Here is a 144,179-nt window from a genome sequence, read left to right as displayed (position 1 = left end):
ATTAAAAAAATTCAAAAGGAATCAATAGTAAATGGTAACTTCACATATTGAAAAAAGGTCATCTTAATGTATAAAAAAATACAAAGGTTTCCTTACAGGCGTCTTCAAACTATGGCCCGTGGGCCACATGCGGCCCGCAGAGGAGTCTGATCTGGCCCGCCAGGTTTTTTGGGCAGTGAGCGCAGCCGAGGTGTTACAGTAGGAATTAGTAGTTCATATAGTCCGGCCCTCCAGCTCTCTGAGGGACCGTGATCTGGCCCCCACTTTAAAAAGTTTGAGGACCCCTGCAACCTATGTACTTTTATGCAAATTATTATGTAAAATTAAACAGAAAGTTGGAACTGACAAATTTCCAAGTTTCCAAGATTTACTTATGTTAACCTAGTATTCAACATAGGAACAAAGCTGAGGATTTTTATTTATACCTCATGTCACTTAGATGTGTGAGGAGGCAAGACTGAAGATTATACTACATTAATAGAGTGAAAACACGCAAATCAGGGAACATGCTAAATAGATTGATAGCTAGCTAGCTAGATAGATAAATTGTTACTTTCAAAATGTTAGCCAGCTCATCCATTATGCTGGTTGTGGGCAGTGATGGTACTAGAAATTGAAATGAATCTGAGTTGCAGTGAATTTTTATTAAGGCCTAGTTCACGTAAGAAATATTTTTTAAAAATCCTCAGCCCTAGCTACTTTGGCTCAGTGGATGGAGTAGTGGCCTGCAGACTGAAAGGTCTCGATTTCCATCATTCTGATCAAGGGCACATGCCTGGGTTGCAGGCATGATCCCCAGTAAGGGGTGTGCAGGAGGCAGCCTATCCGTGATTCTCTCTCATCATTGATATTTCTGTCTTTCTCTCCCTCTTCCTTCCTCTCTGAAATCAATACTATATATATATATATATATATATATATATATATATATATATACACAATATATATGTATATGTATATATATATTCCTCAGTCCATAAGTTCCCAAAGGAATAAAAAACTTTAGAGGCAGTTAAAGGCATAGAATAAAGATCTAGTGTCATAGGCTCCATAAATCTTCAGATACTAGCCCCTTTAAGGGTTGAGACATAAGGGGTGTACTTTATAGTGGACCAAACTTCACCAGCCAGCATCATCTGGATCTTGTAGTGGAACTCAGAAATCAGGCTATAAAGGCTGAGAGTGAGATAGGTTAGATTCTAGCTGTCTTCTACCCAAAAAATATTCTTCCTAGTATCCCTCCTCCTTCTTTATTAATCTCAAATGGTAGTGTAATCTACATACTCTTCTGCACCTTGACTTTTTAATTTTGTTGTTGTTTTATATTTAGCAATGTGTTAGGATATAAAGAACTACTTTTTCTAAAAGGTCTCACTGTATTCTATTGTTTGGCTGTACCATAACTTTAAACAATCTTCAAACTTTTGCTATCTTATATAATAAAAGGGTAGTATGCAAATTAATCCTAAGAGCAAAATGATAGGAACAACCAGTTACTATGATGCACACTGACCACCAGGAGGAAGACCCTCAATGCTGGAGCTGCCCCTGGTGGTCATTGCACTCCCTCAGCGGGATCTCCGCTTAGCCATAAGCCAGCCTGATGGCTGAGAGCACAGTAGTGGTGGCAGGAGCCTCTCCTGCCTCCTTGGCAGTGCTAAGGATGCCTGACTATGGTGGACATCTTCTGAAGGATCCTGGACTGCAAGCGGGCACAGGCCCAGCTGAGGGACCCCCTAGAGTACACGAATTTTTGTGCACCAAGCCTCTAGTTTTAAATAAATGCTGCAGTAAACTGTTGTATAGGTAAAAAAAAAAAAAAAAAAATCAAATTGTGGGCTTAAGGTTAGGGGAATATTTCCCAGTATTGGGGCTCTTGGCTGTGCAGGTAGTGAGTGGTAGAAGAGGCTCCATCTCTGCCTTCTTTCAATCTGAGTCCAGAAATGTGGGAAGTAAAGGTTTTGGGAAGGTTTAACATTCTGTTAATTTGTTACCTAACCAAATATAGCATGCTGATTATTACAGGTGCTTCCTCTGTGCTTCCAGTCCTATGGTATATAGGATACAGCAATGAATAAGCTATAGTTCCACCCATAACAAACTGGGACTGTCCTTTGGGTAATAAAATTTCCACGCCTATAATGATTTGTCCAATGGTAATATATGTTAATCTCCAAATTGTGTGGTATAGACTTTTAGGCATAATAAACAGTAGCCATTTAATTATGAATCTAATTACACAAATACTGAGTATCCAGTATGTTTGTGGTACTGAAAAGACAGACATAGTTCCTACAATTGTCTGAGGAGACAGAAAGTTAACTAGGCAATAACAATATTATATGTGACACTTTCATGCATTATTATTGGTTGTTCCAATTTGCACAACTGGTAGAAAGACAAACAGGTATAGCCACTTTGGAAAACTGTTTTGTAGTGTCTAATAAAAAATTAAGCATACTCTATTACCCAGCAATTCCACTCCTAGGTACTATACTATGTCTTAGAAAAATACAAACATGTGTCTGCAAAACACTGTACACAAATGTTCATAGCCACTATCTTCGTAACAGCCAAAAAAAATGGAAACAACCAAAATACTCATCAAGAAGTGAATGGATAATTGTGGGATGCTCATACAATGAAACACTGTATAACAGTAAAAAAAAAAAAAAAAAAAAAAAAAAAAAAAAAAGATGAACTATGATGCACACAACATGGATAAATATAAAAAAAAAAATATGGTGAGTCAAAGAAGCCATACACAAATAATATATAGTCAGACTAATGGTTATCTTTGGGGGTGGGGTATATACTGAAAAGGAAGAGGAAACCTTATGGGGTGCTGGAAATGGTATAAACTTTGATCTAGATTAGGGTTGTCGAACTCAATCAGAGAAGGGGCCAAAATCTAAAATCCAGCCTAAATCGCAGGCCGAATGGTTTACTGAACAGTCATAAACTGTCATTGTGATGGAAACGCAGCGGAGTGCAGTGATGACAGCGCGGTGCGGGCCACATTGCAAGGCCTGGCGGGACGGATTTGGCCCACGGGCCTTGTGTTTGACACATGTGTTAAGATTACACAAGTATATACACATATAAAAGTTCTTCCTGCTGCATAAAGTAGTGCACTTTACTGTATGTATTCTCTCAATGGAAAAGTAGAAGGAAAAAGCCATACAAATTCTTTTGAGGACACATTTACATTATCCATCCAAACTTAAATGAACATATACTAACCCCAGAAATCCCATTTCTAGAATGCTATCCTAGAATAGAAAAGCAAGGATTTATGGACAAAGTTATTTATTGCAACCCTGGAATAGTGAAAACTGGAAATAAATAATACTAGTATCATAACAGTTAAATAAATGTGGGCTATGCATCAGGGGTAATATGCAGCCAATAAAAACAATAAGTTATATAAACATTATTAATAGCATAAAGATATCCACAATATATTTTATGCTAAAAAGCAAGTTGCTGAACAGTACATATAGTAGAATAAAATATGTGTAAAAACAAAACTTTTTATGTATAAGCATATCCATAAATATGCACCCAAAGAAGTCTACAAGGATCCACACCTCCTTGTTAATAGTGGTTTACCTCTGACTAGATAGGGTTTTCACTAGAGGCCCAGTGCATGAAATTCGTGCACTCAGAGGATGGAGGAGGGGCCCTAAGCCCAGCCTGTGCCCTCTTGCAGTCCAGGAGCTCTCAGGGAATGTCTGACTGATGACTTAGACCCGCTCCCACCACCACCACAGCTACCTTTGTCAACCATGAGCCCAGCTTCTGGCTGAGCAGCACCCCGCCTATGGGAGTGCACTGACCACCAGGGGGGCAGCTCCTGCATTGAGCGTCTGCCTCTGGTTCTCAGTGCATTTCATAGTGACTAGTCATTCTGCCATTTGGTCAATTTGCATCTTAGTCTTTTATTATTTAGGATACTTATGTATTGTTTTAATTTATATGATAAGCATCAATACCTTTGTAGTTTAAAATATTAATAAGGATACAAACATACACAGTATTACAAATTTCCCTGACTTGGAAAATCAAGTCACTCTTTTTTGAATGCAGATGCCCTTGGCTGATGATGACATTCACTCACAGAGAGTAACAGTGGAGGTAATCAGAGGGAGATTGTTGAGAAAGATGATAAATTCAGTCTTTATCATTTGATTTTGATATTCCTGGGGGACATTCAGGTGAAGATGTCTAGAAGGGAGTTGGATATATAGGTGTGGAGAAGAAGGAATGTTTAGGAATGGAGACAGAGATTTTAGGATATGCCTAGCAATCAAAGCCACTATAGGAATCAATGGGATTACAAAGGGATAATATAATGGAATAATGGAGGCAAGTAGGTCCAGAAATGAGGAACACCAAGGCAGACACAAATGGATCAGCCTGCAAAGGACACCTTGATGGAATGACTAGAGAGGTAGGAATAAAATCAGGAGTATGAGGTGTCATGCAAGCCAGGAAAAAAGAGGTTCATAATGAACAAAGTATTCAATAGTAACAAATGCTGGTGAGGATGGAATATTTTTTAAAAAATGAAAACTTTGGTGAGATCCAGAAGGTTGAGTGTGTATTGGGGCCAATGTAGCTCTTTCTTTTTAAAAAAATATATTTTATTGATTTTCCACAGAGAGGAAGGGAGAGGGGTAGAGAGCCAGAAATGTCGATGAAAGAGAAACATTGACCAGCTGCCTCCTGCACACCCCCATCGGGGATGTGCCCACAACCAATGCACATGCCCTTGACTGGAATTGAACCTGTGACACTTCAGTCCGCAGACGCTCTATCCACTGAATCAAACCAGTTTCAGCCCAATGTAGCTCTTTCAATAAATTTAGTTGGTAAGTTGCAGGAGTTGGTTGATGGAGATAAGGGTCATTAGAAAGGGTTAAGGTTGAGAGAAAATTTTAAAATACAATATTATAATTAGAAAGACTTGAACATATTTATATGGTGATGAGAAATAACTAGTAAAAGTATGTAGGTTGAAATGTTGATGGGGGAAGTGTACAATTTAGCCAATATAACAATATGGAATGATTCCTCTTAGACATAAGCAGTGCACTGCACTGTAACAGGAAGGAAGCAAGAAAAGGTAGTTGTGGCCGAAACCGGTTTGACTCAGTGGATAGTGTCGGCTTGCCGACTGAAAGGTCCCTGGTTCGATTCCAGTCAAGAGCATGTACCTTGGTTGTGGGCACATCCCCAGTAGGGAGTGTGCAAGAGGCAGCTGACCGATGACTCTCTCTCATCGATGTTTCTAACTCTCTATCCCTCTCTCTTCCTCTCTGTAAAAAAAATAAAATAAAATGAAATAAAATAAAATAAAATAAAATAAAATAAAATAAAATAATTTTTAAAAAAGAAAAGGTAGTTGTGTATGTGGACAAATATATAGATTTGGTCATTGAAATTTAAGGAAGCTCTCAACTGATAGCTTCTATTTTCTCTATAAAGTAGGAGGTGATGTAACCTGCTGAGTGTGAGGGGAGAAGTGATGAGATGGAGATGCTTTAAAATAGCTGTTATGGAGAACAGGAGGAATCTCTGAGTATGGAAACAGAAGAATGTGTAGGCTTGAAGTCAAAGACCATGGTGAACATCATTTGGGGGAATTATGTGAGGTCATCTCCTAGAAATGAGGGTAGAGGTGGAGATGGAGAAGGTCTACACAATGTCAAAATCTCTGACCAACTGGGTTAACTGACTCAAACAACTAGTCAATTCAGTGAAGAAAACCCACTAACATAATTACTTTGCACTACAGAAGCCCAAATCGTGATTACTGTCCCAACTGAAGCATTTGGATTTAATTCCATCACCAGAGGCTCTATAGAATGCAGGAGAAAAGGAGACCCTAACAGTAGCACTTCATCATTCTAGTCACAGTTCAGAGGCAGCTCTTATTATTTGCACTCTCACCAACAATTCTTTTCTAAATTGGAATGCTTCTTGTTGCAGCATTATTTATGGTGACAGGGAGTTGGAGGCAATCTGGCATTCATCACTGAAAGAGTGAAGAGGCAAAATGAGATGGACGCACATCCTGGAGTAGTTTTCAGCAATTAGAAGCAAGGAATTAGATGTACATAGAGCAGTAATGCTGGGTGAGAAATAGCAATAAATAGAACCACACACACACACACACACACACACACATATCCTATATAATAAAAGGCTAATGTGCAAATTGGCTGAATGGTGTGTACTGACCAACAGGGGGCAGAAGCTCAATGCAGGAGCTGCCCCCTGTTTGTCAGTGCACCCCCACAGGGGAGCACCGATGATCCAAGATGGGCTAATGGCTGGCAGGCATAGCAGCAGTGGTGGGAGCCTCTCCTGCCTCAATGGCAGGACCCCTTGGGGGATATCCAACTGCTTGCTTAGGCCTGCTCCCTGGAGAGTGGGCCTAAGCAGGCAGTCAGACATCCCCTGAAAGGTCCCAAACTGTGAGAGGGTGCAGGCTGAGCTGAGAAACCCCCCTACTCCCAGTGCATGAATGTTGTGCACCATGCCTCTAGTATATATATTAAACATTTTATGAGAACACATGCAAACAAAAATATAGCCATTTAGTAGAAGAGAATTATTTTCAGTGTGAGAGGGAGGAGAATGTGAATGAGGTGTGGGAGTAATAAAAAATAAAGAAATCAAACAAGATGTCAATGATAACAAATGCATTATGACCTGGGTTCAATTAACTCAACCCTCTGCACCTAAGGCACTAACTAAATCCAGACATAAGTGAATCAAAACACTTTACTTAAACTCTTGAAGGCTATTTCAAGCCACACCTTTATCTACAACCCAAAGGATGGAGATATGCCTACATCTGATGAAGGGTATAGTTTGAAGCAGGTTTACCTTTTTTCTTACTTTTTTATTGTATGTGGGGAAAGATCAGAATCAGTGTTCTGGAAATATTGAGATGTCTATTAGAAATTCTAGTAGAGATTAATTTTGAATGTCAACTCTAATTGAAAAATAAGAAAAAAAATTAAAAGGAAATCCAAATAGAGATGATGTTGAGTAAGAACTTGGATACACAAGTCTGAAGTTCAAGAGAGACATTTGGGTTGTAGGTATACAATGGCAGTTATAAGTTTAGAGTTGACCATGTGACCAGATGAGACCACCTGAGGAGTGAGTGGAAATAGAGAAGAGATTCAAAGACTGAGTTCTGAGTTCCACAGCACTAAAAAGTCAGTGAAGGGGCACAACCAGCAAAGAAGACTAAATAGTAACCAGTGAAGTTGGAAGAAAACAATGACAGTGTGGTGTCCTGAAAGCTAAGGGAAGAAAGTGCATCAAGGAGGAGGGATTGATCCACTTAAATATTGCTGATGGGCCAAGGAAGATTATGTGTGAGAAATGACTCATGTATTAGAAATGTGGAGGTTATCAGTAACTTAACTGGGATAGGTTTTATGGAGTAGTGGAGGCAAGAATCTATCCTGACCACCCTGTTATGGAGTGGTAGAGGCAAGAAGAAAAAATGGAGATAGGTAGTAGAGACAACTCTGTAATAATGTTTGATGTGAATGGGAACAAAAAAAAAAAGAGTGATAACTGGCACATAAAGCCTTAGCTCCTTTCTCTGTAAACAGGGATCTCTCAGCATTATTTAAAAAACTAAAAGAGATTCAATAAAATAAAAAAAAATTGACTGGGAGCTGCCAGGCCCAGAGCGGCTGGGCCCAGAGCAGCCGGGTCGGGTGCGGCCAGGCCAGGAGCAGCAGCTGCCAGGCTGGGAGTGGCCAGGCCCAGAGCGGCCGGGCCCGGAGCTGCCGAGCCCAGAGCAGCCGGGTTGGGTGTGGCCAGGCCCGGAGCAGCAGCAGCCAAGCCCAGAGCAACCAGGTCGGGAGCGGCAGTGGCCAGACCCGGAGCAGCTGGTTGTGGAGTGGACCAGAGCAACAGAGGCCAGGCCCGGAGCAGCCAGGCCAGGAACAGCTCGCTCCTCGCCTGGCCCTGCCCCAAGGCTGCCTCTCAGACATGGCTGGAAACTTTTGCGGGAACTTGAGGGTCTGCTGAATCAAGTGATGAAGGCTTAGATCTGGATATGTTGAGTTAGTATAGGGCTGGGGTGTTGATCTGTGAGTGCCTTGTGCGGGGCCTGGATGAGGTTGGTTGACCTATTTGGAAATGTCTTTTGTGTGAAGTGTATCTTTGGGCATGTGGAGGTATAATTGATATGAGAAAATGCTAAGTAACTGATTTACTATCTGAAAAGGGATTTACTTTCGGGGAAAGGGAGGGAGGAAGAGACTGAACATAAACTGTGCACCTATGGATGAGGACAATGGGGGAGGGGAAGGGGGCGGAGGGTGGGGTGGGAACCTGGTGGAGGGGGGAAGAAATGAGGAACCTTTGTAATAATATGAACAATAAAGATTGATTAAAAAAATTTGAGTACTCAGCTAGTACAAGCAACATGTCTACCACATAGTAGACATTCAGTAACTTGTAATGATTATTTAAAAACTGTGAATACCAGAATTAAAAGCAAATTCTCATATATTTTTAAATAATACAGACTTTAATGTCTTAGACCAACAGCTGAGTCATTGTGTGGGGGAACAAAAAAAATCTCAGAATAAGTTTTACTGTAGTGCATATCAAACAACATTTCACAAGATACCCTCTAAAAAAAACACATCTGCTTAGTTTTCATAGCATTTGTGTTCCTTAGGATGGAGTAATTATATGTATCTACTAGAGGCCTAGAGGGAAAAGCTTCTCTCAAAAACACAATCTTCTCTCTAAAAGGGACAAGTTTCTCCATTACTGAGCCTGCCTCAAGTGTGACAAGGTCATAAAGTCACCCTTCTTTTTCTTACATATACATTGGGGTTTTTTTCCCCCCTCTTTTATCCCCTAATTGCCAAGTTAAATGTCAATGGCATTGGGTTCTGAGGAGAGGGTGCAGGTTGTAATAAGTAAACCGACATCTGAAATTTTTCTCCTGTTCAAGCCAATGCTCCTTCTAAAATCTTTTTAAGATGGTGAACAAACAATATAACATAAACTATAATTTAATGACTGAGCAGAACAGAAGATATTTTAGCTGTGAAATAAAATGAAACTAAAAATGACATTAACCTGACAAGTATGTATTGATATATACACAATAGTTAGAGTGCTATATGATAATTAGTCAAAAGTGATGAACAGTTGACATGAATTATTCAAATTAATTATTATTTCACACAGCCAAGCCTGATTGTATCTTTCTTCTTTGTTAACTTTCTAGGCACTAATATTTCTCTCTCTCTCTCTCTTTTTTTTTTTTTTTTTTTTGGTTTTTTTAATATATTTTTTTATTAAATTATTATTTTTGTACATATACCAATGCCCCCTTTCCTCCGGATATACCCTCCCTCCCCAGAGTTTTGTGTCCATTGATTGTACTTATATGCATGTATACAAGTCCTTCGGTTGATCTCTTATCTTCCCCAGATCTCCCCAACCACCCCACTGTAATTTGACAGTCTGCTTATTGCTTTACTGTCTCTATATCTATCTTTTGGTTCTTCAGTTTAAAATGTTCTTTATCATCCATAAATAAGTGAGGTCATGTGGTGTCTCTCTTTCATTGACTGGCTTGTTTCATTCAGCATGATGTTCTCTAATTCCATCCAGGTTGCTGCAAACGATGAGAATATTTTCTTTTTTATGGCTGCAGAATATTCCATTGTGTAAATGTACCATAGTTTTTGGATCCAGTCATCTGCTGACGGGCACCTAGGCTGTTTCCAAATTCTGGCTATTGTAAATTGTGCTGCTATGAACATAGGGGTGCACATAACCTTTCTGATTGATGTTTCTAGCTTCTTGGGATATATTCCTAGGAGTGGGATTACTAGGTCAAATGGGAGTTCCATTTTCAGTTTTTTGAGGAAACTCCATACTGTTTTCCACAGTGGTTGCACCAGTCTACATTCCCACCAGCAGTGCAAGAGGGTTCCTTTTTCTCCGCAACCTCGCCAACACTTGTCCTTTGTTGATTTGTTGATGTTGGCTATTCTGACAGGTGTGAGATGGTACCGCATTGTTGTTTTGATTTGCATTTCTCGGATAATTAGTGACTTTTAGCATGTTTTCATGTGCCTCTTGGCCTTCCTTCTGTCTTCTTTTGAGAAGATTCTATTTAGATCCATTGCACATTTTTTAATTGGGTCATTTATCTTCCTTTTATTAAGTTGTATAAGCTGTCTGTAGATGTTGGAGATTAAACCTTTATCAGTGATAACATTTGCAAATATGTTCTCCCATACAGAGGGCTTTCTTGTTGTTTTGTTGATGGTTTCCTTTGCTGCAAAAAAGCTTTTCATTTTGATGTAGTCCCATTTGTTTATTTTCTCTTTAGCTTCCATTGCCCTAGGGTAGGGGTGTCGAACTCAATCAGAGAAGGGGCCAAAATCTAAAATCCAGCCTAAATCGCGGGCCGAATGGTTTACTGAACAGTCATAAACTGTCATTGTGATGGAAACGCAGCGGAGTGCAGTGATGACAGCGCGGTGCGGGCCACATTGCAAGGCCTGGCGGGACGGATTTGGCCCGCGGGCCTTGTGTTTGACACATGTGCCCTAGGGGAAGTATCAGTGAAGAAGTTCTTTTGGCATATGTCTGAGATTTTGCTGCTGTGGGTGCCTCTAGTATTTTTATGGTTTCCCGTCTGATGTTTAAGTCCTGTATCCATTTTGAGTTTATTTTTGTGTGTGGTGTAAGTTGGTGATCCAGTTTCATTCTTTTGCATGTATCTGTCCAATTTTCCCAACACCATTTATTGAAGAGACTTTCTTGACTTCATTGTATGTTCATGCCTCCTTTGTCAAATATGATATTAACTGAGCATAGTGATTTGGGTTGATATCTGGGTTCTCAATTCTATTCCATTGATCTATATGTCTGTTCTTGTGCCAGTACCAGGCTGTTTTGAGAGCAGTGGCTTTGTAATACAACTTGAAATCTGGTATTGAGATCCCTCCCACTTTACTCTTCTTTCTCAGGATTGCTGTGGCTATTCGGGGTCTTTTATTGTTCCAAATGAACTTTTGGAGAGTTTTTTCTTGGTCAGTGAAATATGCCGTTGGTATTTTAATTGGGAGTGCATTGAACCTATAGATTGCTTTGGGAAGTATGGACATTTTGATGATGTTGATTCTACCAATCCATGAACATGGTATGTTCTTCCATCTGTTTACATCTTCCTCTATCTCTTTTTTCAGTGTCGTGTAGTTTTCCATGTATAGGTCTTTTACCTCCTTAGTTAAGTTTATTCCAAGGTATCTTAATTTTTTTGGTGTAATGGTAAATGGGATTGTCTTTTTAGTCTCTGTTTCTGCAGGTTCACTACTGGTGTATAGAAATGCCATAGATTTCTTGGCGTTAATTTTGTATCCTGCTACATTGCCAAATTCATTTATTAAGTCTATTAGTTTTTTAATGGAGTCTTTTGGTTTTTTTTTTTTTTAATGTACAATATCATGTCATCTGCAAATAAGGATAACTACTTCTTCTTTTCCAATTTGGATGCCTTTTATATCCTCTTCTTGTCTAATTGCAATGGCTAGTACTTCTAGTACTATGTCAAACAGGAGTGGTGAGAGTGGGCAACCCCCTGTTCTTAGAGGGAATGGTTTCAGTTTTTGCCCATTGAGTATGATGTTGGCTGTGGGTTTATCATATATAGCTTTTATTATGTTGAGGTATGATCTTTGTACTCCCACCTTGTTGAGAGTTTTTATCAAGAAAGGGTGTTGGATTTTATCAAATGCTTTTTCTGCATCAATTGATATGACTATATGATTTTTATCTTTCAATTTGTTTATGTGATGTATCATGTTTATTGATTTGCAGATATTGTAACATCCTTGCATTCCTGGAATAAATCCTACTTGGTCGTGGTGTATGATCTTTGTGATGCTCTGCTGGAGCCGATTTGCTAGAATTTTGTTGAGGATTTTGGCATCTATGTTTATAAGGGATATTGGCCTGTAATTCTCTTTCACTGAGTTGTCTTTATCTGGTTTTGGTATTAGGGTGATGCTGGCTTCATAGAAGGAGTTTGGAAGTTTTCCTTCCTCTTGGATTTTTTTGGAATAGTTTGAGGAGGATAGGTTTTAGTTCTTCCTTGAATGTTTGGTAAAACTCTCCTGTGAAGCCATCTGGCCCTGGGCTTTTGTTTGCTGGAAGCTTTTTGATAACTCTTTCAATTTCTTCCCAAGTTACTGTTCTATTGAGATTTATAGATTCTTCCTGATTGAGTTTTGGAAGGTTGTATTTCTCTAGGAATATGTTTTCCTCCAGATTGTTCAGTTTGTTGGAATAGAGTTGTTCGTAGTATTTTGTAACAATCCGTTGTATTTCAGTGGGGTCTGTTGTTATTTCACCTCTTTCATTTCTGATTTTGTTTATTTGGGTCCTCACTCTTTGTTTCTTGGTTAGCCTGGCTAGAGGTCCATCTATCTTGTTTATCCTTTCAAAGAACCAGCTCTTGGTTTTGTTGATCTTATGTATTGTTTCTTTGGTCTCTATGTCGTTTATCTGTGCTCTGATTTTTTGGTTACACTGGGCTTACACTGGGCTTTTTTTGTTGCTCTTTTTCTAACTCATTGAGTTGTAGAGTTAGATCATCTGTTACCATTTTTTCTAGTTTTTTGCAATAGGCTTGTAAGGATATGAACTTCCCTCTCAAAACTGCTTTTGCTGTGTCCCATAGATTTTGGATTGTTGTATTTTCATTGTCATTTGTTGCCAGGATGTTTTTAATTTCTTCCTTGATTTCTCTGGTAACCCAGTCCTTGTTTAATAGCATGCTGTTTAGTCTCCATGTGTTTGATTTCTTTGGATTATTTTTATTGTAGTTAATTTCCAGTTTTATGCCATTATCGTCTGAGAAGATGCTTGATATGATTTCTATCTTCTTGAATTTGAAGAGACTTTGCCTATGTCCCAAAATGTGGTCTATCTTTGAGAATGTCCCATGTGCACTTGAGAAGAATGTATAATCTGTGGCTTTGGGGTGGAATGTTCTGAAGATATCGATTAATTCCATCTGGTCTAGCGAGTCATTTAGGATTGATATTTCTTTGCTGATTTTTTGTTTAGATGATTTGTCAAAGGATGATAGTGGGGTATTAAAATCTTCTACTATGATTGTATTGCTATTAATCTCTCCCTTAATGTCCTTCAGTAGTTTTTTTTTTTTTTTTGTATTTGGGTGCTCCTGTATTGGGTGCATATATATTTACCAGGGTTATTTCTTCTTGTTGGATTGCTCCCTTTAGTATTATGAAGTGGCCTTCATTATCTCTTGTTATTTCCTTCACTCTGAGATCTAATTTGTCAGATGTAAGTATTGAGACCCTAGCTTTTTTTTTATTTCCATTTGCCTGGAAAACCTTTTTCCATCCCTTCACCCTCAGTCTGTGTGCATCTTTTTTTCTGAGGTGGGTTTCTTGTAGACAACAGATGTATGGGTCTTGTTTTCTTATCCAATCTGTTACCCTATGTCTTTTGATTGGAGCATTTAAACCATTGACATTTAAAGTTATTAAAGATAGGTACTCATTTGACGCCATTTTTATTCTATACCCCTGTGTTCCTTCTTCGCTTCCTATTTATTTTTACAGTAGACCCTTTAGTATTTCTTGCATTGCTGGTTTGGTGGAGATAAATTCCTTTAGTCTTTTTTTTCTCTGTGAAGCTCCTGATTTCCCCTTCAATTTTGATTGATAGCCTTGCTGGGTACAGTATTCTTGGATTCAGACCCTTCCTTTGCATGACTTTGTATATTTAATCCCATCCCCTTCTGGCCTGATAAGTTTCTGTTGAGAAATCAGTTGTTAGTCTGATGGGGGTTCCTTTATATGTAACTTTCTGTCTCTCTCTGGCTGCTTTTAAGATTCTTACTTTGTCGTTGGTGTTTGCCAATTTAATTATAATGTGCCTTGGCGACGGTCTTCTGGGATTCATTTTGCTTGGGACTCTGTGAGCATCTTGGATTTGTGTGGGTTTATTCTTCTCTATCTCGAGAAAGTTTTCTGTCATTATTTCTTGAAATACGTTTTCCATGTCTACCTCAGTTTCCTTTCCTTCCGGAACCCCTATTATTCGAATATTGTTTTGTTTTGCATTGTCTCAAAGCTCCTGTAGGCTCTCCTCCTGTTTTTTAATTTTTTTTTTTTCTAGAAGCTGCTCTAATTGGGTATTTTTTCCCATCTTGTCTTCTGCTCACTGATGCAGTCCTCTGCTTCTTCTAGTCTGCTCTTGATGCTTCCTATTGAGTTCTTCATAGTGGCGATGTCATTTTTCATTTCTTCTTGAGTCATCTTCATTTCCTCTTGGTTTTTCTTCATTTCCTCTTGGGTCTTACTCATATTGTCCAATTTGTCTTCCATTCTTTTTAGCCATCTTATGATCACTACTCTGAATTCTTGCTCTGGTAGGTTGCTTGCCTCTAACTCGTTTACTTCCTTTTCTGGTGATGCCTGCTTTTCTTTCATTTGTGAGCTGTTTCTTTGTCTCCCCATGGTCTCTCTTTTCAGGATGTCTCTCTCCTGTGTTGATTTCTCTCTCCTGGCAGCGCCGGGCAGCCTGGCCGCAGGTGGTTGTGCTCCACTCTGCCCAGGCCTCACCTGCTGCTCCCGCTGCCGCTGCTGCTGCCCAGCAGCACTAATATTTCTATTAATAATGATGTTTTCCAAAACACCATATTATATTATGTTTGTTTATTTGTTAATTCCTTCATGTTTCAAAGGAAAGGTCTTCTTCCTTTCTAAGAGAATTCTTTCACCACCACTCAGGGACCTACTTCCCTTTTCTCCCATTACCCAAATCTGTCTCTCTACTCACAATGCCCAAGTTTCTAGTGTACTAAAATTCCTCCCCAGAACCTTCCTCCTCAAACCACTACTCCATTCTTCTCTCTCCCAACACTAAACTCCTCTTAGTCCCATTTTCCATTTTGCAGTTATTCTTCCTTCACGTGCAACCTAGCTCTTTCCTTCACTGTACCATTGAAACTGGTATATCCAAAATCACCAACCACCTATTCATTGACCAATCTGATAATTTCGTCTCAGTCCTTATCCTCTTCAACCTCTTGTAGCATTCCAAACTATTGACAATCCCTCCATGCTGAAACTTTGTCCTCCCTCAGCTTCCTTGACACCATTCTATCCTGGCTCGTGTTGGCTTTTCACAGGGTTCTCCCCTCAGTCTTTTCTTCTTGTTTTGGGTATTCTCTCCTAGAGAGGTAATTCACTTCTCTTGCCTTTGTTACCAAGGCCATTACCATGAGTAATAATATATGCATAACATTCAGGTCTGCATCTCCATCCCAAACTTCTCTACTGAACTCCAGTCCAATATTTCCAACTTTCATTAGATATCTGCACCTAAATGGCTGAAACTCAAACATGTCTCACATCCATACTCATTATCTTCAGTCTTTCTAACAAGCCTATGCCATTACCTAAGCTACAAATCTAGTAACCATTCTCATTTCTCTTCAATGTCTGGTCACCCACATTCAATTTGTTCTCCAGTCCTGAAATGCCTCTAGAACCCTTAGTCTTCTCTTCTTCCCCAAGTACTATGGACTTCACTCAGGGTCTCTACATTGTTTGCATGAAATCTCTTCTTCCCTTCCTGGTCCCCACCAGTTCTACTGACTTCAACCACATAGAACTACATAGCCTCCCTTGAATGTCCGATAATCTTTTATACTAAGGAACAGAGTTTAAATCATTTACATTTTTTAAATGTGTTTCTGATATTGCAGGAAATGCCATCTGTGTTCAACCTACAATATGTGCAAGCTCTGAGCCAACTGTGCTACATAACTGAATATTCAGTGCAAAGAGGCTCTGGTGCTGATGAGATAAAATGTGTATTCTTGCATTAAGAGGGCCCATATGAGCCATGTTGGGTCCCTGGTTCACAAGCCTGTGACCCTCTCTCTCTGCCACTCTCTGAAAATATTATGCAGATTATAAAATATAGACTAATGATTGGGTTTCATTCAAGGAACTCCTGCCTTGTTCTGTGCTGTGGAGGTCTGTAAAAGGAAAATGTCCACTTTCTCACCCAGAGTAAAATGGATCCCCATGGGGAGCAGCAAAAAAGCAGGCCTAATTCCTGGCAACAGCCTTTCCCAGTGCCCTTCACTCAACCCATTTTGGGAGAATGCATCTGATTGCAGTTCGCTCAGCTCATTGTTAAGGAGCATTCAGATTTAACAAAGGTGTATTTTTAAAATGTGTCTGTCTCATTTTACATTTTTCTTTCAGACAAGAAGTCCTAGCATATTATAGTATTTCTTAGATATTTCCCCTCATTTTTTTCAAGCCATTGCCCAAATGCAGATCATAATCACATCATCCTGGGCAATTATAAGGTCTCTCCATCTCCTGTGTTAATATATATGACTTCGTAAAGCCACTCAGTTATTTATTCAGCCACCCAGTCAGTTCATCAGCCAGTTAATATCTGTTAATTAACAGATGTGCATTGGCCACTATGTGAGGCCCTGAAATAGGGGAAGAAGAGGGAGATATAAACTAAACCAGACACCCCCACACACACACAAAAGGCCCACAATTTAATCGGGAAGATAGACATCTCTGCCTCGAAAGACACCCTTCTCTTCTCTTAGGAACAATTTTTCATTATTCAACACCCAAACCAAATATCACAGGCAGAGGTGTTTGCTGCTCCTCCATGCTCTTGCAGTGCTCTGTTTACAACTTCACTTGGCTACCTGTTGCATTCAATTGAGCATTCTCTCTACTTCAGAAATAGTAATGTCCTGGAGAACAGGAACTACAAGCTGGGCATGCAGGGCTTAGTGCATCAGAGATGTATCAGACCACATTACATGAGGTAATAAAAAAAGAGTAAAAGTTAATGCTAAATTGGCTTCCAAAATGAGTAGCATTTATTGGAGAGCAGGGGCTTCTTTACTGAGTGCCTCTTCTGCAGCCAGACAAAACTGCTTGCCACTCCGTGAATGATCAGTGATTCACTTGTCTTCAACTCCCAAAATTCCTGTTCCAGGCCTACCTTCTGTTATAGCACAGTGCTTCTCAAACTTGAGATGCACACAAATCAGTTGAGAATCTTATTACAATGCAGATTCTCAGTCAGTAGGTCTGGAGGTGGCACCAGAGATTCTGCATATCCAACAAGTTCCCAGGTGAAGCCATGTTGGTGGTCCAAGGACCATACTTGGAGTAGGTGAGACTCCAGCTAGATTTCCCTAGTCTCATGCCTTCTAGTCACTTAAGCCAGGACTTCTATGTATGGCTGTGTATCAAGGCACCCAGCTGCAGAGGAAAATGATTGTTGAAATATAAACCATGTTCACCAAGCCCTATACCCTGTTATGGTACTAGCCACATCTGCTAGGAGAAAGAGGCACTTTTTCTTCTTTTGCTACTTCCTACAAAAGCTCTGTAGGCTACACGTACCTTCACAACTGAATCCATAAGAAGCCACCACCTTTTTTTCTAATTCACACAAAGGTGCCACATGGAGTGCCATGAGTGACACCCCCAGCCAATCCTGTGTCATTGCTTTTCTTTTGACTGATCCCTCAGGTTGATGATTCTGTATATACTTTGATATTTTTCTGTCATTTGTTTGTGTGCCCCTGCATTTCTTTGTATGTGAAAAAAAATAGTATGCAAAGGATCACTGTCTTCTTAATTATAGGACTTGGGCTCTAGCCCTGGCTTTTTTATTACTTGCTTCATGATATCAGGCAAGGCACATAAACGCTCTGAGCCTTGGTTTCTTCATCTATCAAATGAAGATTGGTAAGACCTGCTGAGCTGTGTCCTCTAGGTTATTGTGAGGCTCAAATTGATTAACCTATTTAAATCCCTTTGTAAATTATAAAGTTCTATACAAATGTTAAAAATTATTATGAAGGGGTCAGGTGGCATATCTTTAAATCCCTTTTTTACTTCTCCCCAGCTTGGAAGAACAGTGTGCTTCAGAGCCTACTACTGGTTGATGGATTGTAGGAAAGAGCACTGTCCAAATTCTTTCTAACAAAGCTCCAGCTTGCCTTGATGAATAGCACTGTGTGGAAGGAACTGTAACCCAACTTCATCAGCTTATAGAGTCTGTAAGACGATAACATCTGTAACACAATCACAACTGTTTAATAGGAACTATGCAGCAGAGAAACACTAAAGACACCAAATTCCGAATAGATTGTTTTAAGGGTAATCTTTCACTGAAAACTTTTTCAAATGTAGAACACTGACTCACCTGTTTATATGCTAAAAAGAACTCCCTTATTTTGATTTCTGAATACTTTCTCTCCTAGTAGTCAAACTTATTATGAAATGAAAAGTTTTGATAATTGCTTTTTAATATGATGAAAGGTTGGAATCTTTTTCAATGACAAGGAAATGAAAAAATATAATGGAATGATATCTTGTAATTTTTATAACTTTCAAATAGCAAATGAGACAGTCATTCATTTATTCACTGAAGTTTCCTTCCAGAATTACAGGATTACTCCTACACAGCAATTAGAAGTGGGAGATGAATGTTTAAGCATTAGATGTAACTTGTCTTTCTGGGGAGCAAGGGTCTGGGTTGAAGCTGTTAGCAATGGGAACAGTTAATTAACAAATAGAAAATTTCAGTTATTACTTCCCTGGATTCTGAGAAGGTTTCCTAAATTGAATAGTTAAATAAACCATTGCTCTAAGTTTCAAAGGTTTTCTTTTTAAAAGGAAGTCAAAGTAAATAATCTATATTATTTCAAGTGCTAATCTTTACTTTAAAAATATGTTTCTTTGAGAGGAAGGTTTCTTATCTACAATTTGTCAAAGTCCATAGCTGAGAAGCTCAGTGAAAGCATAAATCTAACAATCCCACATGTTCAGTTTCTTGTAGGCCTCTCAGCTGCTCTCCATCTCAAGTTCACAGCCAAGCCTGCCAGCTCACAAAGGACACTGGCCAAGGAGGATCCTGTGGGTGAAAACAGTGCCATCCTCATTCTTTAGACAAGGAGAGATTTGTAGTAAGCACTCATGAATTATTTTCTTTTTAAAAACATTTCTTTATTGATTACGGTGTTACATATGTGTCCTTATTCCCTTATTAATTAATTATTTTCTTGATTGCCAGAAAGGGCAGAACAATTCCAACATTCAGTTGTAGTAACTCGTATCTTCAGTTGCTAGTCCATTCCCATTTCTCCTCATTTTCTGGCAGAGTTGCTAATTTTTCTCTTATGTTTTCTTTAACTGATATAGTTCTCTCTCTCTCTCTCACTCTCTCTCTCTCTCTTTCTCTCTCTCTCTCTCTCCCTACCCCCCACTATAAATCTTTAAAACTTGATGACTTATATTTAAAGACAGCTGACTCAGTTAACAGCATATCCCAGATGAATAACTTCATCTTTTACCCTGAATCTTTATTTATTTTTGACACTTCTTTTCTTCATCTCTACTTAACATTGGTTTTCTTACCAAGGTAATTTACCAGTTAGCTCTGAGAAAAGAATAACAAAAAATTAATAAAAAAGGACAACATGTGTTAGTATCCTGTGTATGCAAGCTCTTCCAAGAGAATTGTTTTGCTGAGAGTTGTGTGCTACTGCCAAGAGTGAAAAAAGCAGAAAATAGGATTTTGAAGACTTATTTTATTTTTTACTGTTTTAAATCAAGAGGTTAGTTGTTACAACAAAATCATTCCTTTGCTGTCATAAATTTATATTTTACCTAATTTAAGTGTATGTAACTCTCAAGGCATGTCAAATCCTTTTTGAAAAAAAGCTGTATGTAAATAAACAGGTGTTTTAATTTTTTTTAATTTGTTTGTTTGCCTCTGTTTTATCCATGTTAGTAAATCAATCAAGCAAGAAAGGCCAAAACAAAGTTAACAAGGCACAAATTACTGTGGAGGTCAAGAGTGCAGTGATTCAAATTTTGTGCTTATTTATTCTTTTGGATTCTTATACTTGATTCTTTTTTAATGCCAGTAGTTGTTAGCCACATGACTTATGGTGTGGTTGGTCAGTGGTCCATGGGGACAGTAAAGCACTACTGGGATTTCCTCTTCATATTACAGATACCCTCTGCATAGTACTTCTTCAAAATCTATATAATAAAGTCTCTCCCCTCTTGCTTTTTAAAATGTGGAAGAAAACACAAGGGAGGAGGTGCTTACTTATTTCATTTGATAACCAACTCGACATCTATTCTATGATAACTAAAGGCCCAGTGCATGAAATTCATGCATGGGGTGGGGGGGTGTCCCTCAGCCCAGCCTGCACCCTCTCCAATCTGAGACTTCTCGGGGGATGTCTGACTGCCAGTTTAGGCACTATCCCACGTACTACATCCCCCTCACAATCCAGGACAGCTGGCTTTTAACCACTCACCTGCCTGTCTGCCTGATTGCCCCTAACTGCTTCTGCCTGCCAGCTTTATCACCCCCTAACCTAGGGGTGTCAAACTCAATCAGAGAAGGGGCCAAAATCTAAAATCCAGCCTAAATCGCGGGCCGAATGGTTTACTGAACAGTCATAAACTGTCATTGTGATGGAAATGCAGCGGAGTGCAGTGATGACAGCGCGGTGCGGACCACATTGCAAGGCCTGGCGGGACGGATTTGGCCCGCGGGCCTTGTGTTTGACACATGTGCCCTAACCATTCCCCTGCCAGCCTGACTGACACCTAACTGCTCCCCTGCCAGTCTGATCATCCAGAACTGCCCTCCCCTGCTGGCCTGGTCCTCCCCACCTGCCCTCCCCTGAAGGCTGGTCCCCTCAACTGCCCTCCCCTATAGGCCTGGTCTCCTCCAACTGCCTTTTCCTGCTGACCTGGTCGCCCCAACTCCCCTACCCTGTCTGCCTATTCGCCCTCAACTGCCCTCCTTTGATGGCCTAATCACCCACAACTGCCCTCCCCTGCCAGCCATCTTGTGGTGGCCATCTTGTGACAACATGGGCATGGCCATCTTATGATCACATGGGGGTGGCCATCTTGCGATGACATGGATGTGGTCATCTTGTGACCAGATGGGGGTGATGGTCAATTTGCTTTTACCTCTTTATTATAGAGGCCCGGAACATGAAATTCATGTACTTGGGGAGTGGGGGAAAGAGGTGGGGGTCCTTCAGCCCAGCCTGTGCCTATCACAGTCCAGGAGCCTGGGACCGGGCTTAAACTGGTAGTCGGACATCCCTCTCACAATCTGGGACCACTGGCTTCTAACTGCTCACTTGCCTGCTTGCCTGATTGCCCCTAACCTCTGCCTGCCTGCCTAATCACCCCTAACTGCCTCTGCCTGCCTGCCTGATTGCCCCTAACTGCCCTGCCCTTCTAGCCTGATCTCGCCCCCAACTTCCCTTCTCTGCCAGCCTGATGGCCCCTAACTGCCTCTGTCTTGACCCCAACCACCATGGCTTTGTCTAGAAGGAAGTCAGATATCAGGAAGACGGCTGGTCAACCAGTCTAATTAGCATATTACCCTTTTATTAGTATAGATAATTATGGGAACCTAGAAGTGGGAGCTGAAAGGATGAAAAATGCACCATCTCTACTCTTATAGAGCTTACAAGCTAGTGGGGATGACAGACCAGCAAACAGATAATAACACAATAGTGTGTGATATCATTAGTGTCATTGGAAAGCATTTGCTAGTTCCAGAGTTTTTAAATCATAGAGTATATTATTTGGATATTGGAGATTTACATTGCACCTTGAGGAAGTTCAGACCTAGTACTTAGTGTAAATAAAATTAATTTCTATTATAACAGTTAATTTTGTGTGCATACGGATGTGCTTAAAGCAAAAGCTCATCTTTAGAAACATACTAAGAACATAAAGAATTATTCCCATTGGTTAGCTTATGAAATAGCCAATTAATTTGACATTTGTCTCAAAAGATAACAAGGTAAAACAGACCTGGGAAGAGGCAGTTTCTCATTATCTCATGTTCAATACTAGGTTGCACAGAACAGGGTGCAGAAAATAAGAGAGAAATATCACTCATTATAAATATGAGTCATGGCAACCCTATTTGATGTATTTGGAATATGGGAATAATTAGAAATTATATTTATGATAATATTTATACTTCTATTGTAAGAATTCATGATTCACTACAAGTGAGAGGATTTACCTATATGCATCACCATCAGTGCCAGTGATTAAATTAAAATATGTTTATATTTCCACAAACCTTCATTTTCATTGCAAAACAATTTTATGTGCTAACATTTATGACCAATAGCCTACAGTTTTCCCTAAATTAACAAATCCTTATCCTTCAAATTTTACTTTTATTTTTAAAAGGTTTTATTAACTGCTAAATACAAAGACATGCATAGCATAGGTATGAGGAATGAAATTAAAACAAACCCCAAAATATCCATCATCAAGAAATAAGAAGGGAGTTTCAAGATGTCAGTGGAATAGGTGGATCTTTCTCTCACTTCCTTCTAGAACCAAACTGGAAATAAAATTAAAGTGGGTTTCAATCCCCCTGAATTACCAGCTACAGACTACCTTTAGAGGAAACTTATAACAAATAACTGGAGGAAGAAATCACCATGACACTGGTAGGAAGGGGAAACACAAAGGAGGCTGTCCCTGCTCCCAAGGGCAGTAGCCATGGTTGAAAAGGGATAGCTCAGCTGTGGGATGGTTCCTCCTGAGAAGTGGGAAGACTAGACCCCAAGTTGGGCTCTCCAGACTGGAACACCAAAGCCTGGTGGGTGCACATATAGCATTTGACTGTGAAAAGCAATGGTGTTTCTGTCTGCCTAGGAGAGGCAGAGTCTTCTGGAGACAAAGGCTAACTCTTAAAGTTTCATTCATGGCCACTCACCCTGGGCTCTAGCAGAGGGAGGGCAGTGCAGACTGGAGTCATCTGAATAGAAACTGTGGTGTGTGGGTTGGGGGAGACATGTGAGGGAGCAGCCACCAAAATTCCTGTTTGAGTCATCCTCTAAAATCACAGCAACTATCTTTCCTTGGTGAAACAACCCTCTTGGAGCAGCAATAGCCTGAGGAAAATCTATTGCTTCACCCTTAGGAATCCTGCTTGCCCCACCCTTCATCTTAAGCCCTGCTGAGGAGTCAGTGGCATAGATAAGGGTGGTGGTGGGTGGCTGGGCAGATTCAGCAGGTGTCAGGGGCTGGGCCATTTCCCCCACTTTCCTGTGAACTAGACTGGCACTTCACTCTCATGGGACCCTGATAGAAACATCCTCCTAGCTTCTAGCAGACTCAACCTAGGTGAAATAGACAAATTCCTAGAAACATGAAATCTCCCAAAATTGAATTAAGAAGAATCAGAAAAAGTGAATAGACCAATAACAACTTGAAATTGAAGCAGTAATTAAAATAACTCGTAGCAAAACAAAAGTCCTGAACTGGGTGGTTTCACAGAGGAATTTTACCAAACATTCAAACAAGAACTAACACCCATCATCCTCAAATTATTTTTTTAAAACCAATAGGGAAAAAGACTTCCAAGCTCTTTGTATGAGGCCAGCATTAACTTAATTCCAAAACCAGATAAAGATACTACAAAGAAAGAAACGTATAGGTCAATATTCCTGTTGAACATACATAGTAAAATCTCAACAAAATATTACCAAACCAGATTCAGCAATACATTAAAAAGATCCACCATATATCATAACCAAGTGAGATTTGTTCCAAGAATGCAAGGTTGGTACGATGTTCACAAATCAATGAATGTGATATATCACATAAATAAAATAAAATATAATAATCACATGATCATTATCAATAGATATAAAGTATTCGATATAAGCCAGCACCAGTCTATAATAATAAAAGCATATATGCTAGTTAGATTGGACAGCTGAACAACCTTCTGGACATAATTCCAGATGTTCTTCCAGATGAGCCGCCACAGCGGGGTCGAGGCAGAGGTGGTTGGGGATGATCAGGCAGGCAGGCAGAGGGGTTGGGGCGATCAGGCAGGGATTCTAGTGGTTAGTGGAAATCAAGCAGGTAGGCATAGTGATTAGGGGCGATCAGGCAGGCAGGTGAGCAGTTAAGGGTGATCAGGCAGGCAGGTGAGTGGTTAGGGGCAATAAAGCAGGGCAAGGCAGTTACTGGTGATCAGGCAGGCAGGCAGAGGAGGTTAGAGGCGATCAGGCCAGCAGACAGGCAAGCAGTTAGGGGTGACCAGGCAGGCAGGCTAGCAGTTAGGGGCTATCAGGCAGGCATGCAGAGTGATTAAGGGTGATCAGGCATGCAGGTGAGTGGTTAAGGGTGATCAGGCAGGCAGGTGAGCAGTTAGGGGCATCAGGCAGGCAGGCAGAGTGATTAGGTGTGATCAGGCAGACAGGCAGAGGCAGTTAGGAACAATGACAGATAGGCAAGCAGTTAGGGGCAATCAGGCAAGTAGACAGAGTGGTTAGGGGCAATCAGGTAGGCAGGCAATTGACCAGTTAGGAGCTAGCAGTCCCAGATTGCAAGAAGGATGTCCTACTGCCAGTTTAGGCCTGATCCTGCTGCAGGATCATGTCTGAACTGACAGTCAGACATCCCCTGAGGAGTCCCAGATTGTGAGAGGGTGCAGGCCGGGCTGACAGATCCCCCTCCACCCCGTGCACAAATTTCATGCACTGGGCCTTTAGTTTATTATAAAAACTCTCAGCAAAGTGGGAATAGAGAAATCATACCTCAACATAACAAAGGCTATATATGAAGAATCTACAGCCAACATCATATTCAATGGGCAAAAGCTAAAAGCATTTCCCTTAATATCAGGAATAACCCAGGAATGTCCACTTTCACTATTCTTACTCTCATAGTACCAGAAGTCCTAGCTGCAACAATCAGACAAGAAGAAATAAAAGGCTTCTGAATTGGAAAAGAATTAAAACTGTCACTATATGTAGATGACATGGTATTGTACATAGAAAATCCTAAAACTAGGTCTAAGAAATAAATTCCACAAGGTGGCAGGATACAAAATTAATATTCAAAACTGGTGACATTTTATACACCAATAAATGAACTATTAGATAGAGAAACTAAGAAAATAATCCCATTAACTATTACAACAAAAAATAAGGTACCTAGGAATAAATTTAACAGCCCTACCTCTCTGATCAGGCCCAGAGATAGACCCAGTGATGCTGACTCGCATAGAAGCCAATGAATCAGAACCAAATCTGGGTGAACTGTGAGGAGCCAATGGATGCCCAGGAGGCAGAGCTTCTGACACTGACTGGCATAGAAACCAACCAATCAGAACCTAATCTGGGTGAAGTATGAAGGCAGAACCTAAGGTGGGGGCTGAGAAGGAGTTATAAGGGCAGCAACTGTTTGGTGTAAGGTGTTAGAAAGCAGTTCAATTTTTTAATGATTGGTTTGGCAGTATAGTGCATATAGCTGGCTATCAGTCCAGAAATAGGGATTATGTATTTTTGTCTGCCAAGAGCATCTCCTCCTGCTGAAAAAGGCTCTCGCCCCCCCCCCATAAGCAATCCTGTCCGATATAATCTATCTATACTAATAAAAGGGTAATATGCTAATTAGATCGGGATGTCCAACTTCCTTCTGAACAAAGCCATGGTGGTGGAGGCCAAGGCAGAGGCAGTTAAGGGTGATTTGGCCTGCAGGAGTGGGCCATTGGGTTTGAGATCAGGCCTAAAGGGGAGGGCAGTTAGGGGCAATCAGGCCAGCAGGGGAGGTCCTTTGGGGGTGAGATCAGGCTGGCAGGGGAGAGCAGTTGGGGGCAACCAGGCCAGCAGGGGAGGTAATTTGGGGGTGAGATAAGGCCAGCAAGGGAGGTCTGTTGGGAGTGAGATCAAGCGGCAGAGGAGCGCAGTTAGGGGCGATTAGACAGGCAAACAGAGGCAGTTGGGGGCAATTAGGCAGTCAGGCAAGTGAGCGGTTAGGAGCCAGGGGTCCCCCATTGGAGAGGGTGTAGGCTGGGCTGAAGGAATCACCCCCCTACCCCATGCATGAATTTTGTGCACCGGGCCACTAGTACTATTTAACAAAATCCTAATATGCAAATTGACTGAATGGGGAAATGACTGGGTGCTTTGATATGCACTGACCACCAGGGAACATACACTCAACACAGGATCCGCCCCCTGGTGGTCAGTGTGCTCCCACAGGAGGAGCACCATTCATCCAGAAGCTGGGCTCAGAGGCTGGTGAGTGCAATAAGTGCTGCGACAGTGGAGGGAGCCTCTCGCACCTCTGCTGCAGGCAGGCAGTAAGGAGTGACGGGTCCTGGACTGCAAGAGCCCTGGACTGTGAGAGGGATGTCTGGCTGCTGGCTTAGGCCCGATCCCCAGGCGGACATCCCTTGACGGGTCCCCGACTATGAGAGAGTACAGGCCAGTGCAGTCAGAGCCCACAGTTGAGTCCAGATATCCACACCTTGTGCCCCATGCACTATTACAATTCATACAAGGACACAAAGATGATAACTTTATTTTTTTTATTTTATTTTTATTTTTTTTTTGCTTTTAAAAAAACTGCTTTATTAACCACAATATGTAATGAGCATCTTTCCATGCAGTAGATAAAACTCCCCTGCTCACAGAATCTTACAAATTGGGTCAAAACACAACATTCAATTAGAAACTGGTATTAGGCAACCCACAGGAAACAAGTAACACTAAAGGTTTATAAGAAGGTACGTCACAAACAAGTTTAGGAAGCAGGTGTCTCCTTATCAACTTCAGGGAAAACACCAAGATTCAAGGCATAAAGCAAAACTCATCGTGACAGTCATGGCGAGGGGGTCAGTGCTAACTGCCCGCAGACTGTGACTTAACTGCTTTCCCCTCAGCGTTTCCATCAGCCGTCTCCTCTCCCCAGCTCTCTCCCTGTGCTCTCATCTCAGCCTCGCCTGTGGCTCTCCGAGCCTCTGACCCACGGCCCATCTGTACTGCAGGATGGGCCACCTCACACGGAACCGTCTGCGATTTCCTCTGGGCACACAATAGTCACCAGGCTCTCCTTTATCAGCATCTTGCTCCTTTGCCTTTGTCTCGTTTTCCTTTTGGGCATCTTCCACGTTGAGATTTTTAGCCACTTGTTCCTCTCTGGACGCCATTGCTCCTGCTTCCCCGCTGCCCCTGGGGCTGCCCGCCCGCGCCCTCAGGGCCGCGGGAGCTGCACGGGGAAGGGCGCGGGCCTCCGGGGTCCGGAGCTGGAGCGAGGCGCGGGGGTGAGGGGGCCGGTCGAGAGAGAGAGAGAGAGAGAGAGAGAGAGAGAGAGAGAGAGAGAGAGAGCACAAAGATGATAACTTTAGACATGTGGTAGGCTTATATATTTTTATACAAAGAAAAATTTATACTTCTACCAGCAATGCATGAGAGTGCTTGTTTGCCCAAACTTTTGTCAATGAAATGTGTCATTTAACTTTGTCAATGTTATACGGTAGGTTAAAAAAAAAAGGGATATCACTATGAAATTTAAATAGACATTTCTCTTATTATTACTGAAGCTGAACATATTCTCATATGTCAATAATCATTTGTATTTGCTCTTCTATGAACTGCTTGTTCATCTTCACCTATTTTTCTATAAGGCTTATTGGTCTTTTTCCTATTGATTTGTAAAAGCTGTTTATTCAGGGAAATTTGCTCTTTATCTCATGTTAATCCCACTTCCCCTCAGTTCATTTTTTTTAAGATAATTTAAGTGATTTTTACCATGCAGAAATTCTTTAAATTTTTTTAAATTTAAGTATTGTTGGTATACAATATTATATTAGTTTCAGTTGTACAATATAGTGATTTGACATTTATATACCTCACAATAGATCTAGTAACTATCTGTCACTCTGCAAATTTATTACAATATTATTGACTATATTCCCTGTGCTGTATATTACATCCCCATGGCTTATTTATTTTATAACTGGAAGTTTGTACATCTTATTTCCCTTCACCCTTTTTACCCATATTTTGGGCAACCATTAGAAAAGAAATTATTATTGTGTAGTCAAATGTATCAATCTTTTCTTTTATAGTTTTGAAGTTTTCTGATATATTTAGAAAGGTCTTCTCTATTCCAAGAGTAAAAAGAATAGACATTTAAATAAAATCGTGATTCACAAATCTTACTGTTTATAGAGGGTAAATACTATTTTACCTGTGGGATCTCTATATCTGATCTCCAGCAATGAATGGAATGGACTTGGTTTAAAGGATTCTACATGGCAACACTTCAGAAACCCAGTTGCTATGGAAATCTGATCCAGTTCTGTTGTTTAAAAAAACATTCCTCACTTGTCTATTATGAGTAAAATACTGTGCTAGGCACTTTGTGGAAAACAAATATGAAAGAAGGAAAAAATGAATTCTTTCCTCCAAAGAGCTTGAAATACTGTGTGGGAAATAGATACGTTTTAAAAATGGGGTCCAGGCAGTGAAGAGGAGAGTGGTGTGTAGGGATAAGTGGTGGGGCTAAATGTAGATGGAGTATAGACCTAGCTAGCTCTTTTTGGCCTCCATATTGGATCACTGATGTTCTTATGTGGAGCAGAGATTGGCAAGCTTTATCTTTAAAGGGCCAGATAGTAAATATTTTTAGCTTTACAACTACTCAATTCTGCCTGAACAATAAGAGTTTCTATGTTTCAATCAAACTTTATTTTATGAACACTGAAATGTGAATTTCATCTAATTTTCATGTGTTGTCAAATACTCTTTTTTCTTATTTACTTTTTTCAAACATTAAAAAGTGTAAAAAAGAAAAACCATTTAGCATGAGGGCCATACAAAAATCAATAACGGGCCAGATTTGGACCACGGGTCATAGTTTGTCAACCCCTTGTGTACAGGAATGACTGTGAAATTTGATTCCAGGAACAGAGATGATTTTTGAAGGGCATTAACTATTGAAAGTCTCAAAAAAAGTAACTCTAAATTCATCATTTTAAGTTTTGCAAAAGGAATCTGGAAGCAATGAATAGAAAGGCAAGAATATGACTCAGTGATCTGGGTTTTTAAGTGATAGGTTCCAGTTTTTCTTGTGTAGTGCCCTGCAATAAAGCTACCCTAATTCCTCCTGTAAAAACAAAAAAAAACAAAAAAAAGAATATGAGACCTGCTGCTGCTCAGCTACACACTGCTTTGAGGCGGAAAGGATACAATTCTTTGAATCAAATGCACTGATTCCTTCTGTTAAACTGCCTTTCACCTAATATTTCTGTCAGAGAATCTAGAAACTATGGTGACTGATTCCATAGAAACACACTGTGAGCAAGTAGAGTGATGAGCTTGTGGATGTTGGCATGGCTAACAGGCAAAAGCTTTTTAGCTGCAATCTAGAGGTAAAGTAATACCCCAATAGAATAAAATGCAATGCGGCTAGCATGCAGAGAGCTTTCCTGTTTACCGAGCGCTTTCTGCATACATTGTTACCTTTAATTTTACTCAAAACTCATAAATAATAACCCTGTGTGGTAGAGATTTTTATGATTTTACAGATAAGGATCTGACTCATTTTTTTTTTTTTCCTGACACTATTCACACTGCCCTAAGTGTAAGGACAAGGTGCTCCTCAATGCTAGAGTTAAGGTCACAGTTACTAAATAATAATAATAAAGATGATGACAGTAAAAGTGTGGTAGTCATTATGACATATTTGGTTTTTTTTATCACAAGCTTTGGAGTCAGATGGATCTAGATTTAAGCCTTGGTTCTGCCACTTATAACTCTGTGAACTGGGCAAGTTACTAAGCTCTGATTTTCAGTTTACTGACCATTACAAAGCAGGTGTCATAATTCTACCTACTTCTTCTAGCTATATATAGCATGGGTCAAAGGGGATAATGAGTGTAAAGTTCTTAGTAAATGGTTCACACATCCTAAGTGCTCAATAAATCTACATTATTACTACACAGAGCTTATAATAAATACCTCTGTTAACCCTGCCAAAGATGATTAAGACAATTTACTAGAATCCACACTTCTGGCATTCAGACCTTTTAAAAATATTTTTATTTGAAATAATTATATATTCACAGGAAGTTGCAAACACAGTGGAAAGATCCGCACACCCTGCACCCACCATTCCCCAAGGGTGACATCTTATATAATAGTTGCAGTACAATATCAAAATCAGAAAATTAACATTGATATAATGCCATTAACTAGATGAAAGACCTTATTAAGTTTTCACAATTTTTAAACCTGAATTAACTCATGTGTATGCAATTTTGCCCCAAGTGTAGATTCATGTAACCACTACCACGATCAAATGGAAAACAGTTTCCATTACCACAAAATAATTTTAAATTTGCATTCCTGTTCCACAGCAACCACTTATTTGTTTACCATCTCAGAAATTTTGTCATTTCAAAACATTATATAAATGGATCATACAATATATAATATTTTGAGATTTATTTTTTCACTTAGCATAATGCCATTGAGGTCTATTCATAATGTTGTATGCATCAGTAGTTTATTTCTTTTTATTGTTGTATTAGAGGCCTGGTACATGAAATTCGTGTATGGGTGGGTGTCCCTCAGCCCAGCCTGCACCCTCTCTAATCTGGGATGCCTCTCACAACCCAGGACTGCTGGCTCCCAACTGCTCGCCTGCCTGCATGATTGCCCCTAACCGCTTCTGCCTGCCAGCATGATCATCCCCTAACCACTCCCCTGCCAGCCTGATTGACACTTAATGGTCGGACCTGCATCACCACCATGTGTCCACCAACCAGATCTGAAATACCTTGGCTGACATGTATTCATAAGCAACTGTTTGGCATTGAAAATGGGACTCAAAAGAACTGTTGGCCCAGAAAGGAATTCACTACAGACTGATTTATTTGCCTCTCAGCATAACCATGATGGCTTGTCTCAGTTTCGGTTTTTATAAGGGAATTACTTGTATCACATGATCTAACGCATCTAGGGGAAATAATGAACAACATAAATTGATGAACAGAAACAGACTCAGAGACAGAGAAGCAGAGATCAGACTATCAAACATTAGAGGGAAGGTAGGTGAGGGTGGGGGCAAGGGGAAGAGATCAACCAAAGGACTTGTGTGCATGCATATAAGCCTAACCAGTGGTAATGGACAACAGGGGGGGGGGGCATACGTGGGGAGGGGTTTGAGATGGGAATGGGGGGGTGAGGACAATTATGTGATACCATAATCAATGAATAAATTGAAAAATAAAAATAAAAAAAGAAAACTGAAAAAAAAGAATAAACTTTCTTAATTAAACCTGCTTTCTGATTTAGCTAAACTTTTTTCCAGCCCAGTGAAGCACCCCACCTTCTCTTTCAGGTAATTGTCAGCAACACGGCAGTAAATATCAACATAAAGCAGATTATTATTATAGATCATGCAGGGAGAACAAAGCATAAAATATTTAACTGTAGCAATGTTTGACTATATTCTGCGCGGTGAAAAAACTTGAAGTCATTTTCAAGATCCACCATTTCTTACTTCTTTTCAGTTGGGTCAAGTTTCTAAACTTTCTAAATCTCCATTTTCCAGCTAATGAAAAGACAATTGGATTCTACTGAGTCTCCTCTCTACCTATTCCAGGACTTCTGTGAGGACAAAATGAGTTGAGGCATGGGAAAGCACTGCACAGATATTTGGTTAAAGTGTATGTTTTCACCTGGCTATAAAGCAAGTCATATTTCTGGGCTGAAGAAACTCCAAGAAGGGTAGTCGTTAGAGAGAGGAAGCCAGGCATTGCTACATGATGTCATTATCTGGCACCCAGAGCAACCATTTCTGGGCAGAGCTGGGCTAGGCTGTGGGCTGCATTTTGCACCATGGGGTTTTGGATGTGTTGGCTGTAATTTGTTTTATTTTATTTTTTAATATTTTTTATTGATTTTGTACAGAGAGGAATGGAGAGAGATAGAGAGTTAGAAACATCAATGAGAGAGAGTCATCAATCAGCTGCCTCTTGCACACCCCCTACCGGGGATATGCCCGCAACCAAGTTACATGCCCCTGACCGGAATCGAACCTTTCAGTCCTCAAGCCGACACTCTATCCATTGAGCCAAACCGGTCTCAGCTGTTGGCTGTAATTTGGTGGGCTGTCACTCAGGGCTTGTGTCCCACTTGGGGGAAGTTGAGTGTTGCTTTGTTGGTGCCAGGTCCATGGTGCCATTTCTTTGTAAATGGCCAGTGTGCTTCATGGCACCTCTTGCATTGAGCATCTGCCCCCTGGTGGTCAATGCACATCATAGCAACCGGTTGGATAGTTGGAGGGACACTTAGCATATTAGCCATATATATATATATTGGTTGAGTTTATTTGCATATATATATATATATATATATATATATATATATATATATATGTGTGTGTGTGTGTGTGTGTGTGTGTATATATATATATATATATATATATATATATATATATGCAAATAAACTCAACCAAGATGGCTATAGCCACAGAGAGCAGGAGGGAGGTTTGAGTTTCCCAGGCAATGGAAGAAGCCAAGCTTTCTGCCTGCCCTTGCCAGCCTAGGCCTCCATTCAAGGCTACAAAGTTTCAATTATGGAAGTTAAACAAATCCAAACAGAAATGGCTGCCAGCCACAGAGTGAGCAGGCTTGGCTCTGCTCCAGGCTACAAAGTTTCAATTGTAGAAGGTAAATAAACCCCAGATACCAGGACCTCCACTTGGGTTGCCAGGGGGTGTGGCTGGCCTGCAAACCACCACAGACCCCTCGCTCAGGCAGCCCCACACCTCAAGGGAACCCCCACCCTGATCTGGGACACCCTTTAGGGCAAACCAGCTGGCCCCCACCCGTGAACCAGGCCTCTATCCTATCTAATAAAAGAGTAAATATGCAGATCGGCCATCACTCCAACACACAATAGCTGCCCCCATGTGGTCAAAGATCCTGCCCCCATGTGGACACAAGATGGCCAGCAGTGGAGGGCAGTTGGGAGGCACCAGGCCTGCAAGGAAGGGCAGTTGGAGGTGATCAACCCTATAGGGGAGGGCAGTTGGGGGTGGCCAGGACGGCAGAGGAGGGAAGTTGGGGGCAAACAGGCTGGCAGGGGAGCAGTTAGACATCAATCAGGCTGGCATGGGAGTGGTTAGGGAGTGATCAGGCTAGCAGGCAGAAGTGGTTAGGGGCAATCAGGAAGGCAGGCAAGCGAGCATTTGGGAGCCAACAGTTCTGGATTGTGAGAGGGATGTCTGACTGCCCATTTAGGCCTGATCTCACTGGAATTAGGTCTAAACGGGCAGTTGGACATCCCTCGAGGGGTCCCAGATTGGAGAGGGTGCAGGGTGGGCTGAGGGACACCACCCGCCACCCCCAGCCCCATGCACGAATTTCATGCACCGGGCCTCTAGTATATATATTCTTTGCTGATGTCATTAGTTAAAATGAGGTCATACTGGATTAGGGTGGGCCCTAATTCAATGATTGGTATCCTTATGGAATACGAGTCACAGACACACATAAGGAAGAGTGCCATGTAAAGACAGAGGCAAAACTTGGAGTTATACAGATATAAGCCAAGAAACACCAAGGATTGCTAGCAACCACCAGAAGCTAGGAAGAGGCAAGGAAGAATCCTTTGCTTACAGCCTTCATAGAAAGCAACTGACTATTTAGTATTTGACTTCTGGCTTCCAGACTGTGAGGTAATAAATTTCCATTTTTTAAAACCACCAATTTAATGGCAATTTGTTATGGCAGCCCTAGGTAACTAATTGTTTGTAAATGTTTTTTTCCTAGTCTCTTCCTGGTCTTTGCAACTATCTTAACAGGATCTCAGGGATTCAGGCATTCAGGGCTGGATGACATCAAAGATTTTGCCATGGGGCACCGTGGATGGGTCTCACTAGACCTTGGAGGTTCTGCTTCTTTGGGTTAGAGGCAGAGACAGAAACCACAGCATAAACTCTAAAAGCTTTGAAATGTTTTCTGTCGCCAACCCTATAAGAAAATATGGACTTCAGTATGCCACAGTCCAGGAGCCTTTTCCAAGGGTGATTTGCTTGGGGGAGCCCTCTGTGGAAACGACTGACTATCAGGAGGAGACCAACATAGATATAACAATGTTACCTCACTCTAAACAAGGGTGTTTATCAGATTAATCATGCCTTAATGCTCTGCAATCCTATAAATAGGGTTAGGTAAAATCCTATGCAAGTCATAAAGTGTGGTACAAATAAGGGGAAGCATTCACCAGTAGTCAAGGGAGCTATTCTGAACTTTTTGGGAAATTGTGCTTCTCTAACCAGTAAGCCAAGAGCAAGTAATAAACTGTAACCAGCCTGAACTTTGTGTCATGGTCTGGATATCCTGTTTGTGATGTCACAACACTGGCCTTGCTCTTGCTGGATTCTCTTCTAGGAACCATAATCTGACTTCTAGACTTTGATACCTGCTAATAGTTTCCTGTCAGACTAATTGGATTTCTCTTGTATCTCAGATTCTTCATTGCTATAGTGTACTCCTCCCCTATCTGTCAGATCTCCCCCTCATTTCTTTTGGCACAGATATTGATTACATCGCCCATGTCACTTGCCTGTCATGGTCATTCTTTGCCTCATGATCTGACCTTCATGTCAGACCTGAAGTTTAAAAAAGCACAGGTGTTTGCACCAATCACCTACACTTGATTGTCTCTGGCCCTACCTGATCCCCCTGAGTCTCTCTTGTGGTGCTCCACAGAACCTCATAGTTCAGGGTGGCTAAAGCAGACCCATGAAGGCAGCACATACTAGGCTTTCCAAGACGCCCCCCTCCCCCCACACTTTTGCACAAAGTCTAGGAACAGAAAATGTTCCAGAAGAAGAAACCAGTCAGAAAAGTTATCCTTTAAAGGACAGAGGCTCCACCTAAGTGCAGGAGGTCCAGTTCTGGGTGATGTGACCGGACCACTAGTCACAGCCGACAGTAGCTAAAGCAGATTGTATATGCCACTCAAAGTGAGCTTCTCTCCTGGAGGTATTTTATTAGCCCTCTGACAAAGTGTCAGAACACCTATTCCTGAGCTACAATCTTGTTTTAGAAGAGTCAACCTAACAGACCTGAAGAGAAGGAGAGGAAGGCAAAGAGGGAATTGGAGTGACAGGAGAGAAGAGAGAAGGGGGAGGGAGAGGAAGCAAGAAAAGACTACTGGAGGGAGGGAAGATGGGGGCCTTAGAGGCAGAGGGAGGGAGAGGTCAGCAGGTGTGATGAGAGGTGCCAACTCTTCTGTTGGGTATAGTCAATAGGGGCTGAGAAGATGCTAAATACCTCTCACAGACAAAGGCGCTGAGAAATAAACCTGGGAATAAGAGGCCCTCCTTCCCCTCCACAAGGCTAGTCCCTAAACCTAATCCTGTAGTGCCTCAGAGAATGCTCCTCTTTCTGCTTTTGAATGCCTTAGCATGGAAGAAGGGAGGAGCAGGTATGAGGTAGGGTTAGGGAAGGGAGGCCTTCCCTTATCCCCAAAGCCACACCTCCTTCCAATAGGAGTGGCAAAATAGTGGGAGCCACCAGGCAGGAAGGGCAGAGGTGAATATTGGAGGGAATGCCAGTGAAGGGGAGTGGAGGCTAGGCCAGAGGCTTTCCCCAGATGCTATCTGATGGATAGCATAAGAAATAGTTGTAGTCTATGCTGTTTAATTGGAAATACACTTTGAAAAGACTTCTGTGCACCACAAGTTAAACTTTTCCTACCTGTTCGTCCTTCAATTCCACCACTGCTAATTTAGTCCAAAAGTGAATACTCAATTACCCCTGGGATCTATCCTCCTTTAGGCCCTTGTTAAAGCCCTAAAAGAAATAATCTACTAATTGGTTTATTTCCCTTATGAACCAATATATAAAAGACATTAGGTACTCTAGGCCCCTGCCCCGATAGGGCAAAAACCTAGAAATGCTTGCGAAAGGAGAAAGGCAGGGAGATATGGAGTGAGTGGATCTATTGGCAATGATACTTCCATTATTGTTCCTACCATTTCTCAAAATACTTCCAGAGGACCCTAAACAGTGTTGGCATCTAGTAAACCAATAATCTTTGAGCTGTCTTCCAGCCTACCTACCACACAAGACAATGATCACTATTGATGCAAATTGTTCTATCACAAATCACCACCCACACATCCCTTTCACATAGTTAAAGCTCAAAGATGACAAAAATGTCATGAGTAATTCCAGGCACCTGCCTCTGTACAGGCAGGAACACAGTTGTTGTGTCCCAGAAAAGAGATCTTTCACACCCCCTGGTCCAGGGCTAAAAATGTGTTATCCACTATTTCTACCATACTCTGGAGGAACGATATCAGAGTTCGCTGTCTGAGACTTCACACTAAACCTCCTCCCCTGGGGTAACACTATAAAGGAAGAGCTAATGTGGACAGGGCAAAAAATGTGTCTGTTGTTCTCATCATTTTCTTAACTATTACCAAATTTCCTTGTCTGGACAATTTACCTGAGTGTGCATCTGGGCTTCTTCTTGGCCACCTAGCAAGAGTAGAATGTCTTTTGATCCATCCCATTCTTTAGTGCATCATTTTTCTATTGGTAATAAGTCAGACTCTGGAAAAACAGAAAAGCTGATAATATCTCCAGTCCCAAGCTCGGTAGAGATCTGATGACAACTGTTTAATCTTAGTCTCTCTTAGAGGAGAGGTCTTCAGAGGCTTGTGGGTGTGCTTCTGCATCTCACAGGACAGCAACATTTTATCCACTGCTACTTAATTTCTCTGGACTAAATCTCTCTCTAATTCTCCCTTTGGGCTGCCTTCCCACCTGTTAAGCAAGGGGGGATAACTCTCGATCCATCCCCGTAATATTCAGTGCCCCAACTGTTTCTACTGGAAATAGATCAAGCTCTAGTAAAATGGAAAGCCTAATGGTGTTTTCTGTCCCAAGACTCTATAAAGGCACAAATATAACTGTTCAAATATAACTTTCAGTCTATCCAAGAGATGGGTGAGGTCTGGAGACCCCACAGTCTAGACTTCACAGGATAGAGGGAAGAAAATGGAGTGGAGGAGATTGTATAGAGAAAAAAAGTGTATATATCCTTAGATGAAGAGGATCGCTCAGTTTAGAAAAAGTTTGACTTTCCAGAGACTAAAAGATTAGTCTTAACTTATTCATTTTAGAAACCCGAAGAGCTTGTGAACCCTTGTCCATAATAGATACAGCAGAAAGAGCAAAACATTACCTAAATTCCTTACTCTAGCCCTGTAAAAGCCCTAACATAGTTTCTTTAAAACATTTTTGATTGATTGACTTGAGAGAGAGAGAGAGAGAGAGAGAGAGAGAGAGGGAGAGAGAGATCCATTGCTTTACTTATCCATGCATTTATTGGATACTTCCTGTATGTGCCCCAACTGGGGATTGAACCCATAACCCTGGCATATTGGGAGGATGCACTAACCAACTGAACTACTTGGCCAGGGCCACAGTTGCTTTTATTTACAAGGGAGTTAAAGAATGGAGCAAGTCAGATGGCTCCAAGTGCCCAGACCTGTGAAAAGTAGAATCTCAGTTCTAAAGGACTGGAACTGCTGTTAGAAAATTGTTCCATGCTCACCAATTTATCTCCCTTCCATACTCATGATTGTGGTAATCATATAATCTTTTCAATGTCTTCTAAAAGATCATTTTTGAGATTATGTAAGTAACTTTGCATATTGATGTGCACTGGAACATGTAGTTAGTGTATGTGAAAGAGAACTACAAAACAGTTCATTACCCTTGTACAAAAATTGCTAAGCCAGACTTGTTATATACTCTAAAACAGGAAAATTGGAGGTGTGGGGAGTCTTGCTTTGGTAGCCTTTTTCTCATCCTGCCTCTGTTAACCAACCTCAGGTTAATCTGGGATTGTCCATTCCCCAACCTCATGTCCACTATGGACCCCTAGTTAGCTAAGGGCTGTAAAACTCAGACTGGCATTTAAGTCCACATAACCATCCCATTAAGTAACCTGGAACACAACCTATTTCTCCCACCACTTTACTGGAAAGTAAGTGCACAATGTGAAAACTGAGGGAATAGCATCTCAGAGTAACAAAAGAGAGAAAATGAAATTTGGACCATGCTTACCAATTCGCAATGCCACAGCAATTTGTTTTGCTTGTCAGGAGTCTGTGGTCCATTTATTATTTGTGTGCAGAGTTTCAAACTATCTTTATTACTCACAACTATTATCTCAATTTGTCTACATGTTTATTTTCTTCTCATTGATATTTAGATTGTTTCATGGTACCTGATATTTTATTATTCAGGTCTTCTGCACATCTACTAGAAATGTGTTCTAGACACCCAAATAACACTCAGTAGTCAAGATGCCACAGGCATGATCTCTAGAGTCAGGAAATTCAGGAGGAAGCACTGTCAGGAGAATCAATCTTCTCTTGCACCGAACTCTAAAGTACTTTATATAACTTGTGAGAGGGGCAGGGCAGATCCTGTCGTACTCTGAGACTATGACATCCTCCTGTCCCCATTCCTGGGTCAGTAAGACTCTCACTTGTGTATTCAGTCCCAGTGCTCTGTCTATATGATCAATTATGGCTTTGAAGCAAATGGGTATATAAAGAACTCCAAACCAGCATTCTGGTCTCATCTTTAAGCTACCTTTCTTTCTTTTGTGGCTCTGCCTTTGCTATTAATTTAGATGACTTCAATCCTACCCTTTTCTTACCTTTTCTAAATTTGGACCTGCCTAAATCCTTATCTTGATAATTTACAAAATACCCTTCATTTTTATTCCCTAGATGGGGAGTTCTCTTGTTTCTTGGTAGGAGGTGGAAGGGGGTGAATCATAGTTTTGAATGTAACTGTGAGGTTCTAGAATAATCCTTGAAATAGCCCAGAATCACCACACTTTGAGTTTTTATCAATATATGCAATCATGCAACCATAATTATAGAACATCCCCAATTTTTCCCTTGTGTTCCTTAGCAGTCATCCTTCCCCCAACCTACAGACTCAGGCAACCACTGATGTGCCTTCCTAGTTTTGACTTTTCTCATTTTAAGAATCATATGTTGAACCTAGTGTCTTTCATTGAGTATGTTTTATATTTATCCTTTTGTAACATATACCAATATTTTGTTCTTATTTGGGATTAGTTACAAGTCTGAACTCATAAGAGTTTACTGCTAACATGTAAGGAAACCACATCTCTTGATATTCCCATTCTACAGTGAAGGTGAGATGAGAATAATAAAAAAGGCACTTAATCATTTGTGTCTTTGATAATGTGCAATTTCCAATTTTCAAGTGTTACTATTTTGATTTGAGACAATTCCAACTACAAATTCTATATCATAAAAAGGTTTCATATCACTAACTAAATAGCCACAGAGTGTTAATATTTATGTCCCATAAAAAAGTAAAATTGATAACCAATGAACTGCATTAAAAACTAGTTTATTCTTTTTTATTGCTGAGTCATATCCATTATAGCCACATTTTGTTTACCCAATCACTAACTGATGGGTATTTAGGTTGTTTCCAGTTTATTTTGTGAATAATGCTTCCATATACATTCATATACAAATCTTCATGTGAACATATGCTTTAAATTATCTTCCAGTAGATACATAGGAGTGGAATTGTGGGGCCATATGGTAAGTGTATAGTCTTTATTGATTTAAAGTGCCTTAGCATGAATTAACCTGCAGGAGGCTGAAAGTAAGCCCTGTGGGAATGGAACACGTGATCAGGGACATGAGATAATTATAAGAAAAGGGAGATTACTGAGAAGAGAGGTAGAAATGCATTAAAAGATAAATTCATCTACTTCATTATTTGTACCTCAGTATTCAGGAAGCCTAAACATCTTACTGCTGCAAAACTGCCTCACTGTTATTATAATTATAGAACTTCACATTGACCCCAGCACACAATATTAGGCTTGTGTGGGTGGACAAGTACAGTGATTCGGGCATCTAAAGGCATCTAAATCTGAACAGCCTGCATGGTTGTCCACTTTTAGGGATCCATTAATTTAATCACAACAAGAATTTGCTTTAACAAAAAAAATTGCACTTAAAAATTTCAGTTGGAATTTGTACTATTTATAGAGCCTCCTATTACACAGTTTGTATTTATTCTGGCTGGTTTCTGCAGAGGCCATTCTGAATAGCCTCCCCGTGAAATATGAAACTGTACTAGAAATAATGACGGAGAACAAAGAACTCTGTGACAACAGAAATTACTATTATATAGATCAAAATATACCCACAAGTCAAATTGTGTCCTCTTAAAATTGATCTAATCCAGTTAATTAATTAATAACAAAGAAATCCATCTTGTTTCCCAGCAAAAGAGTGTGTGTGTGTGTGTGTGTGTATATATATATATGCCTTGGTTGGAGTGTGGGGTGTGGGTTCAATTCCCGGTCAAGGCATGTACCTAGGTTGTAGGTTCAGTCCCCAGTTGAGGCATGTACAGGAGGCAACTGATCAATGTTTCTCTCTTCTCTCTCTCTCTCTCTCTCTCTCTCTCTCTCTCTCTCTCTCAATAAAGCAATATCCTCAGGTGAGGATTAACAAGAAAAAAAAAGAGGCTTCTGTAATTAGAGACTTATGGGTTGAGAAATCTAGTTATTTATTTTTTCAGTTCTCAAATATACAACCAGAATTAGCACTTGAGTTATAGGCAAAAAGTTTATCCACTTTATCTTTCTCCTATTGAAAAGATCACCCCAAATATCTTGGGTAATTTGAGCATAGGTACCCAAGTGTTCAGTAGATCTGGCTTATCAGGGACTGAAAAATATAGAGAACATTTTTGAAGTATTCATAGCGATACAGAATTAATTTTTTAAAATATACTTTTTATTTATTTCAAAGAGGAAGGGAAAGGGAGAGAGAAATAGAAACATCAATGATGAGAGAGAATCATTGGTCCTAGCTGGTTTGGGTCAGTGGATAGAGATCAACCTGCAGACTGAAGGGTCCCAGGTTCGATTCTGGTCAAGGGCACATGCCTGATGATTCTCTCTCATTTTTCATTCTCTCTCATGTTTCATTCTCGCTTTTCCTCTCCCTCCTCTCTGAAATCAATAAAGACATATTTGAGAGAGAGAGAGAGAAAAGCGAGAATGAAACATGAGAGAGAATGAAAAATGAGAGAGAGAAAGAGAGAGAGAGAGAGAGAGAGAGTCATCGATCATTGATCAGCTGCCTCCTGCACGCCTGAACGCCTGCATGCCCCACACTGAGGATCAAGACCCAAACCTGGACATGTGCCCTGACCTGGAATCAAATCCTGACCTCTTGGTTCATAGGTTGACGCTCAGTTACTGAGCCACACCAGCTAGAGGAATTCCTTTTCCTTTAATAAAAGCCAACAAAGCCCTGGCTGGTTTGACTCAGTGGATAGAGAGTTGGCCTCTTGACTAAAGGATCCCGGGTTCGATTCTGGTCAAGGGCACATGCCTGGGTTGTGGGCTTGATCCCCAGTAGGGGGCGTGCAGGAGGCAGCTGATTGATTATTCTCTCTCATCATTGATGTCTTTTTCTCTCCCTCTCCCTTCCTCTCTGAAATCAATACAAATATATATATATATATATATATATATATATATATATATATATATATATATATATTTAAGTCCAACAGAAATATCTCTTCGACATCAATATCAGGAAAAGCTGTGCTTCTCTTAAACAACTGGATTATTTTTATCCTACATAAGTAGTTCTCAGAGTGTGGTTTCCAACTAGCATTATCTGTATCCCCTGGGAACTTGTTAGAAATGCAAATTCTCAGGCTTTCCCCAAAACTAACAAATTAGAAACTCTAGAGATGAAACCCAGCAATCTGTATTTTGATGAGTATTCCTGGTGATTCTGATGAAGACAAATTATGAGAGAACTACACTTCTGTGTATGATGGCTGAAACCTTTGAGGCTAAATTTGCAGTCTCTCTAGCAACAGTTTTCTAATCCCTAACTCTTAAGAGGCAGAGAAGAGTTCTCCAGCATCCTTAGATGGCCAGCTCTTTGGAAATTAAAAAAAAAAAAGATTTTGCTGACACTAAGTGAATTGGACTGAATCAGAAAACTCAACTTCAGAAAAATGCTAATTTGTTTTTTCAATATCCACTACTTCCTTCAAATTAAAAGGCTACATTAAATTGTGTTACAGCCGAAACCGGTTTGGCTCAGTGGATAGAGTGTCAGTCTGCAGACTGCAAGGTCCCAGGTTTGATTCTGGTCAAGGGCATTTACCTTGGTTGAGGGCACATCCCCAGTAGGGGGTGTGCAAGAGGCAGCTGATGGATGATTCTCTCTCATCGATGTTTCTAACTCTCTATCCGTCTCTCTTCCTCTCTGTAAAAAAAAATCATTAAATAAAATTTGAAAAAAAAATGTATTGCAGCTGTTTAATCTATATCCAAGTAGTTGGTTTTGAAAATCTTGGGAGATGATATTGACCAATTATGCACTAAAAACAAACAAAATTATTTCATCATTTTGTATAGACCAAGTGCCCTGTAACTTTAACTACAAAAGACATGGTTGTGTTTTATGGGTGAATTATAAGGTAAAAGAAGTAGATATAAAAGCAGATGCATTTAAACTATCATGATTTGCTTCTTAGGCAGGAAATCTCTTGTTCTTTAATTAATAAAACATACAGAAAACCTAAGTCCACAATACCAAATGAGGAAATATGACTTATGGTCAGGAACCGTATTTTTCAGGTCTTGTCACTGATTTTTTAATCTTTTGGAATAGAGAGATAACCTATTTCATCTCAGCTACAGAATACTTGTGTGACCTTGCATGAGATACTTTCCCCCTCTGAACCTCATTTCTGCCTCTGAAAAGATAGAGGATTGGATATTATCATCTTTTAGGTCACTTCAATCTCTGATATTCTGGGATTCTAGGATTCTAGCGATAAGAACTCCATTGCACCAAGAGCACCCTAATATCACTGCTCTCTCCTGACCTCTCCTGACTAGAAGGAAGAAGGAGGAGGAAGCACAGGCTGGTGGGTGCAGGCTGATGAAAAGCATGCCCTAGATCTTTGGAATCCAGATGATTTTGGAAATCACTGGCAGGCTTTGTTTCTTGCTGTGTGGCTATCAGTTGAGGTGTGAATTGGGAGATACGGTTTGCTCTTTGCTAAATGATATGTAGGAATCTCAGAGAGATTTTATCATTAGGTTTGTTGAAACAAGATATGAACCATGAAATTACTTAAGTGTATATACTAAAACTAAGGGATTTGGTTTTACCCAAACATTTCTTTTCCCCATTCCCATTGAAACAGTTATTTAACTGAGTAATTCAAGCTTGGAGATAATTTCATAAAGGGTAGAGGATAGGTGTGGTTTAGGTGGTTCAATTAACCAGATAATTGATTCAATTCATCCAATAAGTTTTCCCTGTAGAATTTATTATAACTATTCTGTCAGTATAAAGAGCAACCTTTCTTTGTCCCTGCTGTTCACTGGCTAGCTTTTCATTTTACTCCCCAGGTTAATTCTTATATAGATATATTTATAAACATCTTACTACAAAAAGTTTCTCCTAGCTGAGAGATTATCCTTTGAAATTGATCATTTCAGAAAATACTTTTTTAGCAGGTTATATTATTAAATGCTTTCAAACTGTTGGCTGCCCACTCCCAAACAACCCTCCACCCCACATACACACATAAATCACATAATCACATTTTCTGTAACAAAGGCCTTTTCTTGCAGGTACTAAGGTAAATTGTCTTCATTTTCTGCCTCCTTCCATTGATACCATCTATATGCTTCTTGTCATCTCTGGAGTAACCTATGACATTCCCTCACTTGAAAAGAATGGTTTTCATTCTTATAAGTCTTTCTGTGTCAGAACCTTAAGCTGTATTCTGTGTTATTTTGTTTTGTAACAAGGCGGATTCATTTCTAAAGAGAAAAATGCTAAAAAGCATTTAAAAATAAATATCTTTAAAGGAAACAGTCAAACAGTAAAAACTGTTTTATTAGGACATTTAGGGACAAAGAAACTGGTGGTTTGCCTGCATTTTCATCTCATCAAGGTTGCTTTGCAATTGTGCAGTGTAGCCCAAGTAATATGCACAAAGTTGGGCATTACCATGTGTCAGAACAAAGTGATAAGCCCAGGTCACCTGAATTATCCCTCCTTGGAGGTGACATCAGCCCTGTCAACATGTGAGTGATGTTTGCTTCAGCACCTCACTGATACAAAATATGGAGAAGTGGATTCAAGTTTGTGCTTCAGGGAACATACATACTTAGTTATCATGTAAAAGAATGCATTAGACCATCCTCTGGTCGCAGAAAAGTGAATGATGAGCCCCAATAGAAAAGTGACAAGATCTATTTAGGTTTTTGTGGTTCAGTATGGAAACAGATTGATTCTAGTAAACAATAGGTATTGTTCTATACTATCTTATTATTTATAAGGTTCCCCAACAGGGAAGAATAATCAACTGCAGAGCATTTCCCAACCCCCCTCATTCTGTCACAGAAACACCAATAAAACTCCTCCACCTCTGACTCTTCAAGTGCCAGATTCGTAAGCACTTAGCCAAGCATGCTGGGAGACACAGAACAACTGACGGAAAGCAGTATCCGGATGTCTTGAATTTGCTTGCCATTCTGCTGTGTTCCTCTAACATCTCATCACTAGACATGGGCATTAGATGTGACAGTAAACCACACTTGAACTGAACAGAAGAAATATTAAAAGCATAATCTTCAGAAGAGATGCCTCAAAGACAGCCTCAGTCACCTAATCAGACTTTCATTTCAATCTCTAATGACACAGAATCATCCAGCTCTGTTGTTCCTAATGATACCAAAAATAAAGGATGGACCGGAGACAACTCTCCAGGAATAGAAGCATTATGTGCCATCTATATAATGTATGCTGTGATCATTTCAGTGGGCATCCTTGGAAATGCTATTCTCATCAAAGTCTTTTTCAAGACGAAATCCATGCAAACTGTTCCAAATATTTTCATCACAAGCCTGGCTTTTGGAGACCTTTTACTTCTGCTAACTTGTGTGCCGGTGGATGCAACTCATTACCTTGCAGAAGGATGGCTGTTCGGAAGAATTGGATGTAAGGTGCTCTCTTTCATTCGGCTCACTTCTGTTGGTGTATCGGTGTTCACCTTAACAATTCTCAGCGCTGACAGGTGGGTTCTTTTCTCATTTATATTTGCCAGAGTGTGAAATGATGTGAAAAAAGGAAAGCTTATACTTAGCATTCACTGGCTACTCTGCTTTTTTCTATTGTAAGCTGGATGTAAGATAGACAATTGGGGGCATTTTAAATAAAAGTTGGTGTAAGAATGTTAAATTTCCTATGTTAGCATGAGAGGAGAGGTTAAAATTGTTCGTTTTATGGATAATGTTTTCTCTCTGCAGTGAAATTTGTTTGCTTGCAAGAATATGTGAATGATCCCCCACCACCACCCAGTTTATAACGGAAAATTGTTTCAGGTGTAAAAGAAAAACAATTCATGCTTTATACGTTAGTGCAGCCTAGTGGTGCAATATTATCAACATTTAAAAATCAGCCTAAGTGTGAAATTGACCATATATGCATTACTGACTACCGGAAGACCAATAAACACACACACACACACACACACACACACACACACACACACATCTAATTTATTTAAAATTCATCAAATTAATTAGTGGCAGAAAAACGTGAGGTTTTCAGCTTCCTGATAACTTAGTGTAATATCGTCACTTAATTGTATTTGTTTTCTCTTTAGGCATTCAATGACATTGTCGTTTCCAGAGAAATAAATTAATCTTGTTTAACTTTTAGATCTCTGTGTATAAAGCATGTGAGAACCTCTGGCAGTTAGAGTGTTCAGGCTCTGTTAGGATATTTTCAGTCTAAGTATTGTTTTTCTGTATTCCTATTGCAGAATGGTAACTGAAAACATGAACAAAATTGAGGCTCTAAATGTTCAAAGTGATGCTTAAGAAAATCGGCAAGTAGCCAAAAGTAATCAATGCCTGGCAATGCCAGAAGGAATAGCTTCTTCAGATTCTGGAATCTGAGAGGAGGAAAAGCTTTCCTGATGTCTTTTTTTTATCTTGATTTTTTATATTCTATCTGAGGACAGATTTATTGAAAGGCTGTAGATTTTTAAGGTGGATATGTCAGAATTAAGAGGCATCTTTGCATGGGCAGACAGGGCTTCTGATTCCCTCACTTTGCCCCAAATCTACCTACAACATGTTGCTTGGGCAACAAATTAGCACTTTTCAACAGGGGAGAAATTAACCCTCTCCTCTTTACTGCATAAATTCGTGGAATTACTTTTCTAGTAATTCTGACTGCTCACTCATGAAGAAGGGAAAATTAGGTTTAACATCAGTCCACTGATATAAAAAATATTTTAGAATACTTACAGTAATACACAGGTAATGAATTACTCTCAATCACACATAAAATTATGCTGGAAAAAAACTTATTTGTATTAAATAAAAGATCTACACAAAAAAATTATGAAATTGCAAACCTGCAATAGCTCATACTGGTGAATAAGGGAAAAGGTGATTGACACAAATAAAAAAAAAATACTGGGATGTATTATGTGTATTTGAAACCATAACTAATTCCAGTGGTTAATGTTGGCTTAGTTATATACATTCAGATAGGAGTGGAACTGGATGACCACTTTTAACCCTGAGAGTCTGTAATTTTTATATTTATTTGATCTTTGCTTCTGCTTTATGTGTTCCTAGATACAAGGCAGTCGTGAAGCCTCTGGAGCGACAGCCTTCCAATGCCATCCTGAAGACCTGTGCCAAAGCTGGCTGCATCTGGATCATGTCTATGATAATTGCTCTACCAGAGGCTATATTTTCAAATGTATATACTTTTCGAGATCCCAGCAAAAATATGACATTTGAATCATGTGCCTCTTATCCTGTTTCAGAGAGGCTCTTGCAAGAGATACATTCTCTGCTGTGCTTTTTAGTGTTCTACATTATTCCACTTTCTATTATTTCTGTCTATTATTCTTTGATTGCTAAGACTCTTTACAAAAGCACCTTGAACATACCTACTGAAGAACAAAGACATGTCCGCAAGCAGGTGTGTATTAATTAGGACTCGTGCATGAATTTATAAGTCAAAGGTCCTAGTTTAGCACCTGCGAGCAATAAATACAATAGCAGTATGGTATTTTGTTACAGACATGGGCTCTGGAGTCTGTCAGACCCAGAATTTAATTCCAGCTCTATCACATACTAGCTAAGAGATCTTGAGCAACTTACTTAACCTCCCTAAGCCTCAGTTTCCTGGTCCGTGAAATGGACTTGGGGAGTGGATGTTCTATATTAAATGCTTAGCATAGTTCTTGGTGTATGGTAAGAATTTAATAAATGGTAGAACTACTATTATTAGAAAAGGGATAGCTGAAATTTGGGAGCAGTCAAAATTATTTACATAATGGAATAGTGAGGAACATTGTACAAGGCGGTTCTATAAAAAGAAGTATATTTTGTTTTTAAAAGTGTAACAGAATGAAAGAAAAACACAGGATGATAGAACTGGCAAGAAGCCATAACATTATTCAATGCAAACCACATACACACAGATGAGTAAACTGAGGTCTGCAGGTATGAAGTGCCAGTGGTAAGAGAACACAGTGATTCACAGACTCTTGTTTAAGACTATAGCAAGGAAGTTTTAAAAGAAAAAAAAAAATACTATTGCAAGACCCAGGTGTGCTCTCCTCCCACAAATAAGAAGAGTGTTGCCAAAACATTGTTCCATTTTTAAAAATGCAACAGGATTTCTATATTTCTTGGGGGAGAGGGAAAATTCCATTTATCTCTTGACATGTTTGCAGAGAGCTCAACACCTTTTTGTGGAGCTGGTTCATTTGAATAGTTAAACAGTGGTGCTCATAAGACTAAAGTTGTATATTTAATGCTCATGTGAACAGTTTCTTTGCTCTATCTGTGACTACATGCAATGCCTTCATTTCATCTGGTGCGTTTTTCTTATTACTAGAGGTCCGGTGCATGAAAATTCATGCAGTGGAGGGGGGTCCCTCAGCCCGGCCTGCCCCCTCTCACAGTCAGGGAGCCCTCAGGGGCAGGAGGCGACTCAGTGATCAGGGGAAGGCGATGCCCCCATCGCACCTCTGCTGTTGCCACCGCTGGCAGTGCAAACCTTGGCCAGTCCTCGTTACCTGAGCCTCAGGCGGCCCTGGGTGGCTGGGAAGCTACCATCTGAGGTTTGCCTGTGCTTTGGGCTGGCCCTGGGCAGCTGGGTAGTTGAGGAGACTGGGGGACTCAATCCCCAGCATCCAGTCCATGGTGGGGTTGAGGGGACTGGGTGCTGCCATCTTGTGGCTGTGGGCACCACCATCTTTGAGGGTGTGGCAGTCAATTAGCATATTCCCTCCTTATTGGCTGTGGGCGCTGCCATCTTTGTGAGGGTATGATGGCCAATTAGCATATTCCCTGATTATTAGATAGGATAGTTAAGAGAACTGTAAACCATCTTGAAGTGGACCAAAGAGAACCAGGAGAAAAGACGGCTTAAAAGTACTCTTTTGATTAGAGAAAAATCTTTTGGGAAAGGCTGGAAGTTTACAACATTAAAAAACGTCACTACTTAGTATGATATTAGTTTGTTTAATCAATTTATCAGGTAATATTTCAAATATATTGGGTTACATAAAACATAATATTAAAGTTAGCCTCACTTATTTCTTTCAACCTTTTTTAAGTGTGACTTATATTCGGTTGAACACTACTACTCTACAGTAATTTTCCTAGATGGAAGTAAAAATAACTTCTTCACTGGAAAGGAAAAATAATGATAGATAATTTAGTCATGTTCTTTCTGCCATCATATATAATAAAGAGCTAATATTCTAATTAGGCCAGACAGCAGAACGACCTTCCAGAGGACTTTCTAGAAAGACCAGTGGCAGGGGCTAGGACTGCAAGGCAGCAGGGGCTGTGAGGGCCTACTCTTGCATAAATTTTGTGCATTAGGCCTCTAGTTATGTCATAAAATGCAGTCAGATATAAGTATAGAATTTATACTTATAAATTCTATAAGTATAAGCTTATGGATTCAAATCACCACAGATTTCTCATCACTCATTTATCTCATAATGAATGTTGAAGGACAAATCTTAGTGCCTAAATAGTATAATGTATTATTAAAATAAATAAGTATAGGACTGGCTCTGACTAGCTAACTCAGTTGGTTAGAGCATAGTCAACAAATCAATGTTTCTCTATCTTTCTTTTTCTCTTTCTCAAAATCAATAAGTTAAATAGGTATAAGATTTTTTTTTCACATATGATGGAGGAACATTGATATTTATTACTTTGACTATGTATTTAGAATTGCTACAGATTAAAACCAGTTTTTGGTACCAACTTGGAAACTTTCATAAACCCCAGAATAATATTCTAACCTATTCAGCCTCTGCTGATATAGTGAAAGCAGTAAGTATCTCTCTCTACTGTTAATATAATTAAAATTTCCAAAATTCCATAACACTCCTTGAGATCATTGGAGACATCCTAGAGTACCTCAAAACCAGGGGTGGGAGTCTCTGAATTGGAGCTAATAAAACCAAGATCATGGCTTACCATGTGTATTCTATAGCCACAAGCTGCCTTCCCACACATCCCAGGCAGTTATCTCATAAACGCATGTATAAAGGGAAATCAGCTTGTTGACTACAAATATCTAGGTAAGTCTAGAGAATGGCTTTTTTTTAATCTTCAAGCTAAATGATTTTTTTTTCTTTTGCCATTTTTCTTCCCTCTTATAGATGGAATCCCGGAAGAGAATTGCCAAAACGGTGTTGGTGCTGGTGGCTCTGTTTGCTCTCTGCTGGTTGCCGAATCACCTCTTATATCTTTACCGCTCATTCACTTCTCAAACCTACGTGGACCCCTCTGCCATTCATTTTATAATCACCATTATCTCTCGGGTTCTGGCTTTCAGCAATTCTTGTGTAAACCCCTTTGCTCTTTACTGGCTGAGCAAAACCTTCCAGAAGCATTTTAAAGCTCAATTATTCTGTTGCAAGGCAGAGCTGCCTGACCCTCCTCCTGCAGATACCCCTCTTAACAACCTGTCTGTGATGGGAAGGGTCCCCTGTGCTGGGAGCACACAGGTGTCTGAAATTAGTGTGACTTTGTTCACTGGGTGTAGTGTGAAGAAGGAAGATGACAAAGTCTAGCTTTTAAATTACATTGGTTATTTTTCTTCCCAGCATGTGTATCTGATTCTGAGCTGTGCGTAGGTGTATGTTGTCAGGATGTTTGTTGTTTGTAAATTGTGTTGAAATCTTAGGAGTGAAGGTCCCTTATAAGTAAAAGACAAACTATGGTTTTTAAAATGTATAAATATTAATGTTATTGGGCTTTCTAAATAAAATTAAACCCCCTAGGTTAGGAAGATACATTTATATATGCCAGTGTGTCCCAAGGGAGCTTGCATAGAAGGGAAGGTAAAAAAAAACCAAGATAACATTTAAAAATCTAATTTGTTTCCATCCCATCTATAATGCTTTTAATTACTCACATATTCCCGTGATTTTCATAAACTGTGTTTGTGTTTATTATGTGCTGTGAATCTAGACATTATGTCTTGTATATGAAAAGGGGATAAAAAAAAAAAATCTCTTCTGCACTTTTCTTAAAAAGCAAAGTCCTTACCCAACTGGCATGGTTCGGTGGTTGAGTGTTGACCTTTAAACCAGGTCATGGTTTGATTCCTGATCAGGGCACATGCAGGAGTTGTGGGCTCGATCCCCAGTGTGGGGCGTGAAGAAGACAGCTAATCAATGGTTTTCTCTCATCATTGATGTTTATATCTCTTTCTCCTTCTCCCTTCCTCTCTAAAATCAACAAAAATACATTTTTTTTAAAAAAAGTCCTAAAAAATAAACCTTAACAGGTTGTTTTTTTTTGACTGCCCTTTTCTATTAATCTCTAGCCCAATATAACTAAACCTGAGCACTTGCAATGAAAATGTTTTGGGGGTCAGTGAGTATAAGGTAATGAGTAAGGATCTCGGATAAGGAACTTGCCTTACTGGGTCAACACTTACTGACCTAATGTAGTTTTATTTAAAACTACCATTGGTTGATAATTGGACAGCATTTTCGTTCACAAATACTGATGAACTTGCCTTTACAGGCAGAATAAGTGGACGCATTTATGGTGTAATTTGAGAGCTCCAGAGAAAGACAAATCCCTATTTAAAAATCTGCCAGCCTGCCTGTCTGAAACCTTCCTTTAAGGAAATTAATTTCTTTCTGGTAAGCAGTGCCCTCTTTCTAAAAAAATGCAGAAGTACACATGAAATCCCTTACACCTGGGTGTGCAGTTGTTATCTATCAGATCATCTTCCTGCTTGATTTTATTAAAGCTGATGGGGTGCTTAAGTCCTGTAAGAGTATAACCTACTTAATCTCTGCCCTTAGAAATCAGATGTAAGGTTTTGGTTTCCTATCCTCTGTTCCTATTTGCTATCGCTATAAACCTGTTAATCATTTTTATTTCAAACAACTGTTGTCAGTAGACATCAGATCTAGATTTGTGATTTCAGACAGTGTTTTCTTGGAGTAATTTAAAGCATATGTTTGACACTAGAGATAGCTACATTTGCATTTTCAAAAACTTGATTTTTCGGGTGTGCTCTTGAGCTTTCTTTAAATGGCTGTGTATTGTAAACTTTTCGATAATGTGGCTCAAATGAGGATATATATTATCACTAGACTTTACATTTCTGTAAAATTGGTTTGCTTAAGTGAGGGTGCCTAAATTGTATTAGTATTGTTTTCAGTTGGACATTGTAATAAGTGGGACCAAACAAATAAATATTAAAATTTCAAATAACTTTGTGTAACTTTATGTTCTAAAAAAAAAAAAAAACCCTGACAGAATATAACTGGGAACACACTTTAATCCAAAAATTTAAGTTTTTTTTTAAAATAAATCTTTATTGTTCATCTAAAAATGTTCCTCTTCCCCCTCCCCCCCCCATAATTTCCTTATAAGTATTCTGTCATTATTTCTTCTAATAAGTTTTCAATATTTTACTCTCTCTCTTCTTCTGGCACCCCAATAATTCAGATGTTGGTACACTTAAAGTTGTTCCAGAGGCTCCTTGCACTATCCTCATATTTTTGGATTCTTTTTTCTTTTTGTTTTTCTGGTTGGGTGTTTTTTGTTTCCTCATATTTCAGATCTTTGGTTTGATTCTTGGGGTCCACTGATCTACAGTTGAATTTCTGTATATTCTTCGTTTCAGACAGTGTATAATTATTTTCTGACTGGTCCTTTTCCTTTTTTTTTTTTTTTTTTTTTTTTTTTTTTGGCATTCTTATTAAGATCCTTGGAGGTCTCACTTATGGATATGAAGAGTTGAAATCTGGTGTTGTCTCACACTGACCACTAGGTACACTGGCTTCTGGATCTCCAATTGGGTGCAGGTCAGCTACTGTCTGAGGCCACCCAGCAGGATCTACAGCGAGAATTACAGTTTTCTCTTCTTTGCTTGGGGTTTGGAGGTTTTGGAGCTGTCTGACCAGAGATGCAATTTGTTAGGTTAAACTAAGATAGGGCAGGCCATTTATATACAAAAGCTGCTGCATGGAGCTTAGGTGGGTTTATAGACTGTGCAGGGCGGGGTCTCAAGGAGTCACTAGGCTAGGGTGTGGCAAACCGCGATGGCTGCCAGTCAGCCGTCTTGCATCTCTGAGTTTCCGCATCACCAGGTCTTGCGCCCCAGCACAGTAAACAATGATTCCTGCATGCAACTCTGCAAGCAAGCCACCCTCACTTTCCGATCTGATGGCAGACAGTCCAGCTTCTCCCCATAGGAGTCTGGGTCCCCAGCATTTCCCCAGAAACTGGACTTCAGAGTAATCGGGAGCTTGTCTCCCTTCAGATTGAAAAAACAACGCCCGCCGCCAGCCTGGTTTACATGCCTCTGTACCTCAGCTTTGCAGTGCTTGTGCATGTCTCAATGCTCTTTTATCTTTACTTATAGTTGTAGAACTTCCACTCAGCCAGCTTTCCCATGGTTCTGGGTGATAGACGTTTTGTCTTTTAGTTGTAGTTTTGAAATTGTTATGGGAGACAGCAGTTTAGGTGTTTACTTATGCTGCCATCTTGGTTTCTCCACCCCCAAATTTAAGTTTTTTAAAGTCACAAAGCTCCCAAATATTTTATTGTTTTCCTCACTTTGGTTAAAAATTACATCTTTACTCTCCTAATACAACATTTTAGAAATAACTTGACATAGGTACCAGATTATAAAAGCCGAGAGAGAGGGCCTTTTAGCAGTTGATAAAACTAGAGCTCAAAGAACTTTCATTTTCTTCCTGCCAAGTAATCCCAAGGTGAATTATGGATCTTATATAAAATAATTCCCTAGTTTAATAGGGCATCAGTCTCCCTTCCAGAGTTAAAGGATTGGAATTAAACTTTGTGGCTTTGTGGTGTTTTTGTTTTGTTTGTTTTTTAGGGGGTGATCTTTTTTTTATTTTTTTTTTAAACATATTATCCTTTTTAGGGCAAACCTTACAAGTAGGCTCCAATATCTACATTGTCTTTTACATTGTCATTGCCTATTGTGGTGCTATAAATACTATGATGGAAGATTTCATTTCTTTAGAAAGGTTCCTAAATGGGGCGAGAGATGGGACACATGAAAAAAAAATTTTAGCCCTAACCAGTTTGCTCAATGGATAGAGCATTGGCTTGCAGACTCAGAGGTCCCAGATTTGATTCTGGTCAAGGTCATGTACCTTGGTTCCAGGCACATCCCCAGTGGGGCATGGGCAGGAGGCAGCTGATCAATGGTTTTCTCTCATCGATATTTCTAACTCTCTATTCCTCTCCCTTCCTCTCTGTAAAAAATAAATAAAATATATTTTTTAAAAATAATAAAAATTTTATATACTTCTCAGTTTTTCTCAGGGTCTTCCCTGACCATGACTATGCTCTAATGCAGGAAAACAATGGAACAGACTTAGTTATAACCAAAATGTTCAGTGAGTAATTGTCAATGAAGTTGAAAGTGCCACAAAACATTAAACATGGTTGTATCTACTGAAATAGCAAATTTGGGTTAAAAAATTTCCTTAGTTATAACCACTTTAGGTCAGTGATCCATCAATCATTTGTCAAAAAGAGTTACTTATGTTCACTAAGTTTTGAGGTTATAGGAAGTGGGAACAGAAAAATCCCCAATAGAGTTAGCTTGAAAAGGCCATTAAAATAAATCTCATTTGGTGTAGTTCAGTAATTTCCCAGGAAAAGTTCCTGGGCCAGGTAGATGACTTCTCTGGCCAAGCAGTTTCTGGTTTTGTAGGTTAATGTATTTTTATCTACCAAGAAGGCTGTGGTCTGTCAGACAAGGACTACAGCACAGATCACCACTTACAGAGGTCAAAGACAGAAGAATGAAGATATTTAAAAATAAGCCACATGCCTAGGTTCCAAGATAGGTTTAGCTTCCTGCGTTCGGCAGCCACTCATGTGGCCCATCTACATTCTAGCCCTGGAGTTTCAGGAGCTATCCTCTATCTTTATAATAATGAGTCCCCTTTTTGCTTGTTATCTTGAATATTTCTGTGACTTGTGAAAAATCTTGAAAAAGACAGGTTACCAAGACAGAGATGCTTCCAGATTACCTTGGTTACTAGGCTGTTAATTCTACGAATTCATAGGGAAATAAGAACAAAGAGATGCCAGGCCTCATACAGACAATAGCATTGTTTAAAAAATAACTGTCAGGTCTCATGGTCAAATAGAATACCATGTAGGTACAAGTGTGCTTAACTTCCAACTCCACTATTACATTGACTCAGTGACCCTCCGTCACTGTCAGCTCCTCCTCTCATCTCTGGGAAACTTCACAGCAGGCCTCTCTATTCTGCTTATTACAATTCCTATATGAGCTTCTCTGCTTCTATGCTACTTGGACCATGTCTTTGTCTGTTCCAGACTCATTCCTCTCACTGAGAGGCTCTTATTGGCTCAATTCATCAAACTGTCTAGAATGCAGGGCTACCCTGCCAATCACTTCACAGGCCTCTGGATAGCCTTTGGGCTACAGTGGCTGGGTCACATGGGACATAGGCATAAGGAACCTTTGTGACCACCTACTCAGAGGAGCCTGTGGATACAACAGGCACTCAGAGTGCTACATGCAGTAGGACTATGTAGCATATTATCACCTATCTATCAATTCACCCAGAAATGAAAAGTATTCCGTAACACATTGCTGAAAACAGCTGTATATTATTTTTGGATCCAGGAACAAATATTTAGCGATGCTTAAATGAGCCTAACACAACTCATGTTATCTATATTATAAAAATGCATGCAAGCTCAGTTCTCCAATAGTTCCTAACACAAGAACTTCATTTTTAAAAAATGCAATTGAAACAACACACCAAAAACCCAAGATACGATTTAAAAATTATTGTTATGGTGGAAACCATAGTCACACAGCTAGGAACTGGGGAGTCAGGAAGTTTAGAAGCAAAGAAATAGTAGAAATTATTTTTTGCTGTAACCGGTTTGGCTCAGTGGATAGAGCCAAACCGAAAGGTCCCAGGTTCGATTGCGGTCAAGGGCATGTACCTGAGTTGCGAGCACATCTCCAGTAGGAGGTGTACAGGAGGCAGCTGATCGATGCTTCTCCCTCATTGATGTTTCTAACTCTCTATGCCTCTCCCTTCCTCTCTGTAAAAAATCAATAAAATATATATATATTTTTTAAAAAGAAATTATTTCTTTTGGGACACTTTCCCCACCTTCAACTTTATGTTTATACATAATGGGTTCATTATATTTAAAGGAATTAATAAATAATTTTAAATGGCTGTTTTAATTGGGTGTGACAAATATTGGTAAGTATGATCCACATAAACAAAAACCCTTAGAGGTCTTCAATGATTTTTGCATGTTAAGGGGTTCTGAGATTTAAAAATTTGAGAACTGCTGTTGGCCAGCATCCAGTATTTCCACCCTATCATTTTCCAGTCGCCCTATCATTTCCCCTGAGCTGCGAGCAGTGCCTGGCACTTAGCACAAACTCAATAAATATTCGCCCAATTAAAAGTTATACACTTCATTTTCAGCGACATGTGTAATTTCTAGGAAAAACAAGTTGTTTGGGGGAGAAACATTCTGTCTTTCTCAAAGATAAACAAGAACCATGAAGTTAGTTGGCCAGTATAGCTGGTGTTTAATTTATATGTTAAGGTGACCAGACATCCCGCTTTTGGCGGGACAGTCCGGATTTTTAACAATGTGTCCCGCGGCGTTTTAAAAGAGTCCCGATTTTAAAACGCCGCGGGACACATTGTTAAAAATCGGGACTGTCCCCCCAAAAGAGGGACGTCTGGTCACCTTATTATATGTGGATTTTTAAGTTTCAGGATTGGAGCTTGAGCACCTCTGAATCGTGGAGTGCAAGAGGCAAACCCCTCCCTTCCTTTCCCCAGTCTATCGTCAGCCGGAGGAAAGTACCAAAGCAATAAAGCAGGGGGCTGAGGCTTGGACAAGGTTGATGCTTCCACCTATCGCTCCTTCGTTCACTCCTTCATTCACAACGCATCAGACATCAGACTCTATGCTACGAGCGCAGGCTACCAAGATGCATCAGAATCCATGCCTATCCTAGGGAATCGGAAAGAAACTACTAAAAGACATTTCCCACGCGGAGGAGGGGCTTTTGGGCGAATGAGGCGTGGCTGTTTCCCAGCAACACCATCCATGTCAGTCCGTCCCAAGCACCGCCTCCAAAATGGCGGCGCTCCGACATCCGCCCGCAGGGCGCGAATATTCCAGTAATTTCAGGCTGCCGCCCGGGCCTGGCCCAGCCCTGCTTGTCGCGGGCCCCAAAACCCCGTGCCCCTCTCCCTCTCGGGGCGGTCCGCGTGGGCACCTGCGCGCGGCAGCCGGCCACGCCCCCTATCACCCCGCCCCTTAGGCCCCGCCCCCAAGGCTGCGTCAGCGCTCCGTGACGCCGACGTGGGCGTGTCGGCGCGCGACCCGCAACGTCTGGACGCGCCAACAATGGCGACTGCGTCAGTGTGAGCGGGCCTCGATTCTTTCAAGTCCATTCCCAACGTCGCCTCGGGGTTTGCAATCTTCTCGGACTCCGTAGGCGGTGGCGCGCGCCCCAAGGGTAATTGCTGCTCGGAGACCCCGGGAAGCGAGGCAGGTGGGCGGTGGACAGGCGGGGGCGGGGAGCCGCGGGGCAGCTGCGAGGCCAGACCTCCTGGGGGCTGCTGGGGCGCTGCGGAGAGGCGCGCCGGGAGGGGAGGGCCGGGCCGAGCTAGGCAGACCTCATTTTCTCTATTCCCCACTCCTAGTCTCATCTCGGCCTTTGAGCTCCCCTGCACTGGTCCCCTGCGCTAAGTCGGCAACATGAGCCGCAACAGCTTGGATGGGAAAGACGACTTCGATGAGCAGTTGCGACTGCAACAATTGTATGGAAACACCCAGAAAGGTCCCGGGAGAGAAAATTCTTTCGGGCAGCAGCCCGATGACACTCCCTACGAGTGGGACCTGGACAAGAAAGCTTGGTTCCCCAAGGTAAGTGTGCGTCGCCGGTGCCCCTGCAGAGCAGGCCGCTCATTTTCTTTTCGAGGTCTTGGGGTAGAGCCCCCATTAGTGGTGGCCTTTCTTTTTGTTCTGTTGTTGCAGAACCGGTGCGTAAAGGAACGAAAATCGTTAGGGAGATGTCGTACATCTAATTTAATTCTTGTCTTTTTTTTCTATGCCTTATTAATTTTACCTATGAAGGTCATAGTTGGGTCTTACATTGGTGACTGCTTTTTATTGCAAAGAGGAAATACACCAAGAACAAGCTTGGTAGCTGTTTCTCTCAGGAAGCCAACCTCACTTATCCTGGGAATTCAGATGTTTACCTTATATACTATGTGCAAAAGGCAGCTTCTTGATTTTTTTAAATTTAGCCATTTATATAGCATTACTGATTGAATTATGCACCTCTATTTTCCTATTTTGTCCCTAGACACATGCTTGAACCATATAACCACAGGAATATGACTAGAGGTGCACAAAATATGAATGGAAAATATATGTGTATGTTTATTTAGAGTATTTGGAAATTGTTAAGCATTTTACTTCAGCTTAATTTCAGTAAAATAACTGGTGTTAGACCTTGTTCTTTGAACTTTTCTGTAAAAAGTATCCTGTTAACTAGAATCTCATATGGTTGGGGAAAAGGATACCAATAGCACACTAATTGACTTGGAAGCCTGAAATAAACCATGTCTCCATTGCATAACTTTAAAAATTATTCAACGTCTTTTCTTTACCATTTTGTGTTTATGTATTTTCCAATCCTTCCAAATTGTTAAATGTACTAGTTGATTCTTGAACAACCAGGGTTTGAACTGGATCCACTTAAACACAATTTTTTTTCATCTTGTAAGCAGATCACATAAACATAATGGTATCAGTAAATGTAGTTCAGTACTATAAATGTATTTTCTCTTTCTTATGATTTTCTTAATTACATTTTCTGTAGCTTGAAGAATACAGCTGTGGCTCAGATGGTTGGGCATTATCCCATGCACTGAAGGGTTGCCAATTCCATTCCCAATCAGGGCACATGCCTAGGTTGTGGGCTTAATCCTGGGTAAGGGGTGTGCCGTAGACAGCCAATCGATGTCTTGCTCTCAAATCGGTGTTTCTCTTTCTCCCTCTCTCTTCCTCTCTCTCTAAAAATCAATTTACAATAAAAAAAGAATACAGCCGAAACCGGTTTGGCTCAGTGGTAGAGCGTCGGTCGACTGAAAGGTCTGGGTTCGATTCCGGTCAGGGGCATGCTTGGTTGTGGGCACATCCCCAGTGGGGGGTGTGCAAGAGGCAGCTGGTCGATGTTTCTCTCTCATCGACGTTTCTAGCTCTCTATCTCTCTCCCTTCCTCTCTGTAAAAATCAATAAAATATATTTTAAATAAATAAATAAATAAAAGAATACAGTATACAATATACAGGGTGTCCCAAAAATGTACACACACTTTGAATGATTATAAAGCCAGCGTTTATTAACATATAGTTCATTTTTAAATTTTAAAAGAATCAATAGAACTGAATAATTTTTTCATCAATGCCTGTTTTCATACTAATGACTGTTCTGATCCAGGCACTGCTTATAATGCCAAGCAATGGAATTGCAAATAAGAATCATTTCGTTTGGTATTTGTAAGCCCTCACTTCGTTGACTGTTGCCAGTTTTGTACTGTAAGCATTATCTTTTATATTAATACAAGTCTAGTGGCGTGCCCATACTGGTTTGGCTCAGTGGATAGAGCGTCGACCTGCAGACTGAAAGGTCCCGGGTTCAATTCTAGTCAAGGGCATGTATCTTGGTTGTGGGCACATCCCCAGTGGGGGGTGTGCAGGAGGCAGCTGATCAATGATTCTCTCTCATCGATGTTTCTAACTCTCTATCCCTCTCTCTTCCTCTCTCTGTGTGTGTGTGTGTATGTATGTATGTGTATAAAATGTCTAGTGGCGCTTTAGGATAAATTTTCTGTATTCAAAGTTTGGTCTGGCTTTACCCATTATTTCAAATTAGTTAAGCCTTAAAAGGAGTGAAAAGTAAATAAAGTACCAGCTGTTAGAGTGTGTATGCATTTTGGGGGGCTTTCCTATCTATAACATACAAAGAATGTGTAAATTGACTTTATGCGATCAGTAAGGCTTCTTGTCTACAGTCAGTTACTAGTAGCGTAAAGTTCTTGGGGAGTAAAAAGTTATATACAGATTTTCAACTGAGTGAGGTGTTGACATCCCTAACTCCTGTGTTCAAGGGTCAACTATATTTCACTTTTGTATTGATAGTGCCAGCCCTAGTGCAGATTTGGTTTCTTCAGCTTTCTGAGTTCTTTTAACAATAGTCTGATAATTAGATTAACTTGTTATTCTGTCATTTTATGCCAGGGAAGCCCATATCTCTTCAAACTTCGAGTTAAAATGTTTCCCATTCCTATGTGTGCCTTATCTCAATTGGTATGAAGACATAACTACATTTCTTGCATTGTGAAATTGTGCTTTTTCCCTCTAAAAGTCAGGGTAGATGTTAGATTAGTTCTTAGTTTTTTTTACAGTAAAAAAAGTGATTTCATTATAAAGTTAAAACAAGCATTTAGATTTACTGTTGTTAGCCCCTTTTTTAAACAATAAATAAAAATTCTGTTCTGTTCTTTTTGCATATATAAATATTTAGTGTACATATACTTTGTACATATATGTAGTTAAAGAAAAATTAATTCTGACCTGGCCAGTGTGGCTCAGTGTTTGAGCATCGATCATGAACCAGAAGGTTGCTGGTTAGATTCCCACTCAGGGATCATGCCCGGGTTTTAGGCACGATCCCCCACTGGGCAAGCAGGAGGCAGCCGATCATTGATGTTTCTAATTCTCCCTCTCCCTTCTTCTCTATGAAAGAAAGAAATAAAACATTAAAAAAGAATTCTGTTGTTAGATTACTAATTGGCTGTTGTTTTTTATTCTATTTTATTGTTATCTGGTACTTCCTTTGTTACATGTTCTCATAGCCTTACTCAAGTAACTGTGGAGAGGTAGTAATTTATAAATGAAACAGCTAGAAAGGTGTCAATATCATTTATAATAACAGTAATATCTCAGACTTTTGTGTTGGTAATCCAAGTACCCATGTCTTATTTTTTATCCTACACGGTTTTCTATATACAGGGTGAGGCAAAAGCAGGTTTACAGTTGTAAGTATGCAACACAGAGTTTATTCTTCTATTATTATTTATTAATTAATGTATTCTCACCTGGCTGGTGTGGCTCAGTTGGTTGAGCGTCATTTCATGCACCAGGAGGTAGCTGGTTCCATTCCCAAGCAGGGCACATGCCCAGGTTCGATCTGTGTAGGAGGCAGCCAGTTGATGTTTCTCCCTCTCCCTCTCCCTCTCCCTTTTTCTCTCTCTGGAATCAATAAAAACATATTTAAAAAATGATATTTAATTGATGTATTATTTTTCCATACAAACAATTGTAAACCTATGTTTGCCCCACTCCTAAGGTGACTGTTCTTATATTTACACTTTATTGCCACAACACTTCTATCTTAAGTTGTCTAGTTGAATATGCTGTAATTTAATGCAGTGTAAACTTTTTACAGGATAAAATAATTTGTGTGTGTGTGTGTGTGTGTGTGTGTGTATTAATTTCTTGTTTAGATCACTGAAGATTTCATTGCTACATATCAGGCCAATTATGGCTTTTCTAATGATGGTGCTTCTAGCTCTACTGCAAATGTCCAAGATGTTAATGCTAGGCCTGCAGAAGAACCTCCGCAAAGAAAAAACCCTGAACCGACTGATTCCAAAAAGAGAGGAGAAAAGAGGAAGGCTGAATCAGGCAAGTGTATTTAGCTTGCAAAACATGAGTGTGAAAACAATATGTGTGTTTTTGGAGAATTATAATGTCTCTGAAGGAATCATGGAGATGGGTATTTAAAAATTATTTGGGTTCATATGTTGGCTCTCACACTAACTTATGGGCATGGAGTGGTTTGTTTCAATTCTATGCCTCAGTTGCTTCCTTTTGCAAAATAGAGCTATTATTGGGGGATTATCAAAGTTCTGTTTGTAAGGTTATTTTTTACAGTTTTGAGTTTAATTAAATTGAACGTAAGCCAGTTTTGCTTCAGCATAGCCAGATCTAACACAGTAGATTTGTGTCTAACAAAGTAACTGTGTCTAACACAGTTAGAAGCAACTTAATGAGAAGGTCTAGTCAGTGCCGGGATGATTTTTTTAAAGGAAACATCAGAATCATAGCAAAGATTTGGAAGCAGCCCAAGTGCCCTTCAGTAGGTGAGTGGATATAAAAGCTGTGGTACATTTACACAGTGAAATACTACTCACTGTAAAAAAAAGAAGGAAATCTTATCTTTGAGACAGCATGGATGGACCTCGAGAGTATTATGCTGAGTGAAATAAGCCACTCAGAGAAAGACAAATACCATATGATTTCATTTTATGTGAAAGAAAATTAACTAACAAAGCAAAATAGAAACAGACTCATAGATACAGAGAACAGATTGACAGCTGCCAGGGTGGAGGGGATTTGGGGGCTGGGTCAAAAAGTGAAGGGATTAAGAAAAAAAACCTGGCTGGTGTGGCTTAGTTGATTATTATCCCTTGCACCAAAAGATCACTCGTTCATTTCCCAGTAAGGGCTCGCCCAGGTTGTGGTTTTGGTCCCTGTCAGGGTACATATGGGAGGCAACTGATTGCGTTTTCTCTTTCTCCCCTCTCTTTTCCTCTCTTTCTAAAATCAATTTAAATAAATAACCTCATAAACACAGATAACAGGTGATTACCAGAGGCAAAGGGGGATGTGGGTACAGAGAAGGTAAAAGAGTTAATTGTTGATAGAAGGAGACGAGTTTGGGTGGTGAACACAATACAATATAGAGATGATTATATAATTGTACACCTGAAACCCATATAATTTTATTAACCAACTAAATGCCCAGTGCATGAAATTTGTGCACGTGGGGAGGGGGTTCCCCTCAGCCCAGCCTGCACCCTCTCTAATCTGGAACCTCTTGGAAATGTCTGACTGCCGGTCAGACCAGCAGTTGGACATCCCTCTTGCAATCTGGGACCACTTGCCTGCCTGCCTGCCTGATCAACCCTAACCACTTGCCTGCCTGCCTGCCTGCCTGATCGCCCCCAACCCCTCTGCCTGCCTGCCTGCCTGCCTGCCTGCCTGATTGCCCCCAACCATTCACCTGTCTGCCTGATCACCCCTAACCACTCTGCCTACTTGATTGCCCCTAACTGCTTGCCTGCCTGCCAGTCTGCCTGATCACCCCTAACCACTTTGCCTGCCTGCCAGTCTGCCTGATCACCCCTAACCACTCTGCCTGATTGCCCCTAACCACCTCTGCCTGCCTGCCTGTTCACCCCTAACTGCTCCCCTGCCGACCTGGTCACCCCCAATGGCCCTCCCCTGCCAGCCTGGTAACCCCCAACAGCCCTCTCCTGCAGGCCTGGTTGCCCCCAACTGCCCACCCCTGCTGGCCTAATCACCCACAACTGCCCTCCCCTGCAGGCCTAGTTGCTCCAACTGCCCTCCCCTGCTGGCCTGATCTTGCCCCAACTGCCCTCCCCTGCCAACCTGATCTCACCCCCAACTGCTCTCCCCTGCCGGCCTGATCACCCCTAACTGCCTCTGCTTCACCCCAACCACCACGGTTTTGTCCAGAAGTAAGTTAGACGTCAGGAAGATGGCTGGTTGACCCAATCTAATTAGCATATTAATCCTTTTATCAGTATAGATGTCACTCCAATACAATAAATTGTAAAAAAAATATATAAATAGCTCTCTTTGTTTTTAGACAGAGTTCTGAAACTGATTATCTGTCAAAAGAGCCAAATACATTGAAAGCTGGACAGTAGTTTGAATATTTCTTGTTCACAGGGTAAGAAAAAGTTCCTGGAAGTTTTCAGAGACTGCCACAATGCCAAGATTTTATAATGTGACTTTTACCTTTTCTTGCATGTGTTTATTTATTCATTTTGATTTTTAGGATGGTTTCATGTTGAAGAAGACAGAAATACAAATGTATATGTGTCTGGTATGTATACCTTTTTAAACAGATTTTAGAGTAGAAAATATTTTTATATTTTTCACGAAGTCATTTTTAGTTTTCATTTTCTCTGAAGCCCGTTATTATTGTGCCATTTTTGTTCAGTTGTTTGCATTAGTGAGGAATATGTTTGCTATTTATTACAAAACTAAGAAAAATTAAGTGTATGTAACTTTGCATGCATGCCATCCTTTTTGTGTGCTCTAGGTTACTTGTGGCAGTTTGCCCCTTCAGATTCATTGAAAAAAGAAATTTGCTCAATTCTATATATGCGAAATTTTTACATACATTTAGAAATTTTAAATTGTGCTCATCTAAGGTGTAGCTTTCTAATTAGTAGAATGCTAAATAACCTTCACCCTTATTTAGATGCCTTTATAAATTAAAAAATTTTTCCTAATGTTGACTGACAGGCTTGCCTCCAGACATTACACTGGATGAATTCATACAGCTCATGTCCAAGTTTGGCATTATTATGAGAGATCCTCAAACAGAAGAATTTAAAGTCAAGCTTTACAAAGATAATCAAGGAAATCTTAAAGGAGATGGTCTTTGCTGTTATTTGAAGGTTAGTTATATGGTCAGATAAGTTTCTTTTCCATTTTTAAATCAGGAAACAGGGCTATAATTTTATATTGATGATTACTAATAAGAGAACTATTCAAAACAGTACATGAAGAAGACTGAAATTTCAGATTGTGCCTGTTTGTAATTGGTCAGGTTATTCACTTGTTTGTCAGGTCAAAGTATTATGTAAGTTATATGACCAAAGTGCTTTTGTCTTAAAAAGAATTCTCATTGCAAAGAGCTCCTTCAGAGTGTATGCATATAATCAATTCAGAACATATTTTCAAAATCCACAAGGAAAAGAAAGCCAGTAATATTTTATTTGCCTATTTGAACAAATTAGACCAAGGATCAGCAAACTGCCTGATGTTGTTAATACATTTTTTATTATTAAAATGGCTGCATTTGTCTATGTCTACTTACATATTTGAACAGCAGAATTGAGTGGTTGCAGCACAAACCACATGGTCCACAAAGTTTAAAATATTGTTTAACTGGCTTTTTACAAAATACGTTTTCTGACCCCTAAGTTAGACCATAAAGGAGAATGTAGAGAAATCGAGATGCCAAGAAACAAAACTACTTTAATAATGATTATTTATTCAGCAACTATATGCCTATCACTATCCTTTACGTGTATTCCATTTAATTTTGTAAAAAACTTATTATGAAGGCATTACTATTCCCGTTTTACAAATTAAAAATACAAGTTCAGGAACCTTGAATAACTTGCCCAAGTTCACATGGATGGTTGGAGGAGCTATATCTTGAATGCAGATTTTCTGATATGCATTCTAGAGTTCTTTATCCCAAACTGGGTAGTTATGCTTAAATTATTATTGCATATATAGTCATCATTCATCTAAAAAAAAAAAACAACTAGTGAAGTTTTATTTCAGTGTGTACCTTCTGACTGTCTTGTTTTCCCTTAATAAAGAGGGAATCTGTGGATCTTGCATTAAAACTTTTGGATGAAGATGAAATTAGAGGCTACAGATTACATGTCGAGGTGGCAAAGTTTCAACTGAAAGGAGAATATGATGCCTCTAAGAAGAAGAAGAAGTGCAAGGATTACAAGAAAAAGCTGTCTCAGCAACAGAAGTTTGTGTTCTTTTCTTCTTCAAAAGATTATTATAAATATCCTAGAGTATGCTTTTGGTAATAGCTACCTAGTTTTGTTCATAGAGGACATCATGTAAATATACCTACAAATTATTTTTAAAGAACTTTAGGTCATCTGGAACCCTTAGTAATCTGGAACCACAGGATGATTTGTCAGTGGTGTTTTTCATTTTCTGTGGTGTTCATTTGTAATACAACAGGGACTTAAATGAGATAACAAAGCTATCTCTTCAGAAGTTGTTGAACATTAGATTAAACAAGATAGTTTAGGCTTGTATAGCAGAGTCATCAGTTTATTTTCAATGTGTATTGAAATCAGCTATATCAGAAATTAAATTTTTACATAGAGGTTTGTATTAGAAATTTGAAATGGTAGATTTTATCATTCAGTTTATAACTTAGTAGAGACCCAGTGCACAAAATTCGTGCACTGGTGGGGGAGGGTGTCCCTCAGCCCAGCCTGCAACTTCTCCAATCTGGGACCCCTTGGGGGATGTCTGACTACTAGTTTAGGCCTGATTCCCCAACTGTTGGACATCCCTCTCACAATCCGGGATTCCTGGCTCCCAATCGCTTGCCTGCCTGCCAGCCTGATCACCCCCTAACCACTCCCCTGCCAGCCTGATTGACATCTAACTGCTCCCCTGCTGGCTCAATTGCCCCTAACTGCCTTCCCCTGCAGACCTGGTCGCTCCCAACTGTCCTCTCCTGCTGGCCTGGTTGCCCCCAACTGCCATCTTCTGATGGCCCACAACTATCCTCCCCTGCTGGCCTTCTTGTGGTGGCCATCTTTGACTACATGGGGGTGGCCATCTTGTGCGAGGATATGAGGGTCAATTTGCATATCACTTCTTTATTATATAGAATTACATATACTAGGAGTATATGCATAATGCTATCAAGTTTCTGTTAACCCATTTGTTTAATATGTGTTTTGAAGTATGCTAGTTTTAAGAAATTAGCCAAAGTGATAAGTACCTTTATCACAGAATTCTGATAATATTTTTAACACTGCTTAAACTATTGACAATATGATTATGAAACCATTTAGGTGATATCCTATAGTTTTTTACAGGAATAGTTAAAACAGATACCTAAAATTTTTAAAAACAGTAACATTTAAGATTATAACAAAGAATGAGTAGTTTTACATATTTCAGTGCAGTTTGTCATAACCATAAAGTGCCTAAAAATCAGTACAATTTGGATATATTTTTTGGCTTGAGTATATCTTCCTAGATACTCAAACATAGTGAATAATTAGCAATTTTCCAAGAATATCATTGGAATATTTGTAACCAGACAGCAATTCTGAAAAAAAAAAAAAAAAAAAAAAAGCAGGGTGGGGCAAAAATAGGTTTCCAGTTGTATTAAAAACACAGAGTTTATTCTTGTATTATTATTTATTAATTATTGTATTTTCCATATGAACAACTGTAAACGTACTTTTACCCTACCCTGTATATTCTGGGGATTTCAGATATTGGATCCATCTTTCACCTGCCTGTTGTTTTTATTTCAGAAAGTTCCTTGAATAGAATGGTGATTAAAATATACATTGTTGTTCTGGAATCAAATAATCATCATTTTTAAATAATCAATAAAGGATTATTTCTACTTTATTGCATTAGGCAGTTGGATTGGAGACCTGAAAGAAAGGATGGGTCAGTCCGAATGCGCCATGAACGAGTTGTCATCATCAAAAATATGTTTCATCCTATGGATTTTGAGGTAGGGTACAATATTCTTATTGATAAAAACATTGATATGCCTTCTTTTAAGGGAGCCCAAGCTTGCCTCCCCCCATCTTTCTCATGTCACATCCTGCACATTTATGTAGTCCTCAAGATAGAAAAACATAGCCAAGAATCAGTCAAGCTTTTCAGATTTTCCCATGTTTAGCTCAGTGTTTCTTTAATTGTATCATAGGTAAGACTGTTTAATACCCATACTGTGGCCCCAAATGGCAGCTACTTGGTATGGGAAATTATAAAAAATATAATCATTAAAAGATTTATGGGAGCTGCAAGTACAGGTTGATTTTGGTGGAGAGGACCAATTTCACACGTGAAGTGAAAACTTCATTTTAGTATTAAAAGTTGTGTCTTAGAACTCTTTAGGTTAATAAAATAAAGCCCCTGATGTGTTAATATTGAAGGTTGTTTTTCAGGACCTGATTTTTACACAAGTCTTTGGTGGCTGTTAGGACATTATAATATTAATGTCCAGGTAAAATTCCAGGAACAGAAAATAAAGGAAGAGCTACTAGAGAATTTTTTAAAAATATATTTTTATTGATTTCAGAGAGGAAGGGAGAGGGAAAGAGAGACAGAAACATCAATGATGAGAGAATCATTGATTGGCTGCCTCCTGCATGCCCCTACTGGGTATCAAACTTGCAACCCGGGCATGTGCCCTTGACCAGAATTGAACCAGGACCCTTCATTCTGCAGGCTGATGCTCTATCCACTGAGCCAAATCAGCTAGGGCCTAGAGTTTTAAGAAATGTTAATTGCCATCAGGGTACCTTCATATTGCACTCTGCCTCTTGTTCTTATCTCTCTCTTTTGGCAGAGACCAATGGAATTATTTGTGGAAGAACAAGTCTTTACTATCTTCCTGGATTCTAAAATTAATGATAACTTATGCATAAGAGAAAAATGTTCCTAGTGAAAATTCCAGGTTTACGAATTATCTAGTTGCAACCAAAGCCCACTCTTGTTCCTTTTGTGCATTTAAACAGAGTCAGAATGGAAATATCACTTTATTCCCCTTAAATACTAGGGCCCCAGGCTGGTCTTTGAAGTTTATCCAGGTGAATCGTGATATGATAGGGTTTGCTATGCACCTATGGAGTCTGTTTATCTTTTGAGATCATTGTTAAGATACATATGGTCTATTTAAGACTTTTTATGTCTCTTCTGACTGAAATTCTGAAGAATCTTGAAATATAGCAGAGCTGCTTTAGACTTGCAGTGATAATGAAGTAATGTTTTAAAGGTACACGTGTACACACACACACCAAATGCTTTTTGAAATGTAGTTCTTGTCAGGTGGGGCTTTAAAAGGAATGCATAGATGGATCATGATATCTAGTCTATTAGGTACAAGTCCAGAATTAACTACAGTAAATCACATTTTACCCCCCCACCCCCCGGTAATAATTGATTTTTTAAATTAGGAGACCCATTAGTATCTGACTTTAGGTCCTTGATTCATACACATTGCATACTCCTAACACTTGAATGTTAATATGAATGCAAACCTAACTCAAAGTATCTGGAAGCTCTGCAAGTAAGGAGTCTGTTGTGTAATTACATTGTTTTTGTTTCTGCTTCTGCCTCCTGTTTTGTTCATTGAGACACCTTATTTGAGTCTGTCTATCATCCTGGCCATATTTAGCTTTTCCTACCTTAACAAATATTCTTTCCTCCAAAAGCCACATTTATCCTACCTTGACTCCTAGAAATTCCCTCCAGTGGATATTTTTAAGGTTAGAAGTTTCATGCTTATAAATTTTTGATTGTTTTAAACAAAAAACACCCCAATTGGTTTTATATTATACCGATTGTTTCCTTCATTGCATTTCGTATTATTGGAAATAATTAGATCTCCTCTGCTTCAATGTGTGCTCCATGAGAGCCAGGACTCTACCATGTTTGTTTACTATTAATATTCCCCATGTTTAGAATTGTGCCTGATACCACAATAGGCTCTCAATACATTAATAGGTCCTTGGTATCTATATGAAGAAAACGTATAAGAATGATTGAATGAAACCCCTGTTAATCACAAGACAGAATCTTTTCATTCCTGAATGGATAAAACATTTTCTCTTTAGCATCTTTGCACACAAAGGAAAGTTTTCTTTTCATGTGCTTATGCCACCCAGCTGGAAGGGCAATAGTAGACTTCAGAGTTCACAGGTAGAGAAACCCTTGGTACTGTCCTTGATTGCCCACCTGCCTTGGTCTGGTTTGTTCTGCTGAACTTAATGAGAGCCTGTCAGTCAGAGTGACTACAGACAATCTTATTTTTTGTTCAGTGTCTCTGTGGGCCTGACCCTCAAAGTATATAGTAGAATCTAGGCTCATGGGTTGTTTTTTTAATTTTGTAGATTACAGACAAACATAAATAACTTAAAGCCTTTTTTATTTGTTAGCATGTCATAGCAGGATATGTAATTATCGGAATTTGTATTTTTGCAGGATGATCCATTGGTGCTAAATGAGATCAGAGAAGATCTTCGAGTAGAGTGTTCGAAGTTTGGACAAATTAGGAAGCTCCTTCTGTTTGATGTAAGTTCATGGCTTGGGCAGATGATTTCTGAGACAGTCATTCTTCCAGTTAAAAGTTATTACCAGTTGTCAGTATGCCCTAAATTTTACATTAACGTTCTAATATAGTAAGTCTTCCATCTAGTGGTAGGCATCTATTAGCAATAATTAGATGAACATGGATTGTAAGTCATGGCTTTGATAGATTTGGTATGCTGTGATTATTTCCCTTTATCATCACTCTAGAGTAGTGATTGGCAAACTCATTAGTCAGCAGAGCCAAATATCAACAGTACAACGATTGAAATTTCTTTTGAGAGCCAAATTTTTTAAACTTAAACTTCTAACACCACTTCTTCAAAATAGACTCGCCCAGGTTGTGGTATTTTGTGGAAGAGCCACACTCAAGGGGCCAAAGAGCCACATGTGGCTTGCGAGCCACAGTTTGCCAACCATGGTTCTATGATCAAGTAAAGAAAGTACAAGAAAAATGTATAGTTCCTTATTTGCCTATATTTTCCCCTCTTTAATGATTCTCCAACTATATTTGGATAAAAACAATCAAGGAAAATATTCTCTTATATGTTTCCCCTTCTCAGCCATTTTTTTACTTCCAAAATTGACATGTTTATAATAAAATAGTCACTATTTATTGATTACATACTTCAAGCTACTTCACATGTTATCTCATTTAATCTTCAGTCCTTTGAGGTAGGTAGGTGCTAGTAAACCCATTTTACAGATGAAGATGCTGAAAGTTTAGAGATTGAGCATCTTTCCCAAGATTATTCAGCTGCTAAATGGCAGAGCCAGGATTGAATCTCAGGGCTATTCAACTTCATAGTCCACATTTAACAATGTCTTGCCTGTCTTAGACAATGTTATTAGCAGAAACATTTCCAAGGACATCATGCTTGTTTCTTGCTAGAAAGATTAAGCTGAAGAGGCAGCTAGCTGTGTGTTACTGGCTGGGGTAAAGGGGAAGAAAGGCTTCATACATAGTATCTTTTACTCAATTTATAAGAAAAAAAGAACTCCCACTTACCTAGTCAAATGTGTATGTTTTATTTTGAATTTTCTCATTTACTCTTGTTTCCTTCCTTATTTTTTCTAGAGACACCCAGATGGTGTGGCCTCTGTGTCCTTCCGGGAACCAGAGGAAGCTGATTATTGTATTCAAACTCTGGATGGACGGTGGTTTGGTGGTCGTCAAATCACTGCCCAAGTATGGGATGGAACTACAGATTATCAGGTAAATTCTGCAACTATCACGGGAACATAATTTATTACCAACAAATACTGAACTAGCAGTCCTTTAGATAAGTTTTGGATTTGTTCAATCTTTGTATTGTAATAGTAGTTCATTCATTCATTTACTTACTTTAAAATCTCAGCTGAGGATATTTTTTCATTGATTTTTAGAGAGAGTGTAAGAGAGAGGGAAAGACAGAGATGAATATCGATGTGAGAGAGATACATTGATTGGTTGCCTCATGCACAAGCCCTGACCAGGGCCCAGGCTGGGGATAAGCCTGCAATCAAAGTATGTGCCCTTGACGGGAATCGAACCCGGAACCCTTTGGTCCTCAGGCTGATGCTCTATCCACTGAGGCAAACCGATTAGGGCTAATCGTAGTACTTTTAAATACTGTTTTGTATTCAGAGCATAGAAAGAAAAATTTTCAACTTTTCACTTTAACAGTCTGAAATTTGAGGCTTGCTCATATAGTGATAAGAAAAGAACATTTTAATCAAAATGTTCCTCTTCCTTTTTGTGTTGTAAAGGCAGAGTTAATATATTAACTTTTTAATTGATGAGACATTTATGCAGTATTGTGGTGGTGTGAATTTATTTAAATGATCTTAAGGTCAACTCTAGTAAATCAAGATGTAAACTTTGGAACTGAAGATAGGGAATTGCTTTGATTTCCTAAGAAGTAATGCCTTATATTGGGATACTTTTGTCAATATTAGTAATGCTTGGAGGTGTTGTTACTTTTAGCCTAAAACTTATTTTAATGGCAATTTCCATTTATGCACAGGTGGAGGAGACCACAAGAGAAAGAGAGGAAAGGCTAAAAGGATGGGAGGCTTTCCTCGAGTCTCCCGAGGCCAATAAAGGTCTTCGGCGTTCAAATTCCACCTGTGCTTCAGAAAAGGCAGGGCCTTCTAGAGTAAGGCATTTTTCAGAGTGCCCTAGCACATCTAAAATGAATGATGAAGCTGAAACTCAAATGGAATTTGAAGAGCCTGTAGATGAAAAGAATTTTGAAAAATCAGAAGAAGAGGGAGAATTTGAAGATACTGAAGAAAGTGGCCTCAAAAAAGAGGCCGAGAAACGCTACCCCCAGCAAGAATCTGAAGAAGAATGCCTTGAAAGAAAGTCTGAGGAAGGCTGCCCCCAAGAAGAGTTTGAAGAGGGTGGTCCTAAAAATGAGTCCAACATGAATGGCCCCGGAAGAGAATCCAAAAAGAAGCTACTCAAAAGTGATTTTGAAGAGAATGGCCTTAAAAAGGAGTCTAAAGAAGATGGCCCCAACAAGGAGTCTGAAGAAGACGAGTCGGAAAGAGAAGTTGAAGAAGACTACTCTGAAAAGCTGTGTGAAGATAGCTCTGAAAAAGAATTTGAGGAAAATGGCTTCAGAAAAGAATTTGATGAGAATGGCTCTGATGATTTTAATGGAAGCTTTCTCGAAAAAGAGTTAGAAGAAAATGACTCTGAAAGGTCACAATTTGATGATGACAGCTCTGAAAAAATTATTGATGAGGAAGGCTCTGAGAAAGAGTTTGATGATGAAGAATCAGATGAAAACGGAGAAGAAGATAGTTATGAAAAAGTTTTTGATGATGAGTCTGATGGAAAAGAGAGCAAAGAAGATACAGATGAAAAGATGTTTGAATATTCAGATGAAAAAGAAGATGAAGTAAATGCAAAGGAGGATGAAGAAGGTATAGATGAAAACATGATCGAAGATGATTCCTCTGAGAAGTCTGATGATTCTGATGAGAAAGGGACTGTGTGTCGTATGGGGAATGTTGGGGAAGAAAGTGCCCTGTCCCCACGCAACAGCTTTATCATCAGTAGTGATGATGAAGAAGATGATGAAGAAGAAGATGATGATGATATTTAATCCCTTAAACTTGCTTTTGAGGGAAATTCCTCCATCTACGTTTTACCTATGCTCCAGGGTAGTTACTACTAGTGTTAATAAACATTGCATAGTGATAGGATGCCATCAGATTAATGCATTTACTTTTGCATTGTTACCTGTACTTAATGATCTCAAATATATGTTAATTGGCTATTCAGTTAAAACTTAATAGTATAATATAATTTAAACTGGTTACTCGTCCTTTGTCAGATTTGTTAAATGCATGCAGAATATTTGTTAAAGTATTCTGATTGAAGTTTGTGATATTCAGAAATAAAAAATAAGTTGTTAATAGGCAGAAACTGAAAATTTGACTTAACATTAAATTGCATTTTAAGTTCTTGCCATTACTTTATTCGTACTTAAGATTTTAGTTGTTTAAGGATTTGAAAAATCCTATAGGAGTCTCCCTGCTTCCAGCTTATATTGCCACTTAGGTCCCCATTTCTCCTCTCTAAACCAGAACATGTTACTAAACTAATATAAACAGCACTTTGGAATTTTCTGCTGCCCAGTCCTAGCAAGTTACTTTCATTTGTTTTCTACAATTTCCATGAAAATTGACTCTTAGATGTGCAAGATTGAAGTTCCTGAGGTCCATCCACAGCTTTCTTTACTGAAAATATAGGAAAGGGCATTAGAATTCTGCTCTGTATTTTGTGGCCCCTTTAGAAGTTTATTGAAGTTTAGTGAAACCTCTCCCCAGAAAAGTGCATGCACTACACAACTTTTTGTATATAGTTTTGGGAGGTTCATTGATCCCCTGGAGTTTAACAATGTCTGTCATCATACTTCAATTTTGTGTGTGTTTTTGTTCTAGTATGGTGCCTAGTACTGTGCTAAATTGTGTAGTCCCAATAAAATGTTCGGTCGTCTTACGCTTTCCAAGTTAATTGACTTCTGATGTAGCATTACAAAGTTGTCCTCATAAATTAGAAGTATTGAAATAAACTGCGTTGATGCTTTTTCATTATACTGCCTATAAGTGTAATCATTACCCCCTTCAGATCGAAAAGAATTCTTGTACTTAAAGCCAGCTTTCAGAGAAGATTTTAGTTGATGTCTGGGATTTATAAAGATCTGCAGGATTTTCACCGGGGATAAATCAGTAAAAGAGATAAAGAGTAAAATTGAAAGTTTGCAAACCAAAATAGGATTCCCTTTAAAGATAAGCCAGAAACACCAAAACACAATTTATTGGTTTTCTAAGTGAAAGGAAAATAAGTTTTATATTACATGTACAATGGGTGGGACACATAACTACAACTTGTAAATGAGCTCTTGAAGACCATTAGAAAGGGGCTGTTTTCATTCTGACTTCCCTGCTCACTAATTTGGTATCAAAATACTCCTTTTCACATAGACACCTGGAAATGAAAGTTGCAATCACCTGTAAATTGGTTAATAATTTATGAGGTGTTATTGATAAATTAAGTGTCAAGATACAGTCACCTATTGTCTAAGTCAGTGTTTCCCAAAGTATGGTATTTGTACCCCCAGAGGTATGGGCAGAGTTTGGTGGAGGTACGCGTTGCACCAGAGTTTGGTGGGAATATGCACTGCACCGTGCTTAGCTGTGTCTAATTCTACATTCTCATGAGTATGAGGGGTACTCAGCATTACAAAAATTATAGAAGGGGTACACATATGTCAAAAGTTTGGGAAACACTGGAAGTAATCAGATTTTCCTGAAAATAAAGTTAATTGTGAGGCAATAATACATCTTATCAAAAGAATAGAAAAATAGAGGGTTGGATATTAAACAGCAATGTTCAACAATTAACCCAGCATTTTCTAAATGTAAATATAAACTATATAAATATCAAATAATGTATTCAGCTCTGAATGTGTGAATCAGAAGTATCTTCAGGGATACCTTTGAAAGGCTTTTATGCCCTGCTGAGTCTAAAAGTACCTTCATAGAAACAAATTTGAAACTTTATTTTAGAAGATAAAAATATTATTGGCCTTGCCAGTATTAATAAAATATTTGAAATTATTACTGCTTTCTACAAAAGAATCTGATGGCAAAATTAACTAATTTATTCCAAGGATCTCTTTTCCTTCTCCAGTAATGCTAGCACTGGACTCTTCCGGAAGCCCCGAGTTGCCAAATTTGATCCATTTGGGCCACGGTGCCTCTTCCTTTTTGGAGCGGAACCTATTTTCCTGATATAAATTACCTGGTGTTTCTGAGGCTTGGAAAGGGGAGGATTTAGCTAATTTTCTGCATACGCCTTTCTGAAATAACGAGTCTTTTTTTTTTTAATTTCTTTATTGATTATTGTGTTAGATATGTGTCCTTATTCCACCATTACCTCCCCTGAAGACACTTCTAGTTTACTCATTCAGAGCTGAAATTAACCCCTCCATCCCCACCTCTTACCACCCCCCCACTCAAGCCCTCACCCCCCCCTATTGTCTGTGTCCATTAAGTAAACCAACCTTTCAGTGTAATGCCCAGAAGCACTCAAATTATTTGAACAAAACCGTGGCTTGGAGAACAGTAGAAGGCTTATAAGCTTGCCTTTCGTAAATATTTGTCCATACATTGTTTTGTCCTTATTGGGCCTCTTTCAGATATAAACCATGCCTTTTTAGTGTTTGGTTTTTTTCCAGACAGTCACATCATTTAAAATCAGTTTGCTCAAATTAATTTTCCTCTTATCACATGTCATTTACATGACTGACTTTACATCTCTATGTAAAATACCTGATATAAGAAAAAAGTTACTGAGTGAAAAAGATAAAGGAATTAAGAAGTACAAATTGCCCCTTATAAAGACAGTCACAGAGGCCCTAACTAAATAGTTTATGGTGTTAGGGTTTCATCCCAATATGACAAGGTTTCAGGTTTGATCCCTAGTCAAAGCACATACAAGAAGCAACCAATGAATGCATAAATAAATGGAACAACAAATCTATGTTTCTCTTTCTCTAAAAATCAACAAATTTAAAAACAGTCACAGAGATGTAAAGTATAGCATACAGAATATAGTCAATATTGTAATAACTATGGTGCCAGGTGAATATTGGAAATATTGGGGGGATCATGTTGTAAATTACATAAATGTCCAATCACTGTGTTGTATACCTGAAACGAATACAATTTTGCATGTCAAGTGTAATTGAAAAATAAAAATTAAGTATTAAACATTTTCCTAAATCACAAATTGATATTGCAAATAGCCTGAAATTCTTGAACAATTATTACAGGAATAGATTGAGAAAAATACTTCATAGTTTAAATGAAATATTTAAAAATACTTCATTTTTAGGTGTTCAGAGACCTACAGATAAGTTTTACTTTTCATTTGAAACCAATAGGATACTGATATTATTATTTGTCAGCTGCATTATTCTCAAATAGAAAGCATAAGCAGGTTGGCTTGTGTTTATAGTTTAGTTGTCAGTAGATTTTACAGGCTGTGATATTAAAATGCACTGGCAGTCCCAGGCCAATAAAGAAAGCTAGGACAGCAACAGCAGCACAATGGTGGCTTTTGTGCTGCCAGGACTCTACTTTTTGTACCACTTCTGCTGAATGTTTCTGCTGAAATAACCATGATAATATTAGAAGAGTAAAGCTCTAATAAGTATTTTTTGATTCACCATTTCCAGCTTTCTCATAGAAATTATTTAAGTCTAATTTCTAGTGATAAACTTTTAACACCTTAATGTAAAAATTTCTAGGCTCAACTGTATATCTAACTTTAAAGTTTGAAAATATGATATCTTAGCCCTAGGCCGGTAGCTCAGATGATTAGGCCATCATCCCAATACACCAAGGTTATGGGTTCCATCCCTGTCAGAGCACATATAAGATTAAACCCATGAATACATAAATAAGTGAAATCTCCCCCCCCCCCCCCCTCTCTCTCTCTCTCTCTCTCTCTCTCTCTCTCTCTCTCTCTCTCTCTCTCTCTCTCTCTCCCCCTTTCTATCTCTCTCAAATCACTACATAAAAAAAAGAATCACCAAGAAAGGAAATAAATGAAATGGAAGCATGCAACATTACAGTGATATCTTAAACTCCTACCTTATTTTTGTAAAGGGGAGTTTTTCCTTTTTAAAAAAAATATTTTATTTTGGAGATTAAAATGATGACCTGCAAGAAGATAGGGAGGGAGAGAGTGAGGGAGTGATAGAGGAGTGTGTGGGCGTGGTGTGTGTGTGTATGAACTATAGATAGTTAGATCCTGCAGGTCTTCCAAGGGGCTGCCAAACTGGGCAGTCTTAGATAGCAAAACTCCACTGCCACCATACACTCCAGGGGCGGCCAGTGCAAGCACAGAGACCATGCCACCTTGAAAAACAGAACTGCTTGAGACTAGGATCCTAGCCTCAGCAACACCCAACCTGGTTTCAGATGCAAACCAGGATCCTACAGCCACTAGAGACAAAGACCTGTAACCACAGCTGCAGACCCAGAGACACCAAGAATCCAGAAATCCTGGCTGCAGATTTCTGTGAGTCACAGAGCTCATCCCCCTCCATGCAGGCTCGCTGCAGTGCCATAAGGACTGCTAGACCTGCCCCTCACACAGGGCTGCGGCTCCTACGGGAATTTGAGCCTGGGTACCCGCATGGACACTGGGAATCTGTTCCCCCCAATGCAATCAGGCGACCACAAAGCTACAAACTTTGCTCTGCTCAAAGCTAGATACCAGGGCCTCCGCTTGGGTCACTGGAGGAGTGGATGGCCTGCAAACCACCACAGGCCTCTCATCCAGGCTGCCCCTCCCCAAGGGGACCCCCATTCTGATCCGGGACACACTTCAGGGCAAACCAGCTGGCCCCCAACCATGTAGCAGGTTTCTATCCTATCTAATAAAAGAGTAATATGCAAATTGACCATCACTCCAACACACAAGAGGCTGCCCCCATGTGGTCAAAGATGGCTGCCCTATGTGGACACAAGATGGCCACCACCAGCTGGCCAGCAAGGGAGGGCAGTTGGGAGGGACCAGGCCTGCAAGGGAAGGCAGTTGTGGGTGATCAAGCCTGCAGGGGAGGGCAGTTAGGGGTGACCAGGCCAGTAGAGGAGGGAAGTTGGGGGCAACTGGGCCTCCAGGGAAGGGCAGTTGGGGGGAACTCAGGACTGCAAGGGAAAGCAGTTGAGGGGGACCAGGGCTGCAGCGGAGGGCAGTTAGGGGTGACCAGACCTGCTGAAGAGGGCAGTTATGGGTGACAAGACCTGCAGAGGAGGGCAGTTAGGGACAAAGAGACTGGCAGGGGAGCAGTTAGGCATTAATCAGGCTGGCAGGGGAGTGGTTTGGGGGTGATGAGGCTGGCAGGCAGAAGCGGTTAGGGGCAATCAGGAAGGCAGGCAGGCTAGCAGTTGGAAGCCAGCAGTCCTGGATTGTGAGAGGGGTGTCCGACTGCCCATTTAGACCTGATCTCGGTGGGATCTGGTCTAAATGGGCAGTTGAACATCCCTCAAGGGGTCCCAGATTGGAGAGGGTGCAGGCTGGGTTGAGGGACACATACACCACCATGAATGAATTTTGTGCACTGGGCCTCTAGTCAATAATAGCATTAAACATAAATGGATTAAATGCTCCAATCAAAAGACATTGAGTAAATGGATAAGAAAACATGACCTATATATATGCTGTCTATAAGAGACCAACCTCAGAACAAGGGACTCACACAGACTGAAAGTGAAGAGATAGAAAAATATCTTCCATATAAAAAAAGAAAAAGAAAAATATCTATCAGGCAAATGGAAATAAAAAAAAAGCTGGGGTAGCAATAATTATATCTGACAAAATATACCTAAAAGTGAAGACCCTAACAAGAGACATAAAGGCCACATCATAATTCTAAAGGGATTGATCCAACAAGAGGATATACCTCTGGTAAACATTTTTGCCTCAATGCAGAAACACCCAAATGCATAAAAAACTCTGGAAGATATTATGGAGAGATTGACAGCAACACAATCATAGTAGGGGATTTTAATACCCCATTAATGTCACTGGATAAATCCTCTAGACCACATGTGTAAAACACAAGGCCCGCGGGCCAAATCCGTCCCGCCAGGCCTTGCAATGTGGCCCGCACCACGCTGTCATCACTGCACTCCGCTGCGTTTCCATCACAATGACAGTTTATGACTGTTCAGTAAACCATTCGGCCCACGATTTAGGCTGGATTTTAGATTTTGGCCCCTTCTCTGATTGAGTTCGACACACCTACTCTAGACAAAAAAATAGCAAAGAAACATCAATCTTAAATGGCTCAGATGGACTTAATTGACATTATTCCACCCCCAAACTATAGAATATACATTCTTCTCAAGCACAAATGGGACATTTTCAAAGATAGATTACATATTGGGACACAGGCAAAGTCTCTCCAAATTCAAAAGAATTGAAATCATATCAAGCATCTTTTCAGATCACAATGGAGTAAAATCAGAAATCAACTACAATAAAAAAAATCAAACACGTGGCAGCTGAATAGCACACTATTAAACAATGAGTGGGTTACCAAAGAGATCAAAGAAGATCCGGGACCAGTTTGGCTTAGTGGATAGAGTGTCAACCTGCAGACTGAAAGGTCCCAGGTTCAATTCCGCTCAAGGGAATGTACCTTGGTTGTGGGCATATCCCCAGTGGGGGGGGGTGTGCAAGAGGCAGCTGATCGATGACTCTCTCTCATTGATGTTTCTATCGATAGCTCTCTATCTCTCTCCCTTCCTCTCTGTAAAAAATCAATAAAATATATTTTAAAAAAAAGAGATCAAAGAAGACATAAAAAACATCCTGGAAACAAATGACAATGAAAGCATGACAATCCAAAACACAGTGAAAGCAGTCCTGAGAGGGAAGTTTATAGTATTACAGGCCTACCTCAAACAAACAAACAAAACCAAGAAAAACTAGTAAGGAAACATCTAACTCTGAAAATTGAAGAATTAAATAGAGAACAACAAGAAAAGCGAAGTGTGAGCAGAAGGAAGGAAATAATAAAGATCAGAGTGGAAATAAATGACATGGAGACCAAAAAACAAAAACAAACAAACAAACAAAAAAAAACAACAACACACACACACACACACACACACACACAAAATCAACAATACAAAAGATCAGCCAAAACCGGTTTGGCTCAGTGGATAGAATGTCAACGTGTGGACTGAAAGGTCCCTGGTTCAATTCTGGTCAAGGGCATGTACCTTGGTTGCGGGCACATCCCCAGTGGGGGGTGTGCAGGAGGTAGCTGGTTGGTGTTTCTCCCTCATTGATGTTTCTAAGTCTCTATCCCTCTCTCTTCCACTCTGTAAAAAATCAATTAAATATATTTTAAAAAAGAAAAAAGATCAATGACACCAAGAGCTGGTTTTTTGAAAGGATAAACAAGATTGATGGACTTCTAGGCAGGTTCACCAAGAATCAAAGAGAGAGGAACCAAATAAACAAAATCAGAAATGAAAAAGGTGAAATAACAACAGTCCACACAGAAATATGAAGAATCATAAAAAAATACTATGAGCAAATCTACTCCAACAAACTTATCAACCTAGAAGAAATGAACATACTCTTAAAAAATATGACCCTCCAAAACTCAACCAGGAGGAATAAAAAAATCTGAATAGGATGATAACTATGGGAGGAAATTGAAGCAGTAATAATAATTAAAAAAAACCACAAAACCTTCCAACAAACGAAAGACCTGGACCAGATGGCTTCACAGGGGAGTTTTATCAAACATTCAGAGAAGAAGTAAAACCTATCTTTCTCAGAATATTCCAAAATATTCAAGAGGAAGGAGCACTTCCAAGCTCTTTCTATGAAGCCAGCATTATCCTAATCCCAAAACCAGATAAAGACAATACAATGAAAGAGAATTACAGGTCAATATCCTTTATGAATACTTGTTTATCCTATCAAATGTAGCAGGATACAATGTAGCAGGATACAAAATTAACACCCAGAAGTTTATGGCTTTTCTATACATCAATAATGAACTCACAGAAAGAGAAAATAAAAAGCAATCCCATTTACCATTGCAACAAAAAAATTAAGATATCTAGGAATAAACTTAACCAATGAGACAAAGTACCTGTACTTAGAAATTTTCAGGACGCTAAAGAGAGAGAGAGAGAGAGAGAGAGAGAGAGAGAGAGAGAGAGAGAGAGAGAGAGAGAGAGAGAGGAACACATGAACAAATGGAAGAATATACCATGCTCATGGATTGGTAGAATCAACATCATTAAAATGTCCATACTACCCAAAGCAATGGCATATTTTTAAAAATTATTATCTGTGTACATATCTTACCATTTCCCCGCCTCCCATTCATACCCTCCCCGCCCACCAATGGCATATCTCAAAGACCTAGAACAAATTCTCCAAAAATTAATCTGGAATAAGAAAAGATCTGAATAGATGCATAGCAGTGTTTATGCTAAAAAAAGAACAATGTTGGATGGATCACAATACCAGATTTTAAGCTATACTACAAAGCCACTGTTCTCAAAACTGCCTGTTACTAGCACAAGAACAGACATATAGACCAGTGAAACAGAACAGAGAACCTAGAAATCAACACAAGCCATTATGCTCCATTAATATTTGACAAATGAGGCAAGAACATACAATGGAGTCAAGACAGTCTCTTCAAAAATGGTGTTGGGAAAACTGGACAGATACTTGCAAAAAAATGAAACAAGACCACGAACTTACACCATACACAAAAATAAACCCAAAATGAATAAATGACTTAAACGTAAGATGTGTAACCATAAAAATCTTAGAAGCCATAGGAAACAAAATTGCAGACATTTGTCATACTGATATCTTTACCAATACAGCTCCTAGGGCAATGGAAACAAAAGAGAAAATAAATAAATGGGACTACATCAAAGTAAAACCTTCTTCACAGCATAAGAAACCATCAACAAAACATTAAGAAAGCCCACTGCATGGGAGAACATATTTGCCAGTTATCTCTGATAAGGGTTTAATCTCCAATATTTACAGAGAACTCGTACAACTAAACAAAAAGAAGATAAACAATCCAATCAAAAAATTAGCAAAGGACCTAAATAGACATTTTTCCAAAGAGGACATTTTTCAGAAAGCCAAGAGACACATGAAAACATGCTCGAAGTCACTAATCATCTGAGAGATGCAAATCAAAACAACAATGAGGTGCCATCTCACACCGGTCAGAATAGCTATCATCAACAAATCAACAAATGACAAGCACTGGTGAGGATGGGGAGAAAAAGGAATCTTCATGCAATGCTGTTGGGAATGTGGTCTGGTGCAGCCACTGTGAAAACAGTATGGTGTTTCACCAAAAAGTTAAAAATGGAACTGCCATTTGACCCAGTAATACCACTTCTAGGAATATATCCTAAGAAAACAGAAACACCAATCAGAAAGGATATATGCACCCCTATGTTCATAGCAGTGCAATTTACAATAGCTAAGATTTGGAAACAGCCTAAATGCCCATCAGCAGATGAATGGATTAGAAAACTGTGGTACATCTACACAATGCAATACTATGCTGCTATAAAAAAGAAGGAACTCTTACCATTTTCAACAACATGGATGGAACTGGAAAGCATTATGCTAAGTGAAATAAGCCAGTCAGTGAAAGATAAATGCCACATGATCTCACTCATTTATAGAGGCCTGGCTCATGAAATTCATTCACAGGGAGGGAAGGTGTCCCTCAGCCCATCCTGCATCCTCTCCAATTTAGGACATCCCTCTCACAATCCAGGACTGCTGGCTCCAACCGCTTGCCTATCTCTGCCTGATTGCCCTAATTGCTTCTGCCTGCCAGCCTGATCACCCCCTAACCACTCCCCTGCCAGCCTGATCAACACCTAACTGATCCCTGGCTGGCCAATTGCCCCCAAATCCCCTCCCCTGCTGGCCTGCACACCCAAACTGCCCTCCCTGCTGTCCTTATTGCCCACAACTGCCCTCCCCTGCAGGCCTGGTCTCCCCCAACTGCCCTTCCCTATTGGCCTGGGTCCCCCCCAACTGCCCTCCTCTGCTGGCCCAGTCACCCCTAACTGCCCTCTCTTATGGCCTGATTGTTCACAACTGCCCTCCCCTGCAGGCCTGGTCCCCCCCAACTACCCTCTCCTGGGTCCCCCCAACTTTCTTCCATTGCAGGCCTAGTCCCCTCTAACTGCCCTCCCCTGCAGACCTGGTCTCCCCCAACTGCCCTCATCTGCTGGCCCTGTCACCTCTAACTGCTCTCCCTGCTGGCCTGATCACCCACACTGCCCTCCCCTGCAGATCTGGTCTCCCCCCAACTTCCCTCCCCTTCCTGGTGTCTCCCCCCCCCCCAAAATGCCCTCTACTGCAGGCCTGGTCCCCCCCCCCAAATGCCTTCCCCTGCAGGCTTGCTCTCCCCGCCCCCCCAACTGCCCTCCCTTGCTGGCTTGGTCTCCCCCAACTGCTCTCCTCTGCTGGCCTGGTCACCCCTAACTGCCCACAACTGCCCTCCTCTGCCAGCCATCATGTGATGGCCATCTTGTGTCCACATAGGGCAGTCATCTTTGACCACATGGGGACGGCCATCTTATGTCTTGGAGTGATGGTCAATTTGCATGTTACTCTTTAATAGATTGGATAAATAACATTACAAACTGTTGAACAAAAATGCATAGTGGCAAAGAAGCATTGAACAGATTGTCAAACTACAGTGGGAAGATAGGGGATGGTCGCAGGAGGGTATGAGATCAACCAAAGGACTTGTACGCATGCATATAAGCATAACCAATGGATGCAAGACACTGGGGGCGGGGGGGATGAGAGCAAGTGATGGGGGGTAAGAGAGGCTGGGGGAAGGTCGGGGAGGGAGGGAAAGGACACATATATACTACTATTTGTAATATCTTAAGCAATAAAATTAAATTTTAAAATATTTTATTTTTATTTATTTATGAATTTATTTATTTTTATCCTCACCTGAGGATATGTTTAATGATTTTAGAGAGAGTAGAAAGGAGAGAGAGAGAGAGAGAGAGAGAGAGAGAGAGAGAGAGACAGAAATATTGATGTAAGAAATTCCCCTTGTAGGAACCCAGAACTGATCAAACTAAAACATAGGTATGTGCCCTGACCTGGAATAGAACCTGCAATCTTTTGGTGTATGGAATGATGTTCTAATCACCTGAGCCACCTGTCCAGGTATTTAATTTTTAAATTTTTTATTGATTGATTGCTTGATTTTAGAGAGAGAAAGGGAGAGAGGAACATCAATTTTTGTTGTTCCACCTATTTGTGCATTCATTGGTTTATTCTTATATGTGCCCTGACCAGGAATAGAACTGAAACCTTGGCAAACTGGGACAACACTAACCAACTGAACTATCTGGCCAGGACTTGTACTACCATTTATTTATTTGTTTGTTTGTTTGTTTGTTTGTCTGTCTATTTATTTATTTTAGGTTTCTAGTGTGTTTTTTGTTTGTTTTGTTTTAAATACATTTTTATTAATTTTTTAGAGAGAATGGGACAGGGAGAGAGAGAGTGAGGAATATCAAATATCAATGAGAGCAATATCAATTGGCTGCCTCCAGCATGTCCCCTACTGGGAATCAAGCCTGAAACCCAGGCATGTGCCCTGACCAGGAGTCAAACCAGTGACCTCTTGGTACATGGGCTGGGCTATGTTCCCTTTTAAATAAACAATATAAGTTTTTGTTTTTAGGTGATTCTTAAGAAATTATAGATTGGGCTGTTAAAATTTTGCCATTTAATGTTTTTCTATCACCTCTTGCTAAGAATATGTTGATTACCATATTAAGATACTGGTAGTGTTAGACTATTGATTTAGTGTATTTTTACTCACTATGAAATCTTTTAAATGTAATTTTTCTCAGTTAATTAGCAAGTATATATTGGGCTAGTGTATGTCCAAAAGTATGCTAGATGAGGTGGAACAGTGAGGATAAAGGCAGCATTAGACATGGACCCTCCTCAAATAGCAGCTGTAATCTATTGTATATTGAGACAAGACAGCCAAAAAAAAAAAGTGGTATTGATTCAGTAATACCACTTTTACAGCCCAGGACAGTGCCTGACACATAATAGAGGCTCAATAAATACTTGTTGAATGTATGAATTTATCCTATGGATATGCTGGCACACTCCCATTCATTCATTTGCAGAGGCATTAGCTTCACCACTACCTCATCACCATTCTTTTTGTTAAGTTGAAGATTCAATTGACTTTATTAAGCAACATCCAATCTAGCAACTAAATGGGCATTCCTTCCTCATCACCATTCTTGATTATTTCAATATCAAAATAAATAATCCTATTCGTTTTCTAGTCTTCCCAGCTCAGTAGCCCAACTGTCCAAACCAAAAATCTAGGAATCATCTTGAATTTCTCTCTCTCCTTTATTTGTCACCCCTAAGCCCTGTTGGCTCTAACTCCCAAAACCCCCCAAATCTGAATACTTCTCCCCATGTCCACTTCCCCCATAGTACTACATGACAACCAGAGTTATTTAAAAAAAAAAAAATCACTGCTTAAAATACCCTTATGGCTTTCCATTAAAACACTCCGGTAGCACTTAAAATAAAATCCAAACTTCTTACTATGGCCTGCTCACAAAGCTCTGAATCATCTTGGCCTGCCTGTCTATGCAGATTCATTGCAGAACTCTTCCTAGTGCATCATTCTTCAGTCACACTGACATTATTTTGGGTTCACATTCCTACCTCAGGACCTTTGCACATGCCTCAGCCTGGAATGCTCTTTCCCCAGCTAAGCTGGATGGATCTCTCTCATCCTTTAGACTGCTTGAGGATAACCTTTCTTGGAAATTTTGACGACCCCACCTCCCTCCCTTGATGCTTAATGTTGAACCCTTTTGAGCAACAAATTGTCTTGTTTATTTGCCTACTTGTTCCCAAATCCCATCCTTTCACCACTCTAGCAGCATACAAGCTCTGTAATAGCCAGGGCTTTCTCCTGTTCTCTGTTGTCTCCTTAGTCACTGGAACAGTGACTGGCATATAATAGACCACCAAATATTTTTTCAGTTTTGAGAATAATCATAATAAATGCATTGTAGCCTGTGAGGAGCTTCATATTTTTAGAAGAATGTTCAGAACTTCAAGTATGGCAATGGAGGAGGAGCAATACTTATCTGTAACATAAAAGCAATGAGATAAGATTTTGAAAGCACAGGACTTGCGGGTAGAGTTAATCTCTACTTGGGGTCATATTAAGTTTGAGATGCATATATGACATCAATGGGGATGTATCAAATAGACGATTTGAGATGTAACTCTGAAACTTAGGGATAAAGTTAGAGCTAGAAAGCTAAATTCGTTGACAGCATCTAGATGACATTTAAAGCAGGGGACAGGGTGAGGAGTCCCCAATGAGACAGGTCAGTAAGCCAGGACAAGTGGAATAGGGAAAGTGAGGCAGCTGAACAAACTGACAGAGCAATTGACAGCAGATAGAGAAAGTCACCTTCCTAGAAACAACATTTAGGCCTCAGTTGTATTCCAGCTCCTGACCCAGAAAAGCAGCAATATTGGGTGGGTGACACAGGACCAGCTATAATGACTAACAAACCCCTGCCCTGACACTGACCAATCAGTGAAGACCATGGCCCTGGAAGGGTACACCTAAAAAATTGATAAGAATTCTGCTAAAACACTCCCCTGAGGCCTCCCCTAAGATTCCTGCCTGTGAAAAAGACATAAAGCCTCAAGACAAAGAACCCAGCTTGTGCTCTCTCTCTGAGGAGTAGCTCCCACCTTCCCTTCTCCCTCTCCTTCCCCTACTTTTTCCCCACAGGCATCCATCTTCTAAATTCCAAGAGACCTCAGGAGGCTTGCAACTTGGGGAGCAGTGGGCAGCAGCTGCTCTTTACAGGCTAGTCCCCTGAACCTGTTCTCAAGGCTCCTTTTCTCTGTCTTCTCTGTCTTCCCAGACTTCTAAGGCAGATCAGCCTAGGCTTTTCTGTTGCTTCTTACTAAGCCCTTCCTTGTTTTACTGTGTCCCAAGGGTTAATAAATGCTTCCTCATAGTCACCTGGACTTGTGTTGTGAAATTTTTCCTGCACAAAGTCAAGAACATACGCACTACCAACCTGCCTTAGGCAGACTCACTCAGGGCTGGGTCCTCTGTCCAGTAATTCCAGGACACACTGAAAGGAACAGGCCAACCCTTCAGGTATGTGAGCATTTGGTGGTGAAACAAAGAAAGAGGGGATAGAAAAACAGGTTGAGAATGAGTGACCAGGGATATGGGAGGAAAAAGAGGAGCTATGGGTTTCTGGAGGCCAAGAAAGGACAGTATTTCAGGAAGGCAGAAGTGATCAGTTGTGCCCAAGGATGCTGGGAGGTAAAGATGAGGACAGAGAATTGACCATTGAATTTGGAAAATTGGAGGTGGTCAGTGATAGTTGATAAGAGCCATTTCAGCAGAATGCTCAAATTGGGGAGAGGGTGAGAAGAGAATGGAAGACAAGAATGTGGAGACAGCAACTATAGGTGATTATTTGGAGGATTTTTGCAGAGAATGGGGCAAATTTTTAGAGGAGAATATAAGGTTAAGGGAAAGATTTTTTTTCCTAAACTTATACTTATTTCTTCTCCAATGCTCTTCTTTTATTTATGTCGATCTGAGTTTCTAACTACTCTGTACTACCTAAGCATTTAAGCTGGAAGGAAGAGCCCTGAGAAATACTGGTTAAGTTCACATTCCAGGAACACAGGCTCACTGAAAGACTGAGACCTAATCACAGGACTTTAAAACGCGTTCCATCCATTCCAACTCACCACCACATTACTGAAGGCCTATGCACAGCAGTTCCTTTTACCCTGCAACTCCTTTCCTCTGTAACCCTCCCCAGGAAAACTTTGCTTTATTTAATTGCCACAGGCTCTATCCATCCAATAAAGAGAGATTTTTTACTCTACCTCTCTATAGACTGGCATGTTTTAGTTTGGTTTAGTTTTGTTTTTAAATTAAGCAAATACCAACAGTGTTATCAGTCTCTCTCAAGGTTTGCACAGATGAGCCGTGTTTATGCTAAAATTTTACAGCTGACTTGCAGTTATCTTGTTATAAATCAGACATTTGTTTTTTTCAAATGCCAGTCTATTTTAACATATCTTTTAGTATTAAAAATATTTTATAAAGTAGGGTTAATGCATCATAAATCTTGAATTTTAAGTCTCCATCCATTAGGCCAAATTGCCCTCCAGAAATATTGAACTCACACCACCACTCACAATGTGTAAAAGTGTTTGTTTCCCATATTGTTATTAATAATTATTGATCTTTAAAATTGTTGCCAATATTATCATTGAGAAAATTTTTAAAAAGAAAATGGTATCCTATTTCAATTTGTATTTCCCTAATAACTAGAGAAGTTAAGCAGCTCTGCAAATGCTTACTATTTGCACTTATTTAGCTTGCATTTGATTATTCATAGACGATCAAGTTTTCTATTGGCTTTGTCTTTTAATAATTTGTAAAAGTCTTTTTGTATTATAGATAGTAACCATTTGTTATAGGTACTGCAAGAAATTGCTTTCAGCCTGTCCTTATCCTTGAAACGTTATGTTGGTTTTAGGCACACATATTCACTTTTTTATGACTCCTGAGTTTTGTGTCATGCTTAGAAAGACCTTCCCCAGCTCAATATTATACTTATTGTAATATATTTCCCATTTATGTGCTTCTATCTATTCTTTTTGTAATTTAAAGTTTAACTTGTATGTTTGTATTTAACACTTATGGTTTTTACCTTTGCATAAAACATGAGGAACAAATCGGAATGGGGGAATTAAGACTCAGTTTTAGACATATTACATTTGAGATGCCTAAAGGTAGAGAAGAGGTCAGGGTAGAGATGTGAATCTGTTTGCCATAGTAACATAGAAGATATGTAAAATTCTTCTGGGGCTGAAATCATCAAAAGAGAGATAATAGAATCAAAAGAGAGAGCTCAGAACTAGTTACTCCTTGAGGCAATCCAATGTTTCAAAATTGAGCAAAGAAGATTGGAAAGAAGCCAATGAAGTCAGGGGAAAAAAAAAAAAAAAACAGAAGAGAGTGACGCCATGGAAGAAGCCAAGAGAATGTATGAAGAACAAAAGGAGTTATCAATCCTGCTAAATACCTCTAAGAGGTTGAATAGGATGAGCACATAGAGATGTCATTGGGTTTAGTAACATTGATGGGATTGGTGACTTTTATAAGATCAATACATTGGAGTGGTAAAAATGGAAACCCCACTGAAGTAGGTCTAGGATCACAAGAAAAGGTGAGAAGTAAAGATGGTGACCAACCATGGACAACAAGTTCAAGAAAGTGTTGCTGTGAAGGGGAACAGAGGAAATAAAGATGTTTGGGTTGTTAAAAATGAGAAATACATGGGTATATTTGAATGATGATAGAAATAATTCAGTAGAGATGGAGAAATTGGAGAGAGAAATAGGGTAACAAGATTAAGATAGGCCTCTAATTTGATTTGTTTCAAAAGAAATAGCCAATTTTCTCAATACCCATCAGTTGATTAATCCATCTGTTCTCTACCAATTTGAAATCTTTAAAAATATGAAATTCCTATTTGTACTTTGCTTGTTCATCCTAGTGTTTTTCTTTTATGTTTTTGGTTTTTCTTAAATGTCTTATGATTTCCCATTCATATGAAGGATTACATTGCTACATTTTGGTGACTGATTTGGAGCACTCAGCCATTGTGAAGGTCACTATTCATCTGAGAGGCTTTTTCTCTAAATACTACAGAGCTGTGCAGGTGAATGGCAAGGGGTGTGCCAATAGGAGGATTCCCATTTATGAAGCATGAATAGGGAACAGGTTTAGTCAGAGGTTGGGAAAATGTCTTATTAGATATATAGTTCTTTAGAGGATTGAACTGCTGTGCCAAGATGCCATTTGTGTCCATATCCTTATAGTGGTCCTCAAATTACCTGGGCTCTCCCAATTTCTCTATCCAATGACAAAATCCACAGCAGGCTCTGTCTCTGTGCACAAGTAGTTTATTGAGAAAGAGGTTCTCACAGTGTACAGAGTTGGAGAGTGGCCCAGTTGCTTTGGCAGATCTTTAACTAACTTCTCTCTGCTTTTTGCTCCATGACTCACTCTAGCTGCTAGCTAGCCCCTATTTTGAGGTTTTCTGGGACTTATAATCATTTCTCTAATATCTTTCTCTTATTCCTGTGTTAGCAGAGTGTAGATTCCACATTATATTCAATAACTTGCATAAATACTTATTGTTGCTGAAAGATTACATAACAGTGGTTTACAATACAGACTCCAGAATCAGACTGCCTGGCTTGGACAAGCTCTTAACTTCATTGTAGCTCTGTTTACTAATTTTTAAACTTTGATAATAATAGTACTTATTTTGTAAAGTTATTTATGTGGTATAATACATGTAGACTATTTAGTGCAGTATCTACCCCATTGAAAGTAATGAATAACTATCAGTAATTTTGTTTCTCTGGTCTGAATATCTTTTCTGGCTTTGTAGCATTGTTCTAGATTTTTCTTATTATTTTTATATTTCTTTAGGCATTTTAGTGGGATTTTATTTTGTGTGTTTTTTTAAATATATTTTTATTGATTTCAAAGAGGAAGAGAGAGTGAGAGATAGAAACACCAATGAGGAGAGAGAATCACTGATCAGCTGCCTCCTGACACTTCCTAATGGGGATTAAGCCTGCAACCTGAGCATATGTTATTGGAATCGAACTGGAGACCCTTTAGTTCCCACACTAACACTCAATCCACTGAGCCAAACCAAGTAAGACTAGTGGTGTTTTAAAAGGAAGATGAGATTAAACACACTGGTTTAGTTCATCACCTTGAACTGAAAGTGAGCACTTGCATTTGAAAATAATAAAAATGAACATTCTAGGTTGTTAATTTTCTGCCATTTTGAATTTTACATTCTTTTGATTTGTTTAGAGTGGCACAGATATAAGAAATCTTAGAGATCATCTAATAGAGCACTCTCACTTTAAAACTGAGCAAAGAAATGAGAAATAACTTCCCTAAGGGAGTAAATCTTTCTAGGGAAAGATCTTATACAAGATCTCTTGCCTCCTAGTCCAATTCTTCTACCACTAAAAATAAGTTAATAAATATCTACCATAGGTGCCAAGGTTATACATTTTATATGTATGTGCCCACCCCATGCTCATTTCCTTCTCCTATTTAAAGCCAAGACTTCCACCTGTATGTTGATCCTATCCTCTCCTCTTACTTTCTCCAGAGTTTTATATTATTAATAGTTCTTTTTTTTTGTAGTATATTCAACCTCTTATTCTTAACTGGATTATTTCCACTGGCCTTTAATCATGTCCAAATCTATTACTTTAAGAAAAAAATAATGACGATTTGAGGGTGGGTCTGTAGGGGCTGAGAAGAGGGAGGTAAAGGGGGTAAAAGGAAATGTATCTGTAATACTATCAAAAGTAAACTATATATATTAAAAAAAGAAAAAGGAAGGGCAGCCAAAACCGGTTTGGCTCAGTGGATAGAGCGCTGGCCTGCAGACTGAAAGGTCCCAGGTTCGATTCCGGTCAAGGGCATGTACCTTGGTTGTGGGCACATCCCCAGGGCGTGTACAAGAGGCAGCTGATCAATGTTTCTCTCTCATCAATGTTTCTAACTCTCCATCCCTCTCTCTTCTTCTCTGTAAAAAATCAATAAAATATTTTAAAAAAAGAAAAAGGAAGAGCAAACTCATTTGACCCTTCATACTCCCGCTACCAGATTCTGCTCTATTTTTTCAAAGTCTTTCACCTCCAAACACTTGCAAAGTACTCTCCATACTGTCAGTTGTTTTCCTCTTCTTTCATCCCACTTGACTCTGTCTCTGACCTCACACTCCAGCAAACATTTCTCTCTAAGGTCACTTATGACCTCCATAATACTAAATCCAACAGAAATTTTTCAGGTATCAGATTCTCCCACTTCTCAGCAGCATTTGTCCTGTGTGACCAGCTCTACCATCTTGAAACATGTTCTTCTTTGGGGATTAGTGTACAATCACTCTCCTGATTTTTATCCCACCTCTTTGCCCATTTTTTCCCCTCAGTAATGTTTGCTGGCTCATCAATTCCACCTAGCCAGTTACATAAGACTTGATATTAGTTCTTTATGTCTCACTCTCTACTCTCCTTGAGTGAGTTAGAGCACAAGGCTTCAATAACTATCTATGTACCATCAGGCCCCAGATTAATATCTCCAACTCAGAGCTCTCTCCCCACTGAAAAATGTCATCTCTCTCTTTTTTAAATCTCAACCGAGGATATTTTCCCATTGATTTTTAGAGAGAGTAGAAGAAAGAGGGAAAGACAGAGAGAAATATAGATGTGAGAGAAACACACCAATTGGTTGCCTACTGCACGAGTCAGGACCAGGGCCCAGACCAGGCCTGGGAGAGCCTGCAATCAAAGTTTGTGCCCTTGACTGGAATGAAGCCCGGGACTTTTCAGTCCACCGGCCAGCACTCTATCCAATGAACCAAACTGGCTAAGGCTCATCTCTTCTGAGATGGCTCAAAGACTCCTCAAAATCAACATGTCCAAACAGAAGTCTTTATTTTCTTTACTGAAGATGACACTATTAAATGTTTCATATCTCAGTGAAAGTCACACTCATCAATCAGGTTATACAACCTCCAAACCTAGAACTAATCCTTGCTATTCCTCATTTCTTTCTTAAAAAAAAAATTATATATATATATATATATATATATATATATATATATATATGATTGATTTTTTACAGAGAGGAAGAGAGAGGGATAGAGAGTTAGAAACATCGATGAGAGAGAATCACCGACCAGCTGCCTCCTGCATACCCCTCACTGGGGATGTGCCCGCAACCAAGGTACATGCCCTTGACCGGAATCGAACCCGGGGCCTTTCAGTCCACAGGCTGACACTCTATCCACTGAGCCAAACCAGTTTCGGCTATTCCTCATTTCTTATATCAAGTCCATACCAAATCTATTATTTTATTTTCTTATTACATCTTAAATCCATCCACTTCCTTCTACTTCCACCTTCTTCCTCTAATCCCTACATGCTGCTGCCATTGTCTCCCCACTAAGCGAACACCCCTCTAACTGGTCTATTGACATCTATTTCTCTCTCAATCATTGGTCTATACTGCAGCCAGATTGATGTTTTCAAAATTCATATCTGTCCCCTTCCCCACACTCCTCAACACATATTTCTAAAACACTGTAAAAGCTTCTTGTTCTTCTTAGGAAAAAGACAAAATTCTTTCATATAGCCTGCAAATCCCTGTTTGCTCTGGTCTCTGCCTACTTCTTCAGCTCATTTTGTACCATGTTCCCTCCCACAGTTGTCATTTTAAATGCACATGGCTTTATTTTTTCCTGTTTGAGCATAATTATCAGACATTTCCTACCACAGGGCTTTTGCACAGGTGGTTTCCTCAGCTGGGAACACTCATCTCTTTCTTCTTTTTTTGGTTAACTCCTTCTAGGCTTCTTAGATATCAGCCCAAGCATTATTTCCACAGGGAAGATTTCGGATGAAGTCAAGTATCCTTATCAGAGCTCTACTAGTACCAGATATTGATTTATTACCATTGCAGTTGCACATTTGTGTGAATATTTCAGTAATTTTTTTTTTCTCTTCATCACTACTCATTCACTCACTCAACAAATATTTACTAAACCCCTTACTATGTTCCAGGCATTATTTTAGAAAGGTTGACAAACTGTAAAAAATAAGCAATATGATGTCAAGAGGTGAAAAGTGCTATGAAGAAGTAAAAAGAGGTAAAAAGATTTGGCTGACGTGAGAGAGCAAGTCCTGAGGATGTCTGGGGTGGTGGTGGTGAGAATTTCAGGGAGAGAAAATAGAGAGGGTAAAGACAAGAGGGAATTTAACCTGTTTGAGGAACAGCCAGGAATTCAGTGGGGCTGGAGTGGAGCAAAGGAGAGAGTGGTAAGCGATTAAGCCAGTGAGGGGCCAGGTCATTCAGGGCAGTGTAGCCATGAGACAGGGAGAGATGTCATTGAAAGCTTTTAAACAAGAAGTGCCTGAGCTATTTATACTAATAAAAGGGTAATATGCTAATTAGACCAAGAGACCTTCTGGACAAAGCCATGGTGGCAGGGCCCACGCAGTTAGGGGTGATCAAGCCAGGAGGGGAGGGCAGTTGGGGGTGATCAGGCGGGCAGGCAGAGGGGGCAATTGGGGCAAGCAGGCTGACAGTGGGGCTTGTTGGGGGCCAGAAGGCTGGTGGGGGGCTGTTGGGGGTGAGCAGGCCAGCAGAGTGGTTAGGGGCAATCAAGCAGGCAGGCAGGTGAGTGGTAAGGAGCCAGTGGTCCCAGATTGTAAGAAGGATGTGTGACATCCCCTGAGGGGTCCCAGATTGGAGAGGGGGCAGGCCGAACTAAGGGACACCCCCCTTCCATGTACGAATTTCGAGCACTGGCCAAAATTAACTAGTAGTTAATAATATTGTACTGTAGCCGAAACCGGTTTGGCTCAATGGCTAGAGTGTTGGCCCGCGGACTGAAAGGTCCTGGGTTCGATTCCAGTCAAGGGCAAATACCTTGGTTGCGGGCACATCCCCAGTAGGGGGTGTGCAAGAGGCAGCTGGTCCATGATTCTCTCTCATTGATGTTTCTAACTCTCTATCCCTGTCTCTTCCTCTCTGTAAAAAATCAATAAAATATATAATAATAATAATAATAATAATAATAATAATAATAATATTGTACTGTATATTTGAAAGCTGCTAAGAGAGTAGATCTTAATTCTTCTCATCAGAAGAAAAAAATTGTAATTATGTATGGTGACAGACGTTGACTTACTGTGGTGATCATTTTGCAATATATACAAATACTGAATAATTATGTGGTACACCTGAAACTAATATAATGTTCTATGTTAATTTTATCTCAATTTTAAAACATCTATCTCACAGGGGTATGATCTACCCTCCCCCCACCCACTGCCCCCTTAGCTCCCTCCTCTCCAGCAATATTTGTCTTCTCACTCTTCTGTGAAGAGACCAAGCATGATCCTATAATACCTTTTGCATTTGATGTTCCCTCAAATGTCAGAAAGCAGGTATCAACATGGTTTCCTGCCCCCCCACACCTCCCTGCTGCCTCAGGGTTCTGCTCAAACTTCTTCTTATCAAAAAGTCCTTGACCACCCTATATAAATTATCACCTCACCCCTACATTGTGAATTTTCCAGGTTAATTTCTCTTTGTAATACTTATTGCCATCCCACATATACATTTAATATACATATGTATATGTACATACAAACATGTACTATGTCTGTATTTATTCCATGAAGGCAAAGATGTGGTCTGTTTTGATCACTCTAGAACAGAACTCCCAAAATAGTGCCTGGCACACAGGTATTTAATGAACATTTGTTAAATTAATATTGTTGAAACAGAGAATGAGAGGAGCAAAGCGTAACTTCAGGGTTTGGAGCCTGAATGATGGTGCCACTTCCTGAAGTAATATTAAAGATTTTTCAAAATGAGTATTGGGACCCCCTGCTCCAAACTTCCAGCTGGAGTCCCTGAACTGCTTTATCTATGCAGGTTCAGCAAAGTAATGACTTCCTCTCGGGCCCATTGAAACCTGTGACAAATCTTTAGAATCCCGGGGGTCTGGGCTCTTCTCTTAGCAGAGGGAAAGAGGGAAAAAATAGTGATAAATTAAACAGACTCTCTCAATTTCTGAGACTCAAAATGACATCAGTTTGATCCAAAGCCCCACTACTGATGCTTCAGACGTTATTGACTCTGTGTGTGGTTTCCTGACAAACAATTGGCTGCCTACTTTAAGAGACAATGTTGCTAAGTGCTTTTTTTTAATGCAAAAGAAAGAAATAAAAAAGAGCTACCTATTTTCCTCATTCCTGCAGGTGCCCAACCCGATTGACTTGTTGGAGTGCATTTTCTGCATTCTTAATAGATAGCTAGCAGGAAATGCCTTTTATAGCCCTTCTAGAGTGGCAGAGAGCAGCAAGGGGAGGGTACAAAATCCCCAGCCCCTGCTTCCGCAAGCACTGAGTTGCTATAAAAGGCGCCAGGCATCAAAACGCACCTTTGACCAGCCATAGTTCCACATCTGCATCTTTCTCTGGCTCAGCTCATGGTCTGGAATTAAGGTAGGAGAAGCTGGGGAGTGATGGAAATTCAAATGGAAAGGAATGGACCCAGGGCTAGGAGGGTAGGGAGCCGTGAGCATCATATGCTTTGCTCAGAGAGATACAATCTAGCCCCTTTGGGGCTTTTATTCCAAGTGATCCTTGTGACAGTCTCTGACGCCTCACTCCACCCTTCCCCTCCGGGTGCTGGGTACCAGTTTGCAGAAGGGGGGTAAGTGTGTCTGTGCACACGGACTGTGGTAGAGTTGGGGCCAAACAGCTGGTATGGGGATTCCATGTTAAAATATTTGTGCAGAGGATTGGGCAATATTTTTGAGATCTATTTAAACACTGTATTTTGTGCGCAGGGGAAATTGTAAGCTCGGTGTACTTTTGTAACTTCGCTGTTCTCACTGCATAGCTATCAGAGTTTGGCCTTGGGGCTTTATTTGCAAGAGGATTTTTACTACAAGCCAGTACTTATACAGAAACATCTTCTCTAGGAAAGCCCCCATCCTTTCTCCTGCTTCACTGATATCCCCTCAGTTCCCGCTTCGCAGCATCTATTTCTAAGCAAGACCCATCCTGACCAATTCACTCACTAATAGAGATCCCTCACAGAAGGCTCAGTGGAGAACGAAACTACTCGAGTTTCTCCAAAGGTGCAGTGAGATGCAGATCTTCCAAAGATAAGTCACGTAGCAGTTCTCTGAATGTCAACATCTCTAGACTACAGATCCTGTCCATTGAGACCCAAGTACAGCCCAGACAACTGTTTGTGAGCTGGATAGAGAAAAGTCACTCATGGCATTTCTTTGAAAGCATGTCAGTGTTTTGGGGGAGGAACAGAGGGACAGAGGTGTACTTGTGGTTTACTTAAGATCCTCAGTTCTAGGGTCTGAGCCCTTCAAGATGATGAGGCTGAAATGCTGCCTCTGATTTTCTCTATCTCTACCCTTTCCTGCCTGAGGCCAGGTAGCCTGTGGTCTCTTCCCAAGGACAGGACATGCTTTAGAAGAGCCTTGAGGTCCCAAAGGTCTAGCTAGCAGTTTCTCTAGTGGTTTCAGGGAGACTTGGCAAAGATAGGAAGCAAGCTGTGTCAAGCCTTAGCCTGGAGCCATGGCCACTGGCAGTTTGGAGATTAAGAGTCTTACAAAGGTGCTAAACGGCTCTTGAAGGGAGAGGCTTCAAAAAGAAGCCCCGAGGGGACTCATGAATGTTCTGTCCTCATTCTGTAAAAGAAACCCAATGGCTGGATTAAGGTCCTAGCTCAAGGTCCTCTAGAAATTAGAGGCCATGTCCTCACATTTGGTAGATGGGGAGACTGAGGCCCACAGAGGGCAAAGGGTTATTCGTTCCACCAGGTAGACACTAAAGGACAATGGACAGACATTGAAGCTACCTGGGTTTACATCCCAGCTCTGCCACCACCTAACTGTGTGGCTGGGCAGCTTATTCACATTCTCTAAGCCCCCATTTGCTCATCTATAAAATGGGGATAATGATACCAACTATGAGGGTTATAAAGTTTGGAGGAAATATGTCTGTTTCTGTCACAAAATGGGTATTCTGTAAACTGTAGCTTTAGAAAAAGTGCTGCCTCCACATTTATAATTACTTTTTAATTCATAACACCTTTGCTTTATTTTTTGAAATAAAGTTGACATTATATTATGTGACTTTATGGTGTACAACATGTTAATTTGGTAAATTTATATATTATAATATGATTACCATGGTAACCACATTAACACTTCTCATGTTATATAATTATCTTTTTTAAGAGTTGGAATAATTAAGCTCTAGTATCTAGCAGTTTTGATTATGATAATACAGCATTGTTGTCTATATTCATTGTATTGTACACTAGATCTCAAGGGCTTATATACAACTTGTAGATTTATACTCTCAAACAACATCTGTTCCTATTCTCTGATCACCATCTTATTTTCTGTTTTTACAAGTTTGGCTTTTTAAAAGTTCACATCTAAGTGATAACATGCAGTACTTGTCTTTGTCTGACTTATCTCATGATGTGCTCATTGCTTCATTTCTACAACTCTGGGCATGTGAATATATCATTTGCTTTGTCATTGAGGAATAATTTCTCTATAGCAAAATTCACAAATCTTAAGTGCTCAATCTGATGATTTTTGACGAATGTATACACCCATGTATAATTTTCACCCTCGACAAGATGTAGAACCTTCCCAGCACCCATGAGAGTTTTCTCCTGTCGTTTCCCAATCTCTACCTTACAAGCAACCACTTTTCTGACCTCTATAACTAGAGATTTTGCCTATTCCATGTAAGTGGAATCATATAATGTGTTTCTTTGTGTTCAACTTTATTTCACTCAACATGTTTTTGTGATTATTCCATGATGTGTGGATTTGCTTTTTTATTGTTGAATAACATTCCATTGTGTGAAAATGCCACAGCTAGTTTATTTGTTCTCCTGGTGACAGAGACTGGGTTGTTTTCACTTTGGGGCTATTTAAAAAAATATATATTTTCTTGATTTCAGAGAGGAAAGGAGAAGGAGAGAAAGAGAGAAACATCAATGATGAGATAGAATCATTGATAGGCTGCCTCCTGCATAATCCCTACTGGGGATCGAGCCAGCAACCCAGGCATGTACTCTTGACTGGGAATCAAACCTGGGACCAGGCTGACGCTTTATCCACTGAGCCAAGCCAGCCAGGGCTGGGGCTATTTAAATCAAGTTGCTATGAACATTCACGTACAAGTCTTTGTGTGGGCATATATTTGCACTTCTTTTGGTTATATGTACCTAGAAGTGGGATTGCTGGGTCATGTGGTATGGATATGTTTAACTTTTTATTTAAAAAAAAACCAAAAAAAACTACCAAACATTTTTTTCAAAGCAGTTGTTCACATGTTTTTTGAAATAATGATATAATGGATACATTTTTCAATAGTGTCTGATTATACTTGGTATGTTCATCAACCAGGGGGAACAGATAAATGTACTCAATCAAAGGCTTCTGTAGACAATATAGTCCAGTTATGATTGGGGCTAGAGTGATTCTGAAAGGAGAATTCTTTAGAAAGCATCTCCTGCTGACTGCCAGATTCCTTCTCAATGTCCCCATCATACTCTGTTAACACTTCTAGCAAAACCATAAAAGAATAGTCTGCAGAATCCATATATTACAATCTCTTCATTTTACCCAAGAGGAAATCATGTGATTTCCCAAAAGTCAACCCCAGATCCTCTGACTCCTCTAATTGATATTATTTCCTTGCATTGTGTTGTCTCTGCATGTAATGGCATTCAGCTATTCAGCCATTGTTTAAGGAATACCTATATTGTGCTAGGTGTTAGGGTTAAAGAAATGAGTAAGAAAAAGTCCCATCCTAAAAGATCTTGTAGAAAGTACTATTCAACTCCCCTCATTTTATTATATTCACTAGAATGAAGTATTAAAGGGATCTTTAGTCTGAGCACAGGGGTGGCCAATGGTAAAGAAGCAATCAATGGGCTACTTCACCAGTTAAAGGAAGGCCACAGCATGACTTGATTGCCTGTTGTGTGCCATTTATTGGACTGGGTGCAAAAGGATAGCTTCTGCCCTCAGGAAGTTCAAGGTAGAATACAAGGATAGAGGCCACGCTTAAGACAATTCTGTAAACAGTATTGAACATCTGCACTATTTCAGGCTCTGATCTAGGTGCAGAGGATATGGTAGTGAGCAGAGCTGACAATCTTTCACATTTGCAAGAAATGTGTATGTCTCTGTGTGTGTTTTTTGAGATTTGCATTTGGTTCAGAATATATCTCTATGGAGGCCTTATGACTGGAGTAGTAATGCTAGTTGTAAATGCTAGTTTCTAAGATTGGGATGGGGTGGGTGGGTGAAGGCCACTATCATACATAGATTTTTAAGGGGGAGTGGGAAAATTTGATGTGTTTTATTCTCTTGCATGGAAGTGGTCAAAATGGAAAGCAATGCTTACTATGACTATGACAATTGAAATTGTCAATACACACTGGATTGCTTAGACAAGGAACCTCACCCCCTTTTAACAGGGGGATCATGTACTAGAACTAGAACTCTGGGAGAAAGAAGGCACCTCCCCAGAAAGCAAGTAACCTTATGATTTGGCCTTATTATTATTTTTTTCTTTAATTTCCTAATGCTCTTCTAGTCATGTTGCCAGAAAATTCTACTAATTTGTAAGAAAGGGCCTCTTGAGTTGTTGCCTAAACACTGATCAGATCAGGCTCCTCAGCTGGTCCTCAGAGCAGCACAGCATGGTTGAACTTTTACTTGGTAGGAGCTAATTGCTTGTCTCCTGAGCCTGCTGCTCATCCATACTATAGCCAAGCCACTTGGAAAAATCGTGCCAATAATATTTCATATTTGATCTGCAGCTATCACCTGTGTCACAATGGAAGAAACGAGTATGTGTGCCACCCCATTGCAGAAGCCTATAAAGACTGAGTGGAATTCTCGGTGTGTCATTTTCACCTATTTTCAAGGGGACATCGGCAGTGTAGTGGATGAACACTTCTCCAGAGCTCTGAGCAATGCCAAGAGCCCCCAGGAATTGAGCCCCGTGAGCCAGAATGGAGATGTGATCCTGAAGAATGGTGAGCGTGTTGTGGGGGAAGAGGCTGGAATTTCCAATCAAGGCTATCACTGAAAGATAGTTCTCTGATTCTTTTAATGCACATAGACATATATTATATTTGTTGAAGGCAAGCCACATTGTCAGAACGATGCTGGCATCCTTTTCTTAGAAGTTTAATATGATAATGGACACTGTTTAATTAAATTAGTTCACCTATTTCATTTTTTTCTCAATTGTGCCAAATGCTGACTGGATTAACTACTCGGTATACAATAAGAGCACCATAACTGTTTGCTATTATTACCTTTATCAGTATTATTATTATTATCATTATATTACTACTACTACTACTACTACTACTACTACTACTACTACTACTACTACTGGCCTCACAGGGGCAGGGAGACCAAAATATTCACGATAAAAAAAATCATGTCCCATATAGCTACACCCAAACTCCTCTCTACTAATTGTGGCTGATCTGATGGTCAGGGATGGGACCAGAGAGAGGTAGATGGAGCCTTACCACAACTCTCTTTGCACCCTTAGCAGTATCAGGGGTGGCTATTGCATTAACTATTTAGTAATTATTTTAAAATATACATTCTTATATCTCAAAACAATTATTTCAAGAGCTATGTAAAAATGTGTTCATCAAAATATATAAGTTTGGAGAAAGCCATAAATAAGCTGGCAATGCCTGCAGTATGGCTTTTATGGACCCCAGACACTTTGCTTCATAGGCCCATTCCTCCATAAAGATATGAAAAAGGACATTTTGTCCTAAAATGGCATAAAAACAGATATAATCCAGGCTGCATTCATTTTATATATCCATTATAATTATATTTATTTTTTCTACCAATTTTAAAAGCAATTAAAATATTTATTTTCATGGGCTCCTAAAAGTGTTCATGGGCCCAAGACATTTTACCTGCTATGCTTAATGGAGAAGTCACCTTGCCAGATGGATGTGATTTGATAGGGCTCTTTACCATCTTTTTGAAATGTGCAAATAGACCAGGGTCTGATTGATTTTTTTAAAAATCTGTTTTTATAGATTTTTAGAGAGAGAGGAAGAAAGAGGGAAAGAGAGAAAAACATCTGGCCCTATGACCTGTGACCTTTCGGTGCATGGGATCATGCTCAACCAACTGAGCTACGCCATCCAGGACAGGTCTGATTGATTTAAGAGCTCTTCATTGCAGTTGCTGAACACACACTGAATGCCTTGCTTCCACTGGAAAATGTACATGCCTCCAAATTGAACATTTTGTGCAAAGTAGACATGCAGGGCCTCAGGTCCCATAGAAAGAGCTCCTCTGTTTTTTAGATGCCATCACTCTGACTTTGTTCTTTGGGTTTGAACAAGGAGTTGGTATACATCTGATGTATTTACTAACATTTACAGAATTTACTTTTCTTTAAGAAATTTATTTTCCGCCGAAACCAGTTTTGGCTCAGTGGTAGAGCATCTGACTGCAGACTGAAGGGTCCCGGGTTCGATTGTTGTCAAGGACATGTACATTAGTTGCGGGCACATCCCCAATAGGGGTATGCAGGAGGCAGGTGGTCGATGTTCTCTCTCATTGATGTTTCTGACTCTCTATCCTTCTCCCTTCCTCTCTGTAAAAAATCAATAAAATATATATTTTTTAAAAAGAAATTTATTTTCCACTCAGGAGATGTGATTTTCTTAGACTCTTGTCAATTAAGTAAACATGTGGAAGGTGATGTGGTAGTAGCATATAATAAATGAAATGCTATAGATCTTGTTAGAATGGGAGCAAGGAGGTAGAAGAAGAGGTGAGGAGGTGATGTTCAAGAGTGTGCTGAGTACTTCAGAGTAGGAGAGGGAATGATTGATCTCGAGTCATTTGGGGAATTGCTAGGTGGCAACTGGGATTCATCTATCTGGCTCCAAAGAAGGGACAAAACCCCAGGCTCTTTATGCACAGACAAGATATTACTAATTTTGATTCTTTGATTTAAATCTAAATACATTGGCTTGAATTCATTACAGTCATTCCTTTGTAAGTACCATCCATCCATAGTTCCTCACTTCCTTTATTCTGCTTGCCTGGTAAAACCCAACCTGAGATAAAACCAATTCTTAGCCTATTGATCCATTTCTGTGCTTCATTTTGTAGTAAGATTCAAAAGTAGTGTCCATGCACACTCTGTCCTCTTCCTCTCCTCTCCTGCTCTCTAGAATCCACTCCTCAAGTTTTATCCTCATCACTCCTTGAAATTACTTTTATCAACATGAGCCAGTGACCTCCACTTTCCAACTCCAATAGTCCTCTATCCTCATCTTATTTGACCTATGAACAACATTTGCTGCAGTTTATTACTCCCTCCTTTTTGGAAATACCTCCTTCACTTGGATTCTATAAAATCATACTCTTCATTTTCCTCTTACTTCCCTGTTTACTACTCCTCAATCTCCTTTGCTGGATGTTCTTTTCTCTTCAACTTCTAAATATTTGATGCTCCAGGACTCAGGTCTCAGACAAATTCTCTCTCTATATTCATTCCCTACGGGATCTCTTTCTTCTCTTGGTTTTAAATGCCATCTGTATGCTAATAAATTTCAAATGTATATCTCCAGTCAAAGATGGATTTCAGACCCACTTATTTAGCTACCTACTTGATACTTTCACTTTATGCATCTAATAGGAATCTCAAAAAAAACCAACACACACACACACACACAAAAAGTCCCAAGCTGAACTCTTAATCTTCTTAATCTGCTTCATTCATAGTCCCTCCATCTCAGTAAATGGTAGCTGCATCTTTGTAATTAATTGGAGTCATGTTTAACTTCTCTCTTTATCTCACAACCCATATCCAATTATTAAAAAAATTCTGTAAGTTCTACCTTCAAAATATCTCCAAGGTCTTTCTACTTCACCCCATCTTCACTGCTATCGCCTTGGTCCATCATCTCTCCCCTGGATTTTTGCAGTAGCCTCTGCCCTTGCTCTCCTTCAGTCTATTCTCATGATAGAAAACAGAATATACCATTAAGTAAAAACCATATCATAGCACTCTCCTGTTCAAAACCCTCCAACAGCTTCCCATCTCACTTGAAATCAAATCCAAAGTTTTTAACGGGGCCCTACCTCATCTGGGCCCATTATTTTTCTGATCTCATATCCTGCCACTTCCATTCTTATTCACTCTGGTCTATCTACATTGTTATTTGTAGAATATGCCAAGTACAATCCTGCCTCAGACCCTTTGCAACTTCTCTCCCCTCTCCTGAAATGCTCCTTCTCCATAAAACTACATGATTTATCCTTTCTTCATTCAAGTTTCCATCCGAATGTCCTCTCATCATGCAATCCTTCTCTGAACAATCTATTACAAAATAGAACCCCAAACTCTGTGCCTTACCTTTTTAGCATTTGTCACCATCATGCATCTACACTAATAAAAGAGAAATATGCAAAATGACCATACCTTCATGATGCCCACCAGCTAATCAAGAGTGAATATGCAAATTAACCCAATAAATATGGCGAGTTAATTTGCATACACAGGTGCCCAGAGGCCAGCACTGAGCCAGAGAGAAGGCAGAAAGGCAGCTCCAGGCGGGAGCAAAGGTGGTGCAGGCAGCCAGGGGAAGGAAGGCCCATTCTTGCATGAATCTTCATGCATTGGGCCTCTAGTATTATATATTTATGTGCATCTTGTCTCTCCCCACATCCTATACTCTAAATTTCATGGCAGCAGGGACTCAACCTGCTAACTGCTGCTTTCCAATGACCTAACCCAATGCCTGCCTGACACATGAAAGGTGCTCAAGAAATATTGCTTGGATTAATGAGATTGTGATTTGGATCACAGGGTATTCATGTCTGCCATAGATAGAATCACTATAGAGAGGGCGTATCATGTGGTATACAGTTTTAGTACTAGGCAGTCTGGGACCAAGCTAGCTTCAACATTTATTAACAATGTGATCTCATGTACATCACTTCATCTCTTTGTGCCTCAGTTTCCTTATCTCTAAAATTGAGTATTATTTAACTCCAAGAGTCAATAAGATAATTCATGTCAAATGGCATATAATAAGTGTCATGCAGGTGTTAGTAGTGGTGGCACCAAAGCTTGACATGTGTTTTTGATTGTCTAGAGTGGATATGAGTGCCTATGTTCAAAACATTAGAATCACAGAGCAGCAGGCCCTGCTGTAAGTCTCCAAGTTGTCCCGGGGCTTCTGCTGTGTGGCAGCTGTACTGTTTCTCGTGTATTTTGACTTCACTCTATTCCATAAAGCCCTGGTCCACTAAAGCTCTGGCTCATGGCCATTGGTTGCCCACGCCAGCCTTCCCAAGCCAAACAGAGAGGCAGTTTTCATCTCCACCTAACTTCTTGTTTGTTGCATTTTCTCTGAAGTGAATCTCAGATCCTTTGACTGTGAAGATGTCCCTCATAGAGTGTAGTGTGGACTAGGCAAATGTTTGTACAGCTAGTTGTGCAAAGGAAGGATAAAGCCAGTCAAGGCTTCTCTTATTGCAGCTAGGAGTCATGGCTCTCATAAGCTCTGCCTCAGAAGAGGGCCACATGGTTCTCACTGTTGATGTTATATGAGATACCTGTAGCCTCAAAAAGAATGAGAAATCTGTAAGGTGGCCATTCCTGACTGCCCATTAGCATCCTCTGAGATCCTGAGCCATGCCTAGAACAGGCTTCCATTCACGGACTCCCAGCACTGACTGGCCTACATTCTAAGGGTGCTCTGCCAAGCCAAATATGCAAATCCCAAACATAGGTCTCTGTGGCTAGAAAATGCCATAGAATTTCCTGGCTGCTTTTCACAAATCAAAATTGTTGTAGTTGTTGTTTAAGTAAGTTTACTTAAATATAATTTATACTGGCCATACTTTTCCCTTTAAAAAAAGGACATTGATGATTTCATAATAGATAACTCAAGAAGCTTCAGTAGTTACCATTATGGAAGGCACAGTCCTGCTGCACATCCCACCCCACATTCTTCCTGTTGCACCCCCAATTCCAGCCCCAGGCTTGGCATCATTGCTTGAGGGCTGCTAAGAAGGTGATGGTGTGCACCTGAGTGCCTAGGGACCTTTTATAGCCTTCCTAAAAGGGTCCCAAAACCCTCCTTCCCTTGCTCCATGATATAGTGAGGGTGAGAAATAAATCTTGGGTTTCTTTTTTAGTATGAATACCTCTATGAGATAGAGTCATCCTAGTTTTTTATGACCCTTGTGAACACTGTCAACTTGGTGTCTTCTTTTTTAGCCAGGGAAACTGCCAATGTATATTGAACTTCTATTGGATGCCAGGCACCAGGCTACAATTACTGAATGCACTTCAGTGGTTTATAAAGGTCAAAGATGGACAAACTGAATCAATGTTGTTAGAAGATAGAAGATGGGTTACTTTGGGGGATGGGGATTAGGGACTGGATGTGGGCATGAGGGGGGCTTCTAGGATGGCGGTCATATTCTGTTTCTTGATTTGGGTGCTTATTACTCAGTTTGTGAAAATTCCCCAGCTGTACACTTTATATTTGTATGTTTTTCTGTATGGGTGTTGTACTTCACAAAACCACTTTACAGTGGATTTCTATATCCTCACAGAATAGGAAACTGCAACCCAGAGAGGGTAAATGACATAGTACATTTCACAAGTGAGTGATTGAGACAGACTCCAGAGCTAGTCTACTTCACTGTCCTGCCTTTGTAGACTCTGACAACACCCTGGCAAGAGAGTTAATAATGCCCATGAGAACTATAGCTAATACTGGTTACAATGGCTAACCTTTATTGAGTACATACTTTCCGCGAGTGAGACCTCTTGTTAGGGGGTGTCACATGGATGATCTCATTGAATCCTCATACCAACCTACTGGTTAACTCTCACTGTGTCCATTTCGTGGTAAAGAAACTAAGGTTCAAAGAGTCTAGTGACTTGTCCAGGATTCCATAGCTAGAAAGGGGCAGTCATTGGTAAACAAATCAGTTTGACTTGAGATTTTGAGCTCTTAGCCACTTTCTGTATTTCACATGTTCTGTATTTCATCTCCATTTTCAGTTGGGAAAAGAAATCTGGATAAATCACCCAAACACTAGGTATCTCAGGGAAGTGGTTGTGAAGTATGGCAAGGGACTGAACAGTACCCACCTCTACTCCCGGTGCATAAGAACAGGACTATCTCTTAAAAGCTGTCCCTCTGTCTCTGATATTATTTTTACCTTAGCTAATACAAACAATATAATGCAAAGAAGGCATTGAGGAGAGATTCAATGTGTGCAGATTAGGCAGGCCAAAGTTTGGACTTTGATGGTGCAAGATGTGAGTGTGTGTTCTGAGGTATCTCAATTTCAATTTAATCACAAAGCAGGATTTGTATTAAAGGCAGTCACAGAGAGAGAGAAGGAAGGAAAGAAGAAAGGATGGATGGAAGAGAATCAGGCATTTATGTGTTGGTCTTATCATAATTGTGACCCAGAGTCAATAAGTCAAGAGGTTTTATTAAGTTTTTACTTTAAAATGACTTTTTCTAACCACAAAAATAATGTGTTGATTTTTGAAGAATCTAGAAAATACAGGAAGCAATCAAGGCACAAAACCACATGTGCATTGTGCGCTAATACTAAGTTTTGCAACATAACATTATTTTGCACAAAATGGGTCGTAACTTTATATATATCTCTCTATGCCATTATATGTTCTACTACAACATCAAGAATATCTTCCTTACAAACATACCAAAGCTATTAAAAGTTTTAGACATTTAGGTTATTGCCAATCTTTAACTGTATTATAAATGTCACTTTGAATCATTGTACGATAGCTAAATTTTTACATGCATCATTGATTATATCCTTAAAATAAATTGCTATCAGTGCAATGATTGAGTCAAAGAGTACACACTAATTTTAGGGTTTTAACATGTACTGACAAAGTGCTCCCCAGAAGTGTTATGCCCATCTGCCACCCATCCAACCCTAGTAGTGTGGGGAAATGCCCATCTCACAGTACTCTGCAATGGTGGAGCAGCATAGCCAGTAAGAGCATGAGGTTTGGAATCATACAGATTTATCACTTGCTAACTGTGTGAACTTAGGCAAATTACTTTAACTTCTCTGAGTCTCTATTTTCTTATCTGGGTTGCTACATAAGACCATGTATGCAGTGTTAAGCAAAGTGTCTGCTCCATAGTAAGTGCTCAATAAAGAAAAGCTTTTCTAGATTTATTGTCGTTCCTGCCCATCTCTGACATAATCTTCCCTGGGAATGGACAAATACTGAGCATAGGCTTCTGAAATCTCTTTTAGAGCCAGTATTTATTCGATCCTCCACATCATCCCTGAAGTGCTGCTGCTGCTGCGGGCTTTTTAGTTTAGTCCTTTCCTCTCTTCCCTTTTTGGCACTGAGGGCAGAAGGACACTCGGGCCTTATACATTACCATTTTGCTTTTTCCTAGGTTGATTACATGAGTGTTGCAAACTAGGAAAGAAACCTCTGAATATGAGCTCAAATTGGGTTTATAAACCAAAATAATGATTAACAACAATAGCAACAGCTATCACTATTGAGGGCCCCTTATGTACCAGGAACTGTGCCATGCCCTTTACATGGATTGTCTCATTTAATTTCACAACAATCCCAGAGGCTCAGAGGTGGGAGGAGACATGCTCAGTGTCACACAGCTTGGAAGGAGCAGAACTGGGATTAGACTCCAAGCCTGTCTGACATCTGACATCAAAGTCTGTGCTCTTAACCTCTTTGCATGCTGTACTCGTCAGTGTAGAAAGATTTAATGGGGAAGTATGTGTGTTTGTGCATATGTTTGAGAATGGGTACATGTGTGTGTAAGCATATGTGTACGTTCATTAGAATAATAATTAGTCAGGGCCTACTAAGTGCCAGGCACTGTGCAAGGTCCAGAGAATATGGTGGTGAACAAAAGAAAAATTATCTCAATCCTCAAAGTTTACTGGTTAACGGAGAAGGCCAATAGTGAGTAAATGAAGAAATGAAGAAATTACAGGTTAGGATTAATGCTATGAAGAAAATAAACAGAACATAGTCACAGCAGGATAAAAAACAGGGAAATCCTTTCTGAGAGAGTTCATTCAGTGCTTAGGTCATATGTATGAGATCAGGAAGGCCAGTTCATATGGAGACTATCCAGTTGTCAGAGGGTATACATTGTTTTTAATTTGTTCTTAAGACATGAGGTACCCTCATTGAATACAAAGAATGGACAATGATTATACTTAGTTAGCTTAATCACTCTATTTGTGCTATACAGTGCCTTGCATTACTATTGGCCTGCAGATATCAGTTTTCGAAAGTAGCATCCATCTCCAGGAATAAATATTATTATATGTTTCCCTGCCCTTGATTTCAGTGTAAGAGGCCAACCATTGTAACTGATGTGAAATGTTGGGCAGAATGTCTGTGCCACATAGGTTAGGGCTTTTTTGCTCTTATCATCTCTATGACATCGAAAAGCTTTGGTGGTGGGTGGGAGCATTTTATATCACTGGGTAGACCTCACAGGTGTTTTTTTCTTGTACAGAATCCAGGCAAACTGAACATCCAGAAGAGCTGAGAGAGGCACATGTGGAGGGAAAAGAGACCAGACAGCCTCTCCACCTTTCCAATCTTCTTCTGTCTCTACACCCATGTCCCCTTCATTATCTTGGATAGTGGAGAGGTTCCAAGCTTTAATTATCTGCCAATACTTTCTCCCTCTTCCCCTTTTGCTTAAGTGGGTATTGAGAATAGAGAAAATATCCATGTCATGAATTATACTAGACTTCTTTTTTTTTTAAAAAAAAAATAAATCTTTATTGTTCAGATTATTACAATTGTTTCTCCTTGCCCCCACCCTCATAGCTCCCCTCCACCTGGTCCCCACTCAACCTTCTGCCCTTACCTCCTCCCTGCGCCCCCCCCTCCATATTCTGCTGCTATTTATAGGTACAATTAGAATTAGTGTTTCTGAGACCAAAGGTGCCTCTATCCTCATTAGTTAGTCAGCAAAAAGAAACTAAGTTACTGCTTGACCTTGAATGCTTTGCTTATGTAGGAAGAGGTCCAAACAACCATTTCCCTACTCCATCATTTATCACTCCAGTTTAGATTCCTACTTGGCTAATCTGCTTTGCTAACTTGGTCCAAACTCCCAAAATTCCTATGCCCCACATTCCTCTTGAAAATGGGGTTTCAACCACTAGATTTGTGTAAGTTATGGACATAGGCAAGTGTTACACCCCTTATAAAGTTCTGTGAAGACTTCATAGTCTGTGTACTTAAAAGATCAGCTATAAAATAAAGCCAAACAACAGCAACAACCACACACAAATCACCTTTAATCAAACAATCCTTCTAGAAGTTTCCCTGAGGGGCTAGCTGGACAAGGATGCAGAAATGTATATAACAAAGGTGTTCATCACAATGTTGTTAATATAACAAAATTGCAAATAACTAACTTGCTCACAAATATAATGTTTGCTAGTCATGTTACTACCTAATAATAAAATACTGTGCAGCCATTTAAAAAGCTGATGTTGGCACCATTCATCTCTATGGGGGATATTTGTGGTATTTTAATGATGTGAAAGCAGCCCTAAAAAACAATATGTGATGTGAAAAAATGAAGCCCTGGCTGGGTAGCTCAGTTAGTTAGAATGCCATCCCAATATGCCAAGGTTGTAGTTCGATCCCTAGTCAGGGCCCATATAAGAATCAACCAATGAATGCATGAATGGGTGGGTCAACAAATTGATGTTTCTCTCCTCCTCCCCTCTCTCTCTCTCTCTCTCTCTCTCTCTCTCTCTCTCTCTCTCTCTCTTTCTTTCTCTCTCTCTCTCTCTCTCTCTCAAATTTTTCTCCTCTCTCTAAAATCAATAAATAAAATTAAACATAATACAATGCATACATGAATACAAACAAACCCGAGTAAGAAATACACCTAAAGGTGGACAATGGTGGTCTTTGAATAATATGAGTTATTTTTTTTAATCTTTTCTACATTTCTTCACATTAAAAAATATATTATGTATTAACCAGAAAAATTAAGTTACTTCCATTTTGCAAACAATAAATACACACCTAACATATCTTCTAAATCTTTCCTTCCCAGATAGTGACATGCCTCCAAATCATTGGCGTTTCTCTTCTCAGTGGACAAAGCCACAGCCAGAAGTATCTTTTGCAAATGGCACCGTCAACTGCATCACGAATGGGTTTGGTCCCATGCCTATGGATCAGTACCCACTGCCCCTGTCTGGGGGTCCCTCTGTTCAGTCTAGTGAGCTGTGGCATTTCTCCTCCCTAATGAGCCCAATCTCTCCAGAGCCAGAATACCCTCATGCCTTCTCTGCTGGGCACCTGGTTCCAGAGGTTCAGCCTAATGGGAAATATGAGTCCCTCCTAAATTTCCTCCAGCAAGAGAGATGTGTAGCCTATCCTCAGCAAGCTGCCATGTGGGAGAATTGCAACTCTGCCCAGGCAGCCAGAAGCACGGGATTGCCCTTCAACCTGCCTTCCAGCTCAGTTCACTGTAAGTAAATGCTTGCCTCTGGTAGTTGGGGTTGAGAGTGAGTTGGCATGAGGTGGGTTGTCAAGATTAATTGCTGTCACTCTGGACATGAAGGTTCTGAGGGACAGAATGTTCTGCTTAAATGCTCCATATATCTTCACTAGGCTTCAATGACATTCACAGTTTAATGAATAAAGGTTTATATAGAGAGACAGTCAGATTGACTTGACCTGAAATATTCATCCAGTCTGTTGACTTGGACTTATCCTAGAAAAATGATGAGTTGCTGCCTAAAATTGTAGGGGTCTGTATGCACCTCACTGTGAGCCACCTACATTTGTAAAACAGGACTCCTGCCCTGACCAGTTTGACTCAGTGGATAGAGCGTTGGCCTACGGACTGAAGGGTCCCAGGTTTGATACCAGTCAAGGGCATGTACCTTAGTTGCGGGCATATCCCCAATAGGCGGTGTGCAGGAGCTAGCTGATCGATGTTTCTAACTCTCTATCCCTCTCTCCCTCTCTGTAAAAAACCAATAAAATATATTTTACACACACACACACACACACACACACACACACACACACACACACTCACACACACACACACAACAAACAAACAAACAAAAAACAGGACTCAGTGCTAATAACTCTAAGCTAAAACTCTATTCTTCAAACAGATTGGCAACTTGCAATGATGTAAGGCTCAGGCAAAAACAAGGGCAATATATACCAGCCATCTGCTCCACACATTAAAATTCAAAGCAACTATAGAAGCATCCTATTGCTGCCTGGAAACCATGACAGTACCTGTGCACTTGGCTCCTCCTGCTTGATTTTCCTTGGAGTCCTATTCCCTGATCATCACCCATCCCACTGAGCTAAAACACTTCTTCACTTACCCACTCATTCAACAAATATTTAATTAGTGCCTACTAGATGAAAAAGACCCATAAAAAAAGATTCCTTTCTTTGTAAAAATGTGGAAAAGAATTGGAGTACATTTTCACCAAAAGAGCAACCCACTCTGCTATAAGATTTGTCTTTCACATGAAATACTGGAGCTATACGATGAGTGGCCAGATTATTATGATCTCTCACTGCATAATAATCTGGCCATCAATATTGTGATGAAGACCTTTGTATATGTTCTGCATCTGTTTTTGTCCCCTTGACCAGGAGTTCGACCAGCAGGCAGGCCAGCCCCCATCCATGCATGAATCGATGCACCAGGCCTCTAATATATAATACAAACAAACCCTAGTAAGAAATATACCTAAAGGTGGACAATGGTGGTCTCTGGATATTATGATGTTATTTTTTAATCTTTTCTACATTTTTAAATCTTTTATATATATATATATATGTGATGTAGAGAAGTTTATAATAGTTTCACCGGGCCAAGTCTGCACTCTGGGTGAATTTTCTTTTATAGTTCCCAAATCCATACATATCTGTGGTTCTAGTGTCCCATGCCTAAAATAAATTACTAAAAGCTGCCTTTACTCTGAACTAAATATATAATACACAAAGGGTCTGTTCAGCATAGTCTTCCTAAGTCAGACCTTGTGTACTATCCTAATGTTGAAAAAATTTCCCATTAAGATACCAGTCCATCATTTCCAGAGTTTGATTAAAAATATAAATATTTTAACTCTGGGGAGGGAGGGTATATATGGGAGGGGGGGGCATTGGTATATGTACAAAAATAATAACTTAATAAAAATATATAAATATTTTTAAAAAGTAAATTATAAAAATGTCATGATTGGGAAATCTATGAAAATTCCCACCATATACTCTGTCAAAAATCTGTTTCTACTAAATTCAGAGGGAAGATTAGGCCAATTGTGTTTGTGTATATGTCTGTGTATATACACAGAAGAGCCCTGTTTCAACAGTTGGTTAGAACACATATGGCTTAAATTATTGCCTCCCAATCATAACTCTATATAGTTTAAATCCAATTCACCAAATACTTTGTGAGTTTCTACTATAGGCAAAACTATAAGGCAGGCACATTCTCAAATATTTGTCACTATAGTCTTTACTACTGCAAACTCTTAGCACTTTTCTGATAATGTTGACATTAGTCATATTAATTAGTGACTGATGCTTCCATATCTGTTGAGGAAGTTCGTGACCCTTACACAGAAACATTGCCTAGAAGATGGGGACAAGGCCCAAGAGACCTTAAAAACAGATGCTTTTCTGTTTTTGTAGCATCTAAGAGAAATATGCTAGGTGTCCATAAACCGAACAGCAGATGATTTGGAGGTGCTGGGGTACAACTGAGCACTTACTAACTCAGCCCTACGAATTTCATTTTCAAACATTTTTTTTTCTTTACTAGGTAGGAAATATTTGCGTCCAGATCGTGCATCTGCCAGTGCCAGCCTTGCAAGTGCCAGCCTTGCAAGTGGAAGTAAGTATATGGTTCTGCTGTGTCCTGAGAACAAACTTGAGAAGCTTGTAGTGTAAAAGCCAAGATTTTTAACAACTGTAAAGACTCTCGTTTGTATTATTTAGTATTTTCATAGTTAGAACTTGTTTCATCAGAATCTCAAAGATTCCATGCACTTGGAATCTTATAAAATTCTTGACCATTTTCTTATTTGGACATAGATGCAACTCTATTGAGTTTTTGTATAAATCTGAGCTGCATTTAACTGAGGTTACTGAGGTGACCCAGAAAAATACTCTGTCACAGATGTCCAGTGTTCAGCCAAGAACACAGGGCCACCCCAGAACTCTACAGTCAGCATCTTTTTTTCTTTCCTTTTCTTTCCTTCTTCCTTTCCTTCTTCCTTCCTTCCTTCCTTCCTTCCTTCCTTCCTTCCTTCCTTCCTTCCTTCCTTCCTTCCTTCCTTCCTTCCTTCCTTCCTTTCTTTTTAGAAAAGCCAGTGTAAAGAACTTTTATTGCAATAATAAAACTTGAAACTCGTATATAGTGCAGGGGAGGGGGGTGGGAGGTAGGCAGCAATAATTTCTTTCACCAAATCACTACACAGGACAGCAAAGGGGTAAGAAGAGGGGGGGGGAAACAGGAAACTTTGAGCTCAGCAGGAAGAGGTGAGCATCAAAACACAGGAAATGCTGAAGCTGTGACGACCAACATCATTTTCTTAAGACAACACAAGGATTTGTCATAATGGCTGGACTTTTATTGGGTTTTAAGTGTCTATAAACAGCACCTTCAATTTAAACTTTCTATTAAAGTTCTTAAAATTTAGCCGAAACCGGTTTGGCTCAATGGATAGAGCGTTGGCTTGGGGACTGAAGGGTCCCGGGTTCGATTCCGGTCAAGGGCATGTGCCTTGGTTGCGGGCTTATCCCCAGTGGGGGGTGTGCAAGAGGCAGCTGATCGATGACTCTCTCTCATCGATGTTTCTAACTCTCTATCTCTCTCCCTTCCTATCTGTACAAAATCAATACAATATATTTTTAAAAAAAGTTCTTAAAATTTAGAGAGTGGAACCTGGATAGCTATGACATTGAAAAAGTTGTGAATATCTATTGGAAAACCCCCCACAGGAATGGGGGATATGAGGGGAAGCCAGGCCATGAAGAAGGCTTCAGAGGTCTCTGCTGGCCTGGGGTTGGATACTTGTAATGCCCAACATCACAGTGAAAACAATTTGCTTTTAAAAGGCAGAGGGTTTAGGGAAAGTGGGATGGGGCAGAGGAGGCATGGGCTCTCCCCTCCCCACTTTAGTTTTGGGTAGGGCTCTTAATTCAATCCAAAGACATATCTCAACTTGGAGATAATTTGGCCCTCAACAATGCTTCAAGTCTGCTATGGCTTTGCAGGGCAACAGCAAGAATGTTTAATATATAATAGAAATAAACTTCATTTAAAAAAAAAAAGATTCTTGCACCCCGCCACACACCAATCTAGTCTAAAGTCAACCCATTACTTGTGCTCTCAATACTTGATTAATAGGTAATTGGAAACCTAGATACAAAAGACAAATTGAATCTTCACCCCAAAATAAAGAGTAACTTGAGGTTTATGGCAAGTAGTTTAGGTCAATACACATACTAGGAGAAAGGGGAAGAGCAAAGCTGGATGACAGAACATATTCAGTCAGAGCAGATGTTTATACAAAGTATAGTGGAACATCAGGAAAAGCTCCGCACAGATTCCCGTGTGCGCGTTGGGGGCGCCAGATCCCTCCATGGCACAGCCAAACACAGGGATCTCAGGCAGTAGCCATTCCTGTCATTCCAGTTTTAGAAGTTCCACGTCTAGGAGAGAGTGTCATTGGGTGGGATGAGGCCTGGGTGCCCAGGGGCACCATAGGCATAGTCTGGGAGGCATAGTTTGGCTCTCTGATCCACACTCATGTGGGCAATCCCTTCCCAGCCTCAGATCACCTCCTGTTTGCTTAGCATAAACTTAAAGGGCTTGTTTCTGTCCCAGGATGAATCAAATTTCTTTCCATCTTCAAGCATCCCCATGTAGTGCACGAGGCAGATCTGGCCACACTTTAGTAAGGTTCGTCCCTCTCCAGTGGAGAGGTCTCCACCTGCACTCCCGTAGCAGCTGTGGCAGGCGCAGGTTGGGTGGGCTGTGCAATAGATGGCGGCAGCTGGACTGAGAGCAGACCTGGAGACTGGGAGGCTTTGCCTCCTCCCTTGGGCCATGCCTCGACATGAGGATCTTCATGGCCTGGGCTCAAATGTAGCTTCATTACTTACTATTTCAAGAACTTGGTTCCATTTCTTAATCTCTCCATACCTCAGTTGCCTCCTTTGTAAAATGAGGATTAAAATAGTGCCCACCTCAGTGTTTCTGTGAATGTTAAATGACTAGAGGCCCATTGCAGGAAGATTCCTGCAATAGGGCTTCCTGCAGCATTCCACCCCCCTGCTTCCCTCCCTTCTCTGCAGGCCCGCCTGCTTCCCTAGTCTCCACTGCCTTGCCTAATTCCCTCCAGTTTCTGCTGCCCTGCTTGTTTGCTTCTCTGCAACCTTTCTCCCTTCTGCAGCACTTGGCTTCCTTCTACCTGCCCTCAGTCTTCACTCTGCATCTGGATATGTAACTTAACCACCATCTTGGGTTAATTTGCATATTTGCTCCTGATTGGCTTGTGGGTCGTAGCAGAGGTACGGTCTTTGCATTTTTCTCTTTTATTAGATAGGATAATACACTGAGTTGCCAGATTATTATGATCTCTGAATGCATACTAATCTGGCCACTCATTATATGTAGCATACATTTGTGCATGTGTGAGGTCTGGTCAGCCTGGCCTGGGGGAGCGGACATGGGTAGTTGGCCAGTCTGCCTGCTGATCAAACTCCTGGTCAAGGGGACAATTTGCAGATTAGCCTTTTATTATATAGCATATACACTGAGTGACCAGATTATTATGTATTCAGAGAACATAATAATTTGGCCATTCAGTGTATATGTAAACATTTTGAACTTATATCCTAATGTAAATTAGCCACAGTAAGCCACCAAACACACACACACACACACACACACACACACACACGGCATCTTGTGTGCCAACAGCTGTGCTCCATGCTATGTTTGAGAGGAATAAAAGGAACAGCTACCACCATGGCACCTGATCTCAGGCTCTTTACATTCTAATGTGAAGTAGGTGAGTGTGGGGACAACATATAGACCTTATTAGAATGTCAGTTCCTTGAGGGCAGAGACTTGAGTGGCATGCTGCCACATCCACATAGCCAGCACCTGCAATAGTGCCTGGCACAGAGGTTAATGCATATTTTAGGAATGAGTGAATGCTGGAAACAACAAAAACATTGATAATTGAAATGGTACAAATATATCTGCCAATATAGTATAGATTATTTTGTTTGAAGCCCTTGTTTGAGAGTAACAATAAACCAGCCACAAATCACCCTGAGTGATTAATTGTATATGCCCAAGTGAGGAGATGGATTTAAGCCTGGTTCAAGAGCCTTAGCATGGCTGAGTCTGATTTTGTATCAGTCTCTGCCCAAGTGAGTAAGCTCTGCTGAGCTTCTAATTAATGAAGTCAGGATTATAAAGTCTCCTAAATACTTGTTAATAATTTGTGCATTTTTAAATTATAAGCCTTAGAATTATTGAAAACTTGAAATGTTTAATAATAGCAACATCTATGGGTAGTGACTATGAGCCAGATACCCCACATACTATCCTGCTCAATCCTCACAATAACCTTCTGATAGCCATATGAGTGTACCTTAGGCACTTTACACATTAGATTTTCAGTAAATAGGGATTGAACAAATGAATAAATATTCCTGTTTTATAGATGAAAATACTGAGTTTCAAACAGGTGAAAAGACTTGCTTTAAGATCACAGCAAGCACCAGAGGTATCTCTGCTTTCACAGTGTCAAAATATGATCAAAATAATAAATTACAATAATAAAAAAGAATTCCAACTTAAATCAAATATGTACAATAGTGAAAATTAGCAACTGGTAAGATTGCCTGGATACAGGTACAAATATATTTAGAGGCTTTTTTTGTGGGGAGTTACAAGGTACTAATCAAATGATTTATATTTTCTCATTCAAATATGGGACAAGATCATTAGCTGAGATTGAGAATGTGTGATATTAGGCACTGGGAAAGCAAGCCTTCAACAGACAAATATGAGCAGGATTTCTGAGTGCTAATCTCAAGTCTGAGATCGTGAGCTTTATGTGGAAACTAGAGGCCCAGGGCACGGATTCGTGCACTGGTGGGGTCCCTCCATATGGTCTGCAGGGATTGGGTGGAAACTGGCAGTCCAACACTGCCTACTCCTCCTGACTGCCACTCCTGCTCATCCTGGCCCCACTGCACCTGTCACCATCACCGCTCAGTAGGCTCACTGCTGCTCCAATGTAGTCTCCAGGCTGTGGTGGCCAGCCTGAGCCCTGCCTCTGGTGCCTGTTGGTCAGCTGAACAGTGCTCCTTCTGTTGGAGCGCTCCTACTGTTGGAGCGCATTGACCACTAGGGGGCAGCTCCTGCATTGAGCGTTTGCCCCCTGATGGTCAGTGCACATAATAGCGACCAGTCGATAAGTCTTTTGGATGTTCAGTCATTTGGTCGCTTAAGATTTATATATTATATTGAGTATATAGATAGTTAGCTGGGTTGTGTGATTTTCACCAGTGTTATTACATTAGTGTAATGTACAGAGAAGGCAAATGGTGAGGCTCAGTCAGGGTTGAGGTTTTGGCAAGTGAGTATGATGAATCAAGAAAGAGGAAAAAGAATTTAGGGTATTGCAAGTGAGTGATTATCACAAGGGTCCCTGGTGTCTAAGCTGCACAAAGATGGAAACAGACAGATGGAGGGTGATGGGTAGTGGAGATTTATGGAATGGAGGATTAGAGTATGTAAAAATGCAGTAATAAGACTAAGCCAATGAAATGGGAAGTGGTGGTTGGAGAGCAGAGGTTTGAAATTGAAATGGCAAGGGTACCACCTGTATAGATGATGACAAAGTCTAATATGTGACTATAGGAATGTCTGATTGAGGTAGAATGAAGTAAAAGGTCATCAGGAATGAGGAGAATGGCAAGAATCACAGAAGTGATGCAAAATAATAACCAATATCTACCTGTAATAGAAGTGCTATTACTATACAGTTAACAGAAAAATTGAGATTTACATAGGTTAAGTAACTTGCCCAAAGTTAAGGTGAATAAGTGCCAGAGTCAATTTTTTTCTGACTTCAAAAGTCTTGGTCTTATCCAATAACCTTAAGCTGCAGTGTGACCACAAATTCTATTTTACTACAAATAAAGTCACTGCCTCTTTAACAAAATAATAGCTTAACATTTACTGAGCACATATATGCCAGGCACTGTTCTACGGGCCTTACATGTGTTTAACTCACTTAATCCTTCCAGGATCTTAAGAGGCAGGTATCACTAGCAATCACATTTAACAAATGGGGGAATTGGAATTCAGATAGCCTAGGTTAACTTGCCCAAGGTCACACAGCTAGGCAGTGGGGAGGTCAAGGTTCAAACCTGTATTCATTTAACTCCCAGAACCAGCTTCTTCCTCATCATGCTTATCTTGTTTTTCAGAAAGCCAGTCTCCAGAGAGAAGAAAGGATTTGTTCTTTTACTGAACTTCAGTTTAAAGAAAAGAATTCATTTTTCCAAACCTGCTCATGATTTTCTACTGTGAAACCAGAGGGTCTAAATACAGCACGGTCTTTTTCTCTTTTTGTCACTAAAGAGCACTGAGTCTGGAACAAGTTTTCATTCTCCCTAAAATTGCACACTTCTCTTCCTTGGCACCTATACCCTATGGCAGGGGTTTTAATATTTGTTAAGTGATCCCCAGTACATAAAATCATTAGATGGGGAGCATGGAGGTCCACCTGCTAGCTCATCCCATCTGACACTGCACCATTGCTCTCCTACTTAGAAATAATAGTCCTTTTACTCTCTACCAGCAGGGTCTTTCAAACCAAGACTGACTGTGGGGTATTCTATGAGGTTGTCCTACTTTTCCAATTGAATAGAGATACCAGGATCAGCATTAAGCTTCCCAAGTTTAACCAGACTGATCAACTTCACTCCTGCCTTTACCAAAATCAAAACAAAAAAATGGGGTAGGCAAGGTAGTGGATTGAGGTTGGCCATTCCCCTCATCCTCAAAGTCTGGAAGAGAACCAAGAAGGTCTCAGGATGACCCTGATGAATGAAATAGCTTCACTTGGAAATTTGGATTCCTCAGTTCTAAAAAAGTGATTCCAACTGGAATTACCGAGAAATCCGAGGACTAACTTATTGGAAGTTAGTTAGCAAACTGCCTCATTCGAAGTTGGGCCTGGAGTAAGTTTTGTATCCCAAGCATTTCTTAGCCACAATTCCATGAGTTCCTGTCTGCCCTAAGTCTGAGGGTGAGGACTCTGGCTTATTTATTTGGACCTTGGAAGCACCTTGAAGCTTTCTACAGGGGCCAACCTAACTTCCATAAAATTTCCTTTAGCTCGTTCACTGTTAGTGGCATCTGAGAAAATTAACTTTTTTTTTTAGCACAGAACCTTTGGGGCTGCCCATGGAGATAACACACCGTATCTTAGATGAACTAGAGGTGAAAGGAAAGGGTTGGTCTAAAACAGCGGCAAGACCTCCCTGCAGATTGTTCCTAATAAGATGACAAATTTCTCCAAACTCATTAATTTCTCTAACGTATTAGACAACCTTGCGTCCACCATGAGCTTGGTACTTACCATGTGACAACACTGGAAGCTCCTGCTGTCAATGTTCCCCAACCACACTCCACTTGTTCCTGTGTACTGCTTAAAGGATGAGTAATAAAACTTCACTTTTATGGATTGTGCTATTCTTCCCCCCCCCCAATCTTTAATTTCTTTATTGATTAAGGTATTACATATGTGTTCTCATCCCCCCATTAATCCCCACCTCCCCACTCATGCTCTCACCCCCCTGTTGTCTGTGCCCATTGGTTGGGCTTATATGCATGCATACAAGTCCTTTGGTTGATCTCTCCCCCTTATCCCCACCCTCCCTTACCTTCCCTCTAAGGTTTGATGGTCTGATCATGCTTCTCTGTTTCTGGATATGTTTTTGTTCATCAGTTTATGTTGTTCATTATATTCCATAAATAAGATCATATGGTATCTATCTTTCTCTGACTGGCTTATTTCACTTAGCATAATGCTCATCCATGGTGCTGCAAATGGTAAGAATTCCTTCTTTTTTATAGCAGCATAGTATTCCATTGTGTAGATGTACCATTGTTTTTTAATCCACTCATCTGCTGATGGGCACTTAGGCTGTTTCCAAATCTTAGCTATAGTGAATTGTGCTGCTATGAACATAGGGGTGCATATATCCTTTCTGATTGGTGTTTCTAGCTTCTTGGCATATATTCCTAGAAGTGGGATCACAGGGTCAAATGGGAATTCCATTTTTAGTTTTTTGAGGAAACTCCATTCTATTCTCCACAGTGGCTGCACCAGTCTGCATTCTCACCAGCAATGCAAAAGGGTTTCTTTTTCTCCACATCCTCACCAATGTGATTTATTTTTTTTAAAAAATATATGTTTTTTATTTATTTCAGAGAGGGAGAGAAAAATAGAAACTGATGAACAAAATAGATCCAGAGACATAGAAACATGGAACAGACTGACGAATCTCAGAGGGGGGTTGGGGTTATGGTGGGAGATTAATGGGGGAACTTATATGCATATATGCATAGGCCGTGGACACAGACAATACTGTTAAAGGCCTAGGAGGGATGGGTGCAGGGGGTCAGTGGGAAAAGCGGAGGCATCTGTAATCTTTTCAACAATAAAGATAAATTTAAAAAGCATAAAGATGTGCCCTGCTTTATTAAAAAGCTCAATATGTAAAAATCTTAACACCCCCCCCACCCCCCCCCCCCCACACAAATATCAATGATAAGAGAGGATCATTGATTGGCTGCCTCCTGCTTGGCCCGTACTGGGGTATGTGCCCTGACAGGGAATCAAACCATGATCTCTTGGTTCATAGGTCAAAGCTCAACCACTGAGAAACACCAGCTGGGCTGGATTACACTATTCTTAATTCTAAATTCTTTCACATCCGTGGTCTCATGCAAAGTTTCCAATAACCCTGGGATCGGTATTATTATCTTCACATAGTCCATGTGTATACTGAGAGTCAGAGTTGATAGATGGTCTGCTAAGGTCACATAGCCAGGAGTAGAGCCAGTGCTGAAGACATGTGACCTCAGAGCTCTTTTCTCTCCAACATAATACTTATCAACATCAATGACTCTTAGTAATTTTTTTCCCATCTGCTATATATTAATTGACAACAGATCTTGTGTGTGTGAATCATTGATTTGGGTAATAATGCAGTAATCCTCCTGTCTCAAGAACAGTTTTTCCATGTGTTACATGTTTCCTAGATTAGTTTTTTTTTTTTAATTACCCAGTACATTTTCTTTCAAAGTTATTTACCTTCAAGCCCAGCTGGCATGCCTCAATGGTTTAGCATCGAACTATGAACCAGGAGGTCAGGGTTCTATTCCTGGTCAGGGCACCTGCCTGGGTTGCAGGCTCGATCCCCAGTAGGGGCGTGCAGGAGGCAGCCAATCAATGATTCTTATCATTGATGTTTCTATCTCTCGCCCCTCCCTTCATCTTTGAAATCAATAAAAAGTTATTAAAAATAAGTTTATCAAAAGAGAAGTTATAATTTTATTATTCAGTTTTCCCCAGCACATTATTCTTTCCCTAATGCTTAGCATATAGTATCTTTCATAGAGTAGGGACTCAATAAATATTGAAACTTTTTTAATGGCTCTGTATTCTATTGAACTTGCCATTATTAGAATGTGACATACATAATAAGAGTAATAATAATTTAAACACTTATAGCACTTAACAGTTTGACGCTCTCAATTCCTGACTTTCATGTATGTACAATAGATTGCCTGGATCAGACAGGGGTTGTAGATGAGATATTTGTCAATAGAGAGTCCCCTAACCTGGAGATGGTGGCTATTTAGTGATAACAAGGAAAGGAAACATTGACCTCATACTCTTATGTGGTGACTAACCATCCAGGTTTGCCCAGGACTGCCCTGGTTTTAGCACTGAAAGTCCAGTGTCCCATGAAACCCCTAATTCCCAGGCAAACCAGGAAAGCTAGTCACCCTAGATCACTTTGCATGTATTATCTCATTAACCTTCACAGTAACACTATATAGGAGGTACTATTATTATTGTCATTTTACCAATGATAAATAGAGGTTCAGAGGGGTTAAGTCACATGTCTAGGGTCACAGCTAGGATTTAGTGAAGTTTCAACTCTAGTCCTCCTGACTCCAAAGTTACATGAGGCCTGAATTACTGAAGTCCTCCTGTTACAAAAGACATTCTTTGACTTGCTCAGAGAATTTAAGATAACTGGAAGAAGTGCAAATTGGGATAACTTTCATGGCCTGGAGCTGAAAACTCTGGTTCAGCACAGTCATTCTGGTCAAGGTGTCCATTAAAGCCTTCCAAAGGGAGTAAGCTTTGCAGAGTTACTCCAGAACCTGTTAAATTCATTAGCAAAGGGCAAAATTCCCAGAAGGCTGAAAGAATTTCCTCTGACAACAATATCTAGATAACCTACCAAGTAGTATGGCCGAACTCCACCCAGAGTGGAAATTCAGAATCACAGTCACAGTTTGAGCTAGTTAGTGTTGTTTTTTCCAAATGACCCACAAAGGACCTAGCAGGTAGCACTGTTGCCTTTCATTGGAAAATCAACATCATGACTATTTTCTTATATTTAAGGTATATAAGGCCAGGATCCTATTATAGACTCAAAGTCTTAGGAAATGCAAGGTTGGAAGCTCCAGGATGGAACTTTCAGTAGACATATGAGCAGAAATGGCAAAAGAAGTACATGGAAACAAGTAAACAGGATGTATCAGAAAGAACTAGCAATGCCTTCCAAACCACTGTAAGAGTGTAGGAAACTGTATACTTAAGAGGTGCCACGAGGAACATTCTGGAATCAATAATAAGCACACCATTTAAACATTTCTCAAAAAGCTTAGGTAGGAGTTTGTGTCAACATCCCATCAAAGCAAATTTAATACATACTACCCAAGTGTTCTGCACCATGGTAGGTGGAACAAACCTCAGTGTTAACATGTCTGCTCATATCACTGACGTCAAGTTTGATTTCATCCTCAAAAATTGAAGGTAGGTCTTTCAAGACTCCATTAGCTAATACCATACATATAACCATGCCAGGAGGTTCCAGAAATTCGAGTACACTTTCTTGCTCATGAGCCAACACATTTTGTGAGACAAAAAGAACAATCAACAGATGTTTTAATCAGACAAAAATCCAACCAATGAGTTCTTCAGACTTAATTATTGCAACTTGTTACCTGAAGCTGATGAAGTTGATAATTCTAAATAAACCGAAAAAGCATAATTGCCACCTACTTAAAGGAAAGAGGGCAATACCCATCTCTGTCTACTACAGTGCTTGGCACAGGGAGATCTCATTCAGTAAATTGATATTACTTTTGGCCAACAAATGTAACAAGTAAACTGTATGGATCATTCCTGGATCTCTACCCAAGGCAGGGTTAGCTGCCTTTTTCTAAACTCCCCTGGCTCCTTGGGTTTCCCCTATCATAGTGCTGGTCACACATGTTTATCCCAATGGACTATTTTATCATCTGTCTTTCCCACTAGACTGTGAGCTATGTCTGCCCTGATCATTACTGCACCTCAGTGCCATTTTTATGAATGATTGAATGTATAGAATATTAATTATACTCTATGTTCAAGAAGTACAAGGCTATGGAATACTATATTTGCCACTCTTTCTCCAGGTTTCCTTGCTCAGACAAATCTGTGAACTTAGACAAATAATTTGGCTTCCTGGGAGCCAGCTTCAGTTAGAGCAGTGGACTCAGTGACAGACTTTCAAGGGGGCACAAGGCATTTTCTTACACTAGTACTCTGAGTGATCTAAGGTCGGAGGGAAAAATAGATTGTCCCTTCAGACAAAGTTGACAGGGGAGGCTTAGATCTTGTGATTAGAAGCAGGGCCTTTGGCCTCAGACAGGGCTTAAGGTCAATCTCTAGTATATTCTAACTTTAGACAATTACCTCATCCCTCTAAAGCAGTAGTTCTCAACCTTTCTAATGCCGCGACCCTTTAATACAGTTCCTCATCTTGTAATGACCCCCAACCATAAAATTATTTTTGTTGCTACTTCATAACTAATTTTGCTACTGTTAATGAATCGTAATGTAAATATCTGTGTTTTCCGATGGTCTTAGGCTCTACAGCAGCGGTTCTGTTGAGAACCGCTCGCAGGGTCACCTGCAAACGGTTCTCATGTAAATTTTATATGTAAAAATTTTTATATGTAAAAAATACATGTAAAGTGACTTAGGGTGACTAGTAATTTTGTAACAGTAGCAAAATTACAGTTATGAAGTAGCAATGAAGATAATTTTATGGTTGGGGGTCACCATAACATGAGGAATTGTATTAAAGGGTCGCGACATTAGAAAGGTTGAGAACCACTGCCTTAAGCAAGCAAACTCATGGCCAGCCACGAATTTGACATGCTTGCTGTAAAGCCCCATTTCTTTAATAGGGCTTGTTTTGAATATCTTATCATTGCCATTGACTATGCTCAAGGTGAATTCCTAATTGCTTGTATGTTTAGAATTCTTACAATATTTGAGTAATAAAGACTATGATTTACTGAGCACTCATCATGTGTCAAGCTCTGGCCTAAATGCTTTAGATGCATCATCTCATTGAATCTTCACAATAACCCTTAAAGATAAGGATTTGTGTTGCTATTTTATAGATAAGAAAATTAAAGCTTGGAGTAGTGAAGTAAGTGGCCAGCCCCTGGGGTAGCTGGTAAATTGTAGAGCCAAGATTCAAGCCTGATTTTGTCTGACTTCATACTTCTAACCTCTACACTCAACTGCTGTAGAATAATTAAGGGGTATTAAAATGGAACCTTGTAAAAGCCATATAAATAAATAGAAACCTTTTGCTTTCTCTTAAGAGGCCATTAGTTTCAGCAGCCTTTTGGCATCAAATGGAAAAATAATAAGGTTGGCCCATCAGTACAAGCAGAGAAGGCCACTCTGCCAATAAGCTGGGCCCTTCTTCCCATTGCTAGCTAAAATAATTAGCATCTATTTAATCACTTGAATGATTCTCAACCTGGACTTGTGGATCTTTCATTTGATTTTCTACTTAATTGTAGAACATCAGAATAATATGTAGATAGGACCTTTAAAAACACTACTTTAAAAAAAAGTAGAAGTCTCCAGTTCTCAAATTTGTCAAATTCATTGAGCTTTGTGTGATGGCAGTGGTAAGTTCCGTCCTTCTGTAGGGAGTTTCAACCTCATGGATGCTTTGGCTTAGTTAACATTGGGAATGGCCTTGGTGACTAAAATTGCTCCTGTTGCCCTAGTTTCAGGCCAAAATTTGCAAACTGCTTAGGTTCGGGGAAACATTTTAGTCTGAGTGTGATTTCCACTTCTTTGGGGAGAGGCCAAAAGCTGTGCAAGGTTAGAGATAAAAGGAAACCTGGCCCGGATACGGGGGCATGCATGGAGAGAGATCTATGCTTGGGGTAGGGGATGGGGAATCTCTGCTGCTCTCTGCTGGCCACAGGCTGGTGCTACAGCCGCTGAAAAAGTGACTCATTCAAAGTGCTGCTGCTGGGGCTCCTCTTCCTCTTGCTACTACATGATTACTACCACAAACTAGTAGCACATAGAAAGTGCCCTCCCAATGCCAGGTACTGAACTAGGTGGGGTGGAGACAGATGCGACAAGTTCTGGTCAGTGTTCTTGACAAACTCAATATGGTGGGGAAGACAGATTCCCAGTCACAGAATTATAATAAAGTGCAGTTATTGTCACAATAGAGCAAGGAACAGGATATGTGTGTTCCTTCAATCAGCAGTACTGAGCTCTTATTCTGTGTCAACTTCCAAGTGAGGTTCTGTGAAAACAATAATACCACCTATTTGCATTTTCACAGAGCTTGATGTTTTAAACATTCACTTAGTACACATCTCATTTGGTTATCACAACAAACCTGTGAGAAATGCAGACCAAATATTAATATCCCCATTATTTAGATTAGGAAACTGAGGTTCAGATGGATTGCATGAGGTGCTATATGATATAGAGTTGGCTGTTAGGTTACAGAGCTTGGACTTGACGGCCTGATTTCAAATCCATTCCCATGACTATTGCACCACACTGCTCTGTGCTGCTTACTGAGATGTAAATAGAGTAATGATTGAGGCCAAGTGCTCCTAGCATCCAACCACTCTCTATAGACAGTGCCAGGCAAATTATTTCTCTTTGCTTCATGTTCCCCATCTTTTATTTATTTTTTATTTTTTAATATATTTTTATTGATTTTTTACAGAGAGGAAGAGAGAGGGATAGAGAGTTAGAAACATCGATGAGAGAGAATCATCAATCAGCTGCCTCTTGCACACTCCCTACTGGGGATGTGCCCGCAACCAAGGTACATGCCCTTGACCGGAATCGAATCCGGGACCTTTCAGTCCACAGGCCCATGCCCTATCCACTAAGCCAAACTGGTCCCCCATCTTTTAAATGGGAATGATAGCAGTACTTAACTTATAAGGTTATTATGAGGACTAAATGAGTAAATGCTTATATCAGTAAAATAGTAAACACTTAATAAACATTAGGTCTTAATATCATTCTCAATACATGAGGCAGATAACTTTGGCAACTTGTGAAGAGTCCACTCTAATAGCTCATTTTTCAGTCTTTCAGAGACCATACCTCTTCCTCTTGTCTCTAAGAGTATTGTAGAAATCACAGGGCTACAGAGGGTAGAGGAACAAATTTTGTGCGAGTGAGGTGACCTCTGTCTTTCTAAAGATAAGGAGGAAACTGCCAGAGGGACCAGGACTTGTAAAATAGAATTTTAAAATGTTCATGTTAAACGCAATGTCATTGAGAGGTAATATGTCAATATTGCTCTAGACTCATCAGTGAAAAATCACATGCCACTCATGTCAATGACCAGATTATAGCTTATTAGTATACATCAGCAGTTTAATTAAGTCATATTTTTTAAAATATATTTTTATTGATTTCAGAGAGGAAGGGAGAGGGAGAGAGAAAGAAACATCAGTGAAGAAAGAGAATCGTCAATTGGCTGCCTCCTGCATGTCCCACACTGGGAATCAAGCCTGCAACCCGGGTATGTGTCCTTGACTGGAATCAAACCTGGGACCCTTCAGTCTGCAAGCCAATGCTCTATCCACTAAGCAAAACTGGCCAGGGTAAATTAATTAAGTTGTATTTTAAGAGACGAGATGTTTGGTATGCATTTTAATAATTAGAAATGGCTTTTGTTAACAGGACATTTATCAATAAAGGAAGTTACAATATGTATCCATGTATGCAATTGGAAAATTTTATCTGGCTGAAAATAAGTGAATTTTGTAGCAGAAAAAACAAAAGAATTAAAAAGTGTTTTTAATGAGCCCAGCCAGTGTGGCTCAATGGTTGAGTGTCGACCTATGAACCAAGAGGTCACAGTGCAATTCCCAGTCAGGACACATGCCTGGGTTGTGGGCTCAATCCCAAGTGTGGGAAGTGCAGGGGGCAGCTGATGAATAGTTCTCTCTTATCATTGATGTTTCTATTTCTCTCTTTCCCTCTCACTTCCTATCTGAAATCAATGAAATATAGTTTTAAAATGTTTTTATTGAAGAAGTTACCTTGTTAAAGAGAATTTAAAAATTATAGAGAATTTATCATTGGACAAAATTCATCTTATCCATATCTGCAAAACAAGGGCTGATACCGAGAATGTGGATAAAGAATTAAATAATAGTACTAGAGGCCCAGTGCATGAATTCATGCATGGATGGGATCCAGCCATTCTGGCCCCAATTTGGGCAGATCAGGGCTGGGCCTGTCAGGAGGAGGAGATGGCGGGAGGTTGGCCAGCCATCCTGCCTGGATCAGGGCCCAATCAGGGACCCCAATCAGGACCAGGCCAGCTGGGGGAAGGGGCTGCAGGCAATTGACCAGTGGGGTGTTGGGAGGCTGATTGGGAGCAAGACTGGCCATGGGAAGGGGATGTGGGTGGTGGGCTGACTGGTCCCACCCCCAAATGGGGTGGGGGTGGGGAATGCCGATTAGGGGCCAGTGGCCTGGGGGAGGGGCCATGGGTGGTTGGCTGGCGGGCCCTGCCCCTGATCAATGTGGGGGGGCATATTGGGGCATGGCCAGCTGTGGGGAGGTGCTGCAGAAAGTTGGCTCACCAGTCCAACTCCCTATTGGGGTGGGGGATGTAATAAGAGATAGGCTGGCCAGGGGGAAGGACTGCAGGCTATTGGCCGCCCAGCCCTGCTCCCTACTGGGGTGGGGGGTGCAATCAGGGGTGGGCTGCCTGGGGGGAGGGACTGTGGGCCTATGGTGGGTTTAAGATTTTGAGGAACAGCTAAACAATTTTCCAAAATTAATATGCCAATTTACAACCCCACAAGTAATATATGATGGTCAAAATTCTTTTGGCATCGTTCTTGATTCCTCCCTTTTCCTTAGTTCACATGTTTAATCAATCACCCAAGTCTTGCAATTTAACATCCTAAGGATCTCTCAAAACTGTCTGTTGCTGTCCAGTCCTAGTACTACTGTTTTGATCAGTCCTATGTCATCTCTCATTTGAATATTGCAATAGTCTCTTAATTGGCTCTTGCCTCTGACTGCTCCTCTACTTGCTGTCAGAAAGAGATTTCTAAAACAGGCATCTGACAACATCATGAAATCCTTTAAAGCAGTGGCTCTCAATTCTGGCTATGCATTAGAATCACCAAGACAGATTTAAAATATCCTGATGCTCAGGTTGCACCCAAGACCTATTAAGTCAGAATTTCTGGGGTGGGATCCAGGAATCAATAATGTTAAATCTTTCCAGGTGATTTCAATATGAAGCCAAAACGGAGAAACACTGCTTTTTAGTGGCTTCCTATTGCTCCTAGGATACAGTTTAAGCTTCTTAATGGCCCAGAGGTCCATCATCAGCCCCCTTATATCTGTTTATCTGCATTTCTTGTTCCTCCCTTCCTCACACTAAATATGCCAGCCACACTGATCTGCACATGGTATCCTGTAGAAACATGTTTTTCTTCCCTGTCTCTTCTGCCTGGATCCTCCTACCCAGGTCTCTTCCCCTAGGGAGCTTCTACTTATTCTTTAAGATTCAGCACCTCCAGGCCCATCCATGTTGTCACAAAGGGTAAAATTTTATCTTTTTAGTAACCCATCATGTAAGTGTGCCATACCTATTTTATCCACTCATCTACTGATGGGCTGTTTCCAAATCTTGGGTATCCTATTGTATATAATAAAGAGGTAATATGCAAATTGACCCTCACGCCCTCACAAAGATGGCCACCTCTACATCATCACAAAATGGTCATCACAAGATGGCTGCAACAAGATGGCAGCCCCCACATCGTCACAAGATGGCCAGCAGGGAGGGTAGTTAGGGGTGACCAGGCCTGCAGGATAAGGCAGTTGGGAGTGATCTAGCCTTCAGGGGAGCAGTTAGGGGGTGATCAGGCAGGCAGACAGGCAGGCAGAGTGGTTAGGGACAATCAGGCAGGTAGGCAGGTGAGTGGTTAGGAGCCAGCAGTCCCAGATTTTGAGAGGGATGTCCGACTGCCAGTTTAAGCCTGATCCCCTGGGGTCCCAGATTGGAGAGGGTTCAGGCCAGGCTGAGGGACATGCCCCTTCCCAGTGCACAAATATCATGCACCAGGCCTTTAGTTGTAAATAACACTGCAATGAATGTAGGGTGCATATGTTCTTTCGAATTAGTGTTTTGGGTGAACATTGTGCTAAGTGAAATAAGCCAGTCAGAGAAAGACATATGATTTCACTCATATCTGGAATCTAAGGAACAAACTGAACTAACAAGCAAAATAGAGACAGACTCATAGAGAACAGCTCTCTAGTGAGAGGGGGGGAGAGACTGGGGGTGTTAGGGGATTGAACAATAAAGGAAAAATAAGAGAAAGAATTCATGGACACAGACTACAGTGTGGTGACTGTGTGGGGAGGAGAGTGTGGATGGATGTGGGAGAGGGTACAAGGAGGATAAATGAAATAAAATAAAATTTAATAAAAGGATTCATCACCTCTAAGACTCTTCTTATGCAAGGTTTCTCTTGCTCTAAGTACTCCTTGAGCCCTATTGGAATCATCTTCCCCAGAAGACTGGGACACCCCCCCATCCCCACCCTTTGCTTAACTGATTCAGTCATCTCTCATTAGCACCTGAAACTTATTATGCCCTCTATAAAGAGTTGTTGGGTGAATAAATTAATAAATATCCTCAAAAATATAATATTTATTGTTTGACATCTTAACAGTCAGACAGTGAAGGCAACTGGACAGAATAAATAAATAATGACTTCAACTATGGAGAAAGGGCCTATATGTACACATATAATACCTTAATGAAAAATGGAAAAAAATGGAGGGAAAAAACTCCCCACTAAGAATAGAACTCCCATTTGACCCAGCAATCCCACTTTTAGGAATATATCCAAAAAAACTAGAAACACCAATCATAAAGGATATATGCACCCCTATGTTCATAGCAGCACAATTCGTCATAGCTAAGATTTAGAAACAGTCTAAATGCCCATCAGCAGATGAGTGGATTAGAAAACTATAGTATATCTACACAATGGAACACTACACTGCTATAAAAAAGAAGGAATTCTTACCATTTGCAACAGCATTGATGGACCTGGAGTGTATTATGTTAAGTGAAATAAGTCAGGCAATGAAAGAAAAATACTACACAATTTCACTCATTTATGGAAAATAAAGAACATTATAACCTGATGAGCAAAAACATAGATACAGAGGTAGTAAAGCACCTAAAAGACTCAAATTACAGTGGGAAGGATGGGGAGTGTTGGGGAGGGGAGAAAGTGATCAACCAAAGGATTTGTATGCATGTGTCTAAACACACCAATGGAAACAACATATTGAGGGAATGGGATGAGGGGTGGGTGAGGCTGGGGGAAGGTCAATGCGGGGAAAAGGAGATATATGTACTACTATATGTAATACTTTGTTTTTATTATTATTTATTTTTTATTGATTATAGTATCACATAATTGTCCTCATCCCCCCATTCCCATCCCAAACCCTTCCCTACATATGCCCTCACCTCCCTGTTGTCCATGGCCACTGGCTAGGCCCAAATGGATGCACACAAGTCCTTTGGTTGATCTCTTCCCTTTACCTCCACCCTCCCCTACTTTCCTCTGAGGTTTGAGAGTCTGATCGCTGCTTCTCTTTCTCTGGGTCTGTTTTTGTTCATCAGTGTATGTTGTTCATTATTTCCTCTAGATGTGTGAGATCATGTGATCTAAGAAATACCCTTTTAAGAGCCTAAACTGAGACAAGCCATAATGGTTATGCTGAGAGGTAAAATGAATCAGTCTGTAGTGAGTTCCTTTCTGGGCCAACAGTTCTTTTGAGTCCCAATTTCAATGTCAAATAGTTCCTTATGTGTACATGTCAGCCATGGTATTTCAGATCTGGTTGGTGGACAAATGGTGGTGATGCAAGTCCGACTATCTCTGGTTTGGTCCTGGGCATCCTTCAGTGACATGCAGCTGCTGTCTGCTGATATGGTGAGGCCTTGTCAGCATCTTCCATCTCTGAATTGTTTCTCTTCTGTCTTTATGGCTGGAGCACTTCTGTCTATTCCTCTCTGTTACGGGATTCCACATGGTCTCAGAGTTGTTTTCTGAAAATATACAAACATATTCTCGACCAAAAGTTAATAAAGAGACATTTTCTATAAATTTGACTTGGGATCCTTTTTCATCCCCTCCCCCGCCAAAAAATGATTTTCCTCTGGCTTGTTTTGACACCATGTGTGTATGTTCATGGGTATCTTGCTGTTAGCGTTTCGAATGAAGGTTAATTTTTTGAAGTACAAATATTTTAGATATAAATAATTCGCAGGATATTTTTCCTTACATGATATTCTTCCACTGTCACCCCCTTTTTAAATTTAAATAATAGGAGACTTTTGGAAATTTTATAATGTGGTCTTGATAGCTTTTACATTTTAATTATTTGTGCTAAACTATGACCGCTGTAGGTTCATAACATGTTATGCAATTTTACCATGAGACGCTCTGCCAATAAGAATTTTTGTTAACCCTTCGGGAACAGCTTTTTGTACAGTACAATCAGTTTTTCTAGAATATTCATTTATTTCCATTAGCCACATTAATTTCCTAGGAGAAATTGGCTACTATTCAATTGTCAAATTCAACACCCTAGCAACAATCTTATTTACCATGTGTGTATTAGTGGAATTGATTATTTGCCTTCTTGAGAAGGGCCTGAGCATTCCTGCTACTAGGTTGGATTTAGATATTAATATTAAAAACCTTCTTGCCCACACCATGGGTACAAGACTTCTCAAACAAGTCTTGTTGCAGTGAGAGGGCAGCTGCTGTCAGCCAAGTCTCTGTCTGTTACCTGGGTCCCAATTTGAGCTGTGCATGGGAAGCGAAGTAGCCATGGGGGCAGGAGACCTCCCTCAGAGGGGAGAAGGTTCAGGTGCCTGCCACGTTGCAGGGGTGGTGGTGGTAAGGGTCTGTGCTCCACCTCTGTTGATCCCCAAGTTCTCTCCTGATGGCCCCTCTGTGACTGTGCCTGTCTTAGGTTGTTCCTTCCCTGGGGAATCTTACCCGTATCTGGCTAACTAGCCATCCTCCGGGCCAAGCAGGGTGATGTGAGGTTTAGTTCTGTCTCCTTGGTAGCCTATGCCCTCATGGGCTCCACGCCCAGCACCTGCCTCGGGAACCCCTCACCTGCTGGCGGGGCTCAGGTGCTGATGTCATATTTTTGGCAACCCATGTTTCTTCTCCAGAGAGGGCCCAGCTCCCCACACTGGGCAGGAGAGAGATCCATGGTACCAGCCACCATGGTGCTTAAGCCTCGGCATGAACTGAAAGGTCAGGCAACAGTTGTGGGCACCTGGACCACGAGAAGAGGGTCATTTTTGGCCAAAAAGGCAAGACCGGCCAATACAGAATGTTCAGGTGCCTTCCCAGGGGGCCCTCTGCACAATGGAAGGGATGAAGTCCTTTCATGTCTTTTTTAAATTGCTGCCAGACATTCAAAGGATTGGTTTGTAAGTTTGTTTGGGATAATTATACAATATGCTGTTGTAATTCTAAAATATCTAATACTTTAAACAATAAAAACAAAACATATGTAATACTTTAAACAATAAATAATAACATAAAAAATAAATAATAAAAATATATATAAAAAATAATATTTATTTTACCTAAAAAAAACCTAGACTTTGGGGGGTGATTATTTTCTAGTGTATAAGATGTCAAATTAATAATGTTGTACATGTGAAACTTATGTAATAAAAATTAATTAATTAAATAAAATGAAGTACCAACACTAACAGTAATTTTCTATATTGCATGCCAGCTATAAAAGTATGCAGCATTTGGAAAAACACAAGACTATGTAAGTAATAGAATATTTTATTATTTTAGTAATGCTTTATTGTTGTTTAATTCATAATTTTCACTCAACCTTGGCTATAAGTCGAAAATACCTAGGGAGTTAAAAATACCAATACCTATAAGTAAATCAATCAATCAATCAATCAGAAAAATTACTTATTTAAATAAATACATTTTAAAATATTCCTGCTTGCTGCAACCGGTTTGGCTCAGTGGTAGAGCATCGGTCTGGGTCTGCGGACTCAAAGGTCCCGGGTTCGATTCCGGTCAGGGGCATGTACGTTGGTTGCAGGCACATCCCCAGTGGGGGGTGTGCAGGAGGCAGCTGGTCGATGTTTCTCTCTCATCGACGTTTCTGGCTCTCTGTCTCTCTCAATAAAATATATTTTAAAAAAATAAATAAAAATAAAATATTCCTGCTCTCTGTCTTCTCTGCACTGGGAGCAGCTCCCCTCATCCCCTGAAAATGTATTCCTGCACCAAGTTTGTCTCCACCCCCTCCTTGGTCAGGAGCGCCTCTCAGCTGAGCCGGTCAATGTCTGCAATGGTGCTGAAATGACCAGAGACACTGACAGATGAGAGCCGCAGCAGCTTGGCAGCCCCATGTCCCCTGACCTCGCTTGTTTCTAGCTGCAGCTTCCAAACCAGTGCCATTTAAAGGGACATCGACATAGCAGCCAAGATCATTGGGGCTGAGGCTGCCACAGTAGGAGTGGCAGACTCTGGGGCTGGAATTGGGACTGTGTTTGGGAGCCTCATCATTGGTTATGCCAGGAACCCTTCTCTGAACCAACAGCTCTCCTAAGCCATTCTGGGCTTTGCCCTCTTAGAGGCCATGGGGCTCTTCTGCCTGATGGTGGCCTTTCTCATCCTCTTCGCCATGTGAAGGAGCTGTCTCCACCTCCCATAGTTCTTTTTCCCATGTCTTGTCTGCCCTGTATGTTCCTTTTCCTATACCTCCCTTGGCAGCCTGGAGAAAGTGGTTGGCTCAGGGTTTGACAAAAGGAAGACAAATAAATAAATACTGTATTAATAATAAAAAAATAAAATAAAATAAAATATTCATTTCCCAGAGATTTTTATTTCACCCATTTAGAGCATAGCCTGGACATTAAGAGTTTTTAAATCTCTGCAGATTATTCTAATATGCAGGCAAAATTGAGACCGCTTGCCTTAGGTTTACTTCCTAGATACCAAATTCACTTCCCATGACTTGGTTCTGGGCAGTTGACATTGGCAATGCTATGACTTGGTATCTTATAATAGCTTTAGTCTCCCAATCAGGGCTTCCACTTAGGCTATTCTAAGGGCATTATTTTGGAATGATAGCTGACCACCTCTAGGAGTTTCCTTCCCCCCAGCCTTTGAGAGTTTATTCCTATTATTCCACCTGTATTTGCAAGGATTCTGAAGCCCACTCTTCTTTGCAACTTGGCCTTTTAAAAATCACCCCTTCCAGTAGAAACTGGTTTGGCTCAGTGGATGGATCCTCGGCCTGAGGACTGAGGGGTTCCAGGTTTGATTCTAATCAAGGGTATGTACCTTGGTTGCGGGCACATCCCCAGTAGGGGGTGTGCAGGAGGCAGCTGATGGATGTTTCTCTCATTCATGTTTCTACTGTAACTCTCTATCCCTCTCTCTTCCTCTTTGTAAAAAAAATCAATAAAATATGTTTTAAAAATAAATAAAATAAAAATCACCCCTTCTGGCTTTAATTTTTGGCTTGCTCTTTCTGTGTCCAAACTGAAAACTCAAAATGAGAGAAACCCACACTACAGAGTGAGTTGCTGGGGTTTGGTGCCAAAGTCTAAACGCCCACTTTCCAATCAAGAGTGACTAAACTATGAAGTAGCACAACCCAACCCCCCCCTTTTTAGTTCCTCACAGTGCCTGCTATCACCGATTTTATAGTTAGTAGTTGATTAGCATAAAAAAGATCTTCCTTTCTGAATGAGGCCTCACAATTGTGCTTTTCATCTTCTTACCTAAATTGCAGAACAATTTAGGGTTTTGGTTTGCTTGCTTGCTTGCTTTTTGTTTTTACTCAAACTCATTTTGAACAAAGTAGCTTGAAAACAGTGTTAGGCTGTTTCTGCGTACAAATAGAAGAGCACCTCTTTAAGCTTGTCTTTTTGTCAATGTAAAAAACATTCAAACCTATGAAGTTTATTTGAGACAAACTTGACAATGGCCAGGAAGCAAAGTCTCAAAGGATTGAGATAATGCTCCAGAGAATGGCAGTTTTGCAACTTATCTTATACTTTACAATCAAAAGAGGAGATATGTAAATTACATGAAATCCATTGGTAATAGATTAGGGGTGAAAGTAAGCAAAGCAGGGATATTCTGGGATTGGGTAAAAAGTAAAATTAGATAAACACATACTTCTTTTACATTAAGTGGGTGTTGAATAGTGAACAGTCAACAACACAATGACAATGAGAGGGACTTGTGCTCTCTGCAGAGTGGTGCCTGTACTTTGAGGGGTCTGGAAAAGGAAAATTACTTTGTTAGCCAACGATATGTTATCGTAGATGCAAAAAAGACAATAGACAGGGCTCAGTTAAGATAAATATTGACCTTTATCAGGGAAGATACCAGCCTAGGACATGACTATCCACCACAACTGCTTTTGGTTTTACAAGTTTTAATTTCAGACCATCCTTTGTGATTACTTCAGGTCTCTGAGTTTGCAAGGCTGCCATGTAGGCATTCCCTGAGCTAGTCAGGTTAGCATGACTCCCTTTTTTCATGCAGTTTCCAAGAGTGGTAGAAAAATGACTTTTTCCTATTGTATGAAAAGATCAACAGCCATGGTGGACCAAGGCTCAAGATTCACATAAAGGAAACTGGACCCAATTTTCCATGTGACATTGAGTTTTTATTCCAAGGTCAGGGTTTACTAAGTCAGAACTCTCTTGTTTTAAGGGAAAGTGTGGTTTCTACATATTGGATTTTCAGGGTTCATTACTGGCCAACACAGAAGTACCACTGCAACTCTCTCCTTGAGAAGGTTCCTACCACAAAACATCCCACTTCCTTTTCAAAATTTACTTATTTTGCTTATCAGCAAGAAATAAAAATGTCTTGTTCAGTTCTCTATGATCATTTTCCTAACTCAGCAACTTAATGCACCTTTGTCACTTTGATTTATTCAAATGACTTGAAATGTCAACCTTTTGAAGAGCTATAGGGGAATGTGGGTAGTGTCACCCACTGCCCTGAAAAAGCAATGGATTTCAACTCTGAATGGATGTCGGAGAGGCGCAAAGCTCAGCCCATAGGATTTCTTCCTGCCATGCTTCTCAATGGAGCGATTCATTTGAGCACACTTATTGAGGAAGTCATGTTTCCTGCCAGTTTGAATAGTACCATCTTGGCAACAAAGTAAATAGTCTCTGAGACACTTTTCCTCTATCTGATTTCTCAGATACCTACAGCATAATTTTTATTATTTTTTAACTTTTTTGATTATAGTTTACATTCAATATCATTCTGTATTAGTTTCAGATGTACAGCAAAGTGGTTAGAAAAATCATGTGCTTTATGGAGTGGTTCCCCCTGCTACTTCAAGTACCCACTTGGCCCCATAGATATTTATCATGATATTAGAGGCCTGGTGCACAGATTTGTGCACTGGTGGAGTCCACCAAGGGATGGGACAAAATGTTAAAAATCAGGACTGTCTCGCCAAAAGTGGTACGTCTGGTCACTTTACTTTAAACACACTGTGACTCTTGCTGTGGTTCTGTCCTGCTGGTGGCCAGCCTAGTGCTCTCAAAACCATTAAAAGAAACCTTAGGAAAATGTCTAAATTCTTCTGATAGGTTGAAATTTGGTGAACTCTAATGGGTTTTGAAATAATTAAATCAGTGTCTGAGGTTTGGAACAGCAAAAATTCTCTTTTGTTAATTGAGATTTGGTGTGAATTTGGCATTAAGAGTAGACCTGTACTATCCTTGCTTGATTCCTTAGTAAGAAAGCTGGAGCTAACCCCTTCAAGGAAAGGATAAAACACTTGTTCAATTTCTCAACAAGGAGTGACACATTAGTTCAGTGTATAGGAAGTTGGTCATAAGGTGCTATATGTAACAGAGGTCTGACCTTGTTCCTAGCTGAGGTTGGTTGGCTTCCTCTAGAGAGTTTGCCAAGTGGCCTTTGTGGTTAAATAACACACTGAGCTCTCTCTTAACTTCTTTTTTAAAAGTTGAATTTATTGGGCTGACATTGGTTCACAAAACCATACAGGTTTCAAGGGCACACTTAGACAGAACATCATCTGTACACTGCATTGTGTGCCCACCACCCAAAGCAAAGTCTCTTCCCATCCTCATTTTCCCCAACTTTGCCCACCTCCACCTACCCCTGTTCCTCTTTTCCTCTGGCTATCACCACACTGTTGTCTGTGTCTATGTGTTAATGTGTATATGTTTTTGTTAATCCCTACACCTTCTTTCATCCAGTACCCCAACCTGCCTCTGTTTCTATTTTGTTTGTCAGTTTATTTAATTAGATTGCACATATAAGTGAGATTATATGGTATTTGTCTTTCTCTCACTGGCTTATTTCACTTAGCATAATAATATCCAAGTCCAGTCCATCCAGGCTGTTGCAAATGGTAAAATGGACCTTTTCTAAGTCCAAGTAGTATTGAGAAGACAAAAGAATGGATTTGCCTGGTTGCCACTAGTGAACATTTTTGAGTGACTTCTCTATGCTAGATGCTGTAGGTATCTAGAATGAGTAACAAGAGAGTTACTCTTAAATCAGTATATAGTATTTTGTGTACAAAGAACTTGCAGTCAGGGAGACAGTGATGTGCTGAAGTCAGGTCCTACTGGCTCATGAGTACTGATAAATTTTCAGAAAATTTTCAAAAACAATTGTTAAACAGACTGTTATTAAGAGTTAAATTATATAAACTCTCAATTAAATACAAATATAGTTAAAACAAAGGTAATACCAAACTCTAAGCTTATTGCTTTTTAATTATTGCTCTGACTTTCATTACTATCTATACTTTTGAGATTACCTACATCTACCGTATCTGTATAATGGAAATACTATATAATGCTGTGTTGCTGAGCATTTCTTCCCAACACAGTGCTGAGTGACTGACTTCACATTAATAGCAATACCTACATTGACTGTGGTAGGAGTACTTATACCATGGAAATCAGCAATCACTATAAATTAGAAAAGTTTTTCAGAAAACAAGTTATTAAACATTTACCAACACACCACTGGACACAGACTAGCAAATAGGTGATTACAGTAAATCCAGTGGGTCACAAGGCGATAGGATTTTGGTCTAGGATGGAGCAGTGTGGAAAGTATTAAGGAAGGCTTCACATAGGAGGCAATGCTTAACCAAAGCCATAAAGGATGATTAGGAGTGAAGGTCCAGAAGCAAGATAGGACAGGATTGAATGAATGAAAAGCTTGAGTTCCTTACCTTCAAGACTCTCAGTCTTGAAGACAAAAATGAGAAATAGGATGAAGGATATACAGGTTCAAGTGCTCTGCTGGGCCAGCTTGGAAGCATAGAGAAGGTCACTCTGTTGGTTGGGGTACAGGGAAGCTTCATAGAGGAGGTGATGTGGCATCTTAAGCTGAGATCAAAAGAAAATATGGAGCGGGGTGGGAGGATTGGGTGAAAGAAGGTGAAGGGATTAGCTAAAGAATTTAGCCCATAGACATAAACATCAGTGTTGTGATAGCCTAGAGAAGGAGTGGTAGGGGATGGGTGGAGGTGGGCAAAGGGAGGAGGAGAAATGGAGATATCCATAATAATGTCAATAATAAAAATGAAGTTTTTTAAAAAAGAATAGACATTTTAAAAAGATAATTAGGAGTTTCCATCTCTTTTGGAAACTGAGGCAGAAAACTAATGTCTTCTTATATATTAAAACTAGAGGCCTGGTGCACAAAATTCATGCATGGGTAGGGTCTGTAGGCCTGGCTGGCGATCAGGGCTGATTGGGACTTTCTGGTTGCCAGCTGGCAACCAGGAGTCTTTCTTTGCTCCATGCCGCCCCCTGGTGGTCAGTGCATGTCACAGTGAGCAATTGAACTCAGCACACTTTGCATATTAGCCATATATATATATAGATAGATAGATAGATAGATAGATAGATAGATAGATATGTTAGCTACATTATGCTTAAGAGAAAAAGAGTAATAATAACTGTTTTAAAAATAATTCTTAAGGGCCACACTCTTTTTTTTTTTAGTTGATATAATACTTGATATGTTGCCCTGTGGGTGGATGGGTGTCGTTAGTTTCCAGGACAGCCTCCCAATGGGTAAGGGCTTCTAAGTTCTGCCTAAATAATATAGGAATGGGAAGGTGGAGTAAATTGGGTGCATTTGTTAAATTCTGAATGGGGTCCCTCATTTGGGGGAGTAATTACTACATCCTGTATTCAAAAGGCTGGTGTTGGCTAAGCCCTTGGGTTTCATGCACAAAGCACAAACCACACCATTCTCTTCTTAATAATATACATTCATATGAACACCACAGCCTAATTTTTTCAAGTAAAATTTGCTTTGAGATAAGGATGGATTATATTCTGACATATGTGTGAGGCACTGTGACCATGTTCCCAACTATGATAATTTAGGAAATGATGTTGTCTCACTTTGATAATAATATCTGGAGAAAATACATATTCTCTCTTTGCTTTTGGTGCCTTAAAAAAAAGAAAATTAAAGGTCAGATTAGCAACTTAAAAATGAAACTAGAATGGAGGTAAGAAAAGAAGTAGTGTAACATTCTACCCCCCTGCTGAAAAGAGAAAGCAGATCTAGCTATTTCAGCACTGGGTGTGAAATATAGGCCATTCCTGTTACAAACAGAATTAATCCCTTTGCAAATTAAACTCTTGAAAAGAATTCTGGGCTAAGCTTTCTCAGAGACTTTGCTGTTTTCATTAATTCATTTGCATTCTACTCAAGTTTCTTGCTTGCAAGAAAGAGAAACCCATCTGGCTAATTCAGATAAAGGATAGGTGGAGAAATTGAATTAACTCAGAAATACAGTATTTACTGAGCATCCACTATGAGCCAAGTTCTGAGGTAGGAGTTTCTCATAAGCAGTGACTAAGATAGACACAGTCCATTTACTCATAGAGCATACCATATAGCAGGGAAAAAAGCACTAAACTCATAATTACAGAATTTGTTATTTATACTAATAATAGCTCAGTTATGTTTCAGAATCTTCCATTCACTCATGGATTTATTTCTTGGCTACTACTGACAAAATACTATTTAGTATATCATTTAAATGTGTATCTACAGCATTATACCCAAAAGGCATTTCAGGAAGGAATTTTCATTGGTAAATGTATGGCCTTAGTCATGGGAATGATATGTCTAAAAGGTTGTGGGAGTGCTGATTATTTAAACATAACATTATTTTTCATTTTTTAATTACAGTTTATGTTCAATATTATTTTGTATTAATTTCAGGAATCAGTATAGTTTAGACATTTGTATAACTTATATGATTCCCAGATGTTTCTAGTACCCATCTGGCATCATACATAGGAATTACAATATTGTTGACTATATTTCCTATGCTGTACTTTACAACCTCTTGACTATTCTGTACCTACCAATCTGTACTTCTTCCTTCACACTTTCACCCAGTCACCCAACCTCTCTTCCCTCTGATAACCATCTGTTTATTCTCTGTTATCTATGAGCCTATTTCTATTTTGTTCATTTATTTATTTTGAACTAGGTTTGGAATATAAATGAACTCATATGGAATTTGTCTTTCTCTGTAAACATGACATTATTGAATTTTAAAGTTGTAATCTCTATTGTCACAAACAACTGACTTAATCTGTTTGAGTTGCTATAACAGAATAAAATATACTGGGTGGCTTATGAATAGTAGGCATTTATTTCTCACAGTTCTGGAGGCTGGAAGTCTAAGATCAGTGTACCAGCATGGTTGGGCTCTTGTGAAGGCCCTCCTCCAGGCTTCAGACTTCTCACTGTATCTGTATATAACAGTAGGGTTGAGGGATCTCTCTGGGGCCCATTCTATAAAGCACTAAACCCATTGATGAGGGTTTAGTGCTTTATATAGCCTTATGACCTAAACACCTCCCAAAGGCCCACCTCCAAATACCATCATATTGGGAATAAGGTTTCAACAGATGAATTGGGAGGGTGCACAAGCATTCAGTCTATTGCAACAACTATTTTTTACAGAGCTATAGAATTAATAACATTGTTGAATTGTATTTTGTTCTTTACATAGCAGATATTTGATTTTGACAGTTCCATCATGTGTCAACAATGACTTTCCTTCTGAGAAATTGGAGAGAAAGCATTTGCATTAACCCCATGCCCATCAAACATGTTTCTGACTAAAAGCAACTGCCTAAATGTGACTTGATATATCCAGCAGAAACTGAGCCACTGAGCAAGATTATATTTTTAGCTTTCTTCCAATCATTTCCCTGTCACACCCAGAATAACTACTGAATAGAGGAAGAGGCCTCTTCTCTTCCCATAGCCATATCTCTCTTCTAGACTTATGGCTCCAGCAGTATAGATAGATTTGTGTGACCTAAGAAAACAAACTGACCTAAGAATTGTGCAAAACTCAACACTTAACATTTTGCAGAAACTTTTTTTCAGTTACAGTTGCATAAAAGAACCTTTAATTTTCACTTTGAACTCTACCTTTGACTGAACTCAAATATCAGAGTGAAATTTAATCAAAACCATAGTGTATATCCCAAAGAAGTGAAGATTTACTTGAAACCTGAAGAATTTCTCAAAGTTATTGAGAGGGCACAGATAGAAAGAGCAGCCTCACTCAGATTTACAACAAGGAATGAAATCTAAACCATGGGTTCTAGACATTTGCTACCACTAGAGGTGGATGGTGAATTAATAATTATTATAATAATAACTACTACAAGTAGTTTCATTGTGTATTAAGCTTTTATACCAGGAGATACCATGCTAAGTATTTTTTTTTTAATCTCATTGGCTCAGCCAAAACCGGTTTGGCTCAACGGATAGAGCGTCGGCTTGGGGACTGAAAGGTCCCGGGTTGGATTCTGGTCAAGGGCATATACCTTGGTAGCGGGCATATCCCCAGTAGGGGGTGTGCAAGAGGCAGCTGATGGATGACTCTCTCTCATCGATGTTTCTATTGGGTCGGCAGCTGGGTAATTGCGGATTTTTTTAAAGAAAATCAAAGACAATTTTTTCATGGAACTAAATAACTTTATTCTGTAATGTATTGCCCATTTTGATCAATGACCTCTTGCCATCTTTCAGGCAGCATCATAATCCCACGTTCAAAAAACTTCTGGTTTTTATTAGCAAAAAACTGAATCAGGTACGATTTGACATCATCATCATTATTGAAATTTTTACCATTCAAGGAGTTTTGTAAAGATCGAAACAAAAAGTAATCAGATGGTGCAAGGTCAGGACTATATGGTGGATGTGGCAAAACATCCCAACCAAACTCCATTAATTTTTGCCGAGTGACCAAAGATGTGTGTGGCCTTGCATTGTCATGATGGAATACAACACCTTTTCGATTTGTCAATTCGGGCCGCTTTTCTTCAACTGCATTGTTTAATTTCATTAGTTGTTCAATGTAGACATCAGAATTGATCGTTCGGTTGGGTGGTAAGAGTTCAAAGTAGACAATTCCTTTGTAATCCCACCAAACTGATAACAAAACCTTCTTTTGATGAATATCAGCTTTTGATGTTGTTTGAGTTGGTTCACCTGGCCTGCTCCACGATCTTTTCTGCTTGATATTGTTGTAAACAACCCATTTTTCATCGCCAGTTATCAGTCGTTTTAAAAATGGACCATTTTCATTACGTTTCTTTAGAAAATCGCAGCTGCTAATGCGTTGCGTTAACTCTGATTCTTTCAGTTCGCGAGGAACCCATGTATCGAGTTTTTGAACATAGCCAAGTTGTTTTAAGTGATTTTCAATGCATGTATGTGATACATGAAGCTTCTCTGCAATCTCACGTGTTG

The 144,179-nt window shown here is 40.0% G+C and overlaps 3 protein-coding genes and 3 pseudogenes across 7 annotated transcripts; 4 read left to right on the top strand and 2 right to left on the bottom strand.

The window, feature by feature from the left end:
* Positions 1 to 26,541: 26,541 nt before the first annotated feature.
* Positions 26,542 to 27,210, bottom strand: LOC118722189 (annotated as a pseudogene).
* Positions 27,211 to 44,562: 17,352 nt separating this feature from the next.
* Positions 44,563 to 50,755, top strand: BRS3 (bombesin receptor subtype 3). Its single transcript, XM_036443581.2, has 3 exons — positions 44,563 to 45,159; positions 46,736 to 47,087; positions 49,801 to 50,755. The coding sequence occupies exons 1-3, from the start codon at positions 44,726 to 44,728 to the stop codon at positions 50,212 to 50,214; spliced, it is 1,200 nt and encodes a 399-aa protein (XP_036299474.1). The 5' UTR covers positions 44,563 to 44,725; the 3' UTR covers positions 50,215 to 50,755.
* A 6,260-nt stretch (positions 50,756 to 57,015) lies between these two features.
* On the top strand, positions 57,016 to 73,761 carry HTATSF1 (HIV-1 Tat specific factor 1). 5 transcript variants are annotated; one of them, XM_036443417.1, is made up of 11 exons: positions 57,049 to 57,224; positions 57,376 to 57,598; positions 61,248 to 61,428; positions 63,611 to 63,658; positions 64,084 to 64,238; positions 65,175 to 65,338; positions 66,991 to 67,090; positions 69,568 to 69,657; positions 70,751 to 70,888; positions 71,679 to 72,549; positions 72,724 to 73,761. In XM_036443417.1, exons 2-11 carry the CDS (start codon positions 57,431 to 57,433, stop codon positions 72,765 to 72,767), a joined length of 1,959 nt encoding a protein of 652 aa, XP_036299310.1. In that variant the 5' UTR covers positions 57,049 to 57,224; positions 57,376 to 57,430; the 3' UTR covers positions 72,768 to 73,761. The 5 variants fall into 5 exon arrangements, with proteins under 5 accessions (XP_036299309.1, XP_036299310.1, XP_045439443.1 ...); XM_036443416.2 differs by having other exon boundaries at positions 57,016 to 57,163; positions 71,679 to 73,761; XM_045583487.1 differs by having other exon boundaries at positions 57,050 to 57,220; positions 71,679 to 73,761.
* A 22,059-nt stretch (positions 73,762 to 95,820) lies between these two features.
* On the top strand, positions 95,821 to 120,382 carry VGLL1 (vestigial like family member 1). The gene is made up of 5 exons (XM_045583485.1): positions 95,821 to 95,962; positions 100,341 to 100,559; positions 110,673 to 111,092; positions 113,424 to 113,495; positions 119,123 to 120,382. The coding sequence occupies exons 2-5, from the start codon at positions 100,358 to 100,360 to the stop codon at positions 119,164 to 119,166; spliced, it is 738 nt and encodes a 245-aa protein (XP_045439441.1). The 5' UTR covers positions 95,821 to 95,962; positions 100,341 to 100,357; the 3' UTR covers positions 119,167 to 120,382.
* On the bottom strand, positions 103,617 to 115,624 carry LOC118722200 (annotated as a pseudogene).
* Positions 120,383 to 134,556: 14,174 nt separating the features above from the next.
* LOC118722018 lies at positions 134,557 to 135,161 on the top strand (annotated as a pseudogene).
* The last annotated feature ends 9,018 nt before the right edge of the window (positions 135,162 to 144,179 follow it).

This window comes from Pipistrellus kuhlii, unplaced genomic scaffold, assembly GCF_014108245.1.
Source record: "Pipistrellus kuhlii isolate mPipKuh1 unplaced genomic scaffold, mPipKuh1.p scaffold_m20_p_19, whole genome shotgun sequence".
Taxonomy (NCBI): domain Eukaryota; kingdom Metazoa; phylum Chordata; class Mammalia; order Chiroptera; family Vespertilionidae; genus Pipistrellus; species Pipistrellus kuhlii.
The sequence above is the reverse complement of the archived record's forward strand: the minus strand, read 5'-3'. Positions and strand labels throughout refer to the sequence as shown.

Coding starts and splice junctions, on each gene's coding strand:
- VGLL1 (XM_045583485.1), top strand. CDS start 100,358: ATGGAAGAAACGAGTATGTGTGCCACCCCATTGCAGAAGCCTATAAAG. Junction 100,560..110,672: donor AGATGTGATCCTGAAGAATG/GTGAGCGTGTTG, acceptor TTTCCTTCCCAG/ATAGTGACATGCCTCCAAAT. Junction 111,093..113,423: donor GCCTTCCAGCTCAGTTCACT/GTAAGTAAATGC, acceptor TTTCTTTACTAG/GTAGGAAATATTTGCGTCCA.
- HTATSF1 (XM_036443416.2), top strand. CDS start 57,431: ATGAGCCGCAACAGCTTGGATGGGAAAGACGACTTCGATGAGCAGTTG. Junction 64,239..65,174: donor GTCTTTGCTGTTATTTGAAG/GTTAGTTATATG, acceptor CCCTTAATAAAG/AGGGAATCTGTGGATCTTGC. Junction 65,339..66,990: donor AAGCTGTCTCAGCAACAGAA/GTTTGTGTTCTT, acceptor TTATTGCATTAG/GCAGTTGGATTGGAGACCTG.
- BRS3 (XM_036443581.2), top strand. CDS start 44,726: ATGCCTCAAAGACAGCCTCAGTCACCTAATCAGACTTTCATTTCAATC. Junction 45,160..46,735: donor ACAATTCTCAGCGCTGACAG/GTGGGTTCTTTT, acceptor ATGTGTTCCTAG/ATACAAGGCAGTCGTGAAGC. Junction 47,088..49,800: donor AAAGACATGTCCGCAAGCAG/GTGTGTATTAAT, acceptor TCCCTCTTATAG/ATGGAATCCCGGAAGAGAAT.